This window comes from Xenopus laevis, chromosome 6L (genome assembly GCF_017654675.1).
Source record: "Xenopus laevis strain J_2021 chromosome 6L, Xenopus_laevis_v10.1, whole genome shotgun sequence".
Lineage (NCBI taxonomy): Eukaryota > Metazoa > Chordata > Amphibia > Anura > Pipidae > Xenopus > Xenopus laevis.
Genome location: NC_054381.1, coordinates 102,770,456 through 102,914,634, shown reverse-complemented (window position 1 = coordinate 102,914,634; position 144,179 = coordinate 102,770,456). Strand labels below are relative to the sequence as shown.

General features: G+C 38.5%; 1 protein-coding gene across 1 annotated transcript; it reads left to right on the top strand.

Moving 5' to 3' along the window:
• Nucleotides 1-48,650: 48,650 nt before the first annotated feature.
• kcng2.L (potassium channel, voltage gated modifier subfamily G, member 2 L homeolog) lies at nt 48,651-134,989 on the top strand. The gene is made up of 3 exons (XM_018267839.2): nt 48,651-49,083; nt 102,482-103,308; nt 133,870-134,989. The coding sequence occupies exons 2-3, from the start codon at nt 102,550-102,552 to the stop codon at nt 134,578-134,580; spliced, it is 1,470 nt and encodes a 489-aa protein (XP_018123328.1). The 5' UTR covers nt 48,651-49,083; nt 102,482-102,549; the 3' UTR covers nt 134,581-134,989.
• The last annotated feature ends 9,190 nt before the right edge of the window (nt 134,990-144,179 follow it).

Sequence of the window (144,179 nt, the reverse complement as noted above, 5' to 3'; positions counted from 1 at the left end):
ATAGCCGTGCCCCCAAAAAGCTGAAGTCCCGAAGCCGCGAAAAGACCCAAGTTGAAGTCCTGAAGCCACAAGTTCAGTTCTACTGAACACCAATGTGTGTTTTTTAATTTGTTTAAATCCCTGGCCACCAATGTATTATTTTAATACTCTATAGGCCCTTGCCACCAATGTTTTTTTAAAAAATATTCTCTGGGGCCCCATTTTTTTTTAACTTGTAAGGGGGGCAGTGGAGCCAATTTTATTTTTTAGAAAAACTTTTATGGGGGGCCCTGGCACCAATGTTTTTTTTAGAAAAACTTTTATGGGACCCTGGCACCAATGTTATTTTAAAAAAATCTGGGGCCCCAATTTTTTTTAACTTGTAAGAAGAGCCGTGGTGCCAATGTTTTTTTTAAAAAATATTCTATTGCCCCAATTTTTTTTTAACTTGTAAGGGGAGGGGCCTGGTGCCAATGTTTTTTTAAAAAAAAACCTTTTTTTTTAACTTATAAGGGGGCCCTGACCATCAATAGCTTTTTATAACTTGTGGGGGTGGTTATTGTTTTTGGCATGTTTCTTACCAACAATGAATCCTATTTTCCAACAATTTCAGGGAATTTATTTATTTAAAGTCTAAATGCAAAAAAACTCGAATAATTTGAGGGGTTTTTTTACCATAAAATCCGATTTTTTTATGTGGAAAAAAACTCCTGTAGAAGTCAATGGTCCAATTTGCAATTTGAAGATATTATGGTCTGTGCTGGGTTTCGTATATTAATCCAAACATTTCAGGAAAATTCTGACTTTTTGGGCGTCAAATCCGAAAATTCTGATTTTTCGTGCAACAATCCGAAAAAGATGTGATTTTCGTGTGACAATCCGAAAAAGTCTTGGTTTTCCCCGAGCTGATTTTTTTTCGTGGGTTTATAATGATAATTAAGGGTACATCGTGGATTCTAGTTTTGGTCGAATTTTTCTTAATTTAAAATATCAGAAACATTCTGATTTTGATAAATAACCCCTTTGGTGTTACAATGGTGTTAACATGTGGTTATTTGAGCATCTGTTGCATCTACTGTTACAGCCTGATGTGGGAATTCTGGAATTACTGCTTGTTAAAGGTTGCAGTAGCTCCAGGTATCCTTTGTTTCAAAGGACACTCGTGATTTTTGTAACTGGTGCTCAGCAAAGTGATGTGGAAATGTAAGTAAGGAAAATGTAAGTAAGGAAAATGTAAGTAAGGAAAATGTAAGTAAGGAAAATGTAAGTAAGGAAAATGTAAGTAAGGAAAATGTAAGTAAGGAAAATGTAAGTAAGGAAAATGTAAGTAAGGAAAATGTAAGTAAGGAAATGTATGTTGGATGCACCGGACTGTGTCCATTTGAACACAGATGTACTTGCACTTGGTCATTAATGAGACTAAGTATCTTTTGCCTGGCGTTCAGCTGCTACAGCTGGTTATTCTTTAGAGGAGGTTAGGAATTTCAAGAAATATAAAGAAATGAATACATGGTTTCATAAAAATGTATCAAAGAATTTGTTATCAGTGGGCAATTTCTGCGCCTGGCAATTAAAGTCTGATGAAATGACACATGCATCAAGTAACAGTTGGGAATGTTTTGATAAAGTCTTCTAAAGTTCCCTCTTTAATCTAAAATAAGTTTGCTTTTTGGGCTGTGTGTGAGGACACACAATGCTGCACCAGTAGTAGTTGTAATATTATAATAACATAAGGAATAAGGGTTCATAAAAAAAAAATTGCACCCAATAATTACAATAGGACATAGTATTCTTGTGCTTACTGTCCATGACAGTTTTAGACATGTGATTGGCAGATGAAGGCCAGAGGTATGATATTCCCTTTTCAACATTACATGAGGTCATTGATTATTATTTCTTGAGCTAAGATAATTCAGGCTACTCCATGTTTGGTCCTCACCTAGAATTCACAGAGAAGGTGCAATCGCCAATTCCTATAAAAAGGATATAATGGACCAAATAACATTTGTTTTCACAAGAATAGATGTGACTGCAGAGCAATTTCATTATCTTGTATAAATATACAATGGATCAATGCAATAACCTCTCTGCAGGTCTCTTCATCAACAATAGCTTTATAAAGGCACAAGAGCATCAGCCGATATTGGAAAGAAAATGCTTTTATCTTCAGGTCAACAAAATCAGTATCTGCAGGCTCAGTTAATCATTTTAATAAATGCTTTATACAGTAGGGCTGTCCAACTGGAGATCTCAGGGCCTGAGATTGCTGCCCAAGAGGTTGTTATAACGCCAGACTGCTCAGGCATCCATTGAATTGATTGAAATCCTACTTTTTTCAAACTAACAAATATGTAAATATGTACCTCAAATATATTTTTGTAAATAAATCAAGATGCATCTATTCTTTCATCCATCTTGTTAAAGCTCCGATAAGTAAAGGGGCCCCTCAGTGATATGCTTCATAGTTCTGCGGTTCTGTCCAAAATGAAATGCTATGATGTTAAATTTAATTGGTGCTCTGCTGGCAGCGAAGCACAGCTTGCAATTCTCAACCTTTATTGTGCTTCAAATGCAGATGTATTTCCTACTCTTTGACATGTTTGGTCACCTGACGCGTTTCATGCCTCTCTCTGGCACTTCATCAGAGGTCTGATGAAGTGCCAGCTTATACAAGCTACACTTATTCTATTTGTCCATTTTTAATCAATTCATACTTAAGGAGTTTTTTGCTAGTACAGGTATGGGACCTGTTATCCAGAATGCTCAGGACCTACGGTTTTCCGGATAGAATACGAAGCAGCGGAAGATGGTGCCCAGAGCTCCGCTGCACTGCTCTGCATTTTAGGGTCAGATTTTTTAAGTTTTTTTTCTACTAATGCACAGTGCAGGGAGGGAAAGGGAAAGGGGGCAATGGCAGGAAGTTTAGGGGGGTTTAGTTTTCCTTTAACAATCTGGCTCAGCTTTCAAAGCTTTTTCCTTCTTCCCCCTTTTGATTGTTTTAATCATAACTGTTAAATTGGGTTGATAAGCTAAACAACAGTCTATCCAATGGGCCAAAAACTTGATCTAAATTCAATTAGTCGACTAAGGTGAAAAGTCATAATAAGTCGATGATTTGAGGAATAAATTGTACTATTTACTATTCTATTTTATAGTAACATATTGACAGAAAATGTCAGGTCTAGGCACATATGTTTGCTGAAGTCTAGTAACCGCAGCAACCAATCAGGCTTTTGCTTTCAAACAGGTCATTGATAAATGCTACCTGCTAGATGTTTGTTGTACATACTGTATTTCATTACTTTATCATTAGTTTGTATATAAGAGACTGTTGTGAATTGGTAGGCAATATCAAGGCAGGAAATAAAGAAGCAGTTATACATGTCCATACAATTACTGTTTTTCTCTGTATTATGTGTGTTAGAATTCCTTTTATTGGTAATTTATAGACAGTTAAATATGAAAATGATTGTCGTGCTACACAGAATGTATACAATGATGAATAGATAGATTTCAAGTTAAGTAAACTTGTTTTCATCTCTTTTATAATGGTTTGTTATGTTTAATCGTACCAAAAGGTCATTTGTCTAAAGTGTTCTCTTGTCTAAAGTGTTCTCCTGTACAGCATTCAGTGATATTTTGGTTTGCTAACTAGAAATTTTTAATTTATTTACTGATTATCTTAGATCAAATGGCAAATGCTCTGTGCTCATGAGATTCATTACACTGTATATATTGATTTTATGTCATTTCTGGTTGAAATCAATAGGCTTTTACATTTCAGCAGCTCAGAGCACAGAACAATTAAATACACCTTTAGCAGTTGTCATATACTGATTATACATTCACTACTTTAGCAATCTACCATGTTTAACATAAGAATTGTGTTACTTGCCAGTACATTTATTAAGGCTCTATGGAACAACCAAGCCCCCAAATCAGCAGTTAGCTTAAGCAGCCACTCCTCTAAAGTAGAATCCATCTTATGGTTGAAATAAATTAATACAGTTCCTAAGCTTTAATAAATGAAAAGCTGCATGACTTATGAATCCTTTGCTAACCTTAGACTCACTTGTGCCACATTTGTGTACTGAAGACTTATTACAATCAATAGGGGCAAATCAAGCTTCTGTTATGAACGCTAAAGATTTTTCCTGCCAAAGTACATTTTTGGAATGTATGTAAAAAGAAGGAAATTTTGGGCGGATAAACCTTTTAAAGCTGAAAATGAAAACAAGGTATTTGTTTGACCTCGCTGGATCCTGGAGAAGAACTGAGTGTAATTTGAAAACCCATTTATTACTTTGCCTCATTATAGTTTTATACTGATAGCCACTTACATGCCCATTTAAGGAAACGTCTGCTGAAATAACAAGGCAATTTGCATTTTATTTAAAAAATGATACACAAGACAACTTGCTACATTTATATGAGGATGATACTAACAACTTGCTTAATTAAAATATTTAAACACGCAAGATATTTGATTTCTGTATATTCCATTCCCCTTTAAAATCTTCACACCAGACATTGAGTTTTTGCCAGGAATATAATAGGGTTTTGTTAGCCATACTTAGCCCTAATGTTTTCCTTTTAGCTACTTTAGAAAGGCTATTCCAAACAAATAATTATTTGAGCATAACAATATTATGGAAAGCAGTACAGTAGTGCTTTGCGAAGAAAACATTTTGCTTATTTATGTCTGTATTAGTTCCTTTGTTATACAGTTGGGCTAGGTAAATATACTATACATATCATACACAAACAAATAGCTATTAAAACATAAACATCACGTTCAGAAATGAAAAACAGGCTAGGGAAAGTACTGAAGAGCTTTAAAGATCTTTTCATTTCCCACTACTCTGATGAAACATGATCAAAGGAAAAGGCTTGTAATACATTGTAAAATGTTGGTGGAGCCCACAGAGCACAACACCCCTAACAGATAGATGGCCCATAGGTATCTAAGTACAGGTATGGAACCTGTTATCCAGAATGCTTGGGACCTGGGGTTTTCCGGATAACGGATCTTTCCGTAATTTGGGTCTTCATGCCTTAGGTGTACTAGAAATTCATTTAAACATTAAATAAACCCAATAGGCTGGTTTTGCTTCCAATAAGGATTAATTATATCTCAGTTGGGATCAATTATAAGCTACTGTTTTATTACAACAGAGAAAAAGGAAATCATTTTTAAAATTTTGGATTATTTGGATAAAATGGAGTCTATAGGAGACAGCCATTCCATAATTCGGAGCTTTCTGGATATCGGGTTTCCGGATAAGGGATCCTATACCTGTAAACCCAACACAGTGCAGTCTTAAAGGTTCATCCAGTAAGTGAAGTGAAACATTACATAGCAACCAATCAGACCTTTGCTTTTGTTTTCTAACTGTTGAAATCTAATTGCTGATTGGTTGCTCAGGGCGACATCACCGGTAATTCCTCACTCCACTTTTTGCACAGCATAATTTTTTTATTCAAGCCACAGACTGACTTGACATACCCCCACCCCCCTGGTAGAATTCCCAATGAGTAACCTGCCTACTTAATGCTGTGGAGGCTAAACTCCTGGGCTGGTATAGTTGGACTCTAAGAGGTTTAGACTACAGCTCCCAACGTTTAGTAGGCAGGTTACTGTTAGGTAATTCTACCAGGTATGTAGTAGAGGTATGTCAGGGAAAGAGAAACTCTCCTGATTTATGGTTACCAGATTAGGCATAAAATGTGCACATAGTTTCACCAGCATTGTCCCTAAATGTTAACTAAATGTTAAAGAGTAGGGATGTAGCGAACCGCCGCCGATGTGTTCGCGAACGCCGTTCGCGAACACCGGCATAATTTGCGAACTGTTCGCGAACTGTTCGCGAACTTCGATCATCCGAAAATCGTTCGATTCGAACGATCGAAGGATTTTAATCGTTCGATCGAACGATTTTCGTTCGAATCGAACGAAAATCGTTCGATTTTAGCGATCGAATGGTCGAATGGGCGACCGATTTTGACGCGAACGCCTATTGGCGAACGTCGCGCGACGTTCGCGAACTTGCGGCGGACGCGAACAGTCGAAGTTCGCGCGAACTAGTTCGCCGGCGAACAGTTCGCTACATCCCTATTAAAGAGGTGGTGGTGTTTATATATTCATTGTTTGGTTGGTTTTAATTAATCTACTAAAGGCTTCATTTTAGCGCTATCATCATCAGACAGTGAAGTAGAAATTGCCTTAAATGGTCCTCTTGAGGGGTGTTAAATCATTGTGGGTCATTACACTGCTTTCTTAAATTCTATGTGTTGGATAATCTAATTATCTACCTGACAAGGACCTATTGCATAAAGCAATAGGCAAACATTATGTTTCGCACAAGCCCTATTCATTGAATTTATGTTGAACAAGAGAATATACTGCCCTTTGCAATAACATTGGATTATTTAATGGTACATATCAATAGTATAGGACATTTTTAATAAAAAAAAGGCTTTATTTATATGATACAGCATTTTACATATGGTCTTTTTTTGTGGTATATTTTTACAGGGACCTGCAATGTTTAGGGGGTATCGCTTCCCATTAACGAGATGTTATTTGATGACTTGCTGTCTTAGCCTCTTAAACCCTCTAATCAACCTCTCATTCAAACCTCAAGTGGTTTGCAAATCTGTGTTGCAGTGCACATCCCATCTCTTCTACAGCCACAGGGGAAAATCATCTGCAGACATGTTAATAAAGATTGATTGCACTGCTATGTAAACACTTGCCCCTTTGATTTCGGACTTAGGGCATCTATATAGCTTTTTTAAATGTATGAGTGATGGCAGTTTACAATATAGAAGGGTTGGGATGAAGCTCTATGTATTGGATTAGAGATAAGAGATTAAAGGTAAGCAGTCTATGCTAATATAAAAATCTTAGTGACCCCTTGCTAAACCTTTTATAAATCTGTCCCTTAAATAGGAGAGGACACTTAGGGGTATGAAATGACAAATTCTATATACTTTTGCCAAGAATAAAAACTGCCAAAACACCAGCAATTAACCATAAGATAAGTAACACATATGTTGGTATATTTTGCACTGGCAAACATTTGCATTTTTTGACAGATATAATTATTCCACTGTGACTTTAACAACTTCACCAATTGTTACCAAAAGTAATCTTGAGAGGTCTAGGCTACCATTATAAATACTGCAACAGCAACCACATTAGTATATCATTATCTACATCATATTTTCCATGCTAGTACTCCATATACAGTATGTCAATGCTTTATGGTGTTCATTTAAAAACATTTTTTCCCATACAATGCTAAAGGGAAAATATACAACTATTCTTGTTTATTTTAATTTTTTTGTGAAATACCAGCGGATACATGGATGACATTTTTCTTCCTAGAGTAGAATTCTACTGTAAGTATTCCAACAACACCTAATAACATAGAAGACACAAAAGATAAAGTATTTATTTCTTTAAAAATACTGAAACCGCAATTTTTTGATTTTGCATGTTTCCTTAAATTAACGCAAAATAACATTTAGGGTGGTGGCACACTGGGAGATTTAGTCACCTGCGAAAAATCTTCGCTACTGCAGGCAACTGCAAATCACCAGCGTGATGGCATAAACGTCAACATGGTTTCCGAAGTTCCGTAAACCGAACTGAATACTGCAGGGTTTCTATAGTGCGTTCTACACTTCAAAATTGAAGTGAAACCTCATCAGAGGTTGAAGCCAATGTACAGTTGCCCACCCTAACCCCAGATAAGCTTTCTGGCTGCATTACAGTGCAGGAACTAGTTAAAGCTATTAATGTTTTCCCCTTAGGCAAGGTCTCAGGCCCAGACAGCCTGGTAAAGATGCTTGTATTACCCAAACTTCGTTATGCCCTACAGCACGCACCTGTATGGATTACAAAATCCTACTTATAAAGAGTAAATGCAATTGTCTGCCAGTTAATATGGTCGCATTCTAGACCCAGATTAAAACTAGAAAAACGAATGCACCTGAAAATGAAGGCTGGGCTGTCTCTTCCAGACATCTATCTTTGCTATCTGACGGCACAGCTGGGGCATCTAGCTACTTGGCTAGAGGGATCAAACCACAGAGTCCTCCATTCCCTTTGGGCCCAGCTGACAGGTTTCAATACCAATTCCATAAGCTGAATTTTTAGTATAAAATTATGTACAGGCTCAAACCCTAGCACCCCCTTTGTTTACCTCAATCTGTTAAATTTGGTCTATGGCTAACAAGTTTATTGCATCCTAGGTTACAGATCCTCAAACTCCCTTATGGAATAATCAGTAATACCCCATAATTGCTAAATAGGTCAAATGCAGATATGGGTTAAATATGGTACTTTCTACTTCGGTGATGTATGACAACAGGGGCGTAACTATAGAGGAAGCAGACCCTGCGGCTGCAGGGGGCCCAGGAGGTATAGGGGCCCCATGAGGCCCTAATTCATATACAATTTCAATAAATATTGGAGAAACAAGTCAACCTCTAAACATTTTGGGGGCCTGAAAAATAATTTGCTGTGGGGCCCAGTAATATCTAGTTACGCCACTGTATGACAAACTGGTCCAACTGAAAAACATATTTGATCTTAGGCATCATTATAGGCGACAACTGGGGAAAATGAAAAGGGGGAAAAACTACTCACTCTGACAGCAGGAGCAAAAGCATGAGGCCTTCATTGGCTGAATGAGGAAGAGTTGCGGCCAGTAAACAGCAGGTCCCTGGTTCTAGTCCAGGAAGTTCCTGGCAGAGAGTATTATAATGCTGGATCCCAGCATTATAATACCTCCTTCATGAAAACTGTTAATAATAGTATAAATAATATTATACTATTGTATTTCAATGTATCCCTTGAAACCTCCAACATGCAGTTGCTGAAATGTTAAGACAGCTGGAGGGCCACATGTTGAACTTCTCTCTGACACATAAATACATTTTCTGTATTTACGTCAGTTATATTGCCCTTGGCTTCATTTGAAGTTTGTATAGAGCTGCTTTTTTATCATGTTTACACATAATGCATGCTATTGATAATAACATATTTCACTGGAATTCTATTGCTGAAATAGCTTTATTTTTTTTATTTATGTGTCTGTATGGGTTAAGGGATAATTTACCATCACACGTAATAATGTCTAATTTATACAACTGCACATGTCAAAAATATTGAGAATGCCGTCTGCTATATGATGGATATCCTCCCTGAGGAGAGGAAGACCTGTGTATATAACAACAGTATCCATGATCAATACTTACAAGTTGTAAAAAATGAAAATGTTCTGAAATTGTCTAGTGGGTATAAACATCCATTAACTCTGCACCAGTGCTTAAAGCAGAAATACAATTTCATCTATGTTAGAGATCATACAGTAACATTCACAAATAAAGTACTATAACTGTGTAAAACTTTTTGAGGAGAAATTAAAATATTTACATATATAAATATATGAATGTTCTTTTAAAGAACAATATATGTATTTAAAATCATTCTAACCTAATCCTAAAGCATTAATGTTTCTCAAAATGGAGTTGGGCTTGTTTGTTCATGCATGCATTCTTGTGTTAAAGATTACAGGCCTGTAGGTAGGATACATCTCATTAAAATGGTAGTTATGCCCAAACCTGCACCCAAATCACCACCCGCCTTTGTATAAGCTGTGGGAAGTGACGACCCACTCAACCAACTTCCCATGGGACGTAATCCTTGGTAATGGGGTAAGGGCTCACAACCCAGTCCGGTGCATGCAGAACAGAGCTCTGGAAAAGGTTGGCGAATTGCTTGAACTCTCCCAAATCGACCCACGTACACCACTATGGGGCAATGCTAAATTCCAGCATATGGCACATATTACTCCCCCAACCTGTTGGTTAAGCAAGGGGATAGAATCTATAGCTGATGTGTGGGAAAACGATGCCCCAATACCATTTGAAAATTTAAAAAGTGAGTTTGATTTACCCAATGGGCAATGGCTAACTTATCAGCAAGTTCAAAGTGCCCTCATCAGGCAATCTAGGTCCAAACGCATTCATCTATCAGTCTCACTGCTAATGGTGTCCCTCCAAAAGCCTAACCAAAAGGGTACCCTCTCTGGTATCTACAAGAAAATACACATAGCATTAAATAAAAACACTCCAATCCAGAACAAGGAGCTATAGGATAAAGATCTAAACTATATAATGGACAGTCAGTGGGTTGAGGCCCTTAGGGCTCCTATTCATGTGTCATATAATTATAACGACAGATTGTTGCAACTGTACATGCTGCACAGCGCCTACTACACGAGGGCAAAATGTATACCAATGTCTCCCCTATATGCCTAAGATGTGCAGCCCAACATGCCACCTTACTGCACACTATGTGGCAATGCAACAAGCTTACAAAGTTCTGGGTGACTGTGGTAAAACACTTGTCTTTTATAGCGGAACAGTCCTACCTAACGACCCGGCCTTTAGCCTGCTGGGTATTGGGATAAAAGAATATGTATAGACAACTGATATCTAGCGCTTTGTTCCAAGCCAGACTACAAATCACCTTAAACTGGAAGAACATCTCCCCTCCATCACTTCAGCTATGGGGTCAAGCAGTTACCTTCATGTTTAACAAAGAGAAAATGATACATACCAGAAGCAGGCAACTTGAGGGTAAATGGGACAGCTGGCAAAAATGGTTGGATACACCATTAGAAAAGGATTATCGGTGTTGACACCAAGAGTTAACCTATCAGAATTCAAGGGTAATTAATGTATGCTATCTATCCTGTCATATCTGTAAAATAAGCAACACTTTTGTAATTTCACCTGGTTATGCCATATCTATACGAAACTTGTCATTTTGATTCTTTACTGTGTTTATTCCTCAATAAACTTGAGTTGAACAAAAAAAAAAGATTAAGAATCATTTGTAAATCATTGCTCTATGGTAAAAAAGAGGATTAATGACTAGTCAATACAAATGCTAATCAAAAAACTCCTGTCCTTAAAGTAATGAACCAAACCCTGCACCAGGACAACAGCCACTAAAAATATAGATTGTATGATGCACATCAGACACTTTGTCCTCCAGGTTTTTTCCCCTGATGAATAAAAAGCAGGGCCGGAAAAAGAGGTAGGCAGAAGAGGCACCAGCCTAGGGCACAACAATGAGGGGGCGCCTGACAGGTGCCTGTTGGAGGGCCTGCTGTCTACCCCTTATCCAGGTTTGCATGCTCCCTGGTTTGCTGGAATATCTCTTTTCTGTTTGTCCCCCCTTTCACGATTGACGTTACTGAGCATGTGCGTGTTTGCAAGGAGGGGAGCAAGATGGCTGTCAGGCTTGCTTAGGGTGCCCGGTTGTTGGCCTGCCCCTGATAAAAAGCATAAAAATTACCCAATGCCACTTCCCATTGCTAATAGTAGTTACAGTAGTATGGAATATTTGACTTGATTATAAATAGTAGGGGGCTATTCCAAGTTTTTTTAATGCTGTGTTTTCAGCAGGAAAACAATTGTGAAAATGCCCCTAAATTGCCCCATGTGCCATTGCGTAATGAGATGATGTACCATATTTCCTAATTGAAACAATAGGCAGAAAATTTGTTCAGCACCGGCCCTATATTGAAAATGGGGGTATAATCCCCTTTTAAACAAACATATGCCTTTAAGTCTTTAAATATACACAGATCAATGATTATATATGGATATTAATCAACAGTACTTCAATAGAATCAAATATAGAACCATTAATATAAAAGAAAATATGTTACATATGTTACATAGATTTTAATATCTTAGGGATTTTGGTTTTCAAGGTGAATATCCGGAAAGCCTCATAGTTGCTTAACAATTCTCTTAGGTTAACACCATGTGTAACCAATTCTCTATCTTGTGCCTGAAAGTAAATTGTATTGTTGCTGCAAATTGTATTTTTATTGTATTTGGGTTTTTATTTCTGTTGCTGATCTTTGCCTTGCAGTGCAGTCAAGATAGTAATTGCTTTGTTACAAACATACTGTATATATATATATATATGAGGTCTGCTGATGTTACTTAGAAATATCTGCATGTGATAATGTCAGATACAAACAATCTGTGGCGGAACTACCGGGGGAGCAGGGGGTGCGAGCGGGCCAGGGCCCGCACCCCCTCAGGGCCCCCCAGCAGTCCGTTCGCCGCTGAAAATGCGGCCAAATGCGGCCATACGGAGGGGGCGGGGCCCGGCTGCGCATCACGCACCAGGGCCCGTCCCCCTCTAGGATCGCTACTGCAAACAATTCTTGCCTACAAAGAATTCTTTCACTGGTACTGACATGCTTGTATGAATAACCATAATTAAAATAAAGGTCTGCAGTGCTCTTTTTCAATAGTACTAGCCCAAGTCCCCCCAGCCTACTTCAGATACTCTGACATAGCTGTGGTGCTGGGAAAAGAGAGACAATTCTATCAGTTATGCTGACCTGGAGGAGTCACATTTCTTCACTAGGTTGGAGTACTGTTTACAGGAGTGGAGATACCTATTGAAGGGTTTCCACTGGAGGACTTGCAAGAATATATGAATATATTCTCTTTTTGAGAAGGCTAAGTTTCCCTAAATCTTCATTATTCTGTGGCTTTGTTGAGATCCCTACTCCTGTCCACTGAATGCAGATAAGGGATCTATACGCCCATCCCTATATGTCGCCAAAGCTAACATAAATACTGTTTAAATATTACAGTAACTGTACATTTCTGGGAATTAATTTGCGTATTTAGCAGTTATTCCAGACATACACTTAAATTTAGGTACATCGTTAAGTTATTTTGAAAAAAAGATACACTTCCATTAAGTTCAACCTTTTAAGTCTGTATACAGTAAAAACCACCTAACTGCTAGTTGATCCAGAGAAGGGAAGAAACCCCCATTTGAAGTCATTTCAATTTGCCTCAGAGGGGCGAAAAATCTTCCTGACTACTACTTACTCCGTCCTGTATCAATTTGTACTATCAGCTGTATTCCCTCACTTGCTAAAAAGCCACTTGCTTCCTGACTACTACTTACTCCGTCCTGGATCAATTTGTACTATCAGCTGTTTTCCCTCACTTGCTAAAAAGCCATCCAACTCCTTCTTAAAGCTGTACGACTGATTCAGGGAGAGAATTCCATAACTTCACAGCTCTCACTTTAAAAACCCCTTCCAGCCGGAACCTCATTTCTTTTAATCGGAATGGGTGCCTACGTGTCAGTTGGAAGGACCTACTGGTGATTAAAACATTAGAGAGATTGTTACAGTATATGATCCCCTTATATATAGTTATCATGTTACTCTTCAAGTGCCTCGTAAACAACCTCAACTTAGCCAGTCTTTTCTCATAGCTGGGATTTTCCATACCTTTTATCAGCTAAGTTGCCCCTCTTTGGACTCGAATTCAATAATATCCCATTTGAGTGCTGAAGACCAAAACCGTACGGCATATTCTAGATTGGGCCTTACCATCGCTCTGTACAGTGGAAGAATAATCCACCGTTCTCGCGAATCTATGCCCCTTTTAATATAGCTAAAGACCTTGTTTGCCCTTGAAGCTGCTGACTGGTATTGCATTCTACAGCCTAGTTTACTGTCTACAAGGACTCCAAGGTCCTTTTCTATTATGGATTTGCCTAGTGCAGACCCATTAAAGTTTGCATATTTTTATATCCCAGGTGCATGACTTAACATTTATCAACATTGAATCTCATCTGCCACTTAGCCCCCCCCCCCAGATTGCCAGTTTGTCAAGATCCTGTTGCAAAGATGCCTCATCCTGGATGGAATTTATTGGGCTGCATGGTTTTATGTAATCTGCAAACATTGATAAACTACTTACAATACCCTCCCCATAGTCATTAATGAGCAAGTTAAGTAAAAGTTGACCCAATACTGAGCCCTGAGGGACCCCATTAAGAACCTTACTCCAAGTAAAGAATGTGCCATTTACAACCACCCTCTGTGACGACTTCATTAAGTTTAGAAATCAGTCGTTTGTGGGGCACTGTATCAAACGCTTTGGCAAAATCCAAATATATCACATCTACTGCTACCCCATTTTCCATGATCTTACTAAAGGTGGACATACACGGGACGATAAAAGCTGCCAACAGACCTCCCATGGGCTTTCCTTTCTGGCCGAAAGTCGGGCAGATGTCGATTGGAAGGGACTAAAAATCCCATCGGTCCCGCGATCCGACCGCCTGTTACCCATTGTTAGGATCCGATCGTTGGGCCCTAGAGCCCAGGCTCTGATCAGCCCGATATTGCCCACCTCAAGGTGGGCATATCTGAGAGAGATCCGCTCATTTGCCGACATCACCAAACGAGCGGATCTCTCCATGTATGGCCACCTTTACTTCATCATAATGAGCAAACAAATTTGCCTGACATGACCTATCCTTCCTAAAACCATGCTGATTGCTGCTCATAATGCCATTCACCAGGACAAAATTTAGAATGTGATCCCTTAACAAGCCTTCAAATAATTTTCCCACCACAAACGTAATAGCCTATAATTGCCAGGCTGAGATTGTAATCCCTTTTCAAATATAGGAATTATATTAGCTTTCCTCAAACCCATAGGTACCATACCAGAAGAAAGAGAGTCTGAGAAAATCAGAAATAGAGGCCGGTCTTAAACTGAACTAGTTCTTCATCTGGCCCTGGCACCTTGTTCACATTCATTTTTAGTAAAGCTTTATGTATCATATCCTGAGTCAGCCACTGACTAGTTTGAGGTGAGCCAAAAGTGCAGCTATGAGGTGGGTCTGGGAACCCCTCTATTGTATACATTGAAGAAAAGAACTGATTTAGCACTGATTTGCCTTTTCTGTATCTGTTACAACCATACTGGTACAAGGAGCTGCAGTCTCAATCCGCATCTTTTTACTATTAGGGGCAGATTTATTCTAATTTTTTTGGTCAAAATTTACAAATTCTAATTTTAAATCACCAACTGGAATTTGAATTCGAATGTGAGATTTATCACACCTTAGCCCTTGAAATAGTTAAGTTAACGGCAGTGATCCGTTGAGACATTTCAAGATGTTAATTGCCTTCCTGATATTTGAGGTATTTTTCTGAGGAAAACTCTATTTGAATTTTCGGGTCGTTCGTATATGATCTAATATTAGACCTTCAAGTTTTTTTGATGAATAACCTCCCATTCGAGTTGTGAATACATTCCAATTAAAAAAAAATCACATAACTTCAAAATTCGACCTTTGATAAATCTGCCCCTTAATGTGGGGTTTGGTCATAACATCTGCAACAATTCACTCCTCATTTTGTATCTTTGCCTTCCTTATTGCTGTTTTACAACATTTATTATAGAGTTTATATTTATTAAATGCAGCTTCTGTCCCCCAGAGACTTATAGTTTTTACATGCCTTTCTCTTCATTCCTGTTAACTTCTTTACTTCTGTATTAAGCCAGAGAGTGGGTTTTAGTGCTTCTACATTTACTTCTTAAGGGAATAAATTGAGAACGGTAACAATTGAATATCATTTAAATGCCAACTGTTCTGTGTTTTTAGCAGAAAGCAAAATGCCCCAATCTATGCTCTGAAAGGCATTCCTTAAAGGAAAACTATACTCCCAAAACAATTTACAGTAGGTCTCAATAAAAAGATATTGCATAAAACAGCTCATATGTAAAACCCTGCTTCATGTAAATAAACTATTTTCATAATAATATACTTTTCTAGTAGCATGGGCCATTGGGTAATCCTAAATAGAAAATTGCAATTTTAAAAAATAAGGGCAGCCCCCTGGGACCGTACGATTCACTGTGCACACAAACATACCAAACAAACTATACTTGTTAGATCACATGAGCCAATTAACAGACAGAGTTCTGTCTTTTGCTTCATCACTTCTTCCTGTTACAGTTAGGGGCAGATTTACTAAGGGTCGAATATCGAGGGTTAATTAACCCTCGATATTCGACTAGGAACTAAAATCGTTCGACTTCGAATATCGAAGTCGAACGATTTAGCGCAAATCCTGCGATCGAATGATTAAATCCTTCGAATCGAACGATTCAAAGGATTTTAATACAACGATCAAAGGAATATCCTTCGATCAAAAAATCACAGGCAAGCCTATGGGGACCTTCCCCATAGGCTAACATTGACTTCGGTAGCTTTTAGCTGCCGAAGTAGGGGGTCGAAGTTTTTCTTAAAGAGACAGTACTTCGACTATCGAATGGTCGAATAGTCGAAAGATTTTTAGTTCGAATCGTTCGATTCGAAGTAGTAGTCGAAGGTCGAAGTAGCCCATTCGATGGTCGAAGTAGCCCAAAAAACACTTCGAAATTCGAAGTTTTTTTAATTCGAATCCTTCACTCGAGCTTTGTAAATCTGCCCCTTAGAGTTGAAGTATTTCTGGTCAGGTGATCTCTGAGACAGCACACAGAACATCACAAATGGTGGTTCAAGGCAAGAGATGTAAAAGGACAATATTTACTTAAATATATATTCCAGTTTGGTAAGATTCTTTAATATGCCACTTCATTTGATATAAATTATCTGTTGCTTAAGCATTCATTTTGGCTATATAGTTTTCCTTTAAGCAGATAATTTGATTTTCTGAAATTCATGGTTTTTTTTTTCCTCAATGTATTTTTGTTTTTTGCACGAAACATTAAATTATATCACATTATGGTCATTATTACCCAGGGGTTCAATTACTTGCACATTTGCTATATGTTCTTGACCATTAGAGATCACTAGATCCAGTATAGCATTTATTTCTGGTTGGCTCCTCAACAACCTGTGCCATCACATTGTCATAAACTTGTTCCCATTAACTTTCCTGGCAGTAATGTTGCTCCATTCAATATCTGGGTAATTAAAATCCCCCATTATCTTAGTTTCCCCAAGCTAGCTGCCTTTTCTGTTTTCCTCAGTAGCTTAGCCTCCCCCTATTCACTTAAATAAAGGGGTCTATAGCATACTCCTCAGTGAAGAGCTCCCCCAAAAGGCTTCAGTCCCCTCATTTTCCAACATCACCTCCTCCTTTATATTTACTTTTATATCCTGCCTAATAAACAGACATACTACTGCTTTTTTCTATTGCCTCTGTCCCTCCTAAACAAAGTATAGCCACTGATGTTAACTGCCCAGTCATGCGACTCATTCAGCAGTGTATTGTATTTCTCACTTTGTGCACCAAAGTAGCAGCATTAAAGAAAATATTCTGACAATATTTTATCCCAGGCTTCACAATAAGGAATCCTGAGCCCCATTTCATGCTTTTTTCAACTGCATCAGATTAGGAAGTAAATTTACACCTATCACAGACTGTGTGCTGCCTTTTCCATTAGTCCTTCACTTGGCAACTCTAATCTGCATAGCATTTGTGATGATATTTCTGGAAGGGTGAGAAGTTAAAAGCAGAGGAGTTTAGAAAGTGAATCAATATATCAATAATGAAGAACAAAATGTAGTTAGCAGGTCATTAGACTGATTATCCAGATACCTCTGTGCTCCTAAATGATTCTGCAATACTTAGTAAACAAAGTAATTCATCCAGAATTCTCAGTACCTTAGGTTTTTCAGTCTGTAATGTGAAATATCAGGCAGATTTATCAAGGGTCGAATTTCGAAATAATAGGAACTCCCATAACTTCAAAATTCGAATAAAAAAGGACCAACCGAAATGAATAAAAAAATAGGTGAATAGGCCATTTCGTTCCATTTCCACTCGTATAAATCGAAGTAACATTGCATTCAAACAATTTTTTAAAAAAAAAAAAACTCCGAATAGGTTCTAGGAGGTCCCCCATGGGCTAAAACAGCAATTCGGAAGGTTTCAGATGGCAAATGGTTGAAGTCGAATTTTTAAGACAGTACATGATAAATTATTTTTTCAAATTCGAATTGAATTTGGATTATACCCTAGTCGAAGTACACAAAAATGAGTTAGAAATTCGAATTTTTTTAATTCGAATTTTCACTTCGACCCTTGATAAATCTGCCCTATCATGTCTTAAAGTGATACTGACACTAAAAAATATATTTTCAAAATATGACTCTACATTACAAGTTACCTATAGGTCATGTTGATAATTTTTTGCTGATAGTTCTGCTTTTATAAGTAATTGTTAGTTGAAGTTTCTAAACCTGACTGTCCCATCTCAGTCTGTCAGTTAGATTTTCTAATGCCAATGGACTCCTGCTGAACAAATATGGCAGCCCCCTTATAGAGGAACAATGGGGTATAAAAGGCATTGTAAAAGCATCAGGCAAATACTTTTATAGCAAAATTATAAATAGCATTCAAAGCTAATGTTATGATAGATGTAAAAAAATGTTCATGTTTGGTGTCAGTATCTCTTTAAGGCGCTTAAATCATTTGTACATCAAAAAAACCTGATTGTTGTGTCCAAAGCAAGGATTTATGCTAAATTAGCTAGGAATAAAGCAGAAGGTGCACATAGTCTTAAGAGGAAAATGCAAATCAGTCTAAAATAATGGTTTAGTTTAAATAAGACAGTATGTCAGATGGTATTGCCCTATTTTGCAGCTTTCTAGAAAACTGGTTTTGAACGATGAATCAGACACTTGTATGTAAAACATTACTGCGATTCATTCACATGTCCATGATGGCCTTAGATGCTGGATTAAGAATACTCTAATAAGCCTATTTCTGTGAACTGCAAAATGGATTTAAGGACTAAAGATCCATTTGTCTATATCTTATGTTTGTGCATTTTTTTAGAAGAACTAAATCCTAAAAGCAAATGTACATAAAAAGTCTGCATTTTTCAGCAGAAGTTTAGTTGCTACTGGGGTCATCTTTGGATTCATCGATCTTCACTACTAAAGGTTGGTTGACTTGAGCTGGTACAGAATCTCAAAACATTATAAATGTAGCATTTCTACCCTACTTCTTTGTTAAACTCAAATTCTGTTTAAATAATCTGGCAAGCACAGTATTTAATTGTTACATTGTTTTGAATAATAAAAACATTGCATTACTATATGTAATTATGTTTTTTCTCTAAATTATTTTCTAAATATCAACATTTCACATTGTCATTCGAACATGAACGTAAGCATTACCTCTGTTCTAAGGTTAGATACCATAGGACTCATTTACTATAACAAATGGGCACAATACAGTGTTTTCCCATTATTTATGCACCTAATACATTAAAATGAGAGCAGTTGCACATGTTGGAGCTACTGCCACTTTCTAGGCTCTACTCTGTGTACTGAATAAAAAGTATTAAACGAGAAGTAAAGCTACGAAGGCATTTTATTGCGCATAGATTAGCTGCAACAGTGCAAGCTAGAATGCTATATTTATTCTGTAGAATGTTTTACCATACCTGAGTAAACAGCTCTAAAAGCTCTCTGCTTATTTAGGATAGCAGCTGCCATATTCACTTGGCGTGACATCATTTCCTGCCTTAGTCTCTCCCTGCTCACTTATAGCTCTGGGCTTAGATTACAGCAGAGAAGGGAGGGGGTGGGAAGAGGAGCAAACTGAGCATGCTCACGCCCAGGGCAAGGAGATTTAAGCTGAAGGCAGAAAGTCTGATAGAAGCCAATGTGTACACAATGGAAGGAAAGAAATGCAGTGTTTCTTTTGACAGAGGACTCAGAGCAGCATTTCTTTGAGAGTTTACTGGTATATTTAGGTGTACCTTTCTGATAAAGCTTACTTAATTTTAACCTTTCCTTCTCCTTTAATGAGACTTTTGATTGAGTGTAGTGAAAATTTTCATGTGTAATTAACACTGAGGTGAATAATAAATAGATAAATAAGCCCATCATGAAATATGCACGTGAACTAGGCAACATATACACAATCCTTATACAGACTGCATCTGATATAATTTACATCACATAATTTATATGGGTAATACTTCCAATAAAAAGTATACAGTTTACTTTGCTAATCAGAAGGAAAGACAAAATGAAGCTGAGTAATGATTTCATGTGATTAGTAAGATCTGTTTTCACATCTTCACTGTTAATAATTGATGGAAGCATAGCAAGTCAATACCCAGAACAGAGATTTTTCTGATTGCAATTAGAATTATATTTGCTTCCAGGCTCCTAAATTGTGTTCCTATGATATGGGTACCTGGAGAAATATTTCCATGTTTATCAAAAGTAACCTTTATAATAAAAACATAAAAACTAAGTAAAAACTACACAACTTATTTGGTCTATTTTTAAAGGACTAATATCATAATGTGAAAATACTTTCTGCCTTATTTATACATTGTCCAGTAGAGAGCCATGAACGGTATTTGGCCCCTGTTTATCTGTGTAATAACTAAACCCATTGTATTCTACAGAGTTTATCTGTTAAACTTGCAACTATAACTCAATTCAAGGCTAAACCCAGGTTTAAAACAGATCCCTGATACTTCAGCTTCCCTGAATTTTTTAAAAAATGTGTTTGTTTTTAAGTTATTTAACTTTTTGTTAAGCATCTTTCCCGTTTGGAATTTACCCTAGAAGGAAGGCAGCGATTTGAATATGAGACAGTAGATGAATAGGAGGGGACCTGAATAGAAAGATAAGTAATACAATTTAATAATAATACAATTGCAGCTTTAAATAGCAGTAATATTTAGATGCATGCTGGGGCAGAAGAGGAAGGCAAATAAAAGTAAAACTATAAAAAAAGACCAAACGAAAAGTTGCTAAGAACATGCTATTCTACAGCATACTAAGAGTTAAAGGACATATTACCTTGAGAAATGATTCCAAATTTTACTTTATGATGTCAGTCAAGCAAAATAAACTTCACTTCCACAGAATGGAAAGTGAAAGTAATTGCCTGCCCTGCATTTATGCCTAAGGCAATATATATATATCTATATATGACAGCAGAGACTTTAAAATTAGTTTATAAAAGGTATGGCTGCTTTAATGAAAAAATAAAAATTAGTTTTATTTTTAATCTGAAAAGGACTTCTATTATACCACTATTTATATCTGAAAAGGCCCCCTGAACCCGCCATTTAAGTTGAGTGTTTTAGAAATACATATGCAGCTGAGGGCAAACCCCATGAGCTGCTACTCTAGGCACAGATTTCTCTCTCTCTCTCTCTCTCTCTCTCTCTCTCTCTCTCTATATATACAGTATATAAATACAAAATACGACCCTGGATTACAAATCTTTTGTAGACCCTAAATCAATATAATGAATTTATTTTGCAGAATTAGCTCTGTATATATATATATATTTCCCCCAAACTACCAGCACTCACGATAAATGCACTCACGTCGCCTGGGTGCATGCTTCACAAAGCTGCATACAATCCTCCCCGAAAGAAGCCGCACTGCTCAGGACTTATTGGGAAAAAAATGATCGTTTATATAAGAAAACTTATATATACACATATACACATACTTATACAAACCAATCTATATGCTAACGTATAGATAGTTATACTGTATATACCAAGATCTTAAGATCATAATAGCATTAACTATATGCTTGTTCTAGAAATTATCCAAACCACTCTTAAAGGCACCAAAATAATCTGTCTATACTTTGTACTGTAAATGAGCTCCACTGGCAATAATGTTATAATATATACTTTGTAACTCATTTGCTTGGGTAATACTAAAGAGAGCTACTACTGTAGAGAGAAATATTATTTATTTGAGTTTTGCACAGTCTGTATAATTATATTAAAAACATTATTACAGCTTGCTGTGGCTTTCTGTTTAATTGCTATACTGCATGCAGTCTCTAGCGCAGCAGGTGCTGATAAACGTTTGAATGGAGCCTATCCCATAGAAAGAGTCGTTGCTTTTAACTGTAGAAAGTACACAAATTATGGGTGAGAGTTCATTCCATGTAGTTGTGAGTAAAGAAAGTGACCACAACATAATTTCCTGCTTTCTGACTTAGATTAGTTCTATTCATTTTAAGATCTAAGCTGTCACATGTAGATTGCTGCATTATTACAGAAACCTGCTTTGGTGTTTATAGCTAGCTATGCTTCAAAAGTCATCACAACTACTGAACTAAATATTGTAAAAAGTATTATTAAGTCTTTAGCAGCGTTAAATTAAGCAGTCTGTAAGTACCCAGTGTAAATAGGAGTGCAAGTAAGTTTGCCATTATCACTCTGTGTATATGTCTGGTCACATGTATGTGGTGTTGGAGCAGCAGTTCCATGCAGTATTTACATGTGAGAGATGCAGGTGGGTTTTCATCTTGGAATCTGAATGGCAGACTCTAAGGGGGGAACTTGCAGCACTGAGGGCAGCAGTAAACATAGGGGGAGGAAAGGAGGCTCGCAGAGCAACCACTGGCAAGGGCCAGTGTAGTGGGGGTGGAGAAGGGGCAGTGAAGTCAAATGAGGGAAACAGGTTAGTAAAAGTTAAGAGGGGAAGTAAGGGACGCTAGGGTAGGGGGGGCGGTCCACAGATTCGCAATTTTGGCTGAAAATGCTGGGGAGGACATCTCTGAACTGGCATGTATGGAGCAGGCAGACTCTCAGAGCACCCTGGGAGGCAGTGTCTTTAATACAGGCAGTGGGGGGAGTGCAAGGAACAAAGGCAGGTTTTAGTTATAGGGGATTCAATTATTAGAAAGGTGGATAGGTTAATCTGCTGTAAGGACCTTTCATGCCGAACGGTCTGCTGCTTGCCTGGCGCTAGGGTTTGGCATGTGGTGGAACGAGTGAACAGATTATTGGGTGGGGCTGGGGAAGACCCACCAGTCTTGGTACACGACAACTGGGCTGATTTCTCAATCGGCTACAGGCACTTTACCAGGGATGGGCTGCACCTCAATGATGATGATGCAGCTGCTTTGTGGGAGAAGGTGGTTAGATGGTTGGAGGAGATTTTAAACTGGGCATGGGAGGAGGGTTCAGTAAAGGATTCAGTGGTTAGATGAGGTAGTGGGCATAGGAAATATAAATGGGGAGGAGATTTGGTTGGGGGTACTATTAATGACAGGGAGGACCACATGCAAGGAGTCTGACTAGTAAAATGGGAGAGTTGGAGGTGCTGGTGCTGGTGGGAAAATATGTTGTGAATGGTGTAAATGAGTCACATAACTAGGCAGTTAATATCAGTGGCTATACTTTATTTTGGAGGGACAGAGGCAATAGAAAAAGGGGGAGGGGTATGTCTGTTTGTTAGGCATGATTTAAAAGCCAATTAAAAAGATGAGCTGTTGTTAGAAAACAAGGGGGCTGAAGTCTTATGAGGGGAGCTTTTCGCTGTTTGTAAAGAGTGCAGCAAATTCAGTGTAGGAGTATGCTATAGACCCCCTAATGTAAGTGAAGAGGAGGAGGCTAAACTCCTGATGCAAATAGAAAAGGCTGCTAGTTTGGGGAAAGTAATAATAATGGGGGTTTTAATTACCCAAATATCAACTGGAGCAATATTACTGCCAGGACAGTTAATGACAACCTGTGTTAATGACAATTGGCACAGGTTGTTGAGAAGCCAACCAGAAAAAATGTTATACTGGATCTAGTGATCTATAATGACCCAGAACATATAGCAAATGTGCAAGTAATTGAACCCTTTTGCAATAGTGACCATAATGTTATCTCATTTAGGGGGTTATTTACTTAACTCAAATTTATCTGGTGGGGCTTTTCGGGCAAAAACTCAAAAAAACTCCACCATCTCAGACCTGTCGAGGTCATGTATAATTCAATGGGAGATGTCCCTATACCAATTAGAAAACATCACAGTTTGAGCTAGCGTTAGCCCAATAATCCGATAAATTCAGGGTTTTCAGGGAAAAACGTGAAAAATGCATGATTCGGGTTATCTCTTGATTTTATAGGTTTTTTTTTCCAGAACCGATTTATTTGCGTTATATTAGTAATAAATAGGGAAAAATCTGGGAAAGGTATTTAAAATCTACAAGTCTGTGGGGACAGAAGCTACATTTAACGAATATAAACACTATAATAAGTGTTGTAAAACAGCAATCCAGAAGGCAAAGAATGGAAATAAGGAGCACATTGTGGCAGAGGCTAACCCTAAATAGTTTTTAAAGTATATTAATAGTAAAAAGATGCGGGTTGAGAATGTGGCTCCTTTAAAGGAACAATAACATCAAAAAATGAAAATGTTTTAAAGTAATATAATGCAGTTTTGCCCTGCACTGGTACAACTGCTGTGTTTGCTTCAGAAACACTACTATTGTTTATATAAATAAGCTCTGTTGAACATAATGGTGTTATCTGTTATCCACTATTTAACCTGTGCCATATAGCCTTTTTTCAATTTCCGCCATCAGTAACGTAGCTAGAGGGGGGCAGGCCCTGGCGCGGGACGTGCAGTCGGACCCCCGCTGCACGCCCGGAACTCCCTGGCCCAATCGCACCCCCTGCTCCCCCGGTAGTTACGCCATGGTCCGCCATTGCTACACAGCAACTTGTTTATATGAACTGTAGTAGTGTTTCTGAAGCAAACAGAACGCGTCTTAGCGTTAGGCAGGAATGTTTCCCCTTCTAAGGCAAATCGGAGAAGCTTCAGATGTTTTTTCACCTTTCCTCTGGATCAACTAGCAGTTAAGCAGGATATATATATATATATATATATATATATATATATATATATATATATATATATATATATAAAAGGTTAAACTTGATGGATGTGAGTCTTTTTTCAACCCAACTTACCATGTTACTATGTTAAAAGGTATTATAATGAGAAAAAGTCTAAATTCAGCACCATCATCTATAGTCAAGCAATTACATATATGGGAGGGTTCACCGCACCCTTCTAGTGATTGGGGTGGCCAATATTAAAAGTATCAGCAGGAATTCCCCTTTTCCCACTCTCACTTACTACAAGAGGCAGTATATTTGAAGGGGGCATTCCTGACATTCTTACCTCCACTGGGAGCATTAGGAATAACATTGGCATAGCCATATGTGTAATTTACCAAGTTCTGGAGCTCCCTTGAACCCTTCTGTCCTGTACATTGCAGTTTGTGTATAATCATAAGCATCTGCATTGTAAGAAATATGTACAGACTCAAGTACCTTTGTGAAAGGATTTTTTGTGCTTGCATTTGTCCCTTAATAGCTGTTATTATGAGAAAAGTAACTCTCCAATATATTCAGCAAAAAAACTTTAATGCACTGTAAATAAATATTTGAAATCCAAATCCATAAAACACTAATAAAGCTTCAGTAAAATAATAAATGGTACAATAATAATAATAATAATAATAGGCAACCTGTGATAACAGCATCCCTTTAAAGCACACTAACCCACCCCCTCCTATTTAGTATGGCCTTTACTCTAATTATCTCCTTGTATTTAATGGATGTTTCTGTAAGCAATAGATTTTATTTGGTCAATCTATGTGACAAAGGTTAAACGTTTTAGAAGTGCATTAGCGTTACAGTAAAGCCTGCTGGCAATGCCCTGATTTTTATATTGCAATCTGAAGAGTATGTGAATAACAAATAAACTGGAAAAGATTTTGTAATTGTAAAAGTTTAAGAATGACTTCTGCAAAGCATTTAAAAAAAGAATCTTTACTGTAAGAAAACTATGGTTACAAACAAATATGGCTGCAATAACTTTGGCCTGCGAGGTTAGTACTGTGAGACCATTCAAATTCCTTGCTCATTTCTCACCATAATGTGCAAAATGAATGGTATTTAATTTTCACAATATACTGTTTCTTTTTATAGTTCACAAGAAAACAAGGATATTATTAGTTTTCTATACCATGGGGCATATTTACATGTATTTCCCTTGAATCCCTTTAGATGGAAACATTAAGACATGATTAATAACTTTCTAAATATGAATTTACACAGCTTTTAGGCATTGGTAGACTTTTATATTACAGCACGAGCCTTGAGCTAAGGCAAAATGTCAGATCTGTTGGTTAGGATGTTGTTAAAGATAACTCTGACAGATGATCTTAGAAGCCACAGCTCATATTTTTACAAAGTACTCTGTAATACACTGAAGGAATAATGATAAACTTGTTATCCAGAATGCTGGGGACCTGGGGTTTTCTGGATAAGGTGTATTTCTGTCATTTGGCTCTCCATACTTTAAGGGGCAGATTTATCAAGGGTCGAATTTCGAATTTGAAAAACTTCAAAATTCAAATTCAAAAAGACCAACCGTAATAAAAAGGCTCTTTTTGTCGAATAGGTCAGTTTTCGATCAAATAGGTCTGTTTTCGATCTAATTCGAATTGTACGAATTGAAGCAATAGCGCATTCGATTGAATTCGATTTTAAGTTTTTCCAAAAAAAGCCTTTGATTTTCCAAAGTCCACCAATCGACTCCAAATAGGTACTAGGACTTGGACTACTTGGACTATTCCCTAGTCAAAGTACAAAAAATAAGCTCGAAATTCAAATTTTTTAAATTAGAATTTTCACTTCGACCATTGATAAATCTGCCCCTAAGTCTACTAAAAAAAAATCACTATAATATAAATTGAACATTAAATAAACACAATAGGATTGTTATGACTCCATAAGGATACTATCCCCGGGGGTTCCAAAATTCACTCTCCCCCAGTGAATGTATGCACTCACCTGATAATGGTGCATATTTGCAGAAAACTTCACTGGTCTGGGGTTCTTCTCCCAAGCATTTCCCTGTGGCTGACAATATACAGTAAAGTGATAAGGCTGATTTTATTGTTAACATTCGGCTTTTTACTCTACTGCGCATGCGCACTGAAGGCTGTCTGTGGGTACTGGGAGCTTTATCCAAGGGTTGTCTATGGCTACTGGTTGATAGAGTTGCTGACTATGCGTGTTTCTTGTGCTTTCAGTTGTGAAATTATTAATTGTATAAGCTGTCAAAATGTATTGATGTTACTGAAATATGGTTGTTGTGCTTGCAATTGAAAACCAACTACAAGTTGGAACCTTTTATCCAGAATGCTCAAGACCTGGGGTTTTCTGGATAATGGATCTTTCTGTAATTTGGATCTTCATAACCTAAGTCTACTAGAAAATCATGTAAACGTTAAAGGGATACTGTCATGGGAAAAAAATTTTTTTTCAAAATGAATCAGTTAATAGTGCTGCTCCAGCAGAATTCTGCACTGAAATCCATTTCTCAAAAGAGCAAATTTATATTCAATTTTGAAATCTGACATGGGGCTAGACATATTGTCAATTTCCCAGCTGCCCCAAGTCATGTGACTTGTGCTCTCATAAACTTCAATCGCTCTTTACTGCTGTACTGCAAGTTGGAGTGATATCACCCCCTCCCTTCCCCCCCCCAGCAGCCAAACAAAAGAACAATGGGAAGGTAACCAGATAACAGCTCCCTAACACAAGATAACAGCTGCCTGGTAGATCTAAGAACAACACTCAATAGTAAAAACCCATGTCCCACTGAAACACATTCAGTTACATTGAGAAGGAAAAACAGCAGCCTGCCAGAAAGCATTTCTCTCCTAAAGTGCAGGCACGAGTCACCTGGGGCAGCTGGTAAATTGACAAAATGTCTAGCCCCATGTCAGATTTCAAAATTGAATATAAAAAAAATCTGTTTGCTCTTTTGAGAAATGGATTTCAGTGCAGAATTCTGCTGGAGCAGCAATATTAACTGATGTGTTTTGAAAAAAACATGTTTTCCGATGACAGGGTCCCTTTAATTAAACCATGGGGCTGGTTTTGCTTCCAATAAGGATTAATTATATCTTAGTTTCAAGAACAAGGTACTGCTTTATTGTTACTACAGAGAAAAGGAAATCATTTTTGAAACTTGGATTATTTGGATAAAACTGAGTCTATGGGAGACGGCCTTTCCGTAATTCTCAGTTTTCTGGATAACGGGTTTCCAGATAACAGATCCTACCTATATAAAATATAAAATAAACAAACTTAAACTGACTGGAAAATGTTTTTGTTGCAAATGTTCTTTAGGGTTTCTTGTTAGTATTGATGTCTTTGCCCCTTTCAGAAAATAATAGAAAATTATTACCAAAGAGTTATACAATATCTATTTATTACAGATGCATTTTTTAATTTGCCTGCTTTGCATCTCTTGAGAGTGTATCTTCCTTTGGCATTAATCTACCATGGGAATTAATTAAATGCAGTGTAAAATGCACAGTTATGACATTAATGGTGTTTGTGCTGGCTGGAAGTGAGGGAGGATGCCGTTGTACACCATGAAGGGACATAAAGGGGCCGATTCATCAAGAGTCGAATATCGAGGGTTAATTAACCCTTGATATTCGACTGGGAACTAAAATCGTTCGACTTCGAATATCGAAGTCGAACGATTTTGCGCAAATCCTGTGATCGATCGATCGAAGGATTTTAATCCAACGATCGAAGGAAAATCCTTAGATCAAAAAATCACAGGCAAGCCTATGGGGACCTTCCCCATAGGCTAACATTGACTTCGGTAGGTTTTATCTACCGAAGTAGGTGGTCGAAGTATTTTTTAAAGAGACAGTACTTCGATTATCGAATGGTCGAATAGTCGAACGATTTTTACTTTGAATCGTTCGAATCGTTCGAATTCGATCGAATTCGATCGAATTTAACCAATTCGATGGTCGAAGTACCCAAAAAATACTTCGAAATTCGAAGTTTTTTTAATTCGAATCCTTCACTCGAGCTTCATGAATCGGCCCCAAAATGTCATGTTGTTGTTTCCTTACACATCTTATGTCTAGAAACCAGCAATGCACTTGTCTTCTCTGAACATCCTTACTGAATGTAGTATCTGAGATATCCCAGATAACAAATAACAGCAAACATTAGCTACCGTGACAAAGTGACGATTATTTAGAAATGTGCCCGTACATTAATGCCAGCTAACAAGACAGTGAATACTTGTTAAAAAATGTTAAAACTGCAGAATTTTGAAAGCTACTTTCTTTAATCCAAACACAATATATTTTAAAAGGCCCAATGGTAAATGAAAGAGATACTGACACCAGAAATGAAACCTTTTTTTTAACATCTATCATATCATCTTCCCATGGTATCTTTAATTTCGCCATAAAAGTATTTGCAGATGCGTTTACATTACCCATCTGACCCCCCATGCTCCTCTGTAAGGTTATTGCCATATTTGTGCAGCAGTAGTCCGTTGGCATTAGAAACTCTAACTAACATGTTGAGAAGGGACAGTCAGGTTGGCAACACATTCAGGTTAAGGTTCAAGTAACAATTACAAATGCAGCAGTGAAAACATGAGCTATAGGTAACTTTTGATGTACATTAATATTTTGAATAATATTTTTTTAGTGTCATTATCACTTTAAAGGAAAACTAAACCCAACAAACAATGTAGGTCTCTATAAAAAGATATTGCATAAAACAGCTCATATGTAAAATCCTGCTTCATGTAAATAAACCATTTTCATAATAATATACTTTTCTAGTAGTATGTGCCATTGGGTAATCATAAATAGAAAATTGCCATTTTAAAAAATAAGGGCTGCCCCCTGGGATCGTAGGATTCACTGTACTCACAAACATACCAACAAACCATACATGTTAGGTCACATGAGCCAATTAACAGACAGAGTTGTGTCTTTTGCTTCCACACTTCTTCCTGTTACAGTTAGAGTTGAAGTATTTCTGGTCAGGTGATCTCTGAGACAGCACAGAGACCATCACGAAATGGTGGCTCAAGGCAAGAGATGTAAAAGGGCAATATTTACTTAAATATATATTCCAGTTTGGTAAGATATGCCACTTAATATGATATGAACTATCTGTTGCTTAAGTGTTCATTTTGGGGGTATAGTTTTCCTTTAAGCTAAAAACCTGTGATGCCCAACTGGCAGCCCAAGAGGTACATGCACCTTCTCTGTTCTCAGCTTGGGGACCCATAAGAAAGCCTCTGTCTTCTTCCAAAAATATTTTACAAATGTTTGCATGTATGCACATAATTGACATTAAGGGTCAAATTGTAAATTTGAAGTTTCGAGTTCGATTTTTCGTCAAAACTCAAAAATTCAAGTTCGGAATAATCCAAACTCGAAAATAGAGATTTATCATACCTGGACCTTGGGAACTCAAATTTGACTATTCGACACCTAAAACCTGCTGAGTTCCTGTAGAAGTCAATGGCAGAGGTCCAGTGACCCATTTGAAGATGTTAAAAGCCTTCCTGACATTCCAGTTTTTTTGGAGAAAAAACTAGATTCAAGTTTAGTCTAATTCGATTTGAAATTGAGGACTACTGTAACAATAAATGATGTTTCCTTACCCCGTGACGTTAGTGTGAAGCTATTTTTGTGTGTTTTTTAAAATTATTAGCAACTCTCCCATTTCAGCAATTATCTGGTTGTTAGCAAACAGGCATTGATTGGGATACTGGAATATGAAAAGGAAGGGGCCTGAATAAAACATTAAGGGCTCATTTACTAAAACTCGAATTAATCTCCGTTTTTAATGAAAACAAAATTGACCAAAATTCCATTCCAAATAAAAACCCAGATCAGGAAAAAAAAATCGAGATTTAATAAATGGACCCCTAAGTGATTAAATGTAACAATAGCAATAAAACTGCTCACTGCGGGTAAGATTTTTCGGGTGTTGGTATAAATGCCGGTCTGGGGGTCCAGTTGTGGGTCTTAGAAGGCAAATAATTTAAAAACCATAAAGAATAAATAATGAGGACCAATTGAAAAGTTGATTAGAATTGGCCATTCTATAATAAACTAAATGGTAACTTAAAGGTTTACTCAAAGGTGAACTTTAAAATTTCAAATGATCCCCTCGATTGCTTTAGGAAACTCTTGTCTGAATCACTTACTTACTTTACCTGGATAGTATCATAAACTGAAAGAGGTACAAATCAAGGTTTTACTATGGAGCATCTCTATGGAAAATAAACCAAGGCTACATTTCCATTTAGAATATGTATCACTTACTGTAGGTGCAAATTGAGAATCAATATAGCACCAAAACCACCTGCTTTCACAGGCCCCCTTTTATGTATGAATACTGTTGGGATTAAAGTGGTTGTGCAAATAAATGATTTATGAGATTACATATTGTGTATAAACAGGATGAATGAAACAATTTTCCATTGCACTCTTCATTTCCTGATATTTTAGTATGCACCATATCTAGTAAAGGTGTGTAACAAGTAAAAATGAGTGCAAGGAAAGTGATGTATGTGTCTGCTGAATGGAGCACAAGGCATTGAATATATCAAGTTTAATGAAAGGAAGATAAATGAGAGAAAACAGAGCCTTCCCAATCTTTGTGAATAAGACATTTTTCATGAACATATATTGTAATTGTATATCTGTCAGTGGGCACATGGCCCCATAATCCTCCTGGGCACTCCAGTAGTCACAATGTCTGCTTTCCATATACAGGTATTGAATCTGTTATCAGGAATCCTGTTATCCAAAAAGCTTTGAATTACGGAAAGACCATCTGCCATAGACTACATTTTATCCAAATTTTTAAAGATTATTTAGTTTTTCTCTGTAATAATAAAGCCTTTATTTGATCCACATTCAAATGCAAAAAGATTTGGGGAGCAACACAAACATGAAAAAGTTCCTTAGGGTAACAAATAAGGGCTTTGATTGGCTATCTGGTAGCCCCTATGTGGGCTGGTAGCCTACAGGAGGCTCTTTTTGGCATTATACTTTGGTTTTATGCAATTAAAACTTGTTTCAAAGACTGGAATTCAAAAATAATCACCTGCATTGAGGCCTGTCAAGACCGCCGGGAGCGTGAGGAGTCGCGTCCGCTCCCGGCGGCGAAGATTCCAAGATGGCGGCGCCCAGGCAACCCACGTGGGTTCCGACGCCGGCGCCGTGACGTCAGCGCGGCGCGACGGTCGCAGGCGCGCTGACGCTGGCGCAAGGGCGCCAAATTCAAACATAAAAGGACGCCTGAGGCGCCAAGATGGCGCCCGAAAATAGGATTCTGTTCCCTGAGAGTTTCCTGGGTTCCCTTGCTGTTTTCCCTGCTTATATCTGCCTGATTCCTTGTTGTGACCCCTTGCCTGGACCTGGACTTCGCTGATACTCTGCCTGCCATTGACCCCCTGCCTGGCTCTGGACTTTGTTTGTATTCCGCCTGTCTTTTGACCTGTGCTTGGATTTTGATTATTCTCTTGTCTTACCCCTGGATACCACGACCCTGATCCCTCCTGAGGGGCTTCCTCCTAGATCCGGACTACTCCCCAGAGGGGGCTCCCGGCTCCCTGACATTATTTTCGGGCCATGGATCCTTCTGAGGAAGCCACACCTCATGTCGGACGAGCGCTCCGCGGACTGGCATCCCGCATGGAGGACTACGAAAACCAGCAGGTTCGCATTGGGCAAGCACTCGATGTCCTGCTAGCTCAAGTGCCTTCTACGCCCTCCGCTGCTCCACTTACTGGAGATCCCCCCATGGCGGCAGCCTCTACGAACGCAAGCTACCCGACAGGTGAGCCTCGCATTCCACCTCCCCCTCGCTTCAGTGGGGACCCACAAGCCTGCAGGGGATTTGCCACACAATGCCAAATTCAATTTGAGTTCCAACCCACACAGTTTCCAAGTGAGCGTTCCAAGGTGGGTTATGTGATGTCTCGATTGGAAGGCAAGCCACTGGAGTGGGCAACGTCTCTTTGGGAGAAGAATTCCCCGGTGACTTATGATGTTAAAGACTTTCTCCAAGCTTTTCGCACAGTCTTTGATGCTCCAGGTCGGGTTACGAACGCCCCTGCCCGTCTCTTGCAGCTCCGGCAGGGAAGCCGCAGTGTCAATGAGTACGCTATAGACTTCCGAACACTGATGGCGGAGACTTCCTGGTGTGATGACGCTTACAAGGCCGTATACTACCAAGGCCTATCCATCCGCATCAAAGATGATCTCGTCTCCAGAGAGACTCCTGACACCCTGGAAGGACTGATTGCTCTATCTATTAAGGTGGACATCCGTCTCAGAGAACACCAGGTGGAGAGAGAGCGCAGCAGACGATTTTCTCCCATGTTGGCCCCTCGCTTTTAAAGGCCGATTCTACAAGCACCCACTGTCCCTGTGACTCATGTGTCCACGTCTCCCCTGGAGGAACCTATGCAAGTAGGAAAGGCTCGCCTCTCCGAGCAGGAAAGACTCCGAAGACGTATGGCAGGTCTCTGTTTGTACTGTGGTGGGCATTCCCATTTTGCCAACGCCTGTCCTGCCAAAGCCAAGAGTTTTGTACCCCGAGGTATGTCTCAGGTTTCTCATGTAGGGGGCATCACTCGAAGGCCTCAGGAGAAGTATCAAGAAAATTCACGCAGACTTCTCCTTCCTTTGCAGATTCACCTGGCAAGTAAGTCTGTCTTCGAAAGGGCCTTCCTTGACTCCGGAGCAGATGGCAATTTCATGGACGCCTTCTTTGCCGAACGCATGAAGATTCCCCTGCTTCCATTGTCTTCACCCCTGCGAATTACCGCCATAGATGACAAACCCCTGGAGTTTGAATTCGTCACAATGTTCACGGCGGAACTATCTGTACAAGTTGGGGCGCTGCATCAAGAAAAACTTTCTTTCTTCATCATTCCCTGCCCTTCTACTCCAGTAATATTGGGTCTTCCGTGGTTACGTCTGCACAACCCCACCATAGACTGGTCCACTGGGCAGATCTCTCGTTGGAGTTTATTTTGCCTGCAACATTGCCTTCCGCCAAGACCCCTTGAGAAGGTGAATGTCTCCACTGCGGAACTAAAGACTTTGCCCTCCACTTACAAGGGATTTTCCGATGTGTTTTGTAAAAAGTCTGCAGAGTTCCTTCCCCCACATCGCTCCTACGACTGTCCGGTTGAACTCCTGCCAGGAGCTATGCCCCCCAGAGGGCGCACCTACCCTCTCTCTCCTGCAGAGACTACCGCTATGAAGGAGTACATCCAAGAAAATCTCCAGCGGGGGTTTATCCGCCCTTCTACCTCTCCTGCAGGGGCTGGGTTCTTCTTCGTGGAGAAGAAGGACGGAGGCCTTCGGCCTTGTATAGACTATCGGGGTCTGAATAAGATCACCGTGAAAAACAGATACCCTCTGCCCCTGATTGCCGAGCTCTTTGACCAGCTGAAAGGGGCAAAGATTTTCTCCAAGTTGGATCTCCGGGGGGCCTACAACCTCATTCGCATCCGGGAGGGTGACGAATGGAAGACGACATTCAACACTTGGGATGGGCACTATGAATATCTCGTTATGCCCTTCGGCCTATGCAATGCCCCTGCCGTCTTCCAGGAGTTTGTTAATGATGTGTTCCGAGATCTCCTAGGAAGGTTCGTAGTCGTATACTTGGACGACATCCTGATCTTTTCCAAGGACCTTGAAAGTCATCGCTCCCAGGTGAAGGAGGTACTCTCTCGGCTGAGGAAGAACTCTCTCTTCGCCAAGTTGGAGAAGTGTGTTTTCGAGGTATCCAAGATCCCCTTCCTAGGATACATTATCTCTCCAGAGGGATTTGAGATGGACCCCGTGAAAGTGTCGGCCATCCAGGAGTGGCCTCTCCCACTGAGTACCAAAGCAATCCAGAGATTCATCGGATTTGCTAATTATTATCGACAGTTCATCCGGGGGTTCTCTTCCCGCATTGCACCTATCCTGGCCCTCATCCGGAAAGGGGGTAAACCCAGCCTGTGGCCTCCATCTGCCATAGAAGCCTTTCAGTCCTTGAAAGAGGTCTTCACGTCCGCTCCTGTTCTTCGACATCCCAATCCTGCACTACCCTTCTGCATCGAAGTTGATGCTTCTGAAGTCGGAGCCGGAGCTATCCTGTCTCAGAGACACTCCACTGATGGAAAATTGCACCCCTGTGCGTTTTTCTCCAAGAAGTTCTCATCCGCAGAGCAGAACTATGATGTCGGAAATCGAGAACTCTTGGCAGTCAAGCTTGCCCTTGAAGAATGGCGTCACCTCCTGGAGGGTTCTGAAATTCCTGTCCAGATTTTCACTGATCACAAGAATCTGGAGTTCATACAGTCCCTCAAGAGGCTAAATCCCAGGCAAGCCAGGTGGGCCCTTTTCTTTTCCCGATTTAACTTTGTTTTGACTTATCGCCCAGGTTCCAAGAATCTGAAGGCCGACGCCTTGTCTCGTAGCTTCACTCCGGTGGACCGTGACCCTGAGAGACAGGAACCAATCATTCCACCAGTCAAGATCATTGCCTCTCTGTATCCCCAATTTGCCGACCAGATTCTGGCTGGGCAGTCCTCGGCTCCTCAAGATACTCCGATTGGCATGGCCTTCGTCCCTCCAGAACTTCGCCTGGCCATCCTGCAACAAACCCACTGCTCCAGGCAAGCTGGACATCCTGGTCCGGCCAAGACCCTTGAACTCTTGAGGCGCCTAGTCTGGTGGCCTGATATCCGCAAGGATGTAAAGGACTTTGTGGCTGCTTGTAATGTCTGCGCCACTTCTAAGCCTAGCCATTCCCGCCCCAGCGGGTTGTTACAGCCTTTGCCGGTACCCTCTCGTCCATGGACGCACCTCTCTATGGACTTTATTGTCGAACTTCCTCCCTCCGGTGGGAATACTGTGATCTGGGTTGTTATTGACCGCTTCAGCAAAATGGCCCATTTCATCCCTTTGAAGAAGTTACCCTCTGCGGTGGAATTATCCCAACTCTTTATTAAGTACATCTTCCGCCTGCATGGTTTCCCGGTGGAGATCGTCTCCGACAGAGGCACCCAGTTTACCGCCAAGTTCTGGCGTTCCCTATGTAAAGACTTGGGAATAACACTTCAATTTTCGTCTGCCTACCACCCGCAGACGAATGGGGCAGCTGAACGTGTGAACCAAGCCTTAGAACAGTTCCTGAGGAACCACGTGTCTCTTTGCCAGGACGATTGGGCTGACCTCCTCCCGTGGGCGGAGTTTGCTCATAATAATGCATGTCATTCCTCCACAGGAAGGTCTCCGTTTATGGTGGTGTATGGACAGCACCCTCAAGCCTTTCCTCAGGATTTCGTGTTGTCGGACGTCCCGGCTGCAGATGATCTGGCAGCCCATATGCTTGCTATTTGGGCTGCAACCAAGTCTAATCTGGAGAAGAGTGCTCTAGTCCACAAGACTTTCGCGGATCGCCGTAGAAGGCCCTCTCCTCCCTACAAGGTGGGTGATAGTGTCTGGCTCTCTTCCAGGAATATTCGCTTGAAGGTGCCATCTCCCAAGTTGGGTCCGAAGTTCCTGGGTCCGTTCCCCATCTTGGAGATAATTAACCCTGTAGCCATCAGACTTCAACTCCCACCAGAGATGAGAATCCCCAACGTGTTCCACGTCTCCCTGGTGAAGCCCACCATCTCTAACCGTTTCTCTGTTGTCCAATCTCCTCCTCCTGCCGTCTCTGTGGAGGGTCAACAAGAATTCGAGGTGGAGAGAATCCTTGATTCCAGAATCTCCAGAGGGTCCCTTCAATACCTCATCCATTGGAAGGGCTTTGGCCCCGAAGAATGCTCTTGGGAGGGACACCGCGATGTGCATGCTCCTCGTTTGGTAAGAGACTTCCACTCCAAGTTTCCCCAGAAACCAAGTCCCGGTGGTCCTGAGGCCCCCCGTGAGGGGGGGGGTACTGTCAAGACCGCCGGGAGCGCGAAGAGTCGCGTCCGCTCCCGGCGGCGAAGATTCCAAGACGGCGGCGCCCAGGCAACCCACGTGGGTTCCGACGCCGGCGCCGTGACGTCTGCGCGGCGCGACGGTCGCAGGCGCGCTGACGCTGGCGCAAGGGCGCCAAATTCAAACATAAAAGGACGCCTGAGGCGCCAAGATGGCGCCCGAAAATAGGATTCTGTTCCCTGAGAGTTTCCTGGGTTCCCTTGCTGTTTTCCCTGCTTATATCTGCCTGATTCCTTGTTGTGACCCCTTGCCTGGACCTGGACTTCGCTGATACTCTGCCTGCCATTGACCCCCTGCCTGGCTCTGGACTTTGTTTGTATTCCGCCTGTCTTTTGACCTGTGCTTGGATTTTGATTATTCTCTTGTCTTACCCCTGGATACCACGACCCTGATCCCTCCTGAGGGGCTTCCTCCTAGATCCGGACTACTCCCCAGAGGGGGCTCCCGGCTCCCTGACAAGGCCACTGGGAGCAACATCCAAGGGGTTGGAGAGCAACATGTTGCTCACGAGCTACTGGTTGGGGATCACTGATATAATGGTTACATGATTTTCTAGCAGATTTAGGGGCATATTTATTATGTGGTGTAAAAAACAGCAGGACAGTACGCCACATTTACATGTGTAAAACTGAGATTTTTCATGCGTTTTTTTTATACTGAAAACCAGAGGTCTCAAGCATTCTGTATAACAGGTTCCATCTCTGTAGTTATGATCCTGCAGTAGACATTAAACTTTGAAAATCTATTAGGTGCAAGCAAGAACCAGACATTTTTGTGATAGCAGCAACTACACTTTTCTAACGCCAATGGCTATATCAGAATTCTGTTACATTATACATAAAAAACTGATATTTTAAAGGCACAGCTTGGTGCATGCCCACAATTATTCTGGAATTCTAGGGAAAAAATGCTGTACTGAGGCAAAAAAACCATGGGGAATTGCATGTGAAGACTACACTTTGCACACTGTCTGTTAAGTAAATAGCTCTTCATCTCATTAAAGTAATGACCGAGTCTGCGTCTTGAAGTTTTAAAACCAGATTCCTCTTTACTTACAGTAGGTCACATGAGCCATGAGTTCTGACTTTTGCTTCCACACTTCTTTAAAGTTGTAGTATTTCTGGTCAGGTGATCCCTGAGGGACCACATAGAACATCACGAAATGGTGGTTCAAGGCAAGAAATGTAAAAGGGCAATATTTACTTAAATATATATACCAGTTTGATACGATTCTTTTAATATGCCACTTAATTTGATATAAACTATCTGTTGCTCAAGTATTCGTGTTGGGGGTATAGTTTTCCTTTAATGATTTTGTAATCTGCCTTTTCTCTTATAGTCTTATTTCAGCTTTTCTGTTCTGAATCCCCTCCCGTTTGACATTCTCTTCTCCTTCTGTATTGTGGCAAAAAATTTTCTCATTTGCATACTCATTGTATCATTTACTATAAGTGCACAAAATTTGTCTCCCAAGTGGTTCTAAACAACTGAAAGATTAATCCAACAGAATGTTCTGTCTGCTTTATAAAATATAAAGTGACTATGTGCAAAGTCAGAAAAAAAATTACTTTAATATAACAGTTTTGACCCATATGCCTCTCATCTGTGAAAAGCTTCTTTCTGGTTACTACAGTGTGACGGTTTAATATCTCATGGTTTCCAGGCAGGAAAAAAAAAACATTTTACCTAGTTTAGATCTGAAAGCATACTTCCATTAGCAACTAAGTAGTGCTGTCCTCTTGACCATGGTCATACAGCAATAGTAGGGTCAGAACGAACAGTAATGGAAAATAAAATAGGCTAAAATTACAAATCCCTGCCTTAGTTCTAAGAGCACCAAAGGAAAGGTACAGTTTATTGGTAAATGCGTCCTTCATTTGCTTTGAAGAAACAAAGGTAGTTCCATGAAAGAGAAACACAATACATGCATTTAATGTTGTGTGCTTATAATGCAGGCAGATAATTTTATACCCGAAAGAAAATGGTAAATATTCAGTCAGTCATCACAGCACCAAGATGTGAAGGTTCTGATAGGAATTCTCAGACCTGGGGTTTTCCCGATAACAGATCTTTCCATAAATTGGATCGTCATACCTTAAATCTACTAGAAAATCATGTAAACATTAAATAAACCCAATAGGCAGATTTCCTTCCAATAAGGATTAATTATATCTTAGTTTGGATCAAGAACAAGATTCCATACATGTACCTTGTAGTTGATGCTTATTGAAGGGGATGTCTTTTTGTTAACTTGTCATCAACAAATAGGGATTCGTTAGAAAAAAATAATGAATTTCCATTATATTGAAATCAGAAGAATTTTTTTCAGATATTACTTGCAAAGCCTCTGTGCGTAGCTCTGTTTCTACTATAGCAGGATGTCTCTACTAAGAACATCATGAAACTTAAAAAAATATCTTTAGGGACCTCAGGCAAACGGAAGCAATTGTCCTTGCATTTCAGTACTTAATGGAGATTACTGTACAGTTTTAGCCACTGGAGAAAATTAAAAATGTTGGGGTGTTATGCACATAATCCACAGCGAACCAATTAGCAGTTATCTGTTACTGGTTGATTCACGTCCACCACAGATATGCCTTTAAGGTTGAGATGGAATTGGTGGAAGGATGAAACACACTAATGGTTGCCAACCGTAATGTTTAAATGGTGCAGTTTGCTTGAAAACATTTTAATATCCCTCACGGGGAAACTCAGCTTTTCTAAAGAAGGACAACTTCCATTATGATTTACAGAAATCCTTTATATAATAACAGGATTGCTTTTTCCCAGTTTTTCCCTCTATTTTCTGATTATGGTGTACACACACACACACAGGACTGTGGCTCTAGGGAGTAGCTAAAAAAAAAGAGTAAAAAAAATGTATACATAACCTCGTTTGACATCCGGAGTAGCTGTGAAATCTGACGGCAGGGTTGGGGGGGTTCCTTGGGTGCTTGCCAGGGGCGTAACTACAGAGGAAGCAGACCCTGCGGCTGCTGGGGGCCCAGGAGGTATAGGGGGCCCATGAAACCCTAATTAATGAGCAATTTTGATATATATTGGTGAAACAGGACAACTTCTGCATATGTTGGCGCCCTAAAATTAATCCGCTGTTGGGCCAAGTAACATCTAGTTACGACACTGGTGCTTGCACTCAGTACATACTCAGTGACAAGCAGGGGACACATTTGAGGTCCTGAAATACAGCCCTGTATACAGAAACAGAATGCGTGACGGGTCTTTGTTAAGGACATATTTTACCAGTTTAATTATTTTACCCAATATGCAAATAACCCTTTCATATTATGCTCTAGGATATATAGCAATGAATATATATATATATATATATATATATATATATATATATATATATATATATATATATAATAATGCCCCAAATAAGGCATGCACTCACAGGTCGTATCCAAGGTGAAAAAATGGTGTTTATTCAGCAATACCATTTTTTCACCTTGGATAAGACCTGCGACCACATGCCTAATTTGGGACAGTTATCTTATTGTTTGCATTTTGCACCCAGGCACACTTAAAGGGATTATTGCACATACGAAAAAAGAAGAAATTGCTGGCTCTAATCCCTCTCAAGACCAATTAAATATTATCAAAAAGCATCAATTCTAATCTTGCTTATAAAACATTCAGTGACGGAAAGCCAGCCACTGGGTAATTCTCACCGAGTGGAAAGGGTGACCTGGGTGTCCAAACCCCAGGTCCGTCACTTGAAAGATGAACAATTCAGTTTCAATATTGTTAAAGATCAGCAGAGCTTACACTCACCAAATTGGCCAAATGGCCTGGGTGCCGTGCCCCGAACCCGTAGCTTAGGCAATGCAAATCATCCAAAATAAATGTGCATGCACTCCTGCAGCCAAGGCATTAGAGGTTAAAACTTGTAATTTTATGCCATCTTGTTAAAAGATATGCGTCCTACATATTTTTGTTATTTCATTTTGAAATCTGACATGGAGCTAGACATATTGTCATTTTCCCAGCTGCCCCCAGTCATGTGACTTGTGCTCTGATAAACTTCAGTCACTCTTTACTGCTGTACAGTCTGGTAGAGAAATTCAACCTCCTAACCTCTCAATTGTTACATGCTGTTAAATTTTGGGACACCTCTCAATTTCAGGAATAAGGTATGTCTGTGTAAAAATTGGTGCAAAAAAGATTTTTTTGTATTCTGTAGCACATTTTTTACCTAATTCGAGCTGAATAAGTTCATGTCAAAAAAGTTTTTTGATTCCATCTCTTTTTTAGAGTCCATCTCTAACCGTTTGCTTTATAGAAAGCTGCAGAACTTTGCGCAGGAACAGACTCGTTTTCCTTTAACACAATCTGATCCTGCTTTTATCTTTCAACTTCAACTGTTAGTGGCACATTATCCAAAAAATAACACCCTCATAATTTTTCACTTTACCACAATTGTTTGCAATTTTGAACATATTTATCAAAAATTGCAATCATGTAAAGTCACGAAAAAAGGCTTGAATCGCAGCTTTTCATGCATTTTCAAAATGTTGCCAAAATCCTCAGATACACTGCCCATGGCATCTATGGCACCTTAATAGGTTTCAGCTGCTGCTATTTGATATTGTTATATCAGGATATGTCATTTATTGCTACAGAACAGCAACATAATGAGTGGTGTAACTATAGAGGAAGCAGACGGTCATGGGGGGCCCTGGGGAAAAGGGGGGCCTGGACCGCAGGGTCTGTTTCCTCTATAGCATTCAAATCCCCCTCCCTGACGCTTTCTATTTCTTTTAATTGACGCGTCACGTCTGAGCGACCACACGGCAGGGAAGGTGGGTTTGCAGAGAGGCATGAGCAGGAGCACCTATGCATGCTGGGCCCTCTGAAAAATTTCCTGGCCGGGTGGGGGCCTGGCGCGCTCTTGTTATGCCCCTGAACATCTAATCAACTTGTTCATGTCCAGAAATTAGGGATATTCCTTTTTATCAACTAAAGTTATCATATTCTTGCCTGGTTCAAGATACATCTCTCCCACAGCAAATATATATACAGACATGGGATCCGGTAACCCGTTATCCAGAAAGCTCAGAATTACGGAAAGGCCGTCTCCCATAGACTTTATTCTAATCAAATAATCCAATTATTAAAAATGTATTTCCTTTATCTCTGTAATAATAAAACAGTACCTTATACTTTATCCAAATCAGTGTACTGGGTTTAGTTAATGTTTACTTGATTTTCTTTGTAGACTTAAAGGGATACTGTCATGGGTTAAAAAAAAATTTTTTCAAAATGAATCAGTTAATAGTGCTGCTCCAGCAGAATTCTGCACTGGAATCCATTTCTCAAAAGAGCAAACAGATTTTTTTATATTCAATTTTGAAATCTGACATGGGGCTAGACATATTGTCAATTTCCCAGCTGCCCCAAGTCATGTGACTTGTGCTCTGATAAACTTTGATCACTCTTTACTGCTATACTGCAAGTTGGAGTGATATCACCCCCTCCCTTTTCCCCCCCAGCAGCCAAACAAATGAACAATGGGAAGGTAACCAGATAACAGCTCCCTAACACAAGATAACAGCTGCCTGGTAGATCTAAGAACAACACTCAATAGTAAAAACCCATGTCCCACTGAGACACATTCAGTTACATTGAGAAGGAAAAACAGCCTGCCAGAAAGCATTTCTCTCCTGTCAAGTCACATGACCAGGGGCAGCTGGGAAATTGACAAAATGTCTAGATTTCAAAATTGAATATAAAAAAATCTGTTTGCTCTTTTGAGAAATGGATTTCAGTGCAGAATTCTGCTGGAGCAGCACTATTAACTGATTCATTTTAAAAAATGTTTTTTTCCCATGACAGTATCCCTTTAAGTTATGAAAGATCCATTATCCGGAAAACACCAGGTCCTGAGCAGTCTGGATAACAGGTCCTATACCTGTATATATGCCACAAAGGATCCTAACCGGAAGCATACTATTGGAAGGGAGACAATCGTAATTTATCATAATTTAGAACCATAGAAATATCTTGATTGCCCTGTATGGCATGACTCATGACCCTAGGTACACTGTATTTAAACTGCACCATCATTTTAAAGGGCATATTAAAGCTACTTAGGAACCCTCATTTATAGTAAAGGCACTGGCTAATAATTTCAATGCAACATGTAAACACCACAAATGAAAATTAAATTACTTATCAGGGCCCTGTATTCCTGCAGCCCGATGACCTAGCTGTCCCTACTCTGTGATACTCAGTTGTTGCTATCTATCTATCTATCTATCTATCTTCTATCCATATGTCTTTATATGCAGGTATATTTGTATTTACATAATGCTTAGTGATGCCCACAGAGACAAAAATACTACCCGTGACCAGCATTTGAGAGGAAATGCTAGCTTTTTGCTGGGAGAACAGTGTATGATTTCCATAAAATTAACTGTACCTAGTTTTCAAATGGGAATCCAGTGACGACATGGGTTCAGATGACTGAGTATTGTAGTTAAAAAGCAGGTTGAAAGCCTGAGACAAATGTATTAAGCATCAATGCTGATGCATTAACCAATTAAAAGTAGGGAAATTAAACTGCTTGCTTTAGGGATGTCATGTTCACTTTAATGCATTCAATAATGTAGATTAAATGACTGCTTGTGCATAATGGTGCTTTCAAGTGGATAAAAGAATTTTTTTTTTTTAATTCCAATATATAAACTGCTACAATAATTCAGTTTTTATTTTGTCTTTAGTGAACTGATTGTTGATGCATTTCACATAACTGAAGATTATGCCACAATCTTGGTGTGTATGCAAAGCCAACTTAGTTCAACAGTATGGGAAGAGATAAAGTGAGTCTAAAAATGGCCTTGCTTGAGGAAAACGAATATGTTACAAATGATGAAGTATTAGTGTAGAAGAAGCCTGTGAAATGAAAGGATTTGAGCTAGTTTAAGGCAGAATGGTGGTCTTGGTGAAATGAGGTTGGCTTAGGAGAGGGCTCAGGCTATTCTTATGAACATGAGATGTATTTTGGCACACAGGGTTTTCTTATTATATATTTTGCAGAAATACCCATGAAAGAAAATGAAGGCTATACTTGTTAGTCTGGAATGAAATTAAGGAATGAAAATCCACTGCCTGACAAGCACTTGCATGCTGTATATGACTGAAGATTATTCCTGTATTTCTGGGCAGTTGATGGGTAGTTTCAGGAGCTTTGGGGAGCAGTTGGGAGTAGTATATATACAATCTTTTATTCCGTTGTGCCTAACTAATTTCCAACTTCCTATTTCTGAACAGCATTTGTGGTACAGTACAAGGAAAAGGCAGTTCATCAAATCAAATTACCCTACCCCGATCTGAGTATATTTCAAGGGTTGAAGGTTGGAGTCATAAACTGTTACCAATATCCTTCCTGTCAGAGTATGTTTTTCTGAAAGGGGTTGTTCGCCTTTAATATGATATAAAGAGTGATATTCTGAGACAATTCACAACAGTTTTCTTATTGTGGTTTTTGGATCATTTAGCTTTATGTTTGGCAGCTCTCCAGATTCTGATTTCCGTAGTCTGGTTGCTAGGGTCTATATTACCCCAGAAACCATGCATTTATTTGAATAAGGAATATGATTAGTAGAGGACACGTATAGAAAGATGAGTAGTAAAAAGTAGCAATACAATAAATTTGTAGCTTAACAGATCATTTGTTGGGGTCAGTGACCCCAATTTGAAAGCTGGAAAGAGTCTGAAAAAAAAGGCAAAAAACTGTAAAAAGTAAATAATGAAGACCAATTGAAAGCTTGCTTAGAATTGGCCATTATTGAATATATTAAAGCTAACGTAAGATGAACCATAATTTTAAAGAGTATCTATTAGGGATGCACAGAATCCAGGATTGGGTTTGGTATTCGGTCAGGATTCAGCCTTTTTCAGCAGGATCCAGCTGAATCCTTGTGCATGGTCGGACCGAATCCTTAAAATGATGTGACTTTTCTTCACAAAACAAAAGAAAACCTTAGCTCCAAACTCATTTGTAGGGATGGGCGAATTTTCTCTCCTTGTTTCGCCGTGGGTAGTGCGTCAAAAAAAAAAAAAAAAGACACGCGTCATATATTTTGCCGCACAACAAAAAAAATTTTGTTTCGCCAAAAATTCACCGCCAGCGAAATGTTGCCGACGCCCATTAAAGTCTATGGGCGTCGGCGACATTTCGCTGGTGGCGAATTTTTGGCAAAACGAAACGGGTCAAATTTGCCCATCCCTACTCATTTCCATATTCGGTGCATCCCTAGTAACAATACCCCTGAACATTGAAGGTCTTAATATAAAGATATGACATAAAACAGCCCATACTTGACTTGGAATATATAACACTATTTCATATAAATAAATCATTTTAATGAAAAATCTACTTTTCTATTAGTATGTACCAAAAACCTCTTAATGAAGTATTTGTTTTGAATGTATTGTTTTATTTTAAGCCATTTATGATAACATCTTAACAAATTATATGCATGGTTTACCACTGTAATGGTGAAGGGTATAGTATATTATATATTATATAATACACAAAAGCCATGAATATCCTGTAAATTATATCCTTATAAACGGTGAGTTCTGATGTCATCAGTTATAAACGGTGAGTTCTGGTGTAATTTCTGTCACATGACTCACTGAAACTTGTGTATTATAATAAATAAAGTACCCCCAGTTGTAAAATATGAGGATATTAGAAGTTACCTCGGAGTTCCATGACCTGTATAAAAACAGGTTTTTATATGGTCATGAAACTCCTCGGTAACTTATAATATCCTAATATTTTACAAGAGGGGGTACTTAATTCACTAAATATTTTGACTTATCTACCCCCACTGGGCTCCTGGGATTCCCCCGATTAGAGGACCAGTAGTACAATCCTTAAAATACTGACTCCTGTAGTACTAAAGAAGCAAGAGCTTTCTGGAGCTCAAAGCTGATTTCAAGAAAAGATGTGCTGAAACATGCGGCCCCATGCAAAATGTTACGGCTGCTTCCTAAAAATCAAATCATTATATGTTTTCTGTGTGAAACAGAGGCTGTAAATAGCATCAGCATATGAGACCAAGTAATATTATCTATTACAACATACACAGTAGTTTAGAGGTACAACACAAACCAGCAAACTGCTACGAGCATTCATGCTTTAACTAATAATAACCTAAAGTTGTTCCTGGGGAGAGAAAGACATTATGTGACTAGCAATGTTATGAAAATGATGAACATGTCAATGGAAACCATAAGTCTTATTTAACAATGCCTGCTGCTGCTACATGGAAATGAACAGTATGCAACACAACTGATTCATAACTGATTTTCAAAAAGGAATGTTGCACAATATTTTTGAAATTTATTAGTAAAAATAGTAATTTGTACAGAGTAAAACCAGTCAGAAAGTCGGGTTTTTATCATCTGATAAAATAACGGAATAAGGATGAAAGCAATGAAAATAAAATGGCATAAAGAAATGAGAGTCCAGAATTATAGACATTCTAATCAGCTGACTTCTGCTAGAATTTTGTAGTAGTCAGAGCAAGAGGAGCAGATAATAGCAAGGGACAGGCAAATAATACATAATACAATATATACAATATAAATACCTTAAAAGGACCAGTAAAGTCAAAATCTAAGATTTTTTTCTTTTAAATTCAAAGTTGCATTTGTTCAAGCACCTATGACAAATACAGTTTTGGGATTTTGGACCCCTTTAAAACTTGAGGAGGTGCTACTTCCAGGGTTCCCGTAAAGTATTGCGCCTACACACGCAAGTCAGTTAATCGTCATTTCTGCAAAAAGTCATTAGGGAAAGCTTGTGCTTTACTGGTAAACCGCAAGCAAGTTGTAATAAACTGCATTTTGTGGATAACCACTATTATTCTGTAATCCTGGGGAAAATGCTGCATTGTGAGTAAAAACATGGTAATTTGCATCTGAATTTTGTATTTCCCTCTGGGTTATTAAATAAACCTCATGCTGTGCTGCATTATGAATTCTCCATCCATCCTCTTATCTCCATGGATTGGTTGGCAGTGGTGGGAACAGTAGTCCAGAAATAGGAGATCGATTTATAAAGATACAATGATTGATGAATGCGTGGAAATGTATTGAATTAAAATTGGGCACACATTCACCACACTAGGAACCAATTCCCTGCTAGCACTGATTCACCTCTCTTCTGGGTGTCAGAACATTCAGACTCAACAGTCCCAAACCCAAGTGATAGAGCATTAAGTGCAACTTTTGTCCTCATGTACTTGCATTTGGGGCACTGCATCTTTCAAGGTGCAAGTACAGCATTGTGAGGCACAGGGAAGGACTCTTTAGAATCATGTACCCAGTGGGGGGAAGAAGCACAGGATAGCCTCAGGCACCAGCGCCCGCAGGTTACCAATAAATTACAGAAGCATTCTGAATAAGTTTCCATCAATACATTTTTGGGGTTTAAATCCCCTTTAAGATAGTATCACTAGCTACCTGTCTCCTGGGAGTATGGGGGTGGGGTGTACCATACGTTTGGATCTCCAGTTCAGTGACAATGAACATTAGTCTAATGTGAGCAAAGTAGTCATGAAAAATGTAAATTACACCCAAAAATCAAATTAAAATAAACTTGCTCAAAGTTTTCTTCTAATCTAAGCACTTTTGACATGTAATTTAATTTTCCTCCTTTTTTATGGAGATATTAGCAACTTTATGGTATTAAATGGGGCTTCTGGCAAAGAAGTTCTCTTTGAGGGTTGATTTGCAGGCTGCTGAAGGTTAATTAAATATGCACATCGCTTGCTGATTCCCTTGAAATTTTACTGTCCTGACAGCTGGAGGGAAAAGAGCTGCTTCTTCCAGTCTAGCATTTTAAAGTCAGTGATCTGACACGGGCCTGATAATCACTCTCCCTCACTTCCCCAGGGAAAGTACATATGCCTTGGCAGAAAAGGGCTTTAGCAAAGGTGCTGTGAGTAAGGGCTTTGGATCCATATAAAACAGCAGAAAGGGACCAACTGCAAGCATGAGGGAAGTCATAAAGCTGTGCAGAAGGAAAGCAGATCCAGCAAAACACTTGTTAAATTCTTAGGGAATAAGTGAGTGGTATGCAAAGATGTATCATTTGAGAAACTTGATGCTATGCCAGAAGTCCCATTTACCACCATAAAGCTGCAAAAGTCTTTTATCTGAAAGTATCTGGAAAATTCATCAGAGAACTTAACTATTTGCTCGATTTTATAGAATTTACTCGAATTTATACTTTAAAGTATGAAGGACTCCTTCTTTATAATGGATGTAAAGGACTTATTATAATGAAACTAAGGAATGAACATACCTAAGGGGGTTAACATTTTTGAGATGAATGGTGCAGCACTAAATTGTGGGAAAAAAAGGTGGGGCTTTGCACTTATAGGTGTGTGTAACACTTGAAAATGTTATCTTGATGAAGGGAGGTTGAACCCCCCGAAACGTTGATCTTTGTAGTGATACATTAATAAAAAGATATAATGCAAATATATAGAGTGTGTGCGGACTAGGGTTGCCACCTTTTGCAATTTTTTTTCTGGCTGGTGGGGGGCGTTTACAAAAAGGGGTGTGGTGTGACATCAAAGGGGGTGGGGTTGTGCTGCAAAGGGGCGGGCCACGGCGCGGCCAGGACAAAAACCGAAGGACAAGCTAAATTTACAGGGGATTGGGGGCAGGCCGAGGGGTCTTTTTAAGGGTATTACAAATTTACCAGCAGCTACATTGCCAGTAAATTTGTAATACCGGCCCCGGCAGGTGCTTTAAAATACCGGCCGGGTGGCAACCCTAGTGTGGACCCGTGACTTTACTGCTGTTATGTAATAAAAGGCACTAAGTTTACCCAGGAGCAGTAACTCATAGCAACCAATCAGCATGTAGCATTTACTGGTCACCTGTATAAAAGCAAGCATCTTATTGGTTGCTGTAGGTTTCTGCTCCTGGGCAAAACTTAGTGCTATTTATTGCATTTGGGATATGAGACTATTTTGGAATATCCTTATGCTCTGTATTTTCCAATAGCCCGTCCATTAGTCTCTATCGTTGGACCAATACGCTGCCTTTATAGTCCCACAGCAGAGAAGTGAACTGTGTAGTGGCAGCCGGACCTTTACTTTCTACAAACATCGCTGTGTTTAGCTTATGAGCCACAGTCTTGTCACAGCACCAGTCCGCCACACCTCCCATCCATATAAACGCGCAAATATAAAAGCGCTAAAAGTAGGTAAGAACAGCGCCCCCTGCCTCAGCTGCTGGAATGTCACACTGTACAACAGGTGCACTTACCCGGGGTATGGAGACTATTCCTGCACCGAATCCCCCACGCCTAAACCCTGCCCGATAGCGCTACTTCCCCAGTGAGATAACACAGAGGGGCGGTGCCGAGGGCGGGGGCAGGCTTCCCTCTGTAGCCCGGTGGAGCTGTGCCGCTGCCTGTATTACTTGCTGAGGAGCAGCGCATGTGTGTGTAGGATAAGGGGAGCTGAGCAAATTCTCTATCCCATCAACGGGAATCAGCCAGTATCCGCGCATGTGACCATATAGAACTGAGGTAAGTTACTGTTCCTACTTTCCTGAGCGCCCCCTCCTGAATATAGTACTGCCCTAAAGTAGCCTGGCACTTGCCTTGCCCGTCACTCTCCTCTCTAATTAATTTCTCTATGTGGGGTGGGTATCGATAAATCTGTATATACATAGAAACAGTGTGAGCGCTTATATACTTTATGTACAACTTCTATCTGTGAGCAGTAGTTAATACTGGCAGTGAGTGAGCTTATATTTCATATACAGTGCAGAGCCATGCAATATATTTGTATCAGCTGATGTGCATACATGTCTCTTAGCTGTGAGTCTCGTGTGAATAGGAGAAGGTATGGCACCTTGCCTCTTATCAACTCTACTAAGCAGTGTCTGTACCTAGAGCAGCTTTACTCATCACCCTGGGTGTGAGGGGTACTGAATACAGCCTGGATATGTATTATTTCTCTGCTCTGATGGGCTATTATTTTTTGTGATTTATGGGGCTCATTTAAATGGAATCACTGTGTGAATCTTGCTGGATATGGTGGAGAGCAACGATGTTCAACTTCATAGAAGTACATCTTCTTGACAGCTGCGCTCTCTTGCTACCACACGAGTCTCCCCCAAGGGGGTCAGCACTTACATACACACATATATGCTGGGAAATAATTACAGGTACAACACACTGGCATGTAGCCCTTTATCTGTAGCATCAAGAGGACCCTAAAGATATTGGTGTAACATTCCTGTTTGTATTACTAACACGCATCACTCTATCAGATCCATAACTAACCTAGAGATCTGTAGAACATCATTCAGCTTTAACATGGACATATAAGTGAAACCTCAATTTTACAAGAGCACTTGAGAAAGGGGGTTGATCCCCTGAAACGTTGTGCAGAGATCTGAATAAATCATAAAAATTCAGCACATTTTGCTTGGTGAGTGCCATCTGATTTCTCTTTGTTATTGCTCAATTTTACATCCCCTGATTTTAACTTACACTGTATTTTTGGGAACCCACCAATTTATAATCTATATTAGTAGGTGATTTTCTTTGATTTTACACCATGTTTTCATGGATTTTAATCCAAATAATTTGTCCCGATTTTTAGTAAAATTAAAAACTTTTAAATAACAACCAGATATGCACCTATTTATTGATTTATATTGTGCATCTGACTGTCAGAGAGACTTGCACATAACATTAATGCTTAAACCTTGTCATTAACACTTTGCTTATGTTGTGGAACTGCAAGAACCGGAGACCACTTGAGGTGAAAAGATGAAGTTTTTGACACACGCTCTGTGTATTCTGAACTCGCAAAGAGTCAGAACCCTGAACAAAGAAATCACAGAGTTTTTATAAACTTGGGAACCTGTGACATAAGAATTTACAGGCATAAAAGGATGTTAGTATTGTGAGAGCATAGCAATATCTCTTCACAGCACAGAAAAACAAAGACCTGCACAAATAACCAATGAAATGATTCTTCCTAAGGTGATATGACCAAGCTAGCTTGAGAACAGAATCCATACAAGTATGGGGGGCTACCGGGAGAATTTGCATACACAGCATTATTCTCTCTCACTTTTATCCTATGAATTAGGGATGCACTGAATCCAGGGTTCCGTTCGGGATTAGGCCGGATTCAGTCTTTTCCAGTAGGATTAAGATTTGGCCAATCCAAGTGCCTGGCCGAACTGAATCCAAAAAAATCACATGACTTTTCATCACACAAATAAGGAAGTAAAACAGTCTGCACGCATTTCTCTTTCCCCCTTGTTTCCCTAATTTACATATGCAAATTAGGGTTTGGATTCAGTTTAGTATTTGGCCAAATTGTATTATAGTGGATTAGAGCATCCCTACTTTGTTTACATTAATAATAAATTGCTTTAACACATTTCACTGATGTTACATTATTAAAAAGGGGGAATAATATAAATTATGTACATTTTCCCCTTTTTTTGAACTAACACCGCTTCCCCCAAGGATTAGCCTCAAACTTTCCTTCAGATCAAATAACATTATTAAAGGGCACCTGTTGGGTAAAAATGTTATCCACAACCAAAGTTGCGGGATAATAGAGCCCGCATTCCAGTTGGGGATAACAGTAGTTTTTTTAAAAATGCCCCCCGTCAGCGATACACTACCCGCACCGGGAGGGAGAACAAATTGCTCGTTATGCGCATGCGCGTGACGTCACATCCATGTTATGCGCATGCGAGTGAGCTCTCAGACGGTAGCGTAGCGCTGGCAGGGGGCATTTTTTAAGAAAAAAAACTACTGTTATCCCCAACTGGAATGCAGCTCTATTAGCCCACACCTTTGGTTGGGGATAACATTTTTACCCAACATGTGCCCTTTAAGAAACCCAATTCCTATACATTTTTTAACACAGGTCCTCTATCTTTCAAATTCTTGAGGATGGAGTGGTTATTAATTATCTCAAGGCCTTTCTTCTCCACTTCACACAGAAAATCAACTTTAATGGAAAACTGATGGAGCGTGTGCCTTTAGCAACAACCTCTGGTTTTAAAGGGCCAGTAATAATGAAATAGGAAACCATTTTATATACCGTATTATAATAATATGTTATAATATACTGTTATATTGCTGTTCATTCAATGGTATTAAGAGTGGTTCTAGTTGGATAGGGTGTTTGACCATTGCTGTTTTCTGCCAAAGGGCAGTGTGGGTTAAACACTTCGGTGCCATTAGCCTAAGGCTTGACACTGGCTGAAAATCACCCATAATAACCACCTGCAGGTCCCAGTACTTTTAGGATTCTCTGGCCCGAAATGCTCTGATGTGCGCTCACACCTGTGTTTTTCAGCCCACTAAATAACCTTGTGCTAAAAAGTGCCTTTTGTGTCATGCCACTAATATAGTTTATTTGAGGGCTGCCATTCAAGTTTCATTAGTACTGTAGGACCCACATTTGCATATTAGATAACTGATAATGTACAGTATTTAGAAGACAATTGATTTGGTATAAATTTAGTGCTACATGGGTCAAATGTAATTCATGGCTCTCTGCAAACCTATAGTATGAAATCCTATTTAGATGTGGGCAGAACAAATACCTATATTTTAGTATACTGTTACTAATATGTGGTGTAATGCATTTTCCGTTCCATTGTTATTCACTGAGGTAATGATTTGTCTGGAGTGATTAATCCATAGTATCTACAGTACAGCATAAGTCATTGTGACTCTTAAGAACCAGTAGCAAGAAGGCAGCCTCGACTTCTGACCAAATAGGAAGAAGATCATTAGGATCCTTCATTATTTGGTACATTTGCTTTAAGGTTTAAAAATCATTTAGACCCAGCTAACTACACAATTAAGCCATCAGAAAACCATCTACTTAAGCATGATAGTGACATTTTTATGTGCCTAGTACATATAATGGACATTTGGTGGGTGATCCTTTAAATGGTCCATTTCTTAAAAGGAAGGTGATATTGTGACTGAAGAAGAGACCCTTGTATCCCCTGAATCCTGCTGCTTCATCCAGCCTTGAATCACCTCTGCCCCAGTTTTATTTTTGCTAAGCGAAACCGGCATTCTCAAAAAAATAATTACATCTATATAACATTTTTGTTTTGCTTTCACTCCATGTGTCTGCATCCAGTTCTTTGGTGATAAATGATGTTTTGCTGGCAGCCATTTTTCATTTATGCTGTAATGCTATTGCTTATAGTAGCTAGGAGCAGGCCCGGACTGGCAATCTGTGGGTTCTGGCAAATGCCAGAGGGGCTGCTATAAGGTCCCATAGAAAGTCAGTATTTAGTGGGCTGGTGGGGGCTGAATGGGCCTCTGTGTGTCTGAAATGCCAGGGCCTATTTTAATTCTCAGTCCGGACCTGGCTAGGAGGATTTATATACTGGTGTTTTTTGTTAATATGTACTTATAAATTTAAATACATATTAGAAAGCTACAGTTGCAGATATGTTTATTTTAGGTTTGAGAATCTCTTTGTGAAGCTAACCATACTTAAAGGCATACTGTCCAGACTGGGTTTATGCAGGGGAAATCTACTGCTCTCAATATTAGACGGCTTTATTTGAACCTCGCCACTAAGCATGACAACTCCGGCCAGAGGGCTGTGGCTGTCTTAGACATCACGAAGGCGTTCGACACGGTTGAATGGCCCTATATGTGGTCCGTGTTGAAGCAATTTAATTTTGGGCCCTCCTTTATAGCTTGGGTAAGACTCATGTATTACTCGCCTAGGGCGTCCCTAATAGTAAATGGCATACCCTCACCACAGTTTCCCCTGGAAAGGGGTACGAGACAGGGCTGCCCGATGTCTCCCCTTCTGTTCGCCCTGGCCATGGAGCCCTTTGCTCAAGCAGTCAGAATACATACTAATTTTCAAGGATGGCGCCTTGGGGATAGGGAGGAGAGGATCCAGCTTTATGCTGATGATACCTTGATATATCTTGGGGATATGGGGCCGTCCCTACACTGTTTAATTGAGATAATAACGACATTCGCGGGCCTTTCGGGATTGGTCACTAGTGCTGCTAAATCCAACATACTCCTAGTCGATAGCATAATGACCCAAGCAGGACAGCCGCTGTCTCCATTTCCAATTGTAGCTCAATTTACTTACTTGGGAGTCGAGGTCAAGCTACCCATCTCTGAATATTATCGTTCTAATGTTCTGCCTCTGCTGTCAATTGTAGAAAAGAAAATTAAGGTATGGGAATCCTTGATGTTAAGCCCAATGGGTAGGATACAGCTCATAAAGATGATCCTTCTCCCTAAACTGCTTTATATCCTTCTCCAAGCTCCGATTTGGATTAATAAGTCCTTCTTTGCCAAAATTGACTCTAGCTTCCGTAGGCTGATTTGGGTGGGCACTCGCCCTCGATTGAGTTTAAGCACACTTACTAGGGACAAGTTCCACGGTGGGGTTTCCTTCCCAAGTGTCTTCCTGTACTACTTGGCAGGAAAGCTGAGTCACCTAGTGGTATGGGTGGGAGAATCTTTCCATCAGACTCTCTATCACCTACATAGGCTAATAATAGGTGGCCCCTTCCCCCCATTTCAGTGGCTTCTCATTAAAAAACCGCGGCCCCTGCAATACCCAAATCAAGTGTTGAGTTTCATGCGCACAATTTGGGGGAAGGCTTCTCAACTTGCCATGATCGATAAACTTCTTCCCCAGACACCACTCTGGGAAAACTTTTGGTTTCCGGGCGTGGCTAGACTGGGCAAGAATCCTATTTGGGCGAGGTGCGGGATCCTTACCATAGGGGAGGTTTGGCACGAAGGGGAGTTGGTCCCGTTTGCTAAGCTGCAGGAAGACTTTCGCTTACCTTCGCACCAATGGTTAAGATACACTCAACTGCAACAGAGCCTGTCCTATCAGAACAGACAGCAACCTATTCAGTTAGCTCATTATAGCTGGATGGACTGCCTTTCACAGGGCTCCACAAAGGGCATTATCTCGAAGATTTATTCGGGACTGCACACTGTGCATTTTAATAAACCTCTACTATCCCTGAAGGCTAAATGGGAGTGTGAAGTTGGGGTGCTTGAGGATGAGGAGTGGGATGAGTTGGTGGCCTCTCCTCTTACGGTTTCCGTCAACTATAGAGATAGAATGATACAATTATACCTAATACATAGGGCATACTACTATCCAGCTAAATTGCACCGAATCTTTCCTGACTCATCCTCGGAATGCCCCAGGTGCCAGGTTTCGGATGCCTGTCTCACCCATATGATATGGGACTGTCCGGTTCTTGCTAAGTACTGGTCTGAGATCCTTGATTCTCTTGATGCAATTATGGAAACCAGTATCCCACGTTCAGTGAAAACCTGCTTCTTTGGCATAGGCCTTAATGATACCTTTACTTTCTTGCAAGCACTGTTTGTGAAAGAATGTTTGTTCTTGGCTAGGAAGCTCATCACGAGGAAGTGGAAAGATGCCCTTCCTCCTTCCTGGCAGGAGGTTAAATCTCTATGCAGTTTAGAGGCCTTGATTTATAAAAAAAAGGGGTAGCTCTAAGAAGTTTGATAAGATCTGGGTTCAATGGCTGGATTGGGTACATGACTAGTGGATTTTACTGATATGCATTCCATGTACTTGCTGTGATGCCATGTTTACTGTGTGGATTCGCTGATACCTCTGAATGTGCCTTTGTACAAGACTTTTATTTTTCTATGTGTAACCAAATGTGACAATGTGTTCTCTTGCATTGTATGTCTTATATATTGAGTTCAATAAACCACACCTGAATTAAAAAAAAAAAAGGCATACTGTCATGGAAAAACATGTTTTTTACAAAACACTTCAGTTAATAGTGCTGCTCCAGCAGAATTCTGCACTGAAATCCATTTCTCAAAAGAGCAAACAGATTTTGTTATATTCAATTTTGAAATCTGACATGGGGCTAGACATGTTGTCAACTTCCCAGCTGCCTCCAGTCAGGAATAGATATAGGAAATTATTGGTCTACCAGACATTCAGTTCCAATAATATCTAGTACATCAGTTACATATTCATCCCAAACTCATCTTAACTGACCTTCAAGCTAAAATGTGTACAGATATAGGAAATTATTGGTCTACCAGACATTCAGTTCCAATAATATCTAGTACATCAGTTACATATTCATCCCAAACTCATCTTAACTGACCTTCAAGCTTTCAGGTATATCTGGTTGAGCAAATGGCCATTCTCCTTGCTTCTCACTTCTCCTAATTGGCTGTCGACTAAGCCCCGCCAATGCTCCAAGTCCTCTTCCCCCAGGAGAGCTATCTCCTACAGTTTGGGAATCACTACTCTACTATATTTGAATTGTTTAGGGTCTGGAACCAACAGGAAGCCAGTTAGCTGCTTTGTTAGGCATGAGCATGAAGACAGTTTACCTGTAGTTGATCCCATTCAAGACAAAGCTTTTACTACACTCATCTCTTGAACTGTGCATGATCTTGCCAGTATGGATATTGATTTCTGGAACTCTGGATGTCAATGATACCAGTGTTTTGTGTCATAGATTAGTAACTGTGCTAATGAAGAATACATTGGGTATGTCCTGTGCCAGATACCTTTTCTTGTACCTGAAAAGAAATTATCTGGAGGAAATTGTGAACAAGCATATGTGAAAGTAAATCAGAGTGAGAAAGCATATTAGCTGTGGAAAAAGCTAATTTCAAAAGTCAGATCCCCTTGTTGGTAAGGCAGAATCTTACATACAGTAGGGAATATCCTGCCTGCACCCTGCAAGTAATGATATGCTTATAAATATAGAAAAACATTTTGTGTTTTTTTTTTTTTAAACATATAACAACATGGTTCACATAAGGTAATATCTGTTGGTACACAAAACCATAAGTGCATGATATAATACACTTCATGTGAGTTACAATGCATTGTAACACATCACTATGCATACATGCATCAACTTATCCATTATGACCTATAACAAACAAGGGAAAGTTGTGCTCACCACTATTTTTTAAAACCATTAGGCGGGGGTGCAATGAGGGTGTGACCACAAAATACATATAGTCAAATACAAGAGTCCTCTGCACTCAACCCATTATCAATATATTTAAGACAGCGACATTTTGTGCATACTGCTACTAAAAAATGCCTTACCCTTTAAACAAAACAGGGATTGTTTGTCCATATATTGCAATATATTTAAGCTGGCCAACTACGTCAAAGTCATCCCATATCTGGCCAGTCCTATGCTCAATTTTATCTGATTCATTAAGAATTTGATTGCTTCATTATACATTTTACAAAGGGACTTGGTTTTACCTGCAACTTAACTTGCTGCTTTCAAAGTAAACCTCCATACTTGGCTGCCCTTTTATTAGACACCAGTGGGATCACCTGACTATAGTTGGGAAGGGTGGGAGCTACAACATGGAGCTGGTCACTGCTCCTGTATAAACTATAAGAAACAAGGGAAAGTTATGCTCACCACTATTTTTTAAAACCATTAGGCGGGGGTGCAATGAGGGTGTGACCACAAAATACATATAGTCAAATACAAGAGTCCTCTGCACTCAACCCATTATCAATATATTTAAGACAGCGACATTTTGTGCATACTGCTACTAAAAAATGCCTTACCCTTTAAACAAAACAGGGATTGTTTGTCCATATATTGCAATATATTTAAGCTGGCCAACTACGTCAAAGTCATCCCATATCTGGCCAGTCCTATGCTCAATTTTATCTGATTCATTAAGAATTCTATTGCTTCATTATACATTTTACAAAGGGACTTGGTTTTACCTGCAACTTAACTTGCTGCTTTCAAAGTAAACCTCCATACTTGGCTGCCCTTTTATTAGACACCAGTGGGATCACCTGACTATAGTTGGGAAGGGTGGGAGCTACAACATGGAGCTGGTCACTGCTCCTGTATAAACTATAACAAACAAGGGAAAGTTGTGCTCACCACTATTTTTTAAAACCATTAGGCATCCATTATGACATCTACTGTAAGTACACATTCAGTCTAAATTAACCCTCAGGAAGCTCGATCAAATTAATGTCTAGCCATGGAGTAGAGAAGAAATCACTGCAGTACCTCTTTGTTGCAAACGTGAAAAAGTTGTGTTTATGGGTCCCATATCCTTTCAAATTTGCCGGGACAACCTCTGGCCAAATAAGTTAGCTTGATGAAGGGAAGGGCTTTTTTAATTACTTTGAACCATTGAGCAACTGATGGAGCATTGTTGCCCATCCAGTTCATGACTACCACTTTCTTTGCATAGTATAAAGCTAGTCTACCATGTTTGGTCTTTAAATAACATACACTGAACTGAACTGATATGCCTGAGTTACTTTCAAAAGTGAGCAGGGATCTTTTTCTTGGCAACATATAAGGACAAATGGAAAAGCCTAATGCATTCCTTGAGCAGAGCCACACAATTAAAAAGCAAGTTAAAATATTCCTGAGAGCAGCTGTTAGTTACAAGTTGTATCCATCATGTTCCGAATGAATTGTTTTTCATTGTAGATACTATTTCAAGTTGAATGTCAAATATAATTTGTAAAATGGCTAAATGATGGTAATTTCATGAGGGTCCATCCTATAGCTCAGAGTTATTGACACTAGACCTTGAGAAATGTAGACAGCCCAGCATTTAAATCAAAGTTGCTTGAGTGCACATTCTCTAGGTTAATAGAAATGACTGAGAAGCTGATGGAGTCACTTAGCCATTAATGGGGGTTTCCTATCAATGGGAACTGTCTCTAATCCACCTAACTGTAGGAGATTCTTAATTATTCTTTTTCACAAATAGGTCAAATTATGTTTTCTTATAGTGCATGATATATAAATAGTTTATTAGCATGGTTTGTCAATGTGACATTTTTATAACCATATTGTTTGACAAGAAAAAAATACCCATTTTTATTCTGTTTATAATCCCATTAATGCATTCTAGCAAAACATATGACCCTGAATATTAAATGTAGCTTTTTGTTCATATACAATCTGAATAAGCCATTTCAAAATTCTGTGGACACAATTGTTTCATTCAGTACTCGTGTTGTCACACAACAGTGTGAATTGTTGCAGTACGAACTAATGCTGAACATTACTGAATATTATCCAGTACTCTAAACGTTATGGTTGCTACCCTTTTTTTAATGAAGCAGTTCAAAAACAGAATGTTCTTCTGAGTTCTTAAAAACTATCCCTGTGCCATATTGCAACTAAAAGGTAGTAAAAGAACAGTCAAAAAATATTTGGACTGAATCCCACAGCAGAGTGACAATGGTAAATTGGGTCCTTGTGGTGGAGTTCTTGAAAGGCCTGGTAAAGTGACAAGTTTAGGCATGTTCAGATAAAAGGCCGGGTTATAGGCAGGTATGGCTTAGTACATCTCAGGGGTCAATCAATTTAAATTTAGGCATGTACAAAATAGAAACAGACAACTATAGGACTGCAGTTTAGGAACATAGGATACACAAACATGTAACCAGGAACTCATGAACAAAGAACTTAGAACTCAGAAACGTAGCTAGGAGCTCATAACCTAAGAACCTAGACCTCTGGAGGTAATCGGGAATTCACCAATAGGAACATGTGAGCAGGCATGATTCTGAAGGTTCTTAATGATCAGGGGACTAGCAGTTGCAAGAGGATGGCTTATATATGGCCTTGTATGGTCTTGACAAGGTTACAAAGGAAAGTCATGGATACAAACATCTTGGATGGCAGGAGCCTACAGACCCTCCAGTTGCTTACCAGGAAGATCACTGATCAGTTACCATAAGGTCCAGCATTCTAGACTGGTCAGACAAATGGCAAACTTCAGCCTTCATTGGATACAAGCAGTTTCCAAACCAATTATTTAACAAGTGTAAACATTTAATTTGAATCAAACACTACATTTCACTGGAAAAGATTGAACATCCTTATTACAGATGAATTAAAATAAAGTTTATAGTTGCATTTGTAGAGTTCACGTGAGAATAGGACATCATGCCAGGTTAAAGAAACAGTGAATTAAAGTCTAAATGCAATTAAGGGTAAGGAAATGTTCATGATTGCTAATATTTTGCTTATTCTGAAATTGTGACTACATAAGATTAATTCAACATTGACCAAAGAGAACTATCACTATATTTTGTGAAGGGATGCCACCCCCTTTGGCTTGAGGTTGTGTTTTCAAGAATTTCTAGTTCTTAAACATGAAAGAAAGCTGTACTAGACCTTTTTATGCCCAACCAAGAGCAAAAAGTGCCTATTTTCATAGCTGCATGTGCACATAACGTCTTATCTGATATGCCAATGAGACAAATATTTGACGGTACAACCACTATATGTCTGTCCCTGAATTATCCTAAAAAGTGTTGATGTATTTTCCATTTTTAATGCCGCTTGCTATATATGAGTTGATCTGCACAATTGACAAGGTTTTCAAGCCAGCAGATCTGAGTTTTAGTTTAGTTTTAGACACTAAAATTGCTGCCAAACCAAGCCAATGGTAAGATCAGGGCCACCATTCGTAACCTTTAGCCACCAAAATCCCACTCACTCCCCCCCCACAAGCCCCACCCAGTTTGCCAGCCATGAATTGTGATTTTCAATCTATGGGCCTCCCTCTCCCTGCAGTGCAGTATCCCCAGTACTCCCCTGATGGTGGATAAGATTACATAGGTGTCCCGTGGAGAGCTATTGTGAGAGGGCAGAATCCATGTTGTCGTATGGTCCACACCTTGTGTAATTTTCACTTGTGATATATCACAAGTGATATTTTATACAATTCTTTTTTCCCCTGCTTCATACTTTTCTTTATTTCCTTTTACTTGTGTTTCCAACTTTTTGTTTGCCACCACTTTCATATTTTATTTTTTCCTTTCTGTCTTGCTTTCACCTTCTACTTCTGTATTCTCTTCTCTCTCATTTAAAGGGAAACTATTAAAATGTAATATAAGCTTCCTCATACTGAAATAATAAACTTTCTAAATATAATCAATTAAATATTCTGCATTGTTTCTGAAATAATCAAGTTTATCTTCACTATCCCTCTCTCAGCATCTGTTTCTCTTCATTCTGTCTTCATGCAGGAGTTGGGTGTCAGATATTCATAGACAGTTATACTGGCCATAAACAGAGAGATCCGCTCGTTTGGCGATGTCGCCAAACGAGCGGATCTCTCTTCGATATGCCCACCTTGAGGTGGGCAATATCGGGCTGACCCTAGGGCCCAACGATCGGATCCTAACGAATGGGAACGGGCGGTCGGATTGCGGGACTGCATCAACGAACTGATGCAGCCGCAATCCGACGGGATTTTTTGTCCCATGTTTCGGCCAGATCTCGATCGGGGAAGCCCGTTGGAGTGCCCCATACACGGGCCAATAAGCTGCAGACTCGGTCTGTCTGCAACTTTTATCGGCCCATGTATGGCCACCTTCAGATCCAATATTACTTATAGGGGCTTCGTTTCCTAGCAAAAGAATTAGAGCTCACTCAAATAACTGATTCCAGTGCAAATAAAATAACTGCCTTTTGCACAAATTCTACATGTAGAGAGACATGATGTCGGGTGATTTTAATAGAGTGAGCTCTAATACATCTTCTAGGCCAAAGGAGCTCCCTATAAGTGTCAGTGGGCCTATCGGCTCCCATCGTGAGTAGTCAGGACTAAGGAGGAAGCTTAGGGTTAAAGTCCAGAAAGGGGTCAGACATAAGCGTACCAAGTTCAGGCAAATGTTCAGCAAGGCAGGCAACAGGAATCGGAATCAGGGTCAAGCCAAGGGTCAGGAAGCCAAGAAACAGGAATTAAGGAACCCAGGAACACAACATAGCAATTCCGTGACCTGGAAGTCCTTTTAACTCAAAGTTCGTCATCACGCTGATGTCAGGATGCTGGGGTCGGCCCACATGTTTCATGGGCGCCACCATCTTCATTTGGACACCACCAGAGACGGGAGCGCCAACGGGCGCTCCTGACAATAAGATATAATGGAACTAACTGTCAATGATTTCTGACACCCAATTGCTGAATGAAGACAGAATGAAGAGAAACAGATGCTGAGAGAGGGATAGTGAAGATACAGTAAACTTGATTATTTCAGAAAAGGTAGAGAAATTTTAATTGATTGTATTTAGAAAGTTTTTTATTTCAGTAAGCTGAAGCTAATATTAAATTTTCATTTTCGCGGTAGTTCTTCTTTAAATTCTTTGTGCACAGGACACCCACCTCTGTAGGCTACAGATGATACTCTCTTTGCTCTATTCTGCCGTTTAACCTACAGTCCAATACCAGTGTGCTGGTGCAGTTGATTCTGTGTGTTCTGGATTTCTCTTCGACCTATGCCACACCCTGTATTTACTACCACACAGCACAGATCACAGAGTTTGATAGAGAAAGGGTTAAGCAGCACTCTGCAAGGCACCTGCTGTCAGAAGAAACTCGATTGACTGCTTTGAGACTCAGAGCACAGATGTAAGCTCTCTGGGGCAGTGTCTAATTGTGCCTGAATAATCAGTATAAATTGTGGCATACAGTGTATTGTACTTTGTAAGAACAAAGATAATATAAATAAAGTAAATAACAAGATTTTTCCCTACTTTTTGCTGCTAAATGTAACAATTAAAATGCAATTGAAAAAATCGAAGCACACAGATTTGTAATTGTACTGGTAATATGAACAGAAATATTAGTCCCCCGTGGGTCTCTGCTTCCTGTAACTTACCTAACTACTGTGGATGTGCATTGTGTCAGGGACTGCGCATTCAGACAAAATACAGGAATTATGACACCTTTTCAGAAGAGTTTCCAGTCTGTGTTTGCGTATTTAACATTCTGTCATAGCAACAGTCGTTCATTCACGTATTTTTTTAATGATTTCTGAGAATTACCCCTCCTTCTGAGAATTTCCAGGATGAAAAGAAATCCACTGAAATATATTCAAAATGTTTGCCATCATATCCTGATGCAAAAAGCATAGTGTGTGAGCTAATACCACTGCGCTGTGTTATCTTGAGACCCATTAAAAATGCACATATGGCACAATAGAATTCTTTTTTCCACATTCTGCATATCTATCCATGTTAGGTACAAACCTTTATTTTCTTTACTGTGCAAGGGTGTGTTCCATAAGGATATAACTTTATTATAGTACAGGTATGGGATCCGTTATCCAGAAACCCATTATACATAAAACTCCAAGTTACAGAAAGGCCATCTCCCATAGACTCCACTTTATCCAAATAATCCAAATTCTTAATAATGATTTCCCTTTTCTCTGTAATAATAAAACAGTACGTTGTACTTGTTCCCAACTAAAATATAATTAATCCTTATTGGAAGTAAAAACAGCCTATTGGGTTTATTTAATGTTTACAGGATTTTCTACTAAACTGAAGGTATGACAATCCAAATAACGGAAAGATCCATCATCCAGAAAACCCCAGGCTCGAGCATTCTTGATAAGAGATCCCATAACTTTGCCTATAGTTATATTGCTAATAATATAATAATGACTGGAAATGGGTATAGTGTTTGGAAAAAAAGGTGCGGCAAAGGGGGTAATGAATTAAAAATTACACATTTTGTAAGTATCCCATATGAGTGAGCAGTGAGTTTTGTGGTTACCTGTTATAGCTCACGGTTTCTGTGGGTACTTAGACCTGCTGCAGCCTTTGTGACTTTTATTGATTTACATAAGTGTTTTTTTTTTTTTTGCTTTTTGATGTCATTTCCCATTTGCTTTGTAAAAACAGTTTGATAAGCATGGCTGTTGTTTTGATACTAGCAATATACAGTAATACATTTAATAATACACACATATTTTATAGTGAGAATCAAAGCAGTTTACAATATACAATAAATATAGTACAGGTATAGGACCTGTTATACAGAATGTTCTGGACCTGAGGTTTTCGGATAATGGATCTTTCCATAATTTGGATTTTCACACCTTAAGTCTACTGGAAAATTAAGTCTCATGTAAACATTAGATAAACCCAACAGGCTGGTTTTGCTTCTAATAAGGATTAATTATATCTTAGTTTGTATCAAGTACAAGGTACTGTTTTATTATTACAGAGAAAAAGGAAATAATTTTTAAAAATTTCGATTATTTGGATAGTGGCGTCTATGGAGGCAGCCTTTCCTTAATTCAGAGCTTTCGGGATAGCGAGTTTCCAGATAACGGGTCCCAAACCTGTATATTTTATTGTATAATATAAGTGACAAATGTGAATTGTTAAACAAATGGATGTGTTGCACCCCAGAGTATAGGAAAGCAGATAGTTGTAATGTTTGCGCAAAATGAGAAGTGCTGACTCGTGCTTAGAATAAATGTATAATATTGTGGGTGTCTGCATGTTATTGTAAATGGTTTAGAACAATAGTCTTACAAAGCACTCAGTATGGTCAGTTACTCTTTATCTGTTCAATTTAGTGCTCATTACAGACTTAAAGGACCAGTAACATCAAAATTTTTTTTTACAAAATTCGTTAGTATACAACGAAAAATAAACACCAAGACAAATTAAACTTTTAAATTGCAAAGCCTTTATTAAGAAATAACTTACCGAAACTCCACTTCCTGTCCTCTTCAGAAACGGCATAACCCAAAATGTTGTCCCAAAAAATATTCAAAATCCTATTTTATCACATTAGTCAAGCAAAAGGAACTTTAATTACACAATATCGATTGTTTGAATCTTGTTTCCTTCAGTCTGGGAATTCATAATTATAGCAAGTAGGCAGAAGCCATTTTGTGGACACTGTTATTAAGGCAAGCTGTGCATCATCTCAGAATCTTGTTTGTGCACCAGAATGGGGGACCCGATGACCATCCCCATGCCCTGGCAACACAAGTAAATGGTGAAGAGAACTGGAGGATTGTGTGGAGAGCAGTGACATCTAGGAAGTGCTGAATGGAAAGTGAAAGTAATTGTCTATTATATATTTGATTGACAGCTGAGATTTTTAAATGACCTCACAACAGCTATGAATGCTTTAATAAAAAATAGAAATTGGATTTCATGTTTAATTTACAGTTTTTTGTGTCTGAGTGACAGGATCACTTTAAAGGTATACTGTCATGGGAACATTTTTTTTTCAAAATGAATCAGTTAATAGTGCTGATCCAGCAGAATTCTGCACTGAAATCCATTTATCAAAAGAGCAAACAGATTTTTTTGTATTCTATTTTGAAATCTGACATGGGGCTAGACATATTGTCAATTTCCCAGCTGCCCCAAGTCATGTGACTTGTGCTCTGATAAATTCAATCACTCTTTACTGCTGTACTGCAAGTTGTAGTGATATCACCCCCTCCCTTTCCCCTCCAGCAGCCAAACAAAAGAACAATGGGAAGTTAACCAGATAACAGCTCCCTAACACAAGATAACAGCTGCCTGGCAGATCTAAGAGCAACACTCAATAGTAAAAACCCATGTCCCACTGAGACACATTCAGTTACATTGAGAAGGAAAAACAGCAGCCTGCCAGAAAGCATTTCTCTCCTAAAGTGCAGGCACAAGTCACATGACCAGGGGCAGCTGGGAAATTGACAAAATGTCTAGCCCCATGTCAGATTTCAAAATTGAATGTAAAAAAAATCTGTCTTTTGAGAAATGGATTTCAGTGCAGAATTCTGCTGGAGTACTGGTGCGTTTTGAAAAAAACATGTTTTCCGATGACAGGATCCCTTTAACTAGGTGAATGGGAGAGATTAGAAAGCTTAGCAGAAGCAGATCAGACATGCTCAAACCACAAAAAAATAAATGTATAAAAACACAAAAGTGTCAAAAAACAAGAGCATTATTTAGGCTTGGGTTAAAATAAAATAGGATTATTAACATGATGATGTATATCCCTTTAAGAAAATGTGTAATATTTCTTTTGTGGAAACTTTTTTGGAATAAATGACCAAAGGAGACAGATCAAGCAAAAACGTTTGTATCAAAGTTAGTTCAATTAATTGTCAAGACTTTTACAAGGGCAAACTTGCAGATCAGAGAGATTAGATTTGAGCATAGCAGTAACTCTTTCAGGTACCGGTAAGTGGGATCTTTATGGTGTTATATGTGCTGTTCTGTAGCTGCTAGGCAGCCAGTGCACACAATGTAGAATTGGAGTCATGCAGCTTGAGTGGATCGGGTTTCTAAGTAACCTTGGTGCAGATTTTCTCCATCTATTTTTTTCTTCGTTCGTTTTACTGAAAGCTTCAAGAAAAATGTTGATAATAATGCAGGAGCTAGGATACAAAAGCATGAACAAAAATAGGTATACTTTTGCTTTTTAATTCTTTATAAATCATCACAAGAAAAAGAAGCAGTTTACCCAGAGAGAAATAGGGTTATTTATGTATAGGAGTACAGTGGGTATTAATAATAAATAAAACATGGTAAAATATATGCTGCCCTTAGAGGCAGTATTTTAAGCCTAGCTAAATAAATTGTAATTCTCAAATGAAGGAATTTGGCACAAGGATATGTATGTTCTAAGGTGCAGCTTTGAACTCAATTTTCAAAAAAAAAAATATTGTACATGTAGACAATAGTGCTAAAGGAACAAGTGCTTTTTACTAGGGTGGTGGGAGCCAGTTTGTTAGGCACATTCACAGCCGGCATCTCCATACTTTTTCTATACATTATGCCACCATGTTAAAGGATTTCCCATGGATTCCATGAGGCTATTATGTGCAGTATAGCAAATGTTATGCTAACCACCTTGACCCTGCCATGGGTGAGCTTTTTCAAGATTTTTTTCATTATAAGATTTTTTTACTTTTTTATTGATATGGATAGAACACTTTAATGCTATGTAAAAGAAAATTGTTTTATAAATGAATTACATAAAGTTTGTATCTTGTTGTCACATGTATAACATAAGAAGATGTAGTTTGTAACTTTATATAAGTATAAAAAGGCAGCTATTGGTCTGGTAACTAGGGATGCACCGAATCCACTTTTTTGGATTCAGCCGAACCCCCGAATCCTTTGTGAAAGATTCGGCCGAATACCGAATCCGAATCCTAATTTGCAAATTTGGGGTGGGAAGGAGAAACATTTTTTACTTCCTTGTTTTGTGACAAAAAGTGACGCAATTTCCCTCCGGCCCCTAATTTGCATATGCAAATTAGGATTCGGATTGGTCGGGTAGAAGGATTCGGCCGAATCCCGAACCGAATCCTGGATTCGGTGCATCCCTACTCGTAATGTTACTGTGGGAAAAATGGGAAAATATTCCCTGAATCCTTTAACCTTATTGCAGTTTCCACTGGGGATTATACTGAATACTGAACTGAATCTGAATCCTAATTTGCATGTGGGGAAACATTTTTTTTATTTCCTTGTTTTCTGGCGAAAAGTCACGAGTTCCCTTCCTGACCCTAATTTACATATGCAAATTAGGATTCAAATTCAGTTTGGCCTGGCGCAAGGATTTGGCCGAATCCGAATCCTGCTGAAAAAGGCCGAATCCCGAACCGAATCCTGGATCCCTACTGCGGATCAACGATTCAGAAGAGGCTTCCTTTGAGCTCTAACACTCCATAGAACAGAAAAGTGTTGAATTGCTCTAATTTTTCCTGGGAGTCTGGAAAGTGTTTAATAACTGTTCTAAAAATCAAACTGCTGGGAATCCTTTAAAACTCCTCAGTTCTAATTTTAGTAAATCTGTTCCTCAGACCAGAATACGCCAGGCAAGTAGTTAAGTGACAGTGGTGAAGTTTCTAACTTGGGGCTCCCTGGGAAAATATTGCAGAACGTATTTTTCCTTATTGTGTGTATCTGCTCTAAATTTACAGGTATGCTTGCATTTACAAAGTTTGGGGACTAATTCCTGTGGTTATTTATGAAAAATCCACTGCTACTCTGTAGTTGTGTGTTCAGCAAGAACACTAGTAGCTGTTTAGAATGAAATAAAGTAAGAGTAAACAAGGATCCTAAGCCCAGAGGATTCGTTTTTTGTGATTACGTCCCATTTCTTACCTCCTGTGTTGCTTACACATTGCATTATTTATTCTCCTTTACATATAGTTTATATAATTTGTAATTAATATATACATATACTGATATATATTTCCCCATTCATATTTAATGCATGAATTATAGATCAATGTATTCACCTTCTGGGAGAACTGCTCTAAGTTATTTATACTGATGTACATCGACCTGCAGTTTCCTGAGTCAATTTCTTACTAGTCCTATATGTGCTGACAGTTTCAGTTTGCCATATTAATGATAATGATTAATGGTCCATAAGTCTATTAGATATCCAGGAGTAATTTCGTATTATATACTTTTCAGCAAAGTGCTTGCTTGATCCATGTGGAATGCACAAAAAGCGGTTGGGAAAGAGCTGATTCCTTCCAGCCCAGTGCACTCTGACTTACAGTCATGTCTTCTCACCCATCTATTATGAACTGGATGTTTATATCCTTGTGTGTGATATGGAAATCACACCCCTTTTCAAAAGCAGCACAGTTCTCTCACCAAATAGTATTAGATTTGGGTCTTATAAACAAGGTTAACCCAAGAAGTCTAAATCCATGTTGGGCACTAGCACTGAAAGTAAAAATCTATTTTTATTCTGCTGAAATATATTTATTTATGTCTGCCACCCCATCTCTGATGGTGGCACACAGTATGATCACTTTAAGAGAGGGCCACATGGATTATTCTACGTTATCCTCATAATATTATCCACACGGGCACCATAATATATGAATTACATATTCAGAAGGACATTACGTGAGTTATTTATTTAACTTCGTATTTTTCTAGTAAGGCTTTTTGGGGCAAAACTTGAATTTTTCAAGGGGAAAAAAATATCTAATTTTTTGAGCTTTATTATACCCAGATGCTGCCCAAATCCTAAAATCTGCCATCTCAGAACTGTTGGGGGCAGATTAATCAAGACTCAAATTTCAAAGTGTAAAAAACTTTGAAATTCGACCATCGAATGGCATTACTATCCAATTTGGCCATATTTGGTCGAAGTAAAATCGTTCGAATGTACAATGAAATCCTTCAAAATCGAACGATTTGATCGATTGAACGATTTTGCTTTGACTTCTAAAAACTTAGCCAAATGTTGGCTATAGGTTCTAGGAGGTCCCCATAGGCTAACATAGCAATTCGGCAGGTTTAAGGTGGCGAAATGTCGAAGTCTAACTTTTTTAAAGAGACAGTGCTTTGATTTTCGAAGTCGAACTTTTTTACTTCGAATCGAAGTCGAATTTAGGCCTATTCGATGGTCGAAGTACCCAAAAATTTGTTAGAAATACGAAGTTTTTAAATTCGAAAATTCACTTCGACCCTTAGTAAATGTGCCCCTTTATGTCCTGTATAATTCAACAGGAGAGGCATCTATCTCAAATTGAAGTTACTGTGGTCTTTGGTGGGTTTAGCCCAAAAATCTGGCAAAAACCCAAAAACTCAAGCTTTTCAGGAGAAAAGCCTAAAAAAATAATATGATTCAGGTTTTCGCTTGATTTTTACCGATCTGATCGAATCGAGTTTGTTTATTAATAAATAGGGCAAAATCAGGCATGGGAGTTTGGTCAAGCTTTTTTTATTGGAATAAATGAGATAAATTTGGATTTTAGTAAATAACCCACTAAATATGTTAGTATTGTTCAGTTGTTTAAAAAGTACCCTTGCTGTAAAGTGTCACAAATTGCACAGCGTGAGCAACCAAGTCTGTATTGACGTTTTTTATAACAATGTTGAAGGACTGTAACAACCAAAATATCATCCAACATATTTTAATTTGAGTGACTTTAATGTAACTGCTATTAAAAGCAGTATTGGTCTGGCTGTTTATATTCTCTTTATTTCTGACACCTGAAACAATGTAGCGGAAGCCATCTGATTAATGGACCTGTAGGAGAACTGACTTCTATTGTTTAAAGAGTCAGAAGAACCAGAAAATAGAAATGGACAGAAATTCTGCTTTTGCAGTTACATTTTCAAATAATGTGAAAACCATTTTAAATTCATGTATATTGGAAAGTGGCTGAGAATTATTACACTTTCTTTTATTATGCAGAAAACTATTTGGGTGGACCTTTCCCCTGATTTACTCACAAAATGACACCTGAAAAATTACAAAGCCCCTTCTAAAACGTATAAAGAAAATCAAAGTCTCACTATAATTCTATTATATATGCACTTCTGCATCCTTGTGCTTTTTATATGGGAACAGAACTTCTTGATGACATACATATTCCAGTCTCTCTCCTGAATATATAAATTGTATATAGATTTAAACAGTACTATTCAGATTGACAGAGACAAAACTATCACCCCACTCATAGTGCTGCTTTAAGGTGGCCATACATGGATAGATCCGCTCATTTGGCGATGTCGCCAAACGAGCGGATCTCCCTCCGATATGCCCACCTTGAGGTGGGCAATATTGGGCAGATCCGATCGTGGGCCCTAGGGCCCAACGATCGGATCCTAGCATTCGGCAAACGGGCGGTCGGATCGCGAGACCGCATCAACGAACAGATGCGGCCGCGATCCGACGGGATTTTCTGTCCCATCTGATCGAGATCTGGCCGACTTTCGGCCAGATCTCGATCGGGAAAGCCCGTCGGGGGCCCCCATACACGGGCCAATAAGCTGCCGACACAGTCTGTCGGCAGCTTTTATCGGCCCGTGTATGGCCACCTTTACACACACACAATATGTAAAGCAGCACTATGAGTGTGGTGATAGTTACGTCACTCTCTGGGAATCTGAATAGTACTGTTTATACAATGAGTATAAAATTGTATATATATTCAGCATTTTGAATGTTATATACATAACTGTGTACCTGCTTGACTATTCCATCTGTACATCTCAAGCAACCCCTACACTTTTGCTTTACTGTAATTTAAAAATAAAAATCTCCAGCACCTAAGGCTATGCAGAAAAGTCTTAAAAAGCAGAGTCTGCAGGAGCAAGACAGCACTGTCCTTACTGCCTGCCATAGTTCATGTAGTAAGTAAATGGTTCCTATGTGGCCTCCATCCAACCAGCCACCAATGTTCCTCTCCACTCAACCCTAATGAATACAGCATTTATGGACGCAGGCAGCCATGTTTTAATGGGAAAATATACAGCAATTTTTTTTAAAGTGCAGTGCTGGATGTGGTGGATTGCACACATTTTTTTACACATTATACCCTGTGCTGCACTTTATAAACAATACGTTACTCAACAGGACAACAGGTTATAACTTCTCTAGATGTCAGGAATGCTGCAGCAGATTGTAGATTGGTTCCCCCAATGTTGACAACTAGACAACCAAAAACTCTACTATATCATATAGCTGCTTGTATTGTAAAATAAGCAGGCATAGTGCCCAGTTGTGCAAGAAAGTTTTTAGGTTAGTCAGGACCTTGGAACTGTATTCAGGAAACATGTAACTGATGGATTTAGGGGCTTCTTTGAAAAAGGTAGCATAAACTCACATCTGGTTCCACCTACACCTACTGAGCCTCATGACTATATAAAGGTAAGATAGATCAGTTCCAAGAGACAATTCATATTTTTCTATATTTCCCATGTCTGATACAATATAATGTGCCATTTTCTCCAAATTGGAGGGTTTATTGTAACAAGCATTCTTGTCAGTGGCTCAGTTAACAACAGCAGAAAAACTTGCAGCATCCCTAAATGTAATCTGTAATGTTTCACAAATCCGAATGTATGATCTGTCAGTGACGCAGCAGTACAACAATCCTGCCTTTGAAAGAACACGTAGCATTCAAACCCTGTAAAAAATTTAGTACCGCACTGGGTTGCTGACAGCAATTCATGTTGTTCGTTTTGTTTCCTTTTTATTATACAGTAGCTGAAAGCTCACAGTATCATTTTCACTCTGGAAATCAGTTGACATCAAATAAACATCCATCCAATTGGCGAGAACAAAACATTTTAATTTATACAACAGTTAATACCCAGGAGAAAGCCATGGGTATCTGATATTTTTATATTTTGTGCAGGTAGTTATTTGCTCTCATTTATAATTATGTGTCAGGTAAAGGCATCGCTTGGAACATTATGATTATGTTACAGTCACTGCTCACCTGGGGAATAGCATTTCTTATTCTTAAAGAGATATCAAATTGAATTAATGTTCTACTTATTTTGTTAAAATACAATGGTTTCTTGTGACTTTTTAAAATCTAAGGTGAATTACATGCAAACGAATAAAGATTTAAAGCAGGAAAAATATGCTGGTTTTCCTGAGATGTTTCCATTGCACCTGCAAACCCCTCTATTATTGGGAGCATACTGTATAGATATTAGACATTTTTTTTTTAAAAACACTTCTTCCTGTTACAGTTAGAGCTGCATTGTTTCCTTTCAGGTGATCTCTGAGGGAGCATCACAAAATGATGGCTCAAGGTAAAATATTTAAAAGGGCATTTTAATAATATGTATATACCAATATGCTTGCCAATCATGGGCCACCATATCATAGCCCCTCTCCTGATATCACTCCCCTGTACAGAACGTCTATCAAGGTGGCAACCTTACGAGACGCTCTGCTCATTTGTGTGCAAAGCAGAAGGAATGTTGGTTAAATTTTGATTTTCATGGAAACTCTGTAGGCTAAAACGCTCCAACTAGGTTTTCAAAAGGTTCTAAACCCTCTGTAAGACCATACAAAGATGTCCTGAAGATGACCAAAATGTAATTTCAGGCACAAGAGACCACCAATGAAGATCAGTCAACTTCCTGTTATATTACTTAAAGGGATACTGTCATGGGAAAAATGAATCAGTTAATAGTGCTGCTCCAGCAGAATTCTGCACTGAAATCAATTTCTCAAAAGAGCAAACTGATTTTTTTATATTCAATTTTGAAATCTGACATGGGGCTAGACATATTGTCAATTTCCCAGCTGCCCCAAATCATGTGACTTGTGCTCTGAAAAACTTCAATCACTCTTTACTGCTGTACTGCAAGTTGGAGTGATATCACCCCCTCCCTTTTCCCCCCCTGCAGCCAAACAAAAGAACAATGGGAAGGTAACCAGATAACAGCTCCCTAACACAAGATAATAGCTGCCTGGTAGATCTAAGAACAGCACTCAATAGTAAAAACCCATGTCTCACTGAGACACATTCAGTTACATTGAGAAGGAAAAACAGCAGCCTGCCAGAAAGCATTTCATCTCCTAAAGTGCAGGCACAAGTCACATGACCAGGGGCAGCTGGGAAATTGACAAAATGTTTAGCCCCATGTCAGATTTCAAAATAGAATATAAAAAAATCGGTTTGCTCTTTTGAGAAATGGATTTCAGTGCGGAATTCTGCTGGAGCAGCACTATTAACTGATTCATTTTGAAAAAAATTTTTTTTCCCATGACAGTATCCCTTTAAGTAATTTTAGCTTCGTGAGACTATTCTTTAATCAAACATCAGAAGGGTGGACATTCATTATCAATTTATCCCGCCTATGTTATTCTGATTTGCAACAATAATCTAAAACAATTTAAAGCTTTCTTAGATCTTTCATAAAGTATTCTTGGAGTCTAGATTCTGAGTGTAATCATATAAATTTAAGGTTTAAAAAATAATCACCAGCAAATTTTCCATAGCCTTTGCGTTTAGATTAAAAAGAGGACTCAAGAGAAAACGGAGGAAGATAAGACTATAAGCCTCTTCTGTTTCCATGTGTAAAAAGCCTTTACATTTAATCTTAAAGGAGAAGGAAAGATACCAAACCAGTTTATTGTTAATAGATTACCCACAATAGTGCAAGCTATAACACTATTCTGTAGAATGCTTTACCATACACGAGTAACATCTCTAGAAACTCTCTTGGTTTGTTTTGGATAGCAGCTGCCATATTCACTTGGTGTGACATCACTTCCTGCCTGCATTTCCCTGCTCGGTCATAGCTCTGGGCTCAGATTACAGCAGGGAGGGGAGGAGAGAGGGGAAGAGGAGCAAACTGAGCATGCTCAAGCCCTGCCCTGGAGGTTTAAGATGATAACAGGAATTCTGACACAGAAGCCCATGTGTACACAATAGAAGGAAATAAATGTTGTGTTTATTTTGACAGAGGATTCAAAGCAACATTACTTTGAGGGTTTACTGGTGTATTTATATAGACCTTTATGATAAAGCTTACTTTGTTTTAGCCTTTCCTTCTCCTTTAATTGTAAAGATTGTATTTCTTTATATGGCACGACAGCTGTATGCAGTGATTTATAAGATATAAACACAAAGAGGGGTACAGTTAATATAAATTAAAATATCCAAAATCTGTTAAGGGAAACCCCCTATGACTCAAGAGAAATTCCTGAGTTGGGGGAGATAATGACTCCAGGCAAGAGGGGTCCAAAGGGGGACTAGGAAAAGGCTTCACAAAGACGGGAGCCAGATGAAGCAGCCAAAGGTCTGGACAGAGCAGTGTAGACTAAATTAGAGCAGGGCAGGGAAATGCATCTGGGATATCTGAGAGTCAAGGAAGCACAGTACAAGCAGGTTACAGGATACTACAACAAGCGGGAGAGGCTAGGATTCTCAGAAAAGGTAAGGATTCTTGGGAACAGGAGTTACAGAGCTAGAGCTAAACAGCTTTAGTGCTCAGACCAAGGAACAGTGATAAAGAAAGACCACTAAAATGTGCTAAAGGGCTGATTTGGTTAAAACTTACCCTTGTCACAAGTGTGAATATTTTTAAATGTAAAAAAGGTTAGGGCAAAATCAATTGCCTTTTTCCCTTGACTCTATTTTTTCCTGCAATTTCTAAATCATTTTTAAAATGATCATTTTCACAGTAATGCGGTGGCATAAATATAATAGACCAACATTTTTGAGCATATTTCTGACAAGCAAGTCAAAATACACTTGCGGGCAATTACCATACAAGTGAATGGGGGGCGGGTGATTCTGAGCATTTTATTATTGCCCACCCATGGAGCTAATACAGTTAACAAAACTCTTGGAATTGCTGTCTGTGCTATCATACTAACAGACTGGTGAACATCTGGGCAGACTTTTACTTCATTAATTAATTCACATTGAAAAGAGCCTGGCTAAGGGCAAGGAACACTACTAGACTCTGTTGGTTAAATTCATCCAAAGAACAGGTCTGGTTTTTAATTTTTGGGGGTAAGAGAAAGGATTTCTAGAAAGCACAGACATCAGCTAGAAATAATTCTAGCAGCATATATATTTATAAAATGGTGTAACAGATTGGTGAGAGACATTATAACATTCATAATTTAAGTATGTAACCTCACATACTTCAGGAGGGACTTGTTCATGGGACTGAATAGAAGAAAGCCTAAATAAAAATACAATAATCCAGCAACTAAAAGTTATAAATAAATATTACAAAATATAGCCTCATAATTTAAGATGTGTCCACCTAAAAACAGTTTTCTGCAAAATAAAATCAAATGTACTGTAAATCTAATTAAATATCCAACATCTTAAAATTGCATTTCTTTTATTATGCAAAATAAAATATATATATATTTTATGATGGACATTCTTTTAAACTTCTTTCTAGTTGCCAGGCTTAACGTTTATTTTTATGAGAAAATGTCATTTAAACATTTTATGTGAGAACGGACAAAAATAAAAAGTCATTGCATTAGTAACTGGCATTATTTTATACTTTAAGTATAAGAAAAGCCTAAAGCACAGTAGCAGCTGTCTTCTCTAAGACATCCACCATTTACTGGGCTTTCTGAAGGCAAAATTCATCTGGACTAATCTGAAGTATTTTGGGTTCAGTTTAATAACTTGCAAACCACAAAATAAGAAGCTATAGCTGTGCAGTGAGTTTTCAGCCCTGACCACATGATCACTGCCTTAATAACGGTGTATTTTGCCATGGTCCACCAGGACATGAGTGACTTTTTTGTTGCGACTGAAGCTGAAGTTCTCCTGCATTATAATGCTTTACAGTCCCATTGGCCGTTGTAGAATATTGTGCCATTATTGTGTAGTGAAAACAACTCTTCCTTTAGATGAGAGAGCAGAAGTATAAGATTGTTTTTGAGAAGTCATTTGGGAGCTCACTTCAAAGGAGACACCTAAGCAACAGGGAATTTCTTCTACTTAAGAATATTATGTATTAAGAACAGCCTCATTCCACATTGTTAGCACTTGTTTGTGTTTGAACCGTCAGTGTATATTTGAACTTTATTTAATCTTTCCATACTGTGTACATTCAACTGTTTTGTTCTCTCAAGCATACAGTATATTTCATTCCCTTCTTTAACCTCATTCAAGTGCAAGATATTTATAACAGTTTGTAATTAATATATTTGTTCATTCTGCAATAATTGCCATATTAGGGTAATTATTTTGTCATTACTTTATAGCTCATACTATAATTATTACCATATGTAAGGCAATGGAAAAGACATGGTCTTAGTTACCAATGACCAGTTACAAATGACCAGTTACAAATGTATATTACAGGCATTTGTCACAGGATAACTTTTGATTATTTATTACAAAGGAAGTCACCATTGATCCATGGAAGAACACACTGTTCCTGAAGGCGTTAAAGGACAATTTAAATAGCTTGGAATCGTTCTTCTCAAACATTGCATATACAGACTGACCAAATAATGCGTTAGCTATATGTAGGGACCCGTAGGGGTTAATCTGCCCATATGGCTTTAAGGCCCTACCCTTTTCTCAGTAACCAGGCAAAATACTATGTAGCTCAGTGTTATTGGCTAAGAGGTGTAATGGCAACTTCCTGCCACACTGCACTATAATGTGTGTAAGAAGTGGCCTCTTTCTCTGTGGCTGCTTGATGCTGATCCAGCTGGGTATGCCCAGGGGGCCTGGGTACAGTAAGGCCCAGAGAAGCAAATGTTCTTGAGAGAAGTTGGGGACCAGGAAACCCTGTGAATGAGGTTTAACTATAGTAGGGCAGACTTGTAATAGCCTCTCTAGGAGAGAAAGGTAGATAGGGTAAAGAGAAAGAGCAGTTGAAGCTCCAACAAGGATTTGCAGGAGGTAATAGCTTCCCAGAGGCTCTGTGTGTTGCCTCCAGTGCAGGGACTTCAGTGAAGAGGGTGTTAGGTTAGCTGTCAGCTTCCTGAACAGTGCACTGGAAGGGAATGGCGTACCTTAGCTGGACATTTAACTATCTGGGGTCTGTATAGCCCAGATTTACATATATAATAATGAACTAGCTTATCAGTAGGTATTAGTATGATGTAGTGACATCCACTTAATATGGTAGGCCCAGTTTTAATTTACATCTTTACTTAAAGGGGAACTACACCCAAAGACAAAAATATGTCAGAGTAAAAAAAAATGAAATCTCAGAAATATAATTACCTTAAAACATTTGTTTTAATGAAATGTACAATAGTCTGTTAATTAGCAGCTGTTTGAATTCCCAGCATTTCCAGCCCTAATGATGTGCTATAGCCCAGTATTGTTACAATAGCTGGCTTCCCTTGCCTCCTCTATTTTTCAGAATCCCTTGCCCCACTTTTCGTTATCACGGGCCTAAGAAGATGGTTACTGCAATAGCAAATACCTGAAGAGAAAAAACAGTGCTCAGTTCAAATGGGTTACTAAACCTCTCCCTGTAAGAGTTTAGATTCCTCTCTGCATTCAGTGAGTAGCTGTAACACTAGGGCATAGGGTGACCACTCATCAGTCCCCTTCCTGCCTCCCCCCCTTTCATATGCCACCCCTATAATTCTGCCGCCCTAGGCCCAGGACTTTGTGGTGCTTCTACAAATGCAGGTCTGTGTGACACAAGTCTAATGTAATAGTGGTCTTACATTTGCTACTTGTCTAGTGACCTATATTAACCAATTAGACGGTTTAATTGGAAAACAAATATCTGATTGGTTGCTATGGGTTACTAGGTGTTGTCAGACTTGAGACTTTTAATTATATTACCCTGGAAGTGTCTTTTGCCCATCAACAGAAAGGCCACCTCTCTGAGTGAAATAATGCCATAAAACCAAGATCCAGCTTTGGTATTACAATGTATTCTCGCAGAACCAGAAAGATGGATATGTCAAGTACTGCAGTCGGTCTATAATTGTAGTAAGCCGGTAATGGAGAAAAAATATTGCCTCATCCAATTAGATGCAGTGTACTCACGGTACCATATTTTACTGGTGCGGAGTACAATAATAATGTATTTTTATTTACTTTATTTATAATTATAGTAAGAACTTGGGGTTGGCCTTAATCAAAATGGCAAGGACAGAGATTTTTTTTACACACAAACCCCCCATATATAATAAAAGTCACAAAGTTTGGTTAGGTTCAGTAACCCATAAAAACCAATTAAATATTTGCTTTTAGGTTACCTGGAAATACTATTTGCTAATTGGTTGTTATTGGGTTGCATCTGTTGCAAACTTTACACCTTATAATGGGAGGAATGGTTATTGCCAACAGGTCTGTCCCTTCCAACCCAGCCATCATCATTTATTTATTTATATAGCACCAGAAAGCAATGCAGTGCTTTACAATTCCAACCAGCTTCTGCTCCATCACCTCCACTATTATGCTGTGCTCATAGTATTTATTGAGTGGGAAAGAGAGGCTAGAATTTATATGTGAAACTGTATGGCTAGTGTGATATGTAAAGACAAATTAACTTGACGTTTGAATGATCAGACTGCAGTGAGTTCTTTTTGTGTCTTAAGGGAGATGCAGTATTCTTTAGTCAGAGGAGATGAGTCATTAGTAGTCATAGTTATTAGTGATTAGTTGATCAAAGCCTGTATTGTTTATTTTGGCATTCTGGCATATCTAACAGAAAACGTGTATGCTTGCACGGCCACGATGCAGCTTTTGTTAGATGTACTTTTCAAGTTCCACATAATGAAGTGCATGACAATCAAACACTTCAGATTCTACATATGATGCCACGTTTAATTGAGCAGTGATCTTTAGTACTATTCAGTCAAAAGCTGTTAAAAACGTTGCTTGTTTTCTCCAAGTGCTATAGTGTGTGAATGTAATGAAGCAATCTTTCAGTTGCTGCCTTCTGGGAGCTTCTTTGAAGGCACTGAGTTTCAGATCTGCCATGCAAGATCTGTGTAACTTTTACCTATTGCTGACAAGTGTATTGACTAAAGCTTTGTGGGTGGAAATGATAAATCTAGCTTGTTGGACAAAAATACAAACCGGGTTCCATGAGCAAAACAAACATCATCCATTTAAATTTCATTGGAATACAAAACAGTTTTTTTAAGAACAAAATGTAGAAATATAATCTGCAGATAGAAGCAAAAAAAGTATTTTTGTTAGTTCTACTAGTTAGTGATATTTAAATTGCCTTTTGGTGACATCTGGGTATGAATAAATCAGTTATGTTCCTCTTCTTAGCTGTTACCATTGTAGCATTAACCTTGCTGAGACAATAAGCACTCTGCACCTTAACCATCAAGTAACCAGTTTCTATAGCAACAGTATATGCATTTTTAGTATATAATTTTAGTATATATCCCAACATGAATAATGTTTCACTGTCTTGCTACTTTACAGTTCTTTTCAACTGTTGATTTGTGGTTGTTTTACAATTAAAAATAGTTGACACCATTATAGACTGGTTAGCATAATTGCTAAGAGACCTCAAACCTGAAAATCAGATTTTATATGTGTTGGGATATTATAATATCGGGGGGGGGGGGTATAAATGCCGCATAAAGCATTCACAGTAGTCTGCAAACTAGATCCCATCATCAACATATTGTCTGTATTGAAAACAGAAATAATTACTGTTATCAAGCAGGGAGAGCTTTCTTAATACATTGATAGTTCAGATAAGGGAACAGACAGACAATATATATATATATATATATATATATATATATATATATATATATATATATATACAGTTACAAAGGACACATTTTAAAGGACAAGGAAAGCCTATACACTGGTATAAATATTAGGCAGCCCTTAGCGTTATCAAAAACTACACCAGTTTTACTCTACTGCACATGAATAGATATGAATCTGTAGTGATACCTGGAACACTAGGAAAAATTAATGTAAAATGCCAGTGCAGCTCAGAGCCAGTGCAGTTTTCACTGAAATGGAGCACAGGCCCTTGGAAAAAAAACTAGGTATTTAAGTAGTGGGCGTCCATTTTGGCACCTGCCAGTGAAAAAGGCTTTCCTTGTCCTTTCAGATAAACAGTAAGGAAGGAGAAATCTTTGACCTGAAGACGTGGGTAATTTACATACATAAACTGAAGGACCCACGCAGTTGGGTCATTGGCTTATAAGTGCCAAGAATGAAGAATCTCTGCTAGTGGTGATATGTGAGGAGGAATTCAGGTATTGAATTCCAGGGGTAAGGAACAGCAAGAGAGAGGGTTAAAACATTAGATGGCAGTGGATGTGGGTGTTGTGAAAAGGTGGTTCCTATAGGAGGAACAGAGGTGATCACCAGGGTCGTAGAGAGACAAACGTGAAGAGCTATAGAGCATCAAAAGGAAGCACAAAAAAGACCAAACATATTGCATACTGTTGGAGCAAAGAAGGGTTACTTGAGGACCCCATGAGCCAAATGATAAAACAATTAAATACTCTAAAAAAGTTAATAGGATTTCAGCATGTTGATAATAAAAAGGACTGTAAGTAAGCTAGTAGTATCATTCAAACGTAAAACTTTACATTAGGTTGGAGATACAAATCAACAAATTCAGTCAAGTAAGAGTATCATTATCATGAAATTATGGGACATCCATTTGTCCCATAGTGATGAGTGATATGCATATCTTTAGAAGATAAAAATACAAAGCAGTGTGTGGATTGGGATTATATACGTATGGCAAGGTGTTTTTGACAGTAATCCCTTGGTAAGGAATTGATTCAGAATATTGAGTATTTATTTTATTTAATGGTCAAATTCAAAACACAAAATGTGTATCCATTCATTTATCAAATGCTTATTAACCCTTTCCCTGCCAGCCGTTTTGTCCTAGATGCGAACATCTACTGCCAAGCAGTTTTTAGATATTTTGCACTCTTTCACTTTAAGGGCCTTTCCTGGGGTGGTCTTTTAGTTAACCCAGGAAAACAATATATTGTTTTTTTCAGGACAACCTGAACTTTCACAATATGCAAGAATTTTGGTGTAATTCTACTTCTCTAAAAAAATATTGGATTCTAAGTGTCAAATAAAATGAAAAAAATCATGTTGCACGAAGAACAATCACATATATCAGAAACATCATTCATTTTACGTACGAGAACACAGCTGATTTAGAAAGGTCTATGTCTCCTGAACGCGACAATACCAAATATATATAGTTTTATGGAGATTTCTCACTTGTATAGCTCAAAATCTACAAGCAGTACACAACCAAATTTCCAAAGCAACACTCCCCAAACGGCATACTTTTGATTTCAAGGCCAAACATTCCACTAACAGTAGGTTTACCCAAGAAAACTACCCATTACTAGAAAGAACAGATTCTGGTGAATCAAAAATGGGTAGAAATATCTTTGTACTCCAAACCACCAAGTTGCAATTGTTTCCTAAAGTTATAGTGTTTTATAGAAATTGGTGAATTTTTTGAAAAATGACCTCAAAGCTTCCACTCTACAGCAACATATCTCCCACACATCATTAGGTATCAATGTAAAACACCCCAAATATAAAATCCTGGGTCCACTGAACAGTTTGATGCCCAATATGAATAGATGTACCCAAGCACGTGGCATAGGAGGCCCCAAAAGGAAGACCCCCCGTTTGTTCTGTAATTTCAGATACTGCAAAATCAACACATTTACATCGTTTTGGGGGGCGGCAAAGGTAGAAAACAGTACGTTCACCCCAGAAAACCATATATTTTCGGAAAGTACACATTCCCCTGAATCTAAATTGGGTATGCATGTCTTTCTACGCCAAAGTACCAAGCCGCAAATCATTCCTAAATTTGGTGATTTTGGGGACATTTCCAAAAATGACTTCAAAATTTCGACCCTGCAGCATCGTATTACCCACATACTTTTAGGTATCAAGACAAATCACCCCAAATATGAAAGCCTGGGGTCCTCTGAACAGTTTGATGCCCAATATGTATAGGTGTACCCAAGCACGTGGCGTATAGGGGCCCCAAAACGAAGACCCCCATATGGTCTGTCATTTCAGGTACTGCAAAATCAACACATTTACATTGTTTTGAGGGGGGCAAATGTAGAAAAAAGTAAGTTCACCCCAGAAAACCATATATTTTCGGAAAGTACACATTCCCACGGATCTAAATTGGGTATGCATGTCTTTGTACTCCAAAGTACCAAGCCGCAAACCATTCCTAAATTTGGTGATTTTGGGGACATTTCCAAAAATGACTTCAAAATTTCGACCCTGCAGCATCGTATTACCCACATACTTTTAGGTATCAAGACAAATCACCCCAAATATGAAAGCCTGGGGTCCTCTGAACAGTTTGATGCCCAATATGTATAGGTGTACCCAAGCATGTGGCATATAGGGGCCCTAAAAGGAAGACCCCCATATAGTCTGACATTTCAGGTACTGCAAAATCAACACATTTACATTGTTTTGGGGGGGCAAAAGTAGAAAACAGTAAGTTCACCCCAGAAAACCATATATTTTCGGAAAGTACACATTCCCACGAATTCAAATTGGGTATGCATGTCTTTCTACGCCAAAGTACCAAGCCGCAAATCATTCCTAAATTTGGTGATTTTGGTGACATTTCCAAAAATCACCTCAAAATATCTACCCTGCAGCATCGTATTACCCACATACTTTTAGGTATCAAGAGAAATCACCCCAAATATGAAAGCCTAGGGTCCTCTGAACAGTTTGATGCCCAATATGTATAGGTGTACCCAAGCACGTGGCATACAGGGGCCCCAAAAGGAAGACCCCCATATAGTCTGTCATTTCAGGTACTGCAAAATCAACACATTTACATCGTTAGGGGGGGGGGCAAAAGTAGAAAACAGTAAGTTCACCCCAGAAAACCATATATTTTCGGAAAGTACACATTCCAACGAATCCAAATTGGGTATGCATGTCTTTCTACGCCAAAGTACCAAGCCGCAAACCATTCCTAAATTTGGTGCTTTAGGTGACATTTCCAAAAATCACCTCAAAATATCTACCCTGCAGCATCGTATTACCCACATACTTTTAGGTATCAAGACAAATCACCCCAAATATGAAAGCCTAGGGTCCTCTGAACAGTTTGATGCCCGATATGTATAGGTGTACCCAAGCACGTGGCATACAGGGGCCCCAAAAGGAAGACCCCCATATAGTCTGTCATTTCAGGTACTGCAAAATCAACACATTTACATCGATTTGGGGGGGGCAAAAGTAGAAAACAGTAAGTTCACCCCAGAAAACCATATATTTTCGGAAAGTACACATTCCAACGAATCCAAATTGGGTATGCATGTCTTTCTACGCCAAAGTACCAAGCCGCAAATCATTCCTAAATTTGGTGATTTAGGTGACATTTCCAAAAATCACCTCAAAATATCTACCCTGCAGCATCTTATTACACACATACTTTTAGGTATCAAGACAAATCACCCCAAATATGAAAGCCTAGGGTCCTCTGAACAGTTTGATGCCCAATATGTATAGGTGCACCCAAGCATGTGGCATATAGGGGCCCTAAAATGAAGACCCCCATATAGTCTGTCATTTCAGGTACTGCAAAATCAACACATTTACATCGATTTGGGGGGGGCAAAAGTAGAAAACAGTAAGTTCACCCCAGAAAACCATATATTTTCGGAAAGTACACATTCCAACGAATCCAAATTGGGTATGCATGTCTTTCTACGCCAAAGTACCAAGCCGCAAATCATTCCTAAATTTGGTGATTTAGGTGACATTTCCAAAAATCACCTCAAAATATCTACCCTGCAGCATCGTATTACACACATACTTTTAGGTATCAAGACAAATCACCCCAAATATGAAAGCCTAGGGTCCTCTGAACAGTTTGATGCCCAATATGTATAGGTGTACCCAAGCATGTGGCATATAGGGGCCCTAAAATGAAGACCCCCATATAGTCTGTCATTTCAGGTACTGCAAAATCAACACATTTACATCGATTTGGGGGGGGCAAAAGTAGAAAACAGTAAGTTCACCCCAGAAAACCATATATTTTCGGAAAGTACACATTCCAACGAATCCAAATTGGGTATGCATGTCTTTCTACGCCAAAGTACCAAGCCGCAAATCATTCCTAAATTTGGTGATTTAGGTGACATTTCCAAAAATCACCTCAAAATATCTACTCTGCAGCATCGTATTACCCACATACTTTTAGGTATCAAGAGAAATCATCCCAAATATGAAAGCCTAGGGTCCTCTGAACAGTTTGATGCCCAATATGTATAGGTGTACCCAAGCACGTGGCATATAGGGGCCCTAAAAGGAAGACCCCCCCTTGTATGTTCTGTCATTTCAGGTACTGCAAAATCAACACATTTACATCGTTTTGGGGGGGGCAAAGGTAGCAAAAAGTAAGTTCACCCCAGAAAACCATATATTTTCGGAAAGTACACATTCCCACGAATCTAAATTGGGTATGCATGTCTTTCTACTACAAAGTACCAAGCCGCAAACCATTCCTAAATTTGGTGATTTTGGGGACATTTCCAAAAATGACTTCAAAATTTCGACCCTGCAGCATCGTATTACCCACATACTTTTAGGTATCAAGACAAATCACCCCAAATATGAAAGCCTGGGGTCCTCTGAACAGTTTGATGCCCAATATGTATAGGTGTACCCAAGCACGTGGCGTATAGGGGCCCCAAAACGAAGACCCCCATATGGTCTGTCATTTCAGGTACTGCAAAATCAACACATTTACATTGTTTTGAGGGGGGCAAATGTAGAAAAAAGTAAGTTCACCCCAGAAAACCATATATTTTCGGAAAGTACACATTCCCACGGATCTAAATTGGGTATGCATGTCTTTGTACTCCAAAGTACCAAGCCGCAAACCATTCCTAAATTTGGTGATTTTGGGGACATTTCCAAAAATGACTTCAAAATTTCGACCCTGCAGCATCGTATTACCCACATACTTTTAGGTATCAAGACAAATCACCCCAAATATGAAAGCCTGGGGTCCTCTGAACAGTTTGATGCCCAATATGTATAGGTGTACCCAAGCACGTGGCGTATAGGGGCCCCAAAACGAAGAGCCCCATATGGTCTGTCATTTCAGGTACTGCAAAATCAACACATTTACATTGTTTTGAGGGGGGAAAATGTAGAAAAAAGTAAGTTCACCCCAGAAAACCATATATTTTCGGAAAGTACACATTCCCACGGATCTAAATTGGGTATGCATGTCTTTGTACTCCAAAGTACCAAGCCGCAAACCATTCCTAAATTTGGTGATTTTGGGGACATTTCCAAAAATGACTTCAAAATTTCGACCCTGCAGCATTGTATTACCCACATACTTTTAGGTATCAAGACAAATCACCCCAAATATGAAAGCCTGGGGTCCTCTGAACAGTTTGATGCCCAATATGTATAGGTGTACCCAAGCACGTGGCGTATAGGGGCCCCAAAACAAAGACCCCCATATGGTCTGTCATTTCAGGTACTGCAAAATCAACACATTTACATTGTTTTGGGGGGGGCAAAGGTAGAAAAAAGTGCGTTCACCCCATAAAACCATATATTTTTGGAAAGTACACATTCCTGCGAATCCAAATTGGGTATGCATGTCTTTGTACTCCAAAGTACCAAGTCGCAAGCCTTTCCTAAATTTGGCGATAAAAGCAACTGTTTTTACATTTCTGAAAATCGCCTAAAAATATTGCAATTGGCCGCATTTATCTCACCCAATTTCTTACATACAATTGTAAAACACCATAAATATTGATGCCAAGGGTCTACTGAACAGTTTGATGCCCAATATGCATAGATATACCAAGGCAGCTGGCATGTGCGGACCCCAAATAAAAATAGTGAATATGAGTTTTCTCCGCTGCCCATTTGCCTTCTGTGAACATAGACCCTTGACTTCATATTATTTGCCTCAAGACCCTCCTAACAGCAATGACCCCCCAAAACCATACATTTTTGGAAAGTACACATTCTGCCGATTCCAACAAAGATAACGACGTCTTTCTACACGAAACTACCAAACTGCAAAGCTTTTCTAAACATATAGGTTTTTACAACATTTCTGAAAATCGCCTAAAAATGTTGCAGTTTGCCGCATTTATCGGACACAATGTTTTACGTACAAAGAAAAATCTCTCTAAATATGGACGTCAGAGGTCTAATAAATAGTTTGATGCCCAATATGTATAGATTTACCAAAGTATGTGTTGTGTATGGACCCCAAATGAAAAACGTAACTATGAATTTTCACGCTAGCCAACTAAGCTGCAGAAAAGAGAACCCTAACTGTACGTTATGTGCCGTAAGACCCCCAAACTGTAAAAAGACCCCCAGAAACCCATATATTTTTGGAAAGCACATATTTTGGCGGATCAAACTAAGTAAAATCTATCTTTCTATACCAAAGCACCAAACAGCAAAACGATACTAAAGATACATAGGGAACAATAATGCAGGGATAAAATTGCAATAAAACCACAAAAATAGCGTAAATCAATGAAATAACAAAATAATTGTTCTGACAGCGTAATTAGTGGCCGAAATCGATTATCCAATAGTCACGCTGCCAAAATAACACGTTTTTAGGCAAAAAAAACAAAAGATAACAGTATAATGAATTCGTAAAAAAAAAAAAAAACACCTGTTTGTGTATACATATTTGTGCACTAATAAAAGTTATCTGAGTGTGCAAATACATGTAAATAAGTGTAAATAAGTGTAAATAACTGTACAAAAGGGACCAAGTGTGCTAAAATTAAAAAAAAAAAATTTAAAAAAATTCCAATCTTTACTAAAATGCATAAATGTACTGTAAGTATGTGTAGGTGCAGGTAAGTGTGTAAAAAAACGTGCACTTACCGTTTTTGGAGCAGGAGAATCGCTGTCTTCTTTGGAGGAGTCCTGGCAGCGTGTCTGCAGAGTTGCTGCGCAGCAGGAAGTGCGTGGGCGGCTCTGCAGGCAGGAAGAAGGTGAGTGTAGTAGCAGACGCTCCATGCGATGCGTCTGCTACTTTGAAGTCGGATCTGCGACAATCGAGTCGCAGATCCGACTTGACAGCCCCCCAGCCTCTTGCCTAGGGGGCTGTCTTCTCTCCCCACTCTCTGCGGAGGCGGCAAAAGCCGCCGAAGCAGAGAGAGCGCTCAGCTGCTAAAGAACGTACAATGTACGTTCTTGGCAGCCTGAGCATTTGCCTGCCAGCACGTACGCCGTACGTGCTTGGCAGGCAAAGGGTTAATGTGCATGTGCACAAAGATGTATGTAGGAAAGAGGTATATTGTAAAGAGGTATATTGTATTACTTTAACTGGCTTCCTAATACAACAAATACAAAGCACATAATGTTTTATTGTTTGGCTCAACCAAACATATACCTATGCCAGAGAAAAGTTATGTTTATGTATATCCGACTTTGTATCCCATTTTAATAAAAAAAAAAAAACCTTTATCTGGAAAAGCCAAGAACCTAAGCATTCCTGCTTATATATCTCATGCATATATATTATTATGAAGTTGTATTTAATATTTAGATATTGTTACTAGATATAGCTTTTAAAGGAGAACTTAACCATAAAAATTAATGTGGCTAAAAATAACACATTTTATATATACTGAACTTATTACACCATAGTAAAGTTCCAGATTCTCAATAGCTGCAATAATCCAGGATTTCAAACTTGTCATCTTGGAAAGTGTCTGCGACACTCACATGCTCAGTGGGCTCTGAGCATCTGTTGAGAAGCTAAATATAGGGGTCGTCGCAAATCATCAAGCAGAATATGAGGTTTGTTTGTAATATAAGTTAATGCTACAAGGCTGATTATTAAATTATGATGCTATTTGCACTCATTTTTGTGCTGTCATGTAATAATTATCTGTATTAATTACTAATCAGCCTTATATTGTGCCATTTCTATTCTATGATTACTGTATATTGTGAGTCGGCCCCTAACCTCAGTAAGCAACAGCAGCACAGAGCATGTGCAATGAATTAACAGAAAAGAAGATGGGGGGCTACTGGGACATCTTTGGAGGCACAGATCTTACTGCTAAATGGCTGTGGATGCCTTGGGCTGGTATAGAAGCACAAAACATAATGTACAAAATGTCTACTTCTTTAATTAGGCTTTAGTTCTCCTTTAAGCTCTTGCATTACTGTATCAGTTTGTCTGTATGTAAATGACGTACCCTTATGTATAGTGCTGCAGAATATGTTGGCCATTATTAGTAAGCATAATAATATGTTGTAGTTTTTGTCCCTATTACTAATGAAGCTGAACTGAAAAACAGAATTCAGAACTTTACTTACACTAACAGCTGTTCTCTATTAAATAAGTTTAGTCAATTAAGAAAGACAAACACAAAGAATTTCAGATAAATCACATGCATTCATCAGACTTATAAGTCACAGTTAGCTGAGTGTATTGATAGGCTCCTTATACAAATGTTAACATGATTTGTGACTTAATGATAAAACCAATTGGGGGGAAGCTATTGGCAGGTAAGTAGACAATTAATCATTACTGTACACACTTCTTAATCAAACATTTAAATCTTCACTACAGTCATTAATACAGTACAATAAAAAAGAGAAATGTAGCTGTGTAAGGAAATCGAATAAAGTGGTCCTGTTATAAATTGCTGTGTCACAGGTTTGTTCTGTTAATTAGAAGATATATGCCACCTGCCAGGTTTGGCAAAGTAAAAGGTTCCTGCACTTGTATTTTATTGAAATCTTGCATAGTTTTGCTCACAGTATCAGTCAGGAATAAAGTAGCTTCAGTTATTTTACAAAAGTGCTGTGTGTTTCTGCACAATGTACCAAGAATAAAGAGTGTACTCAGGGCACAGTTTAGACAAAAACTTGCCTGTATCTCATGTACTGCATTTACAGTGTTATGAAGTATGTTCAGAAATGGTTTATCTTGCTGCCTTCAATTAGGGCATCTCTAGCCAGAAATTATTTTTGAATACATATTCGTTCATACTTTAAGGTGTATGACTACTGACCAAGAGCCTGAGTAACTGAGGAATGTTAATTAATGATAAATAAAATAAAAGATAACTGATATCACACTGTGAATCTTAATTAAATGTAATCTTTATTAAGTCTCATATAGTTTGTGGTTTATTTATTTATTCCTCCAATTATGGGTTTCATATACTATAATCAGGTGTAGGGCTTGATGCACGAGTTCATGCAAAAGTGCACCTACTGTATGTTTGTTTAGGTACCTTACACCTGCAACAAGGCCAAGAAATGTGTGGTTACTTGCAGCAGTTGGAAAAGCTGTGTGTTATGGCAAAAACTTTTTTGTATGTTCTGCACTTTGTCCTCATTAGCATTTTATTGTGTAGGGGGCTATTTACTAAACTCCGAATGCAAAAATTACGAAAAATTTGTGATTTTTTTTTTTATATAAAATCAGACTTTTAAAAAATCACAGATTTTTATGAATTTATGAAACCCTGAGGATGTAAAAGTCTGAATCTGAAAATCTTGCATCTCAGACCTGTCAAGGTTCATATAAGTTAATGGGAGAAGTCCCAATGATTTTTTGATGTGCACTGGGTTTCGTGCAATACCCCGAATTTTTCCGAGTTTTCGGCTGAAATTCGTAAGAATCGGATCAAAAAATCGTGAAAATCTGATTTTTTTTCCCACAAAGCAAATTTTCAGGAAAATGTAATAATAAATAAGCATTAAGAACCCGAGTGGATTTGATTGGAGTTTGTAGCAGGAAATGTTGAGATAAATTCGGACTTTGATAAATAACCCCCGTAATGTTTCAAATAGTAAAATGTTTGGCAGGGAAAATAAATAGCAAGCCTTGAACTGTTCCATCTACATAAGAGGAGAGGGTTGAGGCACCAGAATCTAATCTGTCATCCTCAGATTTAAAATGTTGACTGGTTGAGCATGATGGGTATGGGTGTGATGGCTGTTAATAGCTAGAGGGTCATAGACTGAACTCTTCTTTTATCTCAATACAATGCTAATAGCTAGAGGGTCATAACTCTTTTTTATTTTTGTTCTTTTTATGTCAATACAATGCACACATGTGTGTATGTGTGTGAGAAGCTCTATTTAAATTCAACATAATAATTATAAATTGTGAAATAGCTCAGATGAAGACAATCTGCAGACCAGGTAGTTCACCATGTTCCCAAATCAGAGGGCAACATGGTTCACAGTTATCACCTGACTGGATTACTTGTATACTCAACACATTCATTAGATAAAGGGTGCTTGTGGTTTAAAAACACATCATAGTCATATAAGGATTTTTGCAACAAATATCCACCTGTGGTTGCTCTCCCCACAGCAATTACTTTTGTCTGACATGTGGTTATGGTGACATGTTTACAAAGGGATTTGGTTTTTTTTGTATTAGTGGAGACTGTTGTTACAGAGACTCCAAAAAGACCAGATCAGTGTCAGCAGTGCGCATTGTGCTTACCACTATATGTAACCAAACTGATCAATTATCTGCCCTTCTGGCTGTTAGATTAAATTGTGAGATAGGCTTTATTGTAGAGGCTTAGGTAAGAGAAGATTAAAAAAGAAGGCCATCTCCCATAGAGTCCAAGGAATTTATTCTATTTTTATAAATTATTTTCTTTTCCTCTGTATTAAAACAGTGGCTTATACGTAATGGTAACTAGGTTAGGTAACTCCATATTAGTGCTAATCCTAATTGACAATCCTATTTGGTTTATTAATGTTTAAATCATTTTTTAAGCTATGGTGATCCAAGTTACGGAAAACCCCTTAAACCATAAAAGTCCCAAGCATTCTGGATAATAAAATCCATACCTGTAAATAGATTTAAATTGTATTAATAAAATGTAATATTGCAATGGTTTTCTTGTCCCCTCGGCTTTTAGAAATGTAGTAGTTAATGACATATCTACAGTACATTTCCTCAGGAATGTGATATGATCAAATATGCTTTGGTAACCGACAGTGGTGACTGCTGCACAGAAGCCAGTTGGAAATTATGTTTTTATATGCTTCACAAGAGGATTAGTCTCTTAGAAACCTCATTTTGCTAGATAAGAAAAATTGTCAAGGCTAAAGTCCACATTTGGACTAATCTCAATATTAATTGCAAATAGATGAAGCAAAGTGCTGGCCATATATACATGACTATAAATTACATCACCTTCTTGCCTATATCAAATATTGCTTTTCAAGCTTTCCATTGCCCTTCAGCCATTCTTTAACCTGAGCAACAGCTGTAATGTTAACTAGGGATGCACTGAATCCAGGATTCGGTTCGGGATTCGGACAGGATTCGGTCTTTTTCAGCAGGATTTGGATTCAGCCTGTTTATGAGCAAACATCTTATTGGTTGCATCTACAAGTATTGAACGTTCTGTAAACTATTGAAACATTTTTGTTGCTTAGAGATCATAGCTGGCTATGAAACATAGAGAATGTAGTGAATAACTTTTTATATTCACTGTAAAAATGTATAAAATAAAAATTATCATTATGCCAAGAAATGATTCAATTATTGTTAAATCACAAAAGAATAAACAATACATTGTTAAGAATCAGAAGCGAGCAGATAACATAATGTTCTGAATAATACTTTCATCTTTGATTCAGCAGACTTACACCTGAATGCACTTACAGGAGTGTTCTGTTGTATTACTTACATGTTCAGCAGTTAATTGTTTTTTCCAAGACAGTAATAATCTGACAGCACGAGAGGTACGTATATGAATCCATAATTAAAGTAAGATTATGTTCATTGTCTCTGTACCTTCTTAATAATACTTTGGTCAAAAGTAAGTGATGAAACAGAGTGGTTCGTACTGAGATAAGCATAAGGCTTTATGGAAATCATTCCAGATGTCATGAAGCAATTAGCTGGATCGTGGGATTAACTATGGACTTTGTTGTTATATACTGTACTTATTATAAATCCACTGCATTTCCGTAACGCTTGGATGCCGGAGATCATAATAAGTCTGTTGTCTGAAATTAGTTGGAAGCATTTAGATTGCTCCCATGTCCTGTGTATGCAAATATGAATAAGAGTCTGTCAGACTCTTCCCAGGCACTTTATGTTAACTTGTTTTTATGTTATTATAATGTACCAAGACAATCAATAGCCTTGACATCAGGCTTAGAAAGTTGAAAGTTTTTATTTGAAACATATGTATATTTAATGAAAACTTTGGCGCTTCTTACAATAATGCCCATTATTGTATCATACATTCTTTTCATTGCTATCCTTTAATTAAACAAATGGCATTAAATCAACTTTTAACCAGCTGTGTAATGCTTTCTGTAACTTATCAATGCTGTTGGTGCAGTGCAGTACCTTTTTTCTGCTCGGTCAAGCAAGGCAAAAATTTCAAAGAGCAGAAGAATTAGAAAACTCTTATTAGTTCTAGCTCTAGTTTATTTCTGTAATTCTATTTTGCTTTCATGTTATAGCTAGGTACACTGTGCAATAAAGCTTCTGTTAATCAACTATCACCTTGTTATACCCAGAAATACTGTAAATATATATATTAAAGTAGAAGTTAATGTATAAATCTCATAGTTGTCATAGTGCTTGATATACAGTACACTCATTTTTTGGGGCAGGATGAGGTAACAGAGTACCTGTGTCTTTTTTACCTGTCTGTATCCAGAATGTTCCATATCTGATATTTGAAATACTACTTCATATATTTAATGTAATAAAGTCCAAAGCAAAGAAATGGGGTTGGTGGTCTGTACAAAACAATGAAAGTTATATGTCCATTTCCTTCCTGGAATAAATGTTTTGCAGTCAATCTGCTGGAGTTCCTTTTCCTTTCAATCTTTGATGTTTTATTTATTTAATGTAATAAAGCAAAATAATAATCGACATTGCCCCTTATATACATTCATTTCTTGTTTTTTTTAATATAAGAGCCATGTTGTGGAAGTCTTTTAGTTTAGACCTTTGGCTACCGCCTGTGAGGCAGAAACCTATCTAATGGCAGTGAGAATACTGAAGTGCATCAGGCAGAAAAATTTTTTTTACTTGGGGGTTTATTTATTATCATTATAGTATGATAGTTAGTTGCTTAGTGAAACATTGCCGAGGGTTTTGGTTTTGTTTTCAATACATTCCAGCCCATAAAGTAATTATACAAATCCATTCTCCACATATGCAATGTGCTACAGGGATTCAGCATTCAGGTAGCTATTCAGGCATAGCCCTGCTGCTGAACTGCATTAATACTTCAAAGCAAATAAAATCTGTAGCAATTTATATATTGAATTCCTCAAAGCAGTCAAAGACATACTGACAAAGTGACACTTTATCATCTTTAAAAAATGTGTTACATTGTTAAAACTTTCCTGAGCATCAAGAAAATGTTAAAACCCTCCCTCTGGAGAACATGCCTTTTCCTGTGGACCAACATTTTGGCTTTTGAACCTAGTATTGGAGCAACAGGTAAAATATGTTTTCCACAAAGAGTGTGTTGTGATACTTAGGGGCAGATTTTCGCCAGCGTCGGCTTTGCACCCATCACACCACTTCGCCAGTTGCAAATGCGCTATGAAAACACTAATTCACTAACATGCAAAGTTTCGTCCCGGGTGTCGAATGCTGGCGACTTTTCGCTAGCGTTACTTCGGCTGTGCGAGCATTTCATAGCGAAAATGTGCTAGCATTCATTTGTGCCTAGCAACTCTTCACTAGTGATCTTACGCTTAGTTCAATTTACATCGGGTGGGAACTTTAAAGTTGTATGGAGGTCTTTATTATAAATGTTGCTGCAAATGGTTTAAGTTACCGGCTTTTATTACACATGTCCAGGGAACCTTAATAACGACAAGAGAGTTAATATAATGTTATAATATTAGTTCTAGCTCTAGTTTATTTCTGTAATTCTATTTTGCTTTCATGTTATAGCTAGGTACACTGTCCAATAAAGCTTCAGTTAATCACATGAGCCCACTGTAAAAATAATGTTCCATATGTTATAAAATGTGTGGAGAAAACAGATTACCCAAAAGAGTAAGTTAGGACTTTTGCAGCCAATCCCGCTTAAAAAAAGGAAAAGACGCCAGTGTTTTTTGACCTTTAATGCATTTATGGCACACAGGATATGATGTAAATGACAGAAGATTGTGGAAGATTTAACTGCTTTATAGCACTTCAGCTGGTCTGAGGTGGCAAAGGCAACTGTGGCGAAAGAGGCAGCGTTCAGTAAAATCCTCATTCCGCCTGCCGATAGAGTGCAAATGGCCGCTATCGACGGTCTGTTTCGCTAGCAAATTGGCGCCTGTTAGTAAATTGGTGATGTCCCTGAGGCAGGGGCGATCCTGCTCAATTTGCCGCCCGAGGCGCCCTTCGTTTTTTACCGCCTCCCTACGGCACTCACCTTCACCACCAGACGGGTCCACGTCGCTAGTGCAGAGAGCGCAATTGCGCTCTCTGCACTAGAAGAGCGGAATTTCTGGGTTGAATAACGGAAACTCGGCTCTTAGTTACCAGGAGCCGAATATTTGTTTGTCTTTCACATGTTTTTATGGTGAATGTTTCTGGACGTTGGAGGGGTTTTTCTTTTTTTTTTTTGGTCATGTGGTAGGGAGTAAATCAGTTTTTAAAGAATGTTGGATTTGAGATTGAGGAATTAATTTTTTTGGATAAAAATGGTTAATGTATTAATTGCCCTATAGACTGCAGCATTGTGTTTATATAAGATAATACAGCAGCTTTATAACAGTGTCCATTATTGGAAATTGGAAGTCTTCATTATAAAAGCTACTTCTTTTAGGCCCAGGTCATACAATTTGCTTTCCAGAATGTTCATATATTGATATATTATCTTGCCATTTTTACCAACCTGCTGATACTAAGCGCTGCAAATGTTTCTTTTCTGAGCATATATCTTGTGATTCACCGCATTCATTACCTGTTAAATATAGAGCTTGCTGTGGCAATATTTGACTATAAAAAAATATATAAAAATGTCAGTAAATTTGGCAAAGATTCCCTTTTTAGCAGCTGTCAGTGCAGAGCACAGGCAACTATAAAAATCAAGTTAGTGATTATATGCAAGGCCTACTGATCTTATTAACAGGTGAATGTCAATAAGGAAATTGCTAGCTTAATATGTCTAATATGTCTAACTGTGACATTTTAAGAGAAATAAATAAAACAAAATGCAAATATAACTTTTATTTGTTGGAAGTTCAAGTATCCAAATACATTTTTGTGTTCAATTTGGACAAATGGTTGAAGGGGGAATATTTTCATTGTCAGTATCACATGTTTTTCACTCTTCAACTCAAATGGAAATTTTCACTCAAATACTGGTTGAAAGAACCTTCCTTCATGTATCCAAATACATTTTTGTGTTCAATTTGGACAAATGGTTGAATGGGGAATATTTTCATTGTCAGTATCACATATGTTTTTCACTCTTCAACTCAATGGAAATTTTCACTCAAATACTGGTTGAGAGAACCTTCCTTCCAGCATCACACGTGGTTTTGATTCTTCAGCTTCAATGTAAATTGTCCCCTGTGATACAGGTTGAGGGAACTTAACTTTTTTTCTGAAGCTTATTTAGGAAGAATGTTGCCATCAAAACATTAAAATTACTCGGCTAGCTCAAATTTAGCATTACTTCCTTTCCAACGATGATCAACTTCCATTTGACAAAGCAAGAAATCCGACATGTCATTAAAATGCCACTAAAATAGTAGTATTTCAGTGATATCTTACTTTTCTACCATTTCTACTTCAATATCATACTGACAATACAGAATATTTTTGAAAATGCATTTATTCATAACCAGTGTCAACATAGATGGAAACAGATGAATTGTATTCAAGTAGTCAATATTACTATTTTTCATATTTGTAGGCAGAAATACTGTCACTCATAAGATGTTTTCTAGAAATTCACAGGGCCGCATTTGTATTTGTGGCACACCTAGGCTGCTTGGTGTCCGCTCACTTCCCATTTCCCCCTTTAATTGCACGCGCACTTTCTACTCTGCCATCTCTGCGGCTTTGTGTGCAGGAGATTAGAAGAACTATCAAAACTTAATTTTCCTTAGGCCCAGAAATGCAGGGGAGGTGGCCCTAGGCAATGGCATCTTCATCTTTATCAGTCTATCGATAATAATTGATAACAGTTACTCTTTACAGCCATACACAACGTGGACTAGCCTGGCATTTCGACAATGAAAGCTACATGTGTATTAGAACAACTTAGAAACCCCACAACCCATTAGTAATTGTTAAATGTCTTCCTAGTACCAAAAGGAATATGAGTATCTGGTGAAGTTTATATATTGTCATGGAAACCTGTCCAGAGAGTTTAAAACCAAATCCAACTTAACCTATGCCCTAGGAGACAAGGGAAGAGTTAAATTGGTTAAATGAACAGTAACAGCAAAAAATTTTAAGTATTTTAAAGGAATATCATGTACTGTTGCCCTGCACTGTTAAAATGGGTCTGTTTGCTTCAGAAACACTACTATAGTTTATATAAGCAGGCTCCTGTGTTGCAATGGCAGAAATTGAAAAAAGGCTATATGGCACAGATTTAAGGTACTACCTGGTTGTGTATATGCAATGTGTATATTTTTATATGAATGTATCAGAGATATTCATTAGTCCATTCTGCTCGCTATTTGGGTTGTCCATTTGTAGTACTATTCAGCCAGGGCACAATTTGCAAAATAATTTCCATCCTCCCTGCTTGGTTTTCTACCAGGTTATCCAGTTTCCTCCAACACTTCGAAAACATACAGACAGGTTAACTGGTGTAATGCTAGTTAACCAGGGAGACAGGTGGTAAGTACATTTCAGTGAACAAGGTCACCCCTGACAAGCCTGGTCTTCACCGACGCCCTTTTGGGGGCAGGACCAACAGGGAACCTGAACTAGTCAATGATACTCTGGGTACAGACAAGGAGGAGGCAAAATCGTAGTCAAGGCCAGGCAGAGTTTGGGGCAGGCAGCAAGGGTCAGAGTAAGTAACCAGGCAAGAGTTGGAACAGCACACACAAACAAGGCTTAGACAGGGACTGTATACACAGAAGCCAGCTTGGGCGAGGAGGGGTAAGGGAAGGAGCTATTTAAAGGACAGGGCACCAATGGGAGATGAATGGACGTGACAGGCAAAGACGTGAGCCAATGGGCGCAGAAGATGCACAATTAGGCGTCATAACGGATGCAGGCGCATGTTCCTTTTACGAGAATTAGCCAGACACATATGCACCAGAAGAGGGAACACCTTTCCCTGCACCTGCCAGTCAGTGTGCAAAGGTAAGAGAAGACAGGCAACCGTCTGAGTGGGTTACAACTGGCCTCTGATAAAATTGGCCCTAGTGTGATGTGGGTGAATGTGATAAGGACCATAGATAGTTTTACTGTTGCAGGGACTGATGTGAATGATTTATAACCTGCGTAAAGTATCTAGGGTAAAGTATGAAAGCACTATATAAATAAAAGATAATAATAAGCTTTTTCAGTGTGCCGAGGTTAGTATAAGTAATATTACTTAATATTACTACAATCTTGGGTATGGGTTAACTAGGCATATAAAGTTTCAAGTTTTATGTCATGTAAATTGGTGAGATGGATTATGTTCAATTATTTTAAGCAGTCACACACTTTGATCTGTAAAAGCTATTTAGAAATGTTCCACTGGTTTATTATTGCCAGTAATTATGATTAACTCATTTGATAAAGCAAATGTAATGAGGTACAGTATGGCAAATGTGATTCCATATTTATGAAGCAGGAAAAAATGATTACAAAATGACCTGTTTTCATAGAAATTCTACACATATGGTTTACATTAGAAAATAAACATTCAGCAAGTTTTTTTTAATGAAAATATATCTTAAAAGTTAGTATTAACTTTTAATTGGAAAAACAGTTCATTAAATGAGAAAGGAATTTCCCCCAAAAATATAGCTCTGCATTTCACAGGGTTGCCACTTGTATGGCTTTTCTTTATGCTGTCTTTCAATAAACCATCTGAAACCCAGACAAAAATCCTCCCCCATTCTTACCCATGATGTCCTTTATGACACTGCTTCATGCCTAATGTCACAAGCCTGCCTCTGAAAGCCATCTTTGCACCCTGGCGTATTTAGAAATACAGGTGCACCAGTGCAGTTACTAGTGATGCATATTATTTACCACCAGGAATTCACTTTATCTCCAGTGGGAAAGCATTTGGAGTAGATTAGTCACCTACAGAACAGATTTGTTATTGGTGACTAATCTCCTCATCTACCACTGCTTTAATGAAGAGGTTAAAAAGAACCTGTAGAGAATTGGAGAATGAACCTTTCACAACCACTTTAAATGGCCATTCAGTCAATTCACTCTCCATGTACAAATAACCCCACCAAGACCAAAAGACCCTAGATTAGAAAGCAAACATTTATGTGGCAATTTTTTACATTGTAAAAAGCAAGAATCTATGTCCAGCATGAAGCCATGTTGATTGTTAACTATAATGACATTCCCCAGGAAATAATTTTGAATACAATCTCTCAACAAGCCTTCATATACAGTAACTTCCCACTACATATGTCAAACTAACAGGCCTATAATTGCCAGGCTAAGACCACAATCTCATTTTAAACACTGGAATTGCATCATCTTTTCTTCAGTCCATTAGTACCGTACCAAACAGGAAGTCTGAGAAAATCATACTAATAATAATAATGGCCTGGCTAAAACCAAACAAAGCACTCTAAGTACTTGTGGGTGTATTCCATCCAACCTTGGAGCCTAGTTCACATTATTTCTATTTAAATATTTGATCAACATGTGCTGTGTGACTGTCTGACAATTTCTTGGGGCTAGCCCTTCTCTAATGTACTGCAGCGTGAGTCCTGCAATAATGACTTATCTATTGTGTATACAAAGGGAAAATAGCGTTAAAGTACTTTTGCCAAAAAGGGTGGACCAGTGTTTTCTCTAAGGGAGATGGTCTTCCCATATTTTGGAGCTTTTTGCATAACAAGTTTCTGGATAATGAATCCTATGCTTGTAGTGTACTTTGCTCTGCATAGTATTTTGTAATACAGCGTACCTATATTGCTTCCAGGCACTTTGGAACTTGGCAGTGAGTGTTGCAGATGACGAATGTCCATTAGTTAGCAACTTCCTATAGGCAATTCATTGTAAACTAACCAGTTATCTTTGAAGGTAGAAAATCAGCCTGGCCTCCATATAACATAGTGTTTGGGTTGGACCGAGGGATCATGCAGGAATTCAACCACAATTTTTCTAAAATGGGTACAATTGCACATTGGCACAATTTTTTCAAGGTACTCGAATCGATATATGGTTCTGCACTTCTTCCACCTGTTTGCCAGTATGTCCATCCTACCTTTTCTACTGAATGGTGAGCCACTGCACCTATTTACACAGGGAAATCCTGGACCTAATTTCCACCCTGTACTTGGTAGGAGCCAGCTACAGGCAAATAACTATAATAATAATTAATGCTGTTGTAGATGCTGACCCCTTATCATTTCTTTATACGTTATATATATTTATATTAGTAAATGTATTGCCACTAGTTCAAATATTGGGCCAGATTCAATTCAGTGTGAAAAAGGTTTATTTGAAAAGTCATGGACGAAATTCATGCACTTTAATTTAGAAAAAACTTATCTTTTTATAATGTGAAAACTTTGTTGAAATACGTATAAGGGGAAAAAACTGGAAGTGAGTTTGGCGAAAAGTTTTTTCCTCCTCGAATTGAGTTTTCACATGATAAACCAGGAGATTACTTTTTCTCACTGAATTGAATCTGGCCCATTGTATGAATATAAATAGTAATCAATAATTACAATTTATTAAAGAAAAAAAGGAAACAAACATTATTCCCTGGTGTCAGGGAATAATGTAGTACATGCTAATAAAATAGCATGTCAATTAAGTAGTCTGGGAAACCATTCATTATTCAATTCAATATGTAGTAAGCAGAAGAAATATGTATTCAAAGGATGTATTGTATATTTTTCAATAGACAATTTGCTCTCAGTTGTGCAGTAAAAAGGCATCATTTTAAATGTTAAAATGCAGTGGAAAGATGCCCATCACTGTTCACCTGTGCCAGCCTGGTCTGCCTGTGATTATAAGGACCATTGTATTTAAGAGTGGCATTTACTATTGTTTTTTTTTTGTTATCTTAAGCATTTATTACATAAGCTGATGCTGCATGACGTTTTTTGGTAGGAAAATTGGAAGAGGTCATTTTTTGCCTGGGTGAGGGAGACTACTGTAACTATAATTTTGAGAAGAATAAATGTGATATTCTTCTTTTCTGTGAATTAATTGATTGGTTGATCAACAAGGCTACCACCCACTTTTTATATCTAGGAAATACATGGCTTAAGGTTTTTTCAAAAAATGTTTAGGATATATTTAATCATGCTATAGTTTTCATCGTGGGCTATCAGTGGGGTTAGGGGTGTTTTAACAACGGTTACTAAACATGCAAAGACCAGTAATACCATAATGTGAAAACATTGTTTTAAATTTAAAGGTTATAACTATGTGTCCATCAACTGAAAACTACACATTTTTCGGCAGCAACATCCCTATGTAATATGAGGTTTTTATCCTATAGGTATTTATATATACACTTATACCTATATATGTTGCAGCCTATATATGTTACAACCTTGTGGGAACTTGTATAGAATCACCTATGGTGAAAAGGTAGCTTATTTTTCTAGCAATTTAGGGTAAAAGTACATTAAAGTGCATGAAAACCTTATAATTTTTTTGGTGTAACAGAAAGGTGAATCAATAAGTCAATAAATTATTCAGACAGATCCACCTGGGCTTCTGATTGATCTACTCTGTCTGGGGTCCTGTGAGAATATCTTGATAATGGGCAGTCTTGTTGGGGACATGTCTGAGCCACATTGTCCCAGCAGGCATGTTATGCAATGTTTTTTTTTTTATATTCTTAATTTTTCCTTTTACAGGTGTACAACAGCTAAAAAATAAAAGAATAACACCAGTTTACATTGCATATAACATTTTTGCTTTGACAACTTGTTGGTGCAACAAAAGAAAAAGAGAGAAAGAGAAAAAAGGGGAAGAAAGAGAAATTGGGTGAAAGACAGAAGGGGTAGAAGAGAAAGTATTTAGTCCATCCTTTTGTGTTTGTCATTTTGTTTGAGCGTTTCACTTTTTTCATTTTTGTTGATGCAAATTCTGCATGTTATCTGTTTTGATATCATCCCTTGTTTACAGGACTTCTAGTGTTATAGCTTGTTTATATTCTGCTTTTTTCTTTTTTTTTAATGAAGTGGAATGTTCATTTTTATTTGATACTAGATATACAGATATGGTTACTAGATGATGACCAGTAGAGAAACAGAAAGACAGAATGACATAGAAAGAGAAACAAATTCAGGCAACAATCTTGAATACTCTTATAATATAGTACAGTATCATGTTTCTGTTTTTTTTTTAAACTATGCATTGTAGGAGATTGAATACCCTTTTTATACCATTTTTTTTTAAAAAAGTGTCCTCTTGCTAATCCTAACAGGGAATATATGTATATTGAATAAGAGAGTCACTGTTTCTCATTCCTGTTTGTCAGATACAGATTGTACTATATATATATATATATATATATATATATATATATATATATATATATATATATATATATATATATATTCATGTGATTAATAGAAATCATTTAATATGATGCTTCAAAGAAAATCTTTTTGTTTGTTCAGCACAGAAGTATAATTGCATTGTGTGATGGAAAACTGAGGAAATCAATGAATTTACTTTATAGATGTTACTATAACAACACCAATTAAAATAAATCAAATCATAATTAATTTACTATAGCAACACCAATTAAAGCAAATCTATTCTTAATTTGATTCCCAACATCAATTCCATTGGTGTTACACCAGTTGTAGAGGGCATATTCAAGGGTCCCTTTAATTATTTCTCAGGGGAAAGTCAAACCTCAGCTATGACCCTGTGATATCTTTTTTTTTCCTGTCATTCCTACAAGCAAATTGGGTAAACTCGAATCCTCTAACGGCTCCCTTCAGGTAGCTACTTCCCTGCACCTACGGAGTGGCACCATTTTGAAGGCATATATGAGAAACCAGAACTGCCCCTTTCCACCTCTTATTGTAGAACCAGCAGTGGCAAAGTTCTAGTATATTCAAAGTCATGGGGAACTCAACTAGGTTTTTTTTTGTTTAATTCAAATGACCTTTATTACTTTTGTTTCTGTTGTTTTAATGTGACATACCTTCTTAGGAGGTTTTGATCATAACAGATATGAAGCTTGGATAATGTCTTTCTGACTTTTCCCATTCATCTAATGGTTACTCCCTTTTGAGAAATGGGAGTAGCAAAGTGTACAAGGAAATACATTGGCAGCATTGGCTGGATCATGAGCTCAACCAAAGGTTCATTAGGTTACAATAGTGTCAAACAGGCAAATAGGATATTCACCTTCAACCATATTAAAATAAAATGAACATGCTTAAAATATGTGCTGACTCATATGTAAAACATGGATCATATATATTCAATAGGAACAGCAAGTCATTCTGTCCCTTTAATAATGAAATACATATAGTCATTGAGCCCTTCATTTATTTAACTACTACTTAGACTTTAGTTTATCCACAGATAAAACTAGCTAAACTCATAATTTTTAATGATTACAAGTAAATGTTTTATAAGGGTATGGGTTTAGAACTGAATAAAATGCATTTTAAAATACAGTAGTTTCATATTTGCAGTAGACATAACATTTTTCACCATAAACACATTCAGTTAGAATGGCTTACAAATTCTTTATTTTTCTGCAGATCTGCAGCAGTTTCGGTTGCTAGAGATTACCTTCTGGAAGGAGTGGTTGTATCAATGAAGAAGACCAATGTATCAGGAAATGGCATTACTAGCAGGGAAGGCAGAGTCAGACTTCACTTCCTTCAGAGTGAAAAGCTTGGAGAACTTTTGTGAAGTCCGTACAAGGAAAGGGGCGTTTTACAAAACAGCTAAGCTTCTCCGTCCAGGTGAGGAGCGATATAATAGAGGGCAATTGGAAGACAGAACACGACATGTTATTATTAATGTAGGGGGCATCAAGTACAGGATTCCATGGACCACACTGGAAAACTGCCCTTTGACGCGACTTGGAAAGCTAAAAACCTGTAATAACTATGATGAAATATTGGACGTTTGTGATGATTATGATATCAATTGCAATGAGTTCTTCTTTGATCGCAACCCATGTGCCTTCAGGACTATAATGACTTTTCTGGCAGCTGGGAAACTGCGAATACTGCGGGAAATGTGTGCTCTGTCTTTCCAAGAAGAACTTATATACTGGGGAATCGAAGAAGAACAGCTGGAGTGGTGTTGCCTAAGAAAACTGAAGCAAAAAGAAGAGGAACTTGCTGAAGCCAAGATGTATGAAGGGGAATTTGGGATTTCAAAAGAGAATTCACAAAGTGCCTTGCAAGACAGTGGCCGTATGGCTCAGTGTATGAAGCATCTCAGGGACATGGTGGAGAACCCTCACTCAGGGATCCCGGGGAAGATATTTGCCTGCCTGTCAGTCTCATTTGTGGCCATCACAGCAGTCAGCCTGTGTATTAGCACTATGCCTGATTTTAGAGAAGAAGAGGACAGAGTAAGTATTTACTTTACTTCCATTAATGGTTTTAAGTAAAGTCTTGGATGTATATGTAAAAGATTAATTAAATGTGGCTGGGTTCAGGGTGCTGATCATTACTATTTATATGACCATGCTTGAGATAATCAATACTCTTATTTTTTTAAGCAAAGCATAAATTTAAACACCCGATCTTGTGTGCTGCATTAAGGAAACTTGTGGAACTATCTATTCCCTTCATGTTTGGTGATTTCTCTCAGTAATGATGATGCAATTAAAAGCATAACAATATAAGTTAAATATATACATAAGGCCAGCAGGCGCTCCTGCAGATAAAATCGCTGGGGTATTATAATCACTTTTTGTAATAATAGTAGCCTATAACAACCCGTCTGTTTGTAACAATTACTGATATTTTAAATCTGACATGTCAAATATTTAGTAATAATTAACATATCAATTTAACCCCATCCTCCTTTCTTAGAGGAATAATGTGAAAACAACAGCACACTCCATATACTATTTGCTAAAAAATTTATTTACATTAACTAAACAGAATGCATTTTAATACAAGCCATCTATATTTGACTAAGGTGGAATAATTGCAGCTTCAGAGCCCCAAGTTATGAACATTTCTTTGTACTGCTGCTTGTCTATCTATATACACTCTCTTATAGGTAATATAAATACAGTTTTTATTAGAGAGTTTGAAAACTGTACTGGGAGTTCTGTTACCAGTAACTGGGATATCTCTGAGAGTTTATTGCTGAGGTACCATAAAACCAGGCCCGGAAAGGCCCGGGCTTAGGGCGGCGAAATTTTAGGGGCGGAATGCTGCCCAGCTGCTTCTGTGCCTGAGAGCGCTGCACTGGGGACTCAAAGCTGCCCAGTGCTTCTGTGCCTGAGAGCGCTGCGGCCGGCACTAGGACCCTGTGGCTTGTGTGGGAAAGATATGCCCAACTTATATACATGATAGGAAAATGTAGGCTTTATATGTCCTTTAAACCTATATGTAGAAATAACTAATATATTGTTCTGTTTGGTATCAGTGCCACTGTCAATTATGAATGGAGACAAATTATTTGATTTTAAAAGTCATGTCTTTCAAATTCAGCATTTCAAAAAAACATTTAGAGGCACTGGTATAGCACCAAACATCAGCATCATGCACTTATTTGGAGGGTTGATATTAATGTATATAGGCAAATTTACTAATGAATGGTAGAGTGCAAAGAGTACTGCAGTTTTCAGAGGTACGTCTGTCAGCACCACATTGATGAAAAGGGGGTAAAAATATGGAGGTTTGCATGTGAATTTGCATGTAACACTTTTTGTAAATGTTTGCATCTATCAGAGATACCAGAAAGAGATACATATATATTTAATATGTTTAGTTTAGAGCACTACAGCTTAATGATTTAACATTGAGGTAATGGTGTAAATATGGCCAATTAACCTCAACGGGGTCAGTCACAAGGGGTAGTATAAAAAGGCAGGAGGAAAATGACACATTTGTGCATATTTGATACTGGAGCTCTCCAGATTCTTATATTTGAAAGGCATCAGCAAACATAATTAGTTATATTTTCAAGGAAAAAAATCAATTTACCTTGAACAACAAGCTTATTAAATGTTGCCCTGGAGTCCTTCTCATTTATCTGCATGAGACTTTGAGAACAAGTTGCATAAAACAAGATTGGAATGAACTGCTCCCCAGAAAGGAATAAATACGACTTGCTTATTAGAAAAAGTACAGTGGGGCTTTCAACACATCATATAACACAGTCTATGGATCAATTAAATTATGGAGTGAGAGAAATACTTTACAAGTGTCCATTAAAAGTCTGTCATGCATCTATATTCCCTTCTTCTTTTAACTATTTGATACATATAATAATTTATAAGTAAACAGGTAGAATTCACAGAGAGACCCAGCACACATCTAGCTCTGAGCACACAAAGGAGACTCCTTACTGTGAAAAAAAAGAATGATAGCCCTAAGAAATATGTAAAACTCGAATGCGCAGCAGTGTGTATTTATACAAATGAAAATCTAGGTTGAGTAATAAACCAAACACCTGTTAAACCCTTATAACCCTTGATTTTAACACTATGGATTGGCCTTGGTATAAGATGAAACATAATAGTTATCATGCTACCAATATTCAAATATACTGTATGTATTTGAGCATGTCTTGCACAGAACAAGCAGCTTAGAAAAACACAAGGAACACCTTACAGGAGGTTAAGGTGCAGTTTGAGGTAAAGTTATTATTAAGCGTCTCACAAATACCCATTTTCAATAGAAAAAAGTATTGCCATTCAATAAACAATGTATATACACTTTCTCTATTGTGTATGTAAAAGTGTGGCACTATATCTTGAAGAAACAAATGGGGTGTAAAGACTGAACTGTGAAACATCTTGGACTCTCTAAGGACTGGATAAGGACTTTTTTTCATTTGCAATGAATAGTCACATGTTACATAGTTTGTGGACTTCATTGATCTCCACCCACAACTACAACCCTCCCCCGTCCCTGTGTATTATTATGGGTCATGATCAGGCTTGAGACTACATTGCATACATTGCATTGTATTCATCTACTAATGGAGCCATTAAAGCACTTTTGAAGCACTAATACTGAAGTTGTCAAGAGTGAGTTTATTGTCATTTCATCCATATACGTTTGTACAGTACACAGTGAAACAAAACAACGTTCTTATAGAAACATGGTGCTACACACAACATAGATGTACCGGACACAGACAAAAAGTGCAAGTGCAAAAATATGCAACTCCTGCAAGACAGGACAGCACAGTGCAGGGACAGGACAATACAGTGCACACTCAGCAGATGTAATATGTTAAGTAAATAATGCTAAATGTCAGACATGATGGGTGTATCATTGTGATATGAGAGTAGTAAGAACATGATAAAGAACATGATAAAGTGCAGATGTGCTCATGGAGAACAATTGTATCCAATAGCTATTTATTTATACAATGGCATGCAAGGTCAGATGGAGTGTGTGTGTGAGAGAGATGTATCCGGTCCCTGAGTATTCAGGAGCCTTATGGCTTTGGGGAAGAAACTGTTACACAGTCTGGTAGTGAGGGCCCTAATGCTTCGGTACCTTTTTCCAGATGGCAGGAGTGTGAACAATGAGGAGTGTGTTGGATCAGCCACAATGCTGGTGGCTTTACGGATGCAGAGAGTGATGTAAATGTCCGTGATGGAAGGAAGAGAGACACCTATGATCTGCTCTGCTGTCTTCACTATCCTCTGTAGGGTATTGTGCTCTATGACAGTGCTTTTCCCAGCCCAGACAGTGATCCAGCTGCTCAGGATGCTCTCAATAGTCCCTCTGTAGAAGGTTTTGAGTATGGATGGTGGGAGATGGGAAGGAAGTATAGGTGCTATTGGGCTTTCTTGGCTAAGTAGCTGGTGTTGTGGGACCAGGTGAGGTTCTCCGCCAGGTGGACACCAATGAATTTGGTGCTTTTGACGATCTCCACATTAGAGCCGTTGATGTACAGTGGCAGGTGGTCACTCCTAGTCTTCCAGGATCTCCTTTGTTTTGTCTACATTGAGAGACAGGTTGTTGGCTCTGCACCAGTCTGTTAACCGCTGCACCACCTCTCTGTATGGTGACTCGTCATTATTGCTGATGAGACCCAACCCGGTCGTGTCATCAGCAAACTTTATGATGTGATTTGTGCGGTGCGTGGCTGCACAGTCATGCGTCAGCAGAGTGAACAGAAGAGGACTAAGCACACAGCCTTGAGGGGCTCCGGTGCTCAGTGTGGTGGTTCTGGAGATGATGTTTCCAATCCTGACTGACTGAGCTCTGTCGGTCAGGAAGTCCAGAACCCAACTGCAGAGGGAGGTGTTCATTCCAAGCAGGCTCGGCTTTTATATCAGATGCTGAGGAATGATAGTGTTGAATGCTGAACTGAAGTCTATGAACAGCATTCAAACATAGGTGTCTTTTTTGTCCAGATGAGAGAGGGCCAGATGGAGGGTGGTGGCTATTGCATCGTCTGTTGAACGATTTTGACAGTATGCGAACTGTAGGGGGTACAGTGCTGGTGGCAACAGAGTTTTGATGTGATTCTTGACAAGCTTCTCAAAACACTTCATGATGATGGGGGTGAGTGCCACAGTCATTGAGGCAGGACACTGATGACTTCTTCGGCACAGGGAAAATGGTGGTGGTTTTGAAGCACTTCAGGACAGTGCAGGTGTTCAGGGAGATGTTAAAGATGTCCGTGAAAACATGTGCCAGCTGATCTGCACATTCTCTTAGCACTCTGCCAGGGATATTGTCTGGTCCTGCAGCCTTCCGTGGGTTTACTCTTTCCAGAGTCATCCTCACGTCAGCCACCGTCAGACGCAGTGCCTGGTCACTAGGCAGAGTGATGGTCTTCCTCATTCCTGTGTTGTTCTGTGCTTCAAACCGTGCATAGAAGTCGTTCAGCGCATCTGCAACCGAGGCGTCACTGTCACAGGCAGATGGTGTTGACCTGTAGTTTGTGATCGCCTGGATGCCCTGCCACATGCGCCGTGTGTCGCCATTCTCCTGGAAGAAGCTGTGTATTCCCTGAAAGCAGAGTCTCGGGCCCTCAGTAAGATACGTACCTCTTCAGTGAACCACGGCTTCTGGTTGAGGCATGTAGTGATGCACTTGGAGACAGTGACATCATCAATGCACTTTGTGATGTAGCTGATTACTGATGACGTATACCAATCCAAGCTAATGTAGTCGCTATAGGTTGCAGCTTCCCTAAACATGTTCCACTCAGTGCACTCAAAACAGTCCTGATGAGCAGTCATGGCTCCTGCCTTCCATGTTTTCACCTGCTTCAGAACCAGCACTGATGAGGCCTGTATGCTGGAATTAGCATAACAGAGATTTGGTCTGAGTATCCGAAGTGTGGACGGGGCTCTGCTCTGTACGCACTGGAAATGTTTGTGTAAACCTGATCCAGTGTGTTTGGCCTTCTCGTAGCAAATTCCACATGCTGATGGAATTTAGGGAGCACTGACCTGAGATTCGCATTGTTAAAATCTCCAGCGATGTTAATCAGTCCATCTGGGTGAGTGTTATATATGTCCGTGAAAGCACCTTGTGGTGTGCTATGGTGTATTTTGAACGTTAAACAGGACAAGCAGCTTGTCTTAGGTTAGTAAAACGGTCTGCCTAAATATCAAGCTTTTATTGAAAGGCACAAAAATGAATGCACTGTTGTGCCCATTAAAAAACACAAGAGATATTTCCACTGTGCTACTCAGCCCTTAACATTAGTCTTGTTACATTAAAAATAACAGCATTGTGAATACAGTCCACCCAGGGATTCCCAAATGCAAAATCTGGTTGGTTTGTGATGCTCTGGAGAGATTACATGGGAAGGCAATGGTAGTGTTGCCATTACTAATATTAGGATGGCAGAATCTGGGATTGTGGGGCAGAGAAAATTAAGTTATCATTCCTATCATCCTATTATATAACCTGTTTTTAAAAAAGGATACAGTTCTTTTAAGAGATATATTTGGGATTTTTCAGTGAAAAGGGATGCACCAAATCCACTATATTAGGATTCGCCCTAATCCTTTGTGAAAGATTCAGCCAAATACTGAATCAAATCTGAACCCCAATTTGCATATGTAAAGTAGGAAAATGAGGGGGAAAGAGAACCATGTGTGCAGTGTGTGGTTAAAAAATGCGATTCCCATGTTTGGATGATGAAAAGTCACGTGATGGTTTCAGCCAGGCACTTTGCTTCGGATGAATCCTGCTGAAAAAGGCAAATCTTAGCTGAATCCCAATCCAAATCCTGCATTCAGTGCATCCCTAAGTGAGAATCATATATTTTCATCAGGATAAATTGTCAGTTTTTTTTATATAAAACCTTGAGAACTAATTATAAAGACTATTTTTATTATGATTTTTTCCCTAGGGTTTGGTGGTTTGCAATGCACTTCAAAGTCACAATTTCTGTCAAGTATATGTATATATAAATGCTATATCCATTGTAGAAGCCAAAATTATGCACCTTATACATAAAGACTTGATGCTATGAAGGAAAATAACGACTATTTCTGACTTACTTATTGGATATAAATTTTCCTGGCCCCTATTAATGTGTTGATATTATGAAAGCATTGAGAAAAAAACAGGCCTAAAGCAAGACTCATACAAAACTATGCACCTCTACAGCACCTAAAGCTAATGATGGGCTAAAATCATTCCCACACAGTATGGAAAACCGCTACTTACTTTGCAAAAGTTTTTAAACTTCTTTAATACCCCATTCATTGTGCACAGGCACAATGAATAATCCTAACTTGGAGGCTGTTGCTGGATTTGAACCCAGGTCCTGGGGATGTCTGGACATTTCACTGTACTACAGGGGGCAGTATGATCCTGTGTCAATTTAGAAGCGTTTTGCCTTTTTACTTGGGCTCAGTAGCACTACATTATCTTGTAGGTGCAGCTTCAATTTAATTCTTCCAATATCATGAGAAGCAAGCCTTTTCCAAGTGTCTGAGCCTTTGAGATTTGTGCCTGTTCTGTTTAGCCTTGACCTGTCCTGTTTCTTTAGTTCTTTTGCCCACTCCATCATGATTAGTTTATTTCCAAGTCCGGGTTCTTAGATCCCTTCTAGACCTCTTACCTAAAATGCCTAATGCCTTCCCCAGCCTCAGGGATTCACCTGAACAGATTCACTAACTATGTTTTATAGTGCTTTTACCAAATCATGGAACTTCCCAGTTTTTTTAGCAATCGTGGGATTAAAGGGGTGTTCAACTTTAAGTTAACGTTAAGTATGTTATAGAATGACTAATTCTAAGCAACGGTTCAATTGGCCTTCATTTTTTATTTTTTATAGTATATGAATTATTCGCCTTCTTCTTCTGACTGTTTCAAATGGTGGTCATGACCCCAACTAAAAAACAAATGCTCCGAATGGCTACAAATGTAATGCTATTGCTACTTTTTAATATTTTTTTATATTCAGGTCTCTCCTATTCATATCCCAGTCTTATATTCAAATCAGTGTATGGTTGCTAGGGTAATTTTGACCCTAAAAACCAGATTGCTGAAACTGCAAAATGGAATAAAAAGCTAAATAACTCAAAAAACACAAGTAATACAAAATGAAAACCATTTGCAAAGTGTCACTCTCTACATCAAAATAGTTGTCACTCTATACAGTACATCAAAAAGTTGTTCACCTTTAAATTAACTTTAAATATGTTTGCAGTTTCAGCAATTGGATGCTATGGTCCAAATTACCCTAGCAACCATGCATTGATTTAATTAACAGACTGGAATATGAATAGGAAATGGCCTAAATAGAAAGATGAGTAATAAAAAGTAGCAAAAAGATGAAGGAAAATAATTCAAAAACTGAAAAAGAAAAAATGAAGGTGACTTGAAAAGTTGCTTAGAATTAGAATTCTATAAGTTAACTTAAGGTGAACCATCCCTTAAATTTAAAAGGTGAACAACCCCATTAATGAAAGGAATTAAATCCTGCCTGCTGATAAACTCCTGGTATAACGAAATCCTCCTTATCTGTAAAATTAAAACATAGTCTGCAGCTGCAGCCCGGAGAGGCTTGTTTGTATCCTCAAATGTTATCTAAACGAAATTAGCCTATAAAAAATTGTGACTTCGCAAAGCCATAGTTGAACTCTTCTGTGATACATTTCATTCTGTGTGGCCGAATAAAGCACAAATAAAGCATCTGTTATGCTAAAAGCCTTATCAATGAGACTTGCTATACAAGATAAGGACCATTTATATACTTAACTGTGCACTCTCCTGCTTTTAAGAGATAAAAGAATATAAAGATATAAATATAAAGATATTTTAAATGAATCAACACTACTCAAAATTTCAAGTGGTGCGTGAGACCAAAAAAAAAACACAATTTGATGGCTTAACTTCACAAAGTGTCTCATAAATTGCACATGGTACATTTACTTCTTAATAATCTAATTTTTATTTACTTGAGATCCCCTAAATCAATGAAAATATATAAATATAAGATAAGGTTCCAGTAGTTAAAACTACCAACAAGAGATGATTATTTCATTTAAAAAATTTCATTTTTATATTACAAGAATAGGCAAAGTATATTTCCCATGTATAGTGCTCATTTTAAATAAAGGTGTATATAGGTGTATACTCCCCCTTTAAGATTTCTTTCCCAACAAAATACTATATTGTATTTAAAAAAAACAAAACATTAATTATGAGTATTAGTATGTTGAAATAAACATTTTACAGAGGATTAAACTTTAGTTTTAGGCAAAAGGTTTTACAAAGGAGGGACTAAACCTCTCGGAATACTGATCCATACATAGTAGGGGTGTTGAAGGGGGTGAAGGGTCGTTGTTTTTTAATCTTGATATGTCGCTGGTCACAGTTGAACGAGTCTCAGTGGATAAAAGGAAATATAACGACTAACATGCTCATTTGCAGTTATAGCTAGTCTAATAGGATTTTAGTGTGATTTCAAGCACAAACTAATTCGTAAAACAGGATGTATGCAACAATTAACATATCCCCACTTAAAGAACATCAGGCGATGAGTAATTATATATTGTTTGACAAGTCATCTGAAAATCTGGATTTTACTTTGCAAACTAGAATTTATTGTTGGAGACATCCCAAGCCAGCTGAAAAATAGATATAAATAGAAGAACGAAGCAGCCCCTACTGTTGTGTTCTTATTGTTATAAAAGTAACATTACTTTTCACAAACTCTTTTAATAAATTAGAATCTCTTTGAGTAACTAGATGAACTAGGACCAAAAATGTTCCATTGCACAGTTGGAGTAAAATGTAAGTTGGTGCAAGTCTCGGTGACAATCCCAAGCTCAAACAGTTTTGATTGCAAACATTTCTTTTCATTAGTGAGTGTGCTACTTTGATGACAGCTGATCACAAACCTCACAGATATGAGGGCTCTGGATAGGTAGGTGAGGTTGTCACCTTAAATGCCCAGCAATGATGACTCAGTAGCTGCTATGATGACTCCATTGTGCTGTATTTTTAGGAAATGCTGACCCCCAAAATTCTGTCAGCATAACAGTTCCCGAGTGCCTCAGTCAGTGTGATACTCTGTACAAACTCACGTGCACACTCAGGTCCTTTCTCCAACGATTCCGCTCGGTGCACAGCTCCTCAGGGAGACGGCCCTCCCAATTTTCAACTATAGAAAGCAATACAGGCCCCCTTCGTCAGATGGGAACGCCCCCGAAACGTTGTGACGCAATAAACGTACCAGGGGTTGCACCCCGGTTTGAATCGATTTGTGTGCCAGCCTGTATTGCTTTCTTCAGTCAGTGTGATACCCATTCAGCATAAAGGGAAGTGTCTGACGGTGGTTTTTCAACATTTTCATCAACTTGATGTTGCTTGTGATTAAAGGACAAGGTAACACATGTACAGTTGTTTATATCTTATCTCCCGTGAAGAAACCCTCTCCTAAACCCCACAACCTACATTTCCTAATAATGCCTGGTTTCCTCGTAACTGTTACTAAAATGTAACTGCACCACTCACACTACCCAGTATTGTCCCATTTTTTGTACCTGTTAATAGGGGAATTCCGGCTTCCAAACCAAAATTTGATAAAGAGGCCCACACAACACAGAAACCCCTAATATACCCATACAAAAAGTATGAATAAATGTCATTTTCTATGCTGTAATCCAGCTATTTAACGGTTCTCCTTCTGCATCATTTGAAGTCCTGGCAGGGAAGAAGGAACTAAACACTGATGTTACAAATTGTAACAACTTCCCCACAGGTTACAGACAGTGTGCAGGAACTACATAACCCACAATACATTGCACTGTGATGTTCTGTTCCTTATTGAAAATTTGGGGTTTGGAAGATACAGGCTAAGGACATCTGGCTGCTGATATAAAGTAACAGTAGTCAGCCAGCTCAACAAAGTAGTCCGACAGATCAGCAGGGGGCTAGGCTTAGGGAACTGTTCCAAACCATTAAAAAATCATGAAAAGGCTGCATATTTTGTATTTGATGTATATTGCAAAGTTGCTTGAAATAATATTTACTTTTCAAAAAGTTAAGTTTGTGTGGAGTTCCCCTTTAAAGTCAGGACCAGATCGCTATGAGATGATGGCTGCCAACCCTGCTGCCCTGCTCTTTATTTTTAGGAAACAGATATGGGTGAATTAGGTGCACTTGGAACTACCTTTATAAATATACTATGGCACAAATCAATTAAAACATATATATGTATGGGCTTCTTTGTCCTTTAAACAATTGATTTGATTAAAGCAAAACAATTTTGAGCGATCTTCTTCCTCTTTCTTCTTGTGGCTGCGCATGCGCATTAGAGTGAAAAGCCGATCTTTAACTAAAAAGTCAGCTATTTCGTTCTACTGCACATGCGTCTGCCCTGGGAAATTTGAAGAAAGAAGAATCCAGAAGAGGATTGCTCCGTGGTGCTCGCTGGAATAACCCCGAGCCGGTGCAGTTTTCTGCTGATAGGAGCAACGGCCTGGGGTTTCAGGTAAGTAAATACAATCACTTGGGGGTGCCTAACATTTGGCACCCCAAGTGGAAGAATACTTTCCTTCTCCTTTAACCTCAGCATTAATCTTTCAGCCTCTCTCTAAGCTAGAACTTTCAGAATTCCCTTTGCCCTTCCAACATTACCAGTTTTAAAAGTCTGGACATTTTCATCAGAGCTCTATATCTCAGCAGCTGTATCCAGTCATAAACCCCATTCCAGCAAAAAATACTGCCCACTTTCTGGCTAAACAAATTACTTATTGGGTGAATGTTTTAGAACTTTATGGATTCATGTATTTTGAATGATAAGTTTAAGTTGTTGTTGGTACTGCACTAGACCTGTGAGCTATCTTTATTTTATTACTTTTTTATTGGTTCAGAGGATCATTTTTGAGGAAGCAGCCAGGCTTGGAGCAACCTTCCAACATCATGTATCTACAAAATAGGGAAAGTTCTGAGACATGCAATTTTTACATGCCACTGGAAAAGATGGCAGTTAGGTGTTCCTGCTTCTGGGTCATGTTGTGTTGGTCGAGGTTCACCAAATTATATATCTGCACTGATCCTTTTAGTACCTTTTCATTCATGCAACCCGCTCACAACTAGCAGTAACACTTATGTGAAATAATAATTCTGATTCTGACATAAAGTTTCCAGCTGTTACCACAGCCCTCACATTTGCTGTCCATCAGTCATAAAATAATGAGTTCTATTAAATGGTCAAAGAACATGTTGAGTGGCACTTTTAGTTTTATGCAGGTGCAATTGAGGGACTTTAACACTGCCAGAAATACAATGGAATATACATACATACATAGGACTTGACAGTTGCAGAATACAAATGCCAGCTGAAATGGAGTAAAGGGTTTAAACAGAGAGTTAAAGTTTCCATGTTGCTGCAGAATTGAATATTGGTACTGGTATAGCATGTATTATTTAAGCACTAAGGAAAGCAGGAGAGTAACATCAGTTAAATGACTTTAAGGAACCCCCAGGGTTTTTTTGCAATGTGAGTTCCCAGATGAATTTTCTTTTATTTTTTGGCTGCATTTACAAAACTTTTAGAAATCTTCTTAGCTTATTGTGCAAAATAGGAGAAGCTGATTATGCAAAACATTTGATACCCAATGTTGCCCACTGTTCATGTTGGTTGATACACCATAGGTGCTCTGTAGAATAGTGAATAGAAGAATATAGTGAAGATGAATTCTTTAACTGTAACTAGCAACTACATAATTTCATATTAACCCCTTACAGGCTGCTAAGCACTCCACCAATGAAGCTTGGACAGTCGAGAGACAGAGAGGGAAATATTAAGACCCTAGATGATAAAAGCCTGCCATAATATTTAATTTGTGACCTACTTGTTATATCTGGAGGGAAACCTATTGTACAAATAAGGTATAGCCAAAATATATAGTTGTATACTAGTATTTTATTGTAAATGTCACCCTTGTCAGGTAAGAGACAAGTATTTCCTTGAATAACTTCATTCTTTTTCAAATATTCTCAGCTCAAAGCAGAACAGAGGAGATTTTGGATACAAAAAATATATGTCAATTAGGCTAATTCCTTGCTTTATAATTAACTGAACCTCACTTTAGAACTCATCAATATGTAGTCAAATTTCAAGGCGGCAATGGCTTATTATATAATGTTTCCCTCATTGAACACAGAAGGAACAATGATTTATGATAGATGTACCATCTGGCAGTGTTAAGATATCTTATAATCAATACTTGGTTTCTACAACACAGAGTTAAGCTTGGGGAAAATGAGATATGGAATTAATTGTTAATTAGGCGATGCTCAAAGTTGTGTTGCTTCGGATGAAAGCTAGTCATAAGCAGCTCAGTCACTTAACAATGACAAGATTAATTATGGCATTGGCTTATAATTCTGAAATAGTTGTTGAACACTATAGATCATCAAAGCTGACCTTTAAAAATAAAGAACTGATGCTGCATTAAGATATTCATTATTGGCTGACATTTTGGTACTCAAGAGATTTGTTGACTTCTGACAAACGAATCCCAGGGGCAAATGGATTTTTATGATATGTCACTCATAGAAAATAGGACATATCTTTGTACTATCTTATAGAGGCAGTGTTAAAATGTACTTTTTAAATTGTAATTGAAAAAGTTCTTTATCTTTTCCCAATAGACAATAATAACAACACACATGGAAAAAAAAGAGAGAGAGAGAAAAGCACTATGAGAAAGAGAACAGGAAGAGGAGGTAGTACCTGTGGGTAATAAAACAAATTAAACGTTAGGGTGCCCCATCTAATCAAGCTCTTGCTGAGTCAACCAGGGTTCCCAAATGGCATCAAATTGCTCCAGTCAACCTTTGGCAAAGTACATCAGCTTTTGCCTAGGGAGAGAGTTGGCAAAGTACATCAGCTTTTGCCTAGGGAGAGAGTTGTTGACCAGTGTCCTCCAGAAAAGCAGAGAGGGGGAAGTATTTGCTTCCCAGTTGAGAAGGATGTTTTTTTTTGGAATAGATGAACACTTTTAAACATCACAACTTCTCATAACTGCACATGTTTAGCTCTCTAGTTATGTCCAATAAGCACAGACTAGGGGAAAGTATATTAGGAAATGCAATATGTTAATATTTCATGCCAAAATCTGCATATGACTAGACATTCCAAAAACACAATGGAAAAAGGAACCCACATTATTTGAACATTTGGGGCAATGGTCCAAAACACTCTGGTAAATTCTTGCCAATCTCTGGAATTAAATAGATCCTGTGAATGAACTTAATCAATATGAATCTGTATATATCTTGTTTCTAAATTGAGTTTATGTTCATTTTGTTTTTCTGTAAAAGCTCAGTAAGATACTGTATGTTATCATAGGATTTTCTGCATAGGGAACTATATTTAGAAACTTTTTATTCAAGTGGGAGCTACTGCTTTAAATCTCCATAGATTCTATTGAAACACTGGCCTCTGGTGGTCACGAAAATCAATAGCGTTCAATAGATGATGCATGCTTTATTGAAAACCCATGCTCCGGTTACGCAATTCGAAGCACTTTCTTTTGCTTGAGCCATTTGATTTTCTTTTATGAGAAGCTATCTAGCTAAAAAATCTCATAATAAAGAATGATTAAATGTGCAGCAATATAAGAAAGTCATCCTCCGGCATTCAATATATTTTTATACTTTAGCTCTCTGATCAAGCTCATTCTTATTCAATGTGCAAAAAAAGAGCTTTTCATCTCTTAATAACAGAGGTGTCTCCTTGAATAGATAACTCTGGATGTTTTGTGCTTTCATTTGATTATTTTCATGCTTTACAAAATATATTTACATTTCTTTCCTTTCGTACGCTCTCTCTCTCATCGTATAGCATTGGTAGATTGTTTAAAGTTATAAAAACAGTGTCCAAACTATACTGTATTACAGTTTCCTAACTATATTTCCCCCTCACTTGTTCCCCTTCTTTATTCTTCTAGTCTCTTTACATACTCTATTTTATCATGCCTGTTATTTCACCTCTTGATACTTGATACTGAAATGGGAAATGACCATGATGGACATACAAGTCCAAATGGTTGGGTGAGCAATAGGACCCACTGGGAGTTCTTCTGGTACTCTGGTGGACCAGTCCAACTCTGTAAAGCCATTAACTATAACATACGAGATGTTTGCTCTGGTTGAGCTTAGATTGAGCACTAAGTTCACTGAAGCAGCTTCAACACTCCAATAAAAAACAACTCAACAGAAGTAGTTAGGACTGTCTAGTGTAGGAAGGAGGAACTGAGGAGGAAAGAAATATGTTTGGTTTTTTTGCCTCCCAGGAGACTTTTTTAATGGGGAGAACACTATCTGTGGCAAAATGTGAAAATATTCTTGTACTCAAGAATTTAAAAAAAATTACTAAACTTATTAAATCTGCCTTTCGGGTTTAGGTCATAATACTGCAGTATATATTTATGTATATTTGCAGAGAACAGTAGGGGGCCGATTCATGAAGCTCGAGTGAAGGATTCGAATGAAAAAAATTTGAATTTCGAAGTATTTTTTTGGTACTTCGACCATCGAATTGGTTAAATTCGTTCGAATTCGAACGAATCGAACGAAAAATCGTTCGACTATTCGACCATTCGATAGTCGAAGTACTTCCCCTTTAAAAAAAAGTTCGACCCTTTACTTCGGCAGGTAAAACCTACCGAAGTCAATGTTAGCCTATGGGGAAGGTCCCCATAGGCTTGCCTGTGATTTTTTGATCGAAGGATTTTCCTTCGATCGTTGGATTAAAATCCTTCGAATCGTTCGATTCGAAGGATTTAATCGTTCGATCGAACGAAAAATCCTTCGATCGATCGATCACAGGATTAGCGCTAAATCCTTCGACTTCGATATTCGAAGTCGAAGGATTTCAATTCCAGGGTCGAATTTCGAAGTATTTTTAACTTCGAAATTCGACCCTTAATGAATCTGCCCCTAGATGTTCAAAACAGTACACATATTATAAAATGGGAATGATAACTGAATTACATGCTTAATTTTGTATCTGTATTTTGTATTTAAATTTTATTACTGTATCAACCGATGTTTGTTCTGTTAATGCATTGCTTTACTGATCAGTGCTGGGCCCACAAGAAGCACAGTATAATTCCATTCAGCGCTAAATTGTGGTGTTATTATTGATTGCAGCTCCCCAAATAGATCCACTCTGCCAGATCCTCCAAGTAAAATCAACAATTCTGTAGGGAAGCTCAAAAAACTAACCCCTGGTTCCAGTAAGTAAATTGAAGTCAATTAAAGTGCATTTGTTCCAGTATTACTACTTCATTTCCTTAAAAGTGTATGTGCCATTCTTTTCCATACAAACACGTGTATGTGTAGGGTGCTCTAAATACCACACTCTGACCGTATTACTTACTCACCAGATGCATGTATAGCCAAGCCAAATATCAATATCTCATTGGGGACCTTCTGTGTATCCTATCTGAATATCCACAGAAAACAAAGTGCGCCAAAATAGTGTTTTAATAAGGAATAAATAGAATCCCAAATGGGATGCTCACAAACAGAGATTCATAAATGCATTAAATAAAAAGTCCAGGAAACTTCTGACATCCTCTATGCATTTCACTCTTTCCTCCGGAGACATAAAATAAGATACAACACATGGCTTTAAAAATGGTGTCTTTATGTCTCCTATCAATGATGCAATGTATAGCGCTGGTTCCACATCAGTTCCCCAACTGAATTATCACTGTTTGCCTCTCCTATCAAGTGCCCTGATATTGGTTGCCCTTTTATTGACCACCACTGATTTTAGCTGTAAATCCTTTATGTTCACAAATGAATACCCATGAGTTGTTCTGCAATTACATAGTGTTCTTGGTTGAACCTACTTTTTCTTGTTTGAATCAATTTTTTATTTAATCTTTTGGTTAGTGAGCTGACTACTAGCTTTATGGTTTTAGTGCTCATCACTGATGCCCAGACTATAAAGAATGGCTTCAAAAATGTAACTGAACACATTGTAAGGAATTGACATCTTGGTATAAGTATCATATCTTAGGTATCGGTGTTGACATAGGTATCCATCTGTAAATTCATTAAAGAATATAGTGAAACCTGAAGAGGATTGTCATACTATCTTCCTTAGAATTACTCATTTTTCTATTAGCACTAGAATTCAGGAAATATCCTACCAAACACACTCATGCTGATATTTTGTACCAGCATGTGTTGCACAATTTGTACTTTCTTACAATCCCAATTGCTTCAGGGACTACCCAGATCTCAGCACTATGACCTACATTTAGTGGAGTTGTCCTAAGGTCAGATGTTCGTGGTGTAGAGTTTATGCAATGAAAGCATACTTGGGCTTTACCAAGCCAAGAACCTAAGGGAAGCTCTACTGAACAAACTGATTGAAGGTATCCCCACAGCTGCCTTATTCCTTATTACTTTCATTGCTGCTTGTAAGATTCAATGGTTTTTATAAAAATAAAGAAGAAAAAAGCTGCCATGAAAGAGACATTGTAGAGGTAAAACATATGAGAACCCGGTACATTCATTATAATTTGCCTACTAAATGAGCTGTTTAATCAAACTCTGAGGATGCTGTTATGGTAATATATTGATAATAAAATATACATGTAAAGATTAAACAAAGGATGCTGAAACCCATGACTACTAAAATGGCTTTTCTCCTCCCTCTTGAACCACATCACTGTGCTCCAGAAACAGCCCTATTAGCTCTACCTGTTCCCAAAAAGCAGTAATGCAGTGGAGTTGGTGGGCACCATCTTTTGCTTCTTGAAACCCTTTCTTAAATATTTTTCTGACAATCAGGAAAGTATTGGTAATTAAAAGTAGATCAAACTGCTAACAATCCTTCCTTTGATCTTTGGTAAATCTTCCTATAGTCTTCTTATAATTGATACAGCTCTGCAAGATTGGTAGAATTGAATTTGCGTCAGTTTCCCAGGCTTTGACAGAAAGCAAAACTGTTTTCGATACACTGTATAGAAAATAATAATGCAATTAAATCGCAACTACTGCTTAACATTTTGGACAACATACTCCGTTCCGTATGTAACCATTTTGTGATCAAATAGATGTCAAGTAGGAAATATCAGTGAGTATTTGTCATGTCAGTTGCTGATCTCCTGAAAGCTAATGAGCTCCTTCTTCACTTCCAATCAGTAATTCAGATATATCATGACATGAGTATTGTTGAAGAGCAGGGGAGCCTTTAGGCATGAATGATTCCATTTGTGTAGATCACTCTCTATTTTTAGGCTACCAAAACTTATGAGGAGCTGTGCTCTCGAGGTACTTCTACTTATAGAAAAAAATAAATGAAAAGGGAAATAATTATGTTTATAAGGCATGAAATGCCCATTGTAACTGAAAAAAATATATAAACACATACAGAGGAATGCAGACATACCTTCTAGGAGCCCAGAGAACACTGATGATAAAAATGATATCTCTTAAAAAACATGGTCCAACAACTAAATAACAAGCTAAATATATCTGCCTAAATGTTATCTCTTACCATTGCCATTAGCATCAACCATCAAGGTAATAATGCATATAGAAATTTCTGCAATTCACAATCCAGCGATTCTGAGAAATGTGGTATTAGAGATATGGACCGAATATCTATAGTTAACTCTTATAGACCAATCAAGTACCATATACTTAACTCATATCAAATTAAATAGTGCATTTGAGCACTTATTTGATGCCATACAAAGTAAGCTGGGGGATCTTAGATGCTCCTGCCTTGCAGGGGAGGGGGCAAATTATTCACAGTAAGCAGCTGACCCGTTACTGCGGGAGACCAAAGGAGAGGAGCTTAAAGGAAAAGGAAAATCACAAAATTGGGTGCCGAATGTTAAGCTCCGACAGTGATTATTATAATTTACCTGAGGCTGGTGCTCCAGTTAGCAGAAAACTACACAGGCCCAGGGTATTTCTGTAGTAGTTGATCCACAGCAATCTTCTTTCCTCCAGGCGCAGACGGGAGCATGAACAATAAAGTGAAAAGGGTGGCTTTTTGTTAAGGGGATTCTGACACAGGAAAAAAATATTTTTTTCCCCAAAACATACCAGTTAATAGTGCTGCTCCAGCAGACTTCTAGACTGAAATCCATTTTTCAAACGAGAAAACAGATTTTATAATATTTAAGTTTTTTTGAAATCCTTATTTCAAAAGAGAAAACAGATTTTATAATATTTAATTTTGAAATCTGACAGGGGGTTAGACATGTCAGTTTCCCAGGTGCCATCAGTCATTTGACTTGTGCTCTGATAAACATCAGTCGCTACTTACTGGTGTACTGCAAGTAGGAGTGATGTCACCCCCCCCATTAGCCGATCAGCAGAACAATGGGAACGTAACAAGATGACAGCTCCCTGACATAAGCAACAGCTCCCTGATACTTATGAGAATAGCACTCAATAGTAAAAATGCAAGTCCCATTGCGACTCCTTTAGTTGGGTAGGAGAAACAATAGCCTGTCTGAGAGCAGTTCCATCATGAAGTGCTGGCTCTTTCTTAAATCACATGACCAGGCAAAATGACCTGATATGGCTGCCTACACACCAATTTTATAATGAAAAAAAAAATGAACTTGTTGGTTCAGGAATACAATTTTGCATGGTCGAGTGAATTATTTACAGTGTTAACAGTGTAATTTAGAAATAAAACTGCACCATTAAAATCATGACAGTATCCCTACTGCGCATTTGCACCGTGCAAGAAAGAAGAAGCAGGAAGAGGATCATCTGTGGTGTTGGGGCTGTTACAATTTTCCTGCCTGGAGTATCAATCCATGATTACAATCTCCTGGGATTAACCGTCTCCTTTAAATCTTGGAGACTCCCGATAAACATGGGAAAGTCTGAAAAAATAGATTTATACATGTCAACTTTGAAAGCACTTCAGAGTGAAAAGTTTTATTTTGCAAATCACTGAAGCATTTTCAAAATATCGTTTATACATATGTTACAACAGTTTGGTTCTATGTTTTTATAAATCATTGGTCCAATTATGTGTTTTGTTTTGTTTTACTTTTGCTCCCCTAGTGGAATGTACTCCTGCTGGCCATTGGTGTTGTCTGTCAGAATTGATCACAACCAGTGGGTGGGGTATAGTGATCAGCGATTGGCTGATTGCTGCACCATTCAGTTCAAGTGGTGCTGGCTGGAAGTTTTCACCAGGACAGCCATTCTTAAAACCAGGCTGCCCAGGTGAGAACCAGACAGATGGCAACCCTAGATACATGTGCAGCACTCTGCGTGTGGTCTCTGTGTGGCGCCATTTTCCACCACTTAGCACTTTGTACCCATAGTAAATGAGCCCTGAAATGTTTAAATTACCTAATTATGTCAGTGACATTACTTGTGGCTGGAATATATAAAATGGAAGCATAAAATTGTATATGCACTCAGCAAAGCAAACATTTTCTGATTTGTTTTATGTCCATCTGCAGTTAATGTTCAGATAAGTACTGCACAATCCACAGCAAACATAAAACTGAGATAGATAATGGGTTTCCAAATAGCTCTTTGCTTTTACACCAGCTCAGACATTATATTCTCTGCCCGAGGAGATTTCCAGTACAATATATAGACCTGTAGTAAAAACTAGTTACTGTTTTTGTTAATTGTTTAAAATATTTGTCTCTTTGCTCTAGACTGGAAGCCTCAGAATATGACAAATAAAACATAGTAAGATGAACATATTTATATTTGTATGGATACACTATCATCTTAAACCTTCCTTTGTATAAACTTCTTTCTGTTGTGCCTTGCAGTATGCACATGGTATACTTAAAGGAACAGTTAATGTTGCTGTTCCTTTAAGTGTGGCCTGGACTGTATCGCGTATGAGTTTTAAAACAGAAACAATCACAGGAACTGAACAGTCCTGGTCTGAATGGAGATGGGGCTTACACAATATCAGTGTTGGACTGGGACAGCAGAGGCCCACCCAAAAACATTTCACCTGGGGCCCACCAATTCATCTTAGACCAGGGGCCCACTCTATTATTTTCTTTTTCTCCTCACTCATCCTCTATTCTCCTAGTCCCTCTTTCTTAACATACTATAATCTATTATTCCATCTATTTAGCCTCATTGTTCTCATAGAAATAGGGAAATAGGCCAAATGTATCAGCATGAGGGCCCACTGACATCTGGGCCCACCGGGACTTTTCCAGGTATCCCGGTGGCCAAGTCCAACACTGCACAATATTGTGGGGGCAATGTAGGAAACATTTGGGGTGTGACTTTACATAACTCTGTGTGACTAGGGAGAATGGAGGAGTCACTTTTTCAATCTGAAATGACAGGAGGAATGTCAGATAGAGAAGTTTGCAATAACTGAATTCTACATTGAATATAAAGGAGAGGAAAACCAGCAATCACAAAGTTTGCCCATAATGATGAGTACATTGTTGTATTTTACTTCATGGAAACCACATTGGCTCCGTTGTTGCATTTATTCTAAACATGGCGTCTGGGTAGCTCTTTATATAGACAGTTGCTGGGGGGAGTGTTTTTTGAATGCTGTGCTGAGGTTTTGCACATGGGGGGGTGCAGGGCTTGTGGGCTAGTCCCAGGCACATATATAATTGGGATAAATGTAATCCAAATGAGAAGATAAATCAGTTTTAAAGGGTTTTTTGATGGGTTGTGCTGCTGTGCAAATTTTGTTTACACCCCACCCCATTTTGGATGCACAAATCAGGGCTTTCTGAACACAGCCAAACAAATACTACAAACTATTTAGTAATAAAAAAATGTTTTTTAAAAGATTACTCTGCTTTGCAAAGCATTTGTGCTGCTGTGCAATTCTCTAATCTTATGGAACGTATTGTTATTGGTCAGCTAGGTGGGAGGGCTTGCACCTTGTGGGAAAACACTCAGGTTTGTAGGCAAATGAACCACAGCATTTCAGACTTGAAAACCCCTAAGTACAGTGTCGGACTGGAACACCAGGGGTCCGCCCAAAAACTTTAGACCAGGGGCCCACCAAAAAGCATAAGACCAGCGGCCTACTCCCAGTACTATAATTCTTCCTGTACTCAAACTCACTTCTCCTCATCTCTTTTCTTTACAAACTATAATCTATTATTTCAATTATTTAGCCTCTTTTTTCTCATAGAAATAAGGAATGATCATCAAATAGTCCAAATGTTTAACAGCATGAGCGCCCACTGACACCTGGGCCCGCTGGGAGTTTTCCTGGTATCCTGGTGGGCCAGTCCGAAACGGCCTAAGTATATGCAGTTTACTGAGCCCCACATCAAAGTAATTTTAGGAACTATACTGAAAAACATTTATGAGCACCAATTGCCGGCTATTATAAATAATTAAATAAAATGAGAAGGCTAAAAGGAGTATTATGGTAGGACTTGACGACGCGATTGGAGCCGACATGTCACAATGCGACTAAACGTATTTCTCCTTCACTTCTGTTTTCTTTAAAACATCCGACACGTCGCATGCGTTTAGTCGCATTGTAACGTGTCGGCTCCAATCGCGTCGTCAAGTCCTACCCTAAGGAGTCTAGCATATTGCAAGACATTGCAGTGTAAATATATTAACATCTCATCCTATACACATACCACTGTCTTAAACCAAAAATAAGAACTTTTTAACTCTCACTTCAGGAATTATTGGTGGAGACATGTAAATTACTCCATAATGTCCCTGTGGCCAACTATGAATACAGAACCACTAGTTAAATAGCACAAATAGAGCCTAATAATTCTGAATATATATATATATCCAAATTTGCAGACAGCCGGTTGTTATCTCATCAGTGGCAGATATTGGTACATGTCTGTGGTTACTTCAATCTTTACTGCCTGAACAATCCTTTTTGCCAGAGTGTATGAAGGAGACCTCTAGTGGCAGGTAAACAATACATATAATACATATACAGATATAGAACAGTGCCTAAGTGAAAGCTCATTTCCTTCAGCATATATAATATCCCTCAATGGCTACATGAACCTTGCAAAAATAACCCCTTACCAACTATCAAGTCATGGGGACCATATACATACCTTCCAACATTTTGGAAATAAAAAGTTGGTGTGCGTAGTACGGCAAAAATTTTGTTGCCCATTTTGTGGCCACACCTCCTAATTACCATGTTCATTTTCCAAAATTTGGCAGGTTATGAAAGTTGGACCCTGTTTTTTTCAGTTATTACAGTTGCTAATGAAGGAAAATTGCCCTTTAAGCCAAGTCTAACTTCTCCCAAGAGACCTGCTTATCTAAATTGTTACAATTACTTATTTGCTTATATCAAAATTGTTACAAAAGTATATTAGTTGCACCTGGTTGGCTTTTCTGGGCTCTCTGCCAAAAGCAAATTAAGTTAGAAATTGTATATCTTTTTCTGACTGTTCAGGATCTGGGTTGGCTCCAGGAATAAACGACCAGTTCAGCACTTTCAAGTTGCAAAAATATATATATCTGAAGGTGACATTGCGGAGACTGCAGAAATGTATTGTCTGTTTAGATGCCACCTGATTCACAGTTAAACAATACAATCAGTAGAGGATAATTAGGTATTAAACCATGGTGTCAGGAAGGAAAATTCACTGTAGACAGTGTTATAGTTTATGAAAGCAAGTGTTTCATCTGAAAAGAAGCAAAATCACAAAAGCTTCAATAGTCCTTGCCAAGTTGTGGATCTTACAGTAATACACCTCTAATAACATAATGTGGGCTACACTGACAACATTCTGTACCGACTGCAAAACTCAAGTAACAAAAGAGGCACTGTTCATTTAATGATTAAAGATGTCCTCAGCTTACTTCATCCCAGGGAACAGATTTAATGGCATTACTGTAATACTGGATTGGTGAGAGAGTCAGGAAAGATTAGAGGATATAGAATTCTGTAGTTACTCTTTATCCTCCAGCAGTGCTAGTTCCACCAGTTTAAGTACCAAAAAAGTATAAAATATGCCTTTTGTGATGTCATTTAATGGGCACATTAGGCCTTATTATATTGTAAAAAGGCGACTTTTCTTAAAGGAGTGGTTCACCTTTACTTTAACATTTAGTATGCTATAGAATGGCCGATTCTAAGCAACTTCTGAATTAGTCTTCATTATTTATTTTTTGTATATTTTTTAAATGATTTGGCCTTCAGTTATTTAGACCCTAGCAACCAGCTTTCTGAAACAGCAAACTGGGGAGCTGCTGAATTAAAATCTAAATACGGCAAAAATCACAAATGATAAAAAATGAAAACCAATTGCAAATTTTCTCATATAAAAATTTAAGGCAAAGGTGAATAACCCCTTTAATTATATGTTGACAACAAGTTCAAACATTTGCCCATATAAACCATAGGCTAGGCTGACATTGCTTGCTATATGAATATGCTTTTATATCTTCAGGGGTGCTTCGCCAATGAGGCAAGTTGAGGCTGTCGTCTCAGGCGGCAAAAATGCTGCTCCTGGTACTTTAAAAATGCTGCTCCTGGTACTTTTAATTTCCAGGGGAGGGGGGGCAGCAGCAACTGCTCCTGCCTCAGGCGGTGGAGGGGCCAGGATCGCCCCTGTATATCTTCATAAGTTCACATTGGTCCCATTATCTGTGTAAGCATCTGCAAAATTTTGAAATGCATACCCTGATTTGAACATTACCTGTCATTCTGAATAAGTCAAAAGATTCCCCTTTGGAGAAATGCCTACTTCTAATGAAGCAGTACAAAGTAAAGTCATGTAAGCATTCTAACATTTTGCAAAAGGATTTATTCAAAGAAAAACATGCTTAATTTGGTTAAAATTCAGGTTTTCAAAGGAGCACATTTTCATGCAGGAAATTGGTAGCTTTGGAAATTAATGAAACAACATACAATTATATGCATACACCCTTCTGAATCTTAAAAATGAAAATAATAGACCCCCTACCACAGTGATCCCCAACCAGTGGCTCATGAGCAAGCAACATGTTGCTCACCAAACACTGGCTTGGAGGCATGTTTTGGTTGCATTAAAACCAGGTGTACTCCTAAACAAAGCCTCCTATAAGCTGCTAGTCCACATAGGGGCTACCAAATAGCCAATCACAGCCCTTATTTTGTACCACCCAGGAACTTTTTTCAAGCTTGCGTTACTCCCCAACTCTTTTTATATTTTCATGTGGTTCACTGATTAAAAGGGTTGGGGACCCCCGCCCTACTGTATAAAGGCAGTTGTAGCAGTGACCCTATAATGGAAAAACTTGTAGGAAGGGTGGCTTTAGAAAGGCCATAGAACAAAGAATCGCCTTTGCAATACCCAATTTCAATTTACAGCTAGATGTGGGAACTATATGGCTCATTTACTAGGTTCTAAATTGTGCAAGTGCATTTGCCAGCGGCAACCATTAGCTTTGAACAGTCTACTATAAATGAAAGCATAGATTTCATTAGTCACTATGGGTAATTGTCTTGGTACAATGTAACACCTATGCTAGTACATCAGCTGGAACATTATCTGTTATAAAATAAATAGTTTTGGTGAACTAAACACCCAGCACTCCTTAGACAGTAGCATGTTGACAAGTGAGTTTACATGTGTGCAGTACCTTCATACCTTTATATGATCAATTACTTTCACAGTTTCAGCATCCATATGGCAGAATGGTGGTGCGGTGCATAGTATTCCTGTCTTACAGTGTTGCAGATCAGGAAGATTAAGGTGCCTGGGCTATGTAAACACATGATAATAATGAGAATAACAGTAGGAGAACATACGCCAGCTATGAGCTTTACAGCCAGCAGCACAGCCTTCATAAATGAAATAGCCACTTTCTGTAAAGGGTAAGTTATAAATATAGGCATTGTGGCATATAGAAACAAACTGATGTGATTATCGAGCAGCTTATGAGACTTTTAAATCTAATGCTGTTTTTTTAATAATACTAGACTTATTTTATTAGGACCACAAGAAGAATGAGTCAGACCTACTAAATGCAGCCAGCTTTCTGTCTCTGACATTTCTTTTATGAATCGGTATTAGTTGCAGCCAGTGCTTTGTATAATCTAGATTTTGTTGCGTCACATTCAGGCGTCTTTCTGTCTACAAAAATAAAAACTCTGAGAGGCAGCATGTTTATAAACTTGCCTGAATCAGCTTGCTATGGTTTTCTTGGGCTTAATTATGAATAGTACAAGCACAAGTGCAGGGGGTGCACCCCTAAGTGTTCATGTGGAAGTTTCAGGTGGAAGCCATACTGTGTGCTTTGTGTTTGACTAGAAAAAGTGCACAGGCCAATCAGACACAATGGAGTCCTGTTCATTCTGCTCACTGTTCATTCTGAATTAAGTGGCAACTAGGCACATTCCAAGGGGAGCCCACGTATCTCCTAACTACCTCTTCTTCTTCAGGAAGCATCAAGTGTTACCTTTATAGATAACTGTAAGCTGTTCCTGATTATCTGGATAGATGGGTCTGTTTGTGTATGGGCCTGAGAACATGTGTAATGTTTAGGAAATAAAGATACACTTACATTTGAAAAATGTACTAACTACAGTATATACTGGCAGGATTGTTTAATCCATGCCATTCTTTATAGTTGACATTCTAGCCATTTTCATATCGCTATATTGTGATCACATCATATTCGAAACCAGTTTTCAAAACTACAGGTTGTTAACTTTTAGCAGTGTTAATTGGTAGAGTAAATGTAATAGGAAAGCATAGCACGGCAAAGGGTATTGTTGCAGAACAGATTTAAAGTTTGTGCTTCTAATAAAACGGCATAATAATGTATAGTAACAAAAAACTACTCAGCATTGTTACATTAAAAAAGGGATATGTGGAGGGTTATAGCACATCTAGGGGCCAGTTTAATCCCATTAAGATGCCTTAGACATAGATTGAATATCTTGGGGAGAGGGAATGATTATGAGGTCTTGCAGGTTTTAGAATACATTCATTTTATTACCCTACTGAATTATGATTGCGCTGCTCCGAATTCTAGAGGCTGTAGACAAATTAAATAGTTGTAACATATTCTTTTAGCCACTGGACCTAGGCTGATTAGTAATTTCCAATGGATAGGCTCCCTGGAACTAGGCAAATTGTGTCTGGGATATAGCAAAGGGCACTCTATAGCACTTACCAATAAAGTGTGGATTAACAATGGCATACCTAAATTAGATCTTTCTGCCATCTCAGCTTTACATTAACAAATTAAATCCAAACAACTGAACCCCACATGTAATAGAATATAATATGCCCCGCTAAGTTCTTGAGTACAACTGTTCTGCTTCTGTGGTCCCAGTGTGACAGTGTGTTTAAATCTCATGTAGAGTAGTTAATGAATGTTGTGCATGTACATTTGGAGCGGCAAATTTGGAGCAAAACAGTTGGGGCAATATATTTGGAACAATACAGTTGGAACAGTTCGGTCAGAGCAGTGCAGTCGCAGCACTATAGATGGCAGTACAGTTGGAGCAGTTCAGTTGGAGCAGTACAGTTGGAGCAGTTCAGTTGGAGCAGTACAGTTGGATCAGTACAGTTGGATCAGTTCAGTTGGAGCAGTTCAATTGGAGAAGTACAGTTGGAGCAGTTCAATTGGAGAAGTACAGTTGGAGCAGTACAGTTGGAGCAGTTCATTTGGAGAAGTACAGTTGGAGCAGTTCAGTTGGAGCAGTTCATATGGAGCAGTACAGTTGGAGAAGTACAGTTGGAGCAGTACAGTTGGAGAAGTACAGTTGGAGCAGTACAGTTGGAGCAGTTCATTTAGAGCAGTTCATTTGGATCAATACAGTTGGAGCAGTTCAATTAGAGCAGTTCAGTTGGAGCAGTTCAGTTAGAGCAGTTCAGTTGGAGCAGTTCAGTTGGAGCAATACAGTTGGAGCAGTTCAGTTTGAGCAGTTCAGTTGGAGCAATACAGTTGGAGCAGTTCGATTAGAGCAGTTCAGTTGGAGCAGCACCGTTGGAGCAGTGAAGTAGAAGTACTGTTAAAGCATTACCGATGGGCAATGCATTTTGACCAGGATACAGAAAAATTCATTGTATAGTGAAGATTATATTGGATATTAGTGAAGATGATATTGGATATTGTTTTAAAGTGCAAGCAATTTAATGTGTTAATTTGTGTTATGGACATGTGTAGAAATGGATTGGATACAACCCTTGCCTTTCATACACACATGTGGTTGCTGCTAAAGACAGTGCCATACACATACATTACAAACTACCAATAGTCCATTGTTGGTGGGATGATTTTATCTAGTCTTTGGAACACTTGAGACATACATATACTGTCATAATTTTAAACACATCCTAGAAGAGGCACATCAACCCATAATATCAACAATAAAATGCAGATAGATTTATCAGTGTAAATGTAAGTCCCTATTTCATTAGCTTTCTCCGCACGTGTCATTAACAGAAAATAAGACAAACACACATCCTTCCCTGAAGCTCTTCCACTCACAATGGTTTATCCCTACCACTAAAATAAGTGTATTTCACCAGATGCAGGAAGACAAGAGATACAAATTGCTCGTGGTCTTTAGTTCCGTGTTCTAGTTCTTCTGGCATTTCCTAATATCAACCATTCTAATTAACCCATACAGGGAAAAACGAAATATCGGTTTTAGTCCAAGGAAGTTATCGGCCGGTATTACAGATTCAGTGCAGCTGTTTGGTTCCGAAAATAGCTGGAAATATACAGAAACGGCTGAACTACTTGTTTAAATGGATTATAAAATCAAGTAACATTCCTGCCATGTACACTGAATGAGTAGAGAGAACACTGTGCCTGAGGCAGGATAATTGTGACTGACAGACAGGATTTGCTTTGTTCAGGGAAAAGGTATTGCTTTCAGTGGGTTTATGCTGAGTACCACTAATATGGCACCTTCTTACAGTTATTGATTAATGAAGACTAATTGAACTACAAAAATGTGCTCAGAAATTAGAGGTAGTGAATCCTATTAAATGGTTTAACACAGTCACCTTCTCTGTTTTGGGTAATTTACACAACACCAGCGCTATTTGCTGGAAACTCTGACAGACTGGCTTGTAATATTATGTGCTATAAAATATAATTGTACAAAAATGAGCCGTTAATTGCATTCCTTGGCTGTAGTTGACGCAGGAATCATTTGCTTTTAGCATGACAGGGATTTGATTCTACCCACTCACATCGTACACAAGAAGACAATAAAAATGGCACTGTTTCAGCTTGATATTATAATGAGCCACAAAATGATCATTGCGCTCATTAGTCTCATTGTCTTGTAAGTAGGCATATTCCCATATGTAATAAAAGACAAAAAGTTGGCCCGGTTGTAGTAACCCATAGCAACCAAGTGACCAGTAAATGCTACCTGCTTATTGGTTGCTAACTTTGCACCTTTATTTACATAACCCTATTCGACAACGTTTGGTACTTTGTCTTTGTTTTGGTGAAGGCTGTCTTTATCATAGAGCTTCGGCTTGTCCATGGGGTTAAAGTTATTTATCTTGTATGACACTAGCCTAAGCTCAATTGTTTCCAAAGCTGTTTCTGTGCTCCTGCTGCTTTGCTTTGGATGCGTTTTGCATTGTATAAGTCTAGAGCAGTGCTCTCCAACCAGAGGCTCATGAATAACATGTTCCTCACCAATATGCTAGATGATACTTCTAGTGGTCTCAAAGCGGGTGCTTATTTTTGAATTCCTGGCTTGGAGGCATGATTTAGTTGCATACAAATATTTGTACTGCCAAACAGAGCCTCCTGTAGGCTGCCAGTCTACATAGGGGCTACAAAATAGCAAATTTGGCACCCCAGGGTCTTTATTCATGCTTGTGTTGCTCCTCTACTATTTTTACATTTGAAAGTGGCTCAAGGGTAAAACAAAGGTTGGGCACCCCCTGGTCTAGGACATGGGTAGCATGTATTACTATGGGCTCTAATATGCAGGCAGAACTGGATTCCATTCAGGCATACAGCACAAGCCTGAGATGTTACTAACAATCCTATGGCCCAAAAACTTGTCTTGACCCACCAATTAGCTCCATACTGAGCTGAGAAGAAGTGAAATGTTTTTCAAGCTGGGAGAAAATGTAGCTCATTGCAAACATTTGGAAATGCACACAACTTGCTTAAAATGTTTTCACTTTACATTCACAAGAAAATGCTAGGGAAGAAAAACGATCAATATGTCATTTTTTCAACGACTACTTTTTTATTTTAGATTTGATTTCTTTCTACTGGAGCTATTACAAAACGTGACATTTTCTTAAAGAAAACCAAGTTATGTATATGTGTTATGTGTAAGGAGCACAATAATGATCATTTCTTCATCCTGATGCGGAACAACGCAAGCATCCTCAGATGTATCATCTAGCCTCTTGAGAGCTCTATTGACTGCTACATACTGGATTTACAGCATGATTTATATAAAGAGTGTAAATAGGAAAAGAGTCATTTATCAGCAGCACCATGTTGGTTGAAACATTCATAAGATATTGTCAGCATCAGTGGGTGGGGATGGCTATTGCGAAAGACTAGAAGATTACTGTCCTGGGGTTGGTTAGCACTTTCCCAAAATAAGTAATGTTGTTTTAGATCAGCTGTATTGATACAATGTTACCTGCTGTAAAGTTCTTTGTTGAATGGGCATGAGTTGGCAATTTCCATCAATACCTTGCTTATCCTATATCTGTGTCCTGGCCAGATCTCATTCCATTACTCACCAGCCCTTGACTTAGGCTAAGGGCACACGGGCAGATTTGGGGACATTAGTCGCCCCAGCGACAAATCGCCTCTTCTTGGGGGCCTACAACATTACTACAGAAGTGCCATGATACAAGATTAAAGTACAAAGGCCAAGTTGATGTTGGACAATTAAAACCCTAAAGTCTGAAGGTTTTTTTTTATTAAAAGGAATTAACAAAAAACAAGAATGCTACAAAGAAAATAGAAAACAGTGTCTTTGGTACAAACCTTAAAGGAATTGTTCAGAGTAAAAATAAAAACTGGGTAAATAGATAGGCTGTGCAAAATAAAAAATGTTTCTAATATAGTTAGTTAGCCAAAAATGTAATGTATAAAGGCTGGAGTGACTGGATATGTAATATAACAGCTACAACACTACTTCCTGCTTTTCAGCTCTCTTGGTTTACACTGACTGGTTACCCTGGCTACCAGGCAGTAACCAATCAGAGACTTTAGGGGGGGCCACATGGGTCATATCTGTTGCTTTTGAATCTGAGCTGAATGCTGAGGATCAATTACAAACTCACTGAACAGAAATGTACCATGTGGCCCCCCCGTCAAGTCACTGACTAACTCAGAGTTATAGAGCTGAAAAGCAGGAAGTTGGATTCTGGCTGTTTTATTAGATATCTGTTCACTCCAGGCCTTTATATATTACATTTTTGGCTAACTAACTATATTAGAAACATTTTTTATTTTGCACAGCCTATCTATTTACCCAGTTTTTATTTTCACACTGAACTATTCCTTTAATCATATCAGTCATATTAATGTATGTCTTTTTCTTCTTCTCTTTTCAGGGTGAATGTTCCCAGAAGTGCTACGATATTTTCGTGTTAGAGACAGTTTGCGTGGCTTGGTTTTCCTTGGAGTTTGTTTTGCGTTTCATCCAAGCCGAAAGCAAGTGTGTGTTTTTAAGGACACCACTGAATATGATTGACATAATGGCCATCTTGCCTTACTATATCACGCTTATAGTGGATGCCCTTTCTGGAGGAAAATCAGGAGGGGCTGGAAACAACTATTTGGAGAAAGTGGGACTAGTGCTACGTGTACTTCGAGCTCTGCGCATTTTATATGTAATGAGGCTAGCGAGGCATTCCCTTGGGCTGCAGACATTAGGCCTCACAGTCAGAAGGTGCACCAGAGAATTTGGACTCCTCCTTCTCTTCTTATGTGTTGCCATGGCGCTGTTTTCCCCACTTGTGTATTTAGCAGAGAGTGAACTAGGTGCCAAGCAGGAATTCACAAGTATTCCAGGAAGCTACTGGTGGGCAGTAATCTCTATGACAACAGTAGGCTATGGCGACATGGTTCCTCGGAGCATCCCAGGACAGGTGGTGGCCCTGAGCAGCATTCTGAGTGGTATCTTGCTCATGGCATTTCCAGTAACCTCAATCTTCCACACATTTTCCCGCTCTTATACAGAACTCAAGGAACAACAGCAACGAGCCAGCCGGCAGATACCAAGACTAGAGGAAAGGGAGCCTTGCACAGAGACTGAGTCCTAATTATTAGTTAATTAACTCCGCAGCACCAACACTGTCACAGTATACAGAAATATACACAAGTACAACCATTAATTATGGTGTTTTTAGAAATTTGTAATATTTTCCTGTGTTAAAGCTTATATCGTTCCAGCCAAGGTTAATGCTGGTGGACCATTGGCTAACGTGGCCATAAAACATATGTTCTGTTATCCTTAATTTCTGGTATTAGGTATAGAATCAGCACAACATCACAGGAATGGTATTTGTAACTAATTATAAAAGCTGGACTAATATTACTGTATTGCAGCCTGTTCATTTCCAGTGTTGGCAGTGGAATAAGATACTGTCCATATTACACAAGGGACTTTCTTTTTATCTACCGAATGTTTGTAAAACAGTGCTTTAGAAGAATAAATATATTTCTATGTGAGCTGCACTGAAATGATCATTTATTTATAGTAGGCCAACACTATAAGCAATCCCACACAGATAATGTTTATCCACACCAGTCCCAAGTGCAGTGGAGTTTAGAACATACAGGATTTGAAAATCAAGTTATGAGGGTGCATTTATAAATGGGTAGGTGCATGTGCAAAATTGCACTCATTAGCTCATTATACTTCTTGAACTTACTCCTACCCCTTGCGCAGTGTAAAAGTGCTGGATACATTTTTCTGGTTGCACCTTTGTTAGTGCGTCTGACATTGAGTATATCACCCTGGAGTACTAAAGCTCTAACATGTGCCTACAGGGCTCCCAATACAACTTGCGGTTTATTTATCAAAGGTCATATGTTAGGGGTTTTTATACCTCAAATGGTATCTTATTTAAGAAAAAAACTTGAATGGAATGGATTCTGTGAGTTTGAGGTGCGAAACCTGGACTCTAGTTGAGTTTTTGGGCAAAACCCTCCAAAAAAACTCGAACATCATGGAGGTTATTAACATTAGCAAATGGTTCAAGGGACCTCTGCCATTGACTCCTACATGACTTAGAAAATGTGAGTTTTGACCAAATAATCAACTTAAAAACTCGAATTCTAGTGAAAAACACAACCCGAGCCTTCTACCCTTGTGTCCACAGGATTGACATCCCAGTAAGAAGTGTTCATGTTGTCACTTATGGCATCTTGCCGGTGAAGTTTGTAGCAATAGATAAAAGTGCCCATTACACAGGCTGATGAAAGCTGCCAACAGATCAAGTCGACAGCTTATTGCCAGTGTATGGGGCCCTCCAAAGCGTTTCCCCGAAAATTGGCCAGACGTCAATAGGGCAGGTTTAAGAATTCCATCAGATTGACCACTGGTCAGCACTGTCCACCTGTATTCCCAACATAGTGATCCGATCATTGGGACTTAGTGCCGATATCACACACCCAAGTTGAAAGTATCAGGGCCAGATCCACCTGTTTAGCTACCTCTCCAAATGCACAGATATTTACATGTATAACCTTTACATGCTATTCAGACAGACATTAGTCTTTGCACCTCTAAAATCAAGCAGATTTCACGAAAACAAAAACAGGAGTCACCAATTAATTCTCCCCTACCTATCACTGTCATATAACATTCAGCCACACAACTTCTTAGCTTAAATAAGGGATGTACCGAATCCAAGATTTGGTTCGGGATTCTGCCTTTTTCAGCAGGATTCAGATTTGACAAATCCAAGTGCCTGTCTGAACTGAATCAGAATCCAAAAAAATCATGTGACTTTTCATCTCACAAACCGCGCTGCAGTTGCAGCTCTCTTTCCTTCTTGTTTCCCGAATTTACATATACAAATTAGGGTTCAGATTCGGTTCAGTGTTCAGCATTCTCAAAGGATTCAAAATTCGGCCGATCCTAAAATAGTGGATTCGGTGCATCCCTAGCTTAAATAACAAATCTCAATCATATTATAAGTGATGGGACAGAAAATTAACATCAATAGCAAAAAAAAGGTTTTTCAACGTGCAGTTTTCTAACAAGATTCCCACAACATCTTAACAGCACAGATAAGTCAAATACTCAGACTGAATGCATCAGTGTAATTATCATGGAAAGGCCCAGACCAACATGCAACAACCTTAAGGTGGATCACAGAATATACAGTAAAATAAATATTCATTATTGTCTAAATAGAATAGATTGGGTAAAATATTTGGATAGAGAGCCCATCTTCTATATAAGCAGAACAAGCTATAACTGCACCGGGTGAGTGAGCAGCAGCCCAGGCCAGGACCTAAAATGATTTATGTAGAATTCAAGCACTTCCCATACTATACCACCTATATGTTGCTCCAGATGGATCCCTTGGCTGTGCATGCATGTGTGTGTCAGTGTTTGGGAGAGGATCATATGAATATGTTTAAGGAAATTAAATATTTCACCCAGAATTGTATGCTAAAGATAAATGATAAAAGCAAATAAGATGTCACTGCAGTAAAAGATCAGATACTTCAAATTTGCTGTCCTGTTGGATACTGTGATAGTGACCTATGGAGTGTTGGGCTAATTTAAGAGACAGGAATCAATGATTTGTTTCCCTTAGTAAATCTCTGTGGATTTGCTTTCTCTGCTCCCACATAAAAGAGCTATTCCTCTCCATCTAATTATGCGCTACTTGCAGTGATCATTAAAATACACTAAGGGGGTTATTTATCCAAATTTGAGTTTATTTCCCTATTTTTGGAAAAGCCACTCCAACCACATCTCCACTGACTTTCCCCCCTATTTATCATTACATTTTCCCAAAAAATTCTTGTGCGGGAAAAGCCTCGATAAGATCGTAAAAAACTCAGAATCCACTACTTTAGCGGATCTGACGACCCGAATACCTCGACTATTGCGGATTTGACGCCCGAATACGGCAACTGTTTCAGATTTGACACCCAAATTCCGCAGCTTTTTCGGAATCCCAGCGCAAATCAGGATACCTTCGGGACATCTGCCATTGACTTCTACAAGAACTTGGCAGGTCTTTTTTATTCAGACTTTTAACACCATCGGGGTTTAATCAAATACAAAAAAATGTAGGTTTTTTTCTATGAAAAAATTTAGGTTTTCCCCTTAAAAAGTCCAAATAGAAAAAATCTGACTTTGCTAAATAATCCCCTTAATGTGTGCTTTTTTCCTTCTATTTTTTAAAAGAAGTTTGCAGAGTAAAAGTACAAGTTGACAGATAGGAGCTTGGATCATATTATAACACTGATGTATTGATTAGCTGCCTGAAAGTTCCATTTCTATTTCAGAGTTTGGGCAATTCATAAAGAGCCAGCGCATCAGTCTTCCAGCAGATTCTAGTGTCTCGTGGTCTCTCTACAGGATGATATATGTTCATTAGTCTAGATAACAATACTAGGAGAAATAAAGGAATTAATCATATCCAGTGCTTGAAGTGCAGTAACAGAATGTGTTTCCTCTGTGTCATATTACAAATACATTTATATCCCAACTTCATAAATTGGAACAAGAAAAAACTGTTCTTATCTTACAGCCCGAGGCAAAGCCTGCAGAAATTCATTGATATAATAGTGATATGGACAACCAATGAACTCTGGTAAAAGGAACATTCATCTTTATGTAAATTCATTAAATTATTCATGAACTAGTTGATGATTAATTATTTATTATAATAATAACTTAAAGGACAACAAAAAGCTTGCTGTGGGAAGGGGTAATTTGTTCTGCATTAATCCCCAGTGATTCCAATCACTAACCCTAGACCCAGGGCTGACACTCTTCACTGAACAGCGCACCTGCAGGTGGTACTGCTATAGTTAGTTCTGTAATATCATCTAGTTTCCTATGCTAGTGATCCTTAGCGGCTGCCCTGAAATAAACACATTCACCCAGTGCAGCCACAAAGGTTTCAGCGACAACATGGCAGCGCACACTCCCTACAAACAGTCCCTGAGCTGGAGCAGTTTTTATCAAAGAGGAGTACCGTCTCCAGTTGTGAGGTTAGGGATTATATTATAAACCCTTTCATTCTTCTTTAAAGGGGACCTGTCACCTAGACATAAAAATCTGTATAATAAAAGTCCCTTTTAAAATAAACACAGAACCAAAATAGTTTTTATTATAAAACCCATACCTGTTCTAAAAGCATTTCAGCTGCCATATTTTGCCTGCCGAATCTTCAATTTCCCTTCTGCACTTCCTAGATGTCACTGTACTCCTTACATCATACCTCTTAACAATTGGAAAACAGAAAGAGGGACAAAAATATTTGTGGTGCAGGGAGTGCAGAAAAAAATATTGACCACACCCATTTTATGGCCACATCCCCTAAATACCACATACATTTGACAACATTTGGCAGGTTATGGAAAGTTTGAAAACATTTTTGGGGGATTTAGGGTCAGGTTTGCTAATGAAGGTGAATTGCCCTTTAAGCTGACAGTTTCCCCAATATGCTTATCTTAAATTGTTACAATTGTATCTTTGCTTATCTTAAATTGTAACAAATGTATCTAAGTGCAGCTGCAACATATTCTGGGCTCTCTGCCAAATGCCACTTATTTAATTACGTTTTAGAAACTTTTCTGGCTGTTCAGTGCAGGAGATCAAAGAGAAAGTCAGGACATTTTTAGTAACAATCCGGGACTGCTGGCTGAGCTGTCAAAATCGGGATTGTCCCGTGAAAAACAGGACAGTTGGGAGATATGCTGACATTCCCCCTCCATCTTCGCACTCTATAACTGAGTAGTCTGTGAATGGGAAAGGGCACGAGGCCCCCATTCTACAGCATAAACAAGAACTTGGCATGATGCAAAGTTTGCATTAACAGAAAAAAATTTGGAATTATTTCTCAGGGTGACAGGCCCCCTTTATGAAAGTTTGGAACCGCATACTTTTTATTTTTTCAGCTACTTACATTTTTCTAATTATTATCAGGTTATTATCCGGTAGCTAAGGTCATTGGTCAGATTGTGGAAAAAAATATTAGTGAACATTTGATTGGTTGGTGGGAGTTACTAAACCTTATGCAAACATTGCACCTTTTATGAAATTATCCCCATAATAAAGTAAAGTTCCTGAGCTGAAAGATATCAAAGAAAAATGAATACTGCAAACTTTACTTCTACATGCCGACTACTCTCCTGGCTGTACGGGTCAGTGATCCCAGCTGCCCAACAATGGAAAGCTGCAGAGTAAATTACAAGCAGTTCCACAACCATATACTGTAAAGTCACCAAGCCATCGGCTCAGGGAGGTCACTTCTTATCTCCTGTACATATTTTACTGGTTTTATATGCCTTTTGTGTATCATAAATATATGACGTTTTCTGGCTTTCGATGAATCTGTCCTATAGTGAGTGTATTATTTGAAAACAATAAGGTCAAGATGAACTGCCCTTTAAAATGCATTTTGCATTGTTTAGTCTTTTTCTAACAAACTATTAAAAAACAAAATGGCCTATCACATGCAGGAACCAGTCTGACATTTAAGGCTATGTTTAGCCGGTGACATTCATTTTGTTTACTTTAATATTAATTCTGACTGCATATTGTGCCTGGTTAGACAGGAAAGATTCTCATAAGTGAGATTCCTCTATGAAATGAACGTCCTCATCAGTCACAGGCAACTTTCTTTCCTTTTAAAGGCACTGCCTGTCCTCACTTTAATACTAGACAGTGACACATATCAGTCCGATTCCTAAAATGGATATTCTAGCTTCATTATCGTTTGGAGCAGGTCCCAGAAAATGATGTTCTCCACCAGACTGTACCTTCAAACAGCACGGAACTGCTAATGCTGAAGAGTTCCAAACAGTCAAAACTAAAATGATGGTGATAGTGCCTTGAAAAATCATTCAGACCCATCCTTTCATTTTACAGTTACCGTTTCTTACCTTAGTTTTATTTTATTCAGTATCAATTTTTGTTTAATTTCAAAGCACTGAAACTGCAAATACGTTTATAAAAGAATCTGCAATGCGATGTGTGCAGGAGGAGTCAGCAAGGTGCAGCAAGAACAACTTTAAGATAAGTATGTACCAATTTTGCATGGTGGTTGGGAGTTTGTTTTGCACATTCTTCAGGCAGATCTGTTTTAGGTTGTTCAGGTTAAAGTCAGATGCTTCTTAGTTGGACTGAGATCATGGTTTTGACTGAGTGATATAGGACAACTGTAACGTTACTCTTGCTTTGTTTAGTAGCAATGTCCCATTAAAAGATGAACTTGTGCCCAAGAGTCAGTCCTTCAGAAACTGAAAGAGGTTCTCTTGCAGTATTTCCCTGTAATTTGTACCATAAATTGGAATTGGTGACTGCTTTGTAAGACAGGTTGCAAGCTTCTAACATCTTTTTGGCATGATTTGCTTACAGTGGCATTGGTTCATCATGAATGGCCATGTGACAGTAAATTTGGCACTGATTTGTGCCAAATTATTATTCAACAGTGTAGTGGTTAAGAGTGTAGGGGTTAGAGACCACCTGCCACAAAAAAAAAAGTCTGAACAAAATTCATATATGTACCTAGAACTCCAAAGGCCAAAAGGTTTTGGCTTATTATTATTAACATGTATTTTTAGAGCAGCAACATATTGTGCAGTTCAGTTCACCCTTCCTCCCGAATTGGAACATGTCAAAAGCTCTACCCTAAGTGCGTAGTTGGCGTTATAGGGCTGACCGTGTAAAGATGCCTTGATGCCAGATTGGGATGTGGCCAAAACAGTGGCTGAGAGGGTGGAATGACTTAAACGGATGGCACTGGTGGGTGGAAGAGGAAGGGGTTGGGTTTGGAGAGTTGTGGGTGGGGCCAGACTACATCATTGGAAGAGACTTGTAGAGCTGCCCTATGAAGGTGTGGCTGAGGGGAGGGGCCAAAAAATACTAAGTGGTGCTTGGCTTGAACTCAGCTGCTCTTGGGTTGTGTGTTGAGGAGATGGGGAAGCAACAGGTGTAAGATAAGGAGGGAAAGAGGGATTTGGCTTAAAGGAGGTGCCATGGAGAAAGGAGGAACCTGATAAGGTGAGTGGAGGAGGAGCACTCAGCAAACTGGGTAGAATGAAATGGGAGACATGAAGAGGGTAGAAAGACTTTTGGTGCATTAAGGAGGTGCTAGGCAGATGTTATGAAGTGGGTAGGGAATCAGGCACTAGTGGCCAGGATTAGCATGTCTTAATTGCATATTCCAAAAAATAAAAATCATCATAGTCAATCTTTTTAAACCTTGTTTTTTACCATTAACACATTATTGGATTCTCTACCCACTGCATCTTTCAGAGGGCACCTGATCTCTTTCTTCCATTGCAACATTCCGGGATGTCTTCTTTATTCTGGGGTACTCCTGTCCTTACTGGTGCCGACTTCATGCTCTGCTCATTTGTGGTCAAAGGAGCCTTGAGTTACTTCACCTGTACACTCGTGGACACTCACCATGCCTTGTTCCCAACCCCTATACAGGGAGCATCGGATTTCTTCATATTAACCTGCTTTACCACTTTTTTACTTGCTCTATCTAATCCCCCACCAGCTGTATTGTAGAATTCACTCCTTTTGCTTGAGAATTTTTCATTTCTTTAGGACACATTTTTCAGCTCAACAACTTCCCAGATCTTTGTGAATGTAACTGAAAGCATACGGATGTTTTTTATCAGTGGGGTCTGGGCATCTTGTTAAAATAGAAGGAAGAATGGATGGAAAAAACACAGTAAAATTCTGAAAGAAAACTAAATCAGTTTGCTAAAAACCTGAAGTTTTTTAACAGTGGCGTAACTAGTGAGTGCAAAATAAATCTTCAGAGGGGCCGGTGCACGACAATCCCTACCCTGCCCACTATCTGCCCCATGCCAGAGCCTTCCAGCCGTCTGAATCCCCCTTTACCACCTGCAAGTAGGAGAGCGAATGGGGAGGGAGGTCTTTTCAGCTACAGAGGAAAAAGGACCCATGGTCATGCCCCACTATTCCCCAGGGCCTCCCCCCACTGCGACGAGATCTGCTTCCTCTATAGTTACGCCACCACTTCATAATATCTCACATTCCATTTATAAAGTTAGTAGATAGCGTAGATCTTGTCTTACTATACAAAGTTTATCTATATAGCCTAAAACATCCCATAGCAGCCCATGGATATTATTCATCATGCCAGGTAACCAGCATGTGCAGAACCAAAAAGGGTGTTAATTATTTCCATAAATCTATAACTATCTGTATTTTTCAAGGATTTTTTTTTGTAATTCTCTTTTTTATTGGATTTTAAGTATTTTGAGAAATATAAACTTACCAGCTCCAAGTATGATAATTCCTAGAAAGAATCAGCCCTTCTGCTTCTTTTTTTTCATATTATGTGCACGTTGTGGATGCAGAAGGAGAAACATTTGCTTTGAAATGCAGGTGCAATGGCAAATCAAGATGACAGCTGACAGCCTCAGCATCGGCAATCAAATTAATGAGGGAGAATGTTGCAGTGACTCTTGTTCTTCTGTGTACTGATTGGCTGCTAGAGACAGTGGCTCATGTTTTTCTGCCACTGTTTCCACCAGGTATTAACAAAAAAAAAATCAGCCTCATGCTCCAGAGGAACTCGAGTTTCACTTGATAATACATTACAGGCAAGGAAATTGCGTCCAGGGTAATCACAATAAAACTGCGGGATGCACAAAGACCTATTCTTGATCAGAAGGAAAGGAACAAAAGTTGCAACCCGAGCATTTCTTTGAAATGTAATTCTCATGGGCTGGTTCCATGCTGCGAACAAAGCAGAATTTACATTTCTCCTCTATAAATGTAGTTGTTAGGCTCTTTCACTTGTATTTAATATAGGAAAATGGAAGGCTACAACCTATTGCCTTACTACAGTAGATTAGTATTTCCACCAGCTAAAAAAGAGGTACAATAGGGCTCCTGTATTACTGTATTTTAAATGTCAGAAATATTCACGTCTTATCTTAAATTCATTCCTGGCTTTCTAAGCCGCTGATATGCCCAAAATAATTAATATAGGATGCCATAGTAACCCTTCTGTTTAATCAGCTTAATATTAAATTGATACAGGTATAGTATCCGTTATCCGAAAACCCGTTATCCAGAAAGCTCAGAATTATGGGAGGGCCATCTCCCATAGACTCCATTTTAACCAAATAATTAAAATTTTAAATTATTTCCTTTTTCCTTGTAATAATAAAACAGTACCTTATACTTGATTGTAGCTAAAATATAATAAATCCTTTTTGGAGGCAAAACCAGCCTATTGGGTATATTTAATGTTTAAGTGATGTTTTAATAGACTTAAGGTATAAAGATCCAAATTATGGAAAGACCCCTTATTAAGAAAACCCCAGGTCCCAAGCATTCTGGATAAATTGTCCCATACCTGTACATATAAACACCGGTGTATCAGCCAGTACAGTGAGAGCCTATTATATTTACACCTATATATGTACAATACAAATAATTTAAGGGAAGAATATTATCACAATAAATTGTATTAAAATATAATTTGCCTCACTCCTGTGTCCCATTTGTACTAGCATTTTGTATGGTACTATACTGGATTAAAATCATGTCTTATATTGGTGTTCTGCCAAAACAAATAAAAGACATGGTCCTGCCATGGAATAGGGATATGCCTCATTCTGGGATGTTATGGTCCCAACATTGAGTAATAATGTGCCTCATTGTGGGTTCTTG

Bases quoted from the DNA above. Each gene is read 5' to 3' on its own strand.
- kcng2.L (XM_018267839.2), top strand. From the start codon at position 102,550: ATGTATCAGGAAATGGCATTACTAGCAGGGAAGGCAGAGTCAGACTTC. The intron at 103,309-133,869 runs GTAAGTATTTAC...TTCTCTTTTCAG, and splicing joins TTAGAGAAGAAGAGGACAGA to GGTGAATGTTCCCAGAAGTG.